A 111,272-nucleotide genomic window follows, 5' to 3' on the forward strand; every position below is an offset into this window, starting at 1 on the left:
CTCCATCCTTTAAGGACCATCTCTTTTTTTTTAACTACCGTGACTGGAAGCACAAAAATGTGCGGTGTTAAAGTTGTAAATGTTGCTTCTAATTATAATCAATAGGTGTTTCACAGTAAACTAAAAGCTACCTGCATGTATACGTACCATGGATATATCATGGATTTGTACTACCCGAGGGCGCACATGGTACAACTATTACTTATACCTTAATACTAAAATAATGTTTTGCGAGATAATTGTGCAATTTTACGATTTACTGGCTGTAGTTTATACTTGAAGCAGGGTTAAATAACTGCACAAAACATGCACACACACACACATAACAAACAACTAATTAATTAATGTCATGGTGTTCAATTCAGTACAAGAGTCCTATACACATAGCTCTATCTCTATACAGTCAGTCACTCTCAGCACTCACATATAGATCACTGTATGAGCCTGCATGTAAAAAAAGTACTAGTGACTCAAGCAGTACATAAATTATAATTATAGACATACACTGTATTTGAAATGTACATGCAACATTTAGTGGAATATGTTCGTCAAGAATGAACACATGTACTGTCATTGTTATACCTTTTTCATTCAAGTACTGACAGATCTTGGTAGCAATTTCTTCCTTCCTCAGATCCAATAAGATCCTAATCAGTGCTTTAAAGGTTGCTTCGCTGGGTTCGTGACCTCTCCAGATTGACAAACAGTTTATCACTGCCACTTGATTCTTTTTACTAACATGAGCGCAAGTCCTCACATCAGCTTGTTCGTTTCCATTCAGCTTCAGTGGGTGGAGGTAGAGCTCCACATCATCAAAGTGCATAGCTACTGGAGCAAGGTCATCTTGTTCAATCCCTAGATCCAACTGCTCGTCAGTGACTCCATGCTTGACCATCAACTCGTGGAGACTGGTGGTCCATGGATCCTATAACACACATGAATGCGTAACATGCTGATAAAATAAGTATACTATAGCCATAGCCAAGTTGGGGGTAAACTGGCGTAGTAGTATACATTATACAACAGTGGCGTAGGAAGATTTTTACAAGGGGGGCTCATAGTAGTCTGGCCACGCCCTCCCCAACTTTGTATTCTTGCAAAGACTAGCTGAAAGAGGCTGGAATTCGAGACTAGGCTCATATAGTCATAGATCAATCATTATCTCTGCGGTAGATCTATCACTTTGCACTTTAGACATTTGAAACCTATAGCCATCATTGAAATAATCACGCAATTTAAAAGTTAGCTGGCTGCAGCTAGCATGCTGTAGCTTAGTCTCATCATAGATAGAAGAGAAAGGGATTGGCAACGGAGTGCACTCCCGGTACGATCCGTGTTTCGCCTCGAGGCTTACTTTTAACGTGGGAGTCTAAACATGAATAATTCATGAGTTTACTATAATTATGTAAAAAAGTCTACAAGCAGTTCTACTGCTAAACATCAACTTCACCTCATTTGTGTGGCCATTTGGGACATAGCACACTACTTAGTAACACAACCTAAGGACAGACTGTCCTTAGCTATATATCATAGGTGTTATAATTATAGGAACACAAGCATGAAAAACATTCTGTGTATAGCTACTTCACAAAAATCAAGATTATATTTTATTCATTTCTAAATGATACCTAACATCAGGGGGCATGTGTTTAAGTGTTGGAGGGGTCTTTGAGAAGTAGGCATTAGACACAATAAGTTTCCCGGGTTTTCGCGAGAGTTTTAGGGCGAAACACGGATGGTTTCAGGCCTATCTGTACTTTTTGTGTACACTCAATGTAAACGCATCACGTGAACTGCCTCCGTTGCAAATCCCTTTCTCTTCAGAGGTGCGGCTGATTCATGAGACTAGCTGTAGCTATAAGCTAGCTCAACAGTTCAAGCTAAACATTGCTCTCCAACAAGGGGGGACTACAGTTCCTGGAGACACCCCACTTCCTACGCCACTGTACAAAGAAGTGAAGCACTCATTATAGGGTGGGGCTAAGTAATTATTTTATTTACCTACACATGCAGCTACGGACAAAGCACCTTTTTCTCATCACCACTGATACCATCGCAACTGATACTAAACACTGAGGGATCGATATCATCATGAGCCACACCAGCTAGGTCCTGTATATATGTATGTGCATGAATAGTGACTCAAGCAGTACATGAATTAGTCCGGGTATACAGAGGAAAGGTATATTTATAATAGCTAGAGGAAATTAATAAGCTAACACACTATACACAAGCTTACATATCGGTGTTTGTCAAGAACAGTCATTGTATTTTTCATTAAGTACTGACAGATCTTGGTAGCGATTTTTTCCTTCCTCAGATCCAATAAGATCCTAATCAGTGCTCTGAAGGTTGCTTCGCTGGGTTTGTGACCTCTCCAGATTGACAAACAGTTGATCACTGCCACTTGATTCCTTTTACTTAAATAAGTCTCTCGCCTCACGTCAGCTTGTTCATTGTCAGTCAACTTCAGTGGGTTGAGGTAAAGCTCTACATCATCAAAGTGCACTGCTACTGGAGCAAGGTCGTCTTGTTCAATCTCTCGATCCAACTGCTCATCAGTGACTCCATGCTTGACCATCAACTCATGGAGGCTGGTAGTCTCTGGATCCTATACACATGACATGTAGAGATATTAGTAAACTGGTCTTAATTGGGTAAATTCGATTCTAAAACAGTAGATGTACAAAGAAGAAAGTTTGAAGCACCCATTATGGTGGGGCCAAAGGGGTCGAACAATTGATAATTCACATTCACAGAATGTGTACACAGTTACAAACAACACACGTACCTTTTGCTCATCACTACTGCTACTAAACACAGAGAGATCAATATCATCATGAGCCACATCAGCTAGGTCCTGTGTGTCAATGAAAAGAAAACTGTTGAAAGCAAAATCAATTAGACATTTATTCATATATTAGTAAATTCTACTCACCAGAGGGTTTCTCCCAGTGAAGACGCTGTACTTGTTGAGAGTCTCCCTCAGACAGCTGTAAGTTCCCTCAGTCTCACTCCTCCATGTCTTGAGAGCCTGGACCACCTCCTGTCTGGGACTAACTGACTGAATGTTGACATTAGAATTGCTCATTATTCTTCTGTACATGCGACTGTTTCGAGCTACTTGATTAAGCTCTTCACTATCGGGTTCGACAACTTGATTGGCAAAATGGAAAATGAATTCTTTGGAGATTTTCTCATCTTTCTTGACATTCTTGTCACTGTGGATACACTGTATGGTGATTTGATCTAGGCCAGCGTACGGCTCAAACTGTAAGAGGTGCTCAAAGGTGAGGCCATCTTGTTGTGTCGATTTTATCATTCTTCCATTGGAGGAGACAGTTGCTGCAATATCTTTGATGTTTACCAGCGAGAGGTCAGAAGGATTTTTCAGAGGATGCTTAACAACTTCATCTGGATCAATCACTGATTCAATCACATTCACATTGCGGCCAAAACTTTCAACAGTCTCACGGATTGTGTTCACAATTCTAGAGCGAAGAATCAGACCTTCAAGTCGAACTGTGTCAGTGCGCATTTTGAGAACAAGAGATCGGCCATTTTCAGCAAGCTCGAGGTGTGCAGTGATCCCATCATCGTTGTACCAGCAGATCCCACTCTTCCACACTGAGCAGAATCTCTGCAGGGAAGGGACATTGAGCAATATTTTTTGAGCAGGGGCAAGTCGGAACATGAACACTATCCTCAGAATGAGGACTTGAAGGCAGCGAGGATCAAAAAACTCGGTGTCTTGGGATGTTTCAAATATCCAGCCAAAGTGATACTTGATACTCTGAGCGTCTTTCCAAACCTGATCTGGAGTTTCGATACGAATCAGCCCTGGAAAGAAGAGGTATCGAGTGTCAGACTCAGCATCACTGTCAGTGGAAGAAGCAATCTCTTCTGAAATGAAATCCAAGACTCGTTTGTCTAAGATTTCAAAACACAGCTCTAAATGGGACATGAAGGCAATCAGCATCTCTATGTCGAAGCCATTGAATGCTTTCTTAAATTTCGACAAAGGCACCACTCCAGTGCTTGAAGCTAGCTTGCAGTGTTGGCGGAAACTTTCAGGAGCAAACACAGTCCCAGTTACTGTGGAAAGAAGCGTTTCTTTGTCAATCACTAAAAATGACTTCTCCAGAGAGCTGTCATTGCGGAGAAACAAAAGGAGACCTCTTTTATGCAGCTGGTCACAGATCTCTACAAGATGAGGGATCGTGCTGGGTATGAAAGAAAGAATATCTTGGGTGCGTTGTGACAAATCCTCGTTAAGATCGCTCTTAATTCTTTCGTGGACTTTTCCCAACAACAAAGCGAGGTTGTCTTTGAAGTTTTCGACAAGGTAAATGTAAAAGGTGTGAGCATTCAAGCTGATGATTTCTGGAGAACGGAGAGTAGCAGAGCTTTTCTGGATCTGTCTTTTCGCTTTTTTCATATCATTCGAATCAGCGAAGCGGCAATCCATTGGAATAAACTCCGTAAACTCAAACTTTGGGAATTGCTTGATAATGGGGGCAAAGATGGCCTCTTTGGCACGTGGATCTTCTCCCATTTTCTTCACCTGGTCTGCATGGCTACCAACTACTATCACGTGTGCTTTTTCTTTCAGATTGGTGCACTGGTTTTGGACGAGGGTCAACCAATGATACATGGAATCAATAATCGCCTCGTCATTTTCTATAAGCTTAGCACAGAGGATAATGATGGGTGGTGAGGTTTGAACAGCATTCTCAAGAATGGCACAGTGGCTCGTGTAAAACTCTTTCTGACCAGCAAAATCAAAGTAAATGATTCTGCCAAACTCCCTGGTGTTTACTTCGTACGGTATAATCCCCACTGTCCTTGCATCGACGCCATTTACTGGTCTTGCCCTCTGTAGTATAGACCGAAACCCTCTTGAGGTGTGAATAGATTTCAACAGAGTGCTCTTCCCTACGCCACCGTCGCCAATTATGAGCGCAAACAAAGGAAGTTGTGGGGGTCGCTCGGAGGAGAGCCTTCCGATAAGGTTGCTGTGTTTCTTGTAGACATTGGCAGCCTTGGCTCCGTGTTTCAAGAGGAGCTTTATGATCTTAGAGTTATTTGCCAAATCGAGAGGTGTCTTGCCTTCTTTGTCGGTCACATTCGGATCACTGTGGCATTCTGCCAGTAGAAACTCCACTTTTGAATCACGCCAATACTTTATTGATAGTAAAAGGGAACCTAGAATAATATAGAAGTTAATCATTGTATACTCCATACATAATTATAATTATACACACCTAACCCAACTTAGTAAAGGAATTACCGTAATCCTGTTCCCAAATTAATAACTCTGTATCTATTATTGTATTGGCTGCAGCTAACTCAACATCTATTCATTCATGCAAACTTCCAACAAAATGCTAATAGTGATGACCATTTCATAAGAAAAAAATGTATAAAAAGACGCAAACAAGATAATTATATAGGTTGGTCAGTGGTTCGAAAATAGCAATGAGCTCCAACATACAGTTTCTCCAAAGCATATATGGAGTCAATTGTGCACACACTGGATATAATATGAGTACAATCAATTGATGTAAGGAAGATCAACAAATCATATAGATTGCAAGTCCCACAAAAATCGTTTCAATGTGATCGCTATAATTATAGGGTTGGCCGGGGAAAACACAAAAAAGTGTAGAAACAAGAAATTTGGCGAGAGTATAACTTCAATCCGTTACAACGTCATTTACATGTACATTTTACGCGAAATGTTTTTTCGCTGGTAGTTTTCTACCTATTTGGTAGTTTTCCCGGCCAATTCTAACAATTTTTCACATTGTGCTCTGTAATTATGCCTCGAGGTGTAGCCGCACGAGGAATACGGTAAAGATGACTGTGTGTGTGTGTGTGTGCATGTGTGTGTGTGTGTGTGTGTGTGTGTGTGTGTCTGTGTCTGTACTTGTTCCAGCTGTAACTGCTCAACGGTTGCAATGCGAAGAAAACTAACAGCGGCTTCTATAGCAGGGGCGGATCCAGAAGTAGTTCGCTGGGTTCGTACAAACTACCCTTCCAGCTAGATAATAATCACTTCACCACGGTGCAAATCAATGTGGCTGATGCAGCCAGTAGCCAGCCCCACCCTCTTGCTATGTAGAGAGAACCAGCCCCACCCTTTTATTATGCAAAGAGAACCAGCCCCACCCTTTTATTAAGCAGAGAGAACGAACTTTGTACGACTTTGTCTAGCTAGCTAACTGTACTGTCGAATTAGTATAGATTGTAACTAGGGTGACGCAAGCGCCATGGGGCAAGCGACGCATCGTGAATTGAAATGTGGGTAGGGCCATATGTGCATGCTCACTGCTGAGGAAAAATGATGACCTTCTTTTTAGTGAAATATGCATGGAACCCCAATCTCAAAATTTCAGAATCCCCCACTGGTGATACACTGCTATAATTATGTATAATTGTACAGAGCCTAAACACCATGCGAATACAGTGCAAACTTTTGTTGTGATTTACTTTTTGTATCACAGTGATGAGTGATGGCGAGATATTTGACCACTTCCCAGTGTCCACCTCTAAAGGCCAGAGAGAGTGGGGTGTCACCAGCCTTGTTGACTGGTTCTGTGGAATAAGACTATACTATCAACAACGCAACATGCAGCACTGATTATAAACACTTACTATTTGGATCAATATGCTTGTTAATAAGAGCCTTGATCATATCCAGGTTACCACGGGAACACTCAAGGGAGAGAGGAGTGTCTCCAGCCTCATTCACTGCAACTGAGGATACAAGCAAACTGTGGACTCTATAATTATATAGAAAGTTAACAGTTTCGCAGTATACACATATTGGGTCACATTGATGTTCTTGAGCAAGCTATTTCATGGTCTACTAGTTGTCCAGAAATGTAGAAAAGTAGTGGATTGATTTATGGAATTTGATGTCAAGGCATATACATGATGATGCTGGCCGAATGAGGTTCAGTACTACTAAATACTGGAACTAAACAGGAGTCAATTAGTAGCTACCTATATACTTGGGACTGTGAAAGCATTGACTATGATATTCTCATTGATGAAATCATTTCATGAAATGGATAACAACTTTTATCACAGAATAGATTGATCAGTCACAGTGCAAAAGTTCCAATGTCGCACCACTCTATCTAGTGTCTGCAAGAATTAATAACATGTCTGGCTGAGATTCAGAATAGCGGCTCAATCCAGCTCAACTCTATACTATTAGCACTATGATTATTATATGCATGTATATATAATAATTATTACCATGTTCCAGATAGTTTAATTTATATATACACTGTACCGTGCTATATAGGATCTGTCATTGACAACGGAACCCATAATAAAAGAGTATTATCACCAAAATTTAATTCAACCAACAGGTTAGCAAATTTAAACTAAATTGGGATTTACTTTTTGTATCACAGTGATGAGTGATAGCGAGATATTTGACCACTTCCCAGTGTCCACGTTTGTAGGCCAGAGAGAGTGGAGTGTCACCAGCCTTGTTGACTGTACCTGTGCATGTACGGTGTGTACTGAGTAATTGTTGACATGGCATAAGGTTTTCTATCACACAACAACAACTATTAATGTACTTCTAGGATCACAATGATGCTCGTTCACAAGGTACTTGACTGTGTTCAAGTGGCCCTTCGCACAGGCCAGAGAGAGTGGGGTATCACCAGCCTTGTTGACTGGGTCTGTGGAAGACCACCATCAAAAATGTAACAGCACTGATAAACACTTACTATTTGGATCAACATGCTTGTTGATGAGAGCCTTGACCATATCCAGGTTACCACGTGAACACTCAAGGGAGAGGGGAGTGTCTCCAGCCTCATTCACTGCAACTGTGGATACAAGCAAATTGTTGACACTATAGAAAGTTTACAGTTTCGCATTTGGTTTTCTACGGCATTGGATTGATTATGGAATTTGATGCCAAAGCATGCATGCATTAATAGTTGTTTAGCACTACTATAATTATACTCTGAATAATACTGGTACTAAACAGTGCATGCCTCTGTATATAGCTAGTAGCTACCTGCCTCGACTGTGAAAACATTCTATGGGTTACCCAAATACATTTTAAGTGGACAATCAACTGATGAAAGGGAAAGTCTATTGTCACCAAAACTCAATTCAGTGCCAACAGGTTAGCAAAAAACTTAAAATGGGATTTACTTTTTGTATCACAGTGATTAGTGATAGCGAGATACTTGACCACTTCCCGGTGTCTACGTTTGTAGGCCAGAGAGAATGGGGTGTCACCAGCCTTGTTGACTGTACCTGTACATGTATACGAGTGTACTGAGTGATATTTTGGCTTAGCCAAGATTCCATTTTACATTCTATCACACCTAATGATGAACGTACTTCTAGAATCACAATGATGCTCCTTCACAAGGTACTCGACTATGTCCAAGTGGCCATTGGCACAGGCCAGAGAGAGTGGGGTGTCACCAGCCTCGTTCACTGGCTCTGTGAGACCACCATCAACAACGTATAACAACCACTGACAAACCTTACTTTTTAGATCAACATGCTTATTGATGAGAGCCTTGACCATATTCAGGTTACCACGGGAACACTCAAGGGAGAGAGGAGTGTCTCCAGCCTCATTAACTGCAACTGTGGACAAGCAAATTGTGGACACTAGACTAAAGTTAACAGTTCACTGTACACGCACATTTTGGATCACACTGATGTTCTTGAGTGAGATATTTGATATTCTTCAAATGTCTTTTTTTGTATGCCAGAGAGAGTGGGGTATCACCAGCCTTGTTGACTGTATCTGTACATGTACGGCGTGTATACTGAGTGATTGTTTGTCATGGCATACAAGCTATCACAAAAAAGGATGAACCTACTTCTAGGATCACAATGATGCTCGTTTACAAGGTACTTGACAGTGTTCAAGTGGCCATTGGCACAGGCCAGAGAGAGTGGGGTGTCACCAGCCTTGTTGACCGGCTCTGTTGGAAGACCACCATCAACAATGTAACAGCTCTGATAATCACTTACTATTTGGATATACATGCTTGTTAATAAGAGCCTTGACCATCTCTAAGTTACCATGGGAACACTCAAGGGAGAGAGGAGTGTCTCCAGCCTCATTCACTGCAACTGTGGATAATTGTGGACACTTAAAAGTTAACAGTTTTGTAGTGCACACACATTTTGGGTCACACTGATGTTCTGAGCAAAATGTCATAGTCTAAGTCTACACTATGTTTATAGTTGGCAAAAATGTATAGGGTTGTCTCAGGCATCATGGATTGCATGGTGTTGGGTAATAATTATGTATGGAATTTGATGGCAAAGCATAGTTATAGCATTTATAGTTGAATGAAGTTTAGTACTAAAATACTGGGCTACCCTAATCTAGAGCTTGTGCTTGCTTACTGCTTCAAGTGTGAACATATTCTACTAATCACGGAATGTAATTGACCATTTTGGTGCGAAAGCTCCACCAAAATGCACTAAAACCAACAGGTTAGCAAACTTGAAGATTTACTTTTTGTATCACAGTGATGAGTGATGACGAGATATTTGGCCACTTCCCAGTGTCCTCTTTTGTAGGCCAGAGAGAGTGGGGTGTCACCAGCCTTGTTGACTGTACCTGTACATGTACGGGGTCGTGTACTGAGTGATGCGGCAATTGATGTGCCGTGCTTACTTCTAGGATCACAATGATACTCGTTCACAAGGTATTTAACCGTATCCAAGTGGCCATTGGCACAGGCAAGAGAGAGTGGGGTGTCACCAGCCTTGTTGACGGTACCTGTATAGATGTACAATTAAGACTTAGTGCACACTGAGTGATGCAGGAATTGATGTGCTATATGCTTACTTCTAGGATCACAATGATGCTCGTTTAGAAGGTACTTGACTGTGTTCAAGTGGCCATTGGCACAGGCCAGAGAGAGTGGGGTGTCACCAGCCTTGTTGACTGTACCTGTACATGTACGGGGTCGTGTATACTGAGTGATGCAGCAATTGATGTGCCATGCTTACTTCTAGGATCACAATGATACTCGTTTACAAGGTATATAACTGTGTCCAAATGGCCATTGGCACAGGCCAGAGAGAGTGGAGTATCACCAGCCTTGTTGACTGTACCTGTACATACATGTGTACATCGTGTAAGACAATCATGTTACATGATAATCAAGCAAAACTCTATCTATATGTGTATAATTAAAACAAACGAGAATTTGATACATTAGGTGTACCACAGCATTCAAAATGCTAATACAACTATACAGCACCAAAGTGCTAACTCTCGGTTGTTGACCTATAGCAACAAAAAGAGTGGCATATACAGTAGCAAGTAACAGGAGCAATAATATTAAAGTAGACTAGAGGCACGCTGAAACTATTGAGAACGGATCACAGTAAAGCCAGCAAAGAATCTGTTCTGGGGATAGGATAAGCAAAGAAGAAACAACCACAATCATATTTCTATAGTTTTCCACTTTCATAACTTTTTCCATTGTTCATGGTACGCTTGTATAGCTATATATAGCTATAGTGCAGCCAACGTGCAAGTTATATAGCTTTTATTCGATGACAACGAAGCCACTATTAAAATGAAAGCACCACGGGTACGTGCTGATGCCTTGGTGGAGATACCAAAGCTACATAACATATAAAGCTACCAGTATCATAATTATGATGAACATTAATATTAATTTTGCATGCAAACTCAAAGAGTTGGTAATGATCAACCATTATTATATCGATTGATGCCAAAAGTTCAAGTCTAAAATTAATGGCTGCATCAGCAGAGCCTTGCAGCTCTCTTCTTGACTCTTGCATAGCCTACCTTAGGCTGTCAGCTAAAGAAGCTAGCATAGCTAAGGAAATTTTGACTGGAGATTTTATTATTAGCAGTTATTTCCTGCTCATGCTCATGCTGAAGAGTCCCACCCACAAAACTGTAAAACAACGTAGCTAGATAGACAGCACAGTGCACAAAACTGTTCGATCTTTAAAGCAATAGTTTCAGTATTATTGAGCTTATTTAGTGACTTTATTGTCCCAGCTCAGGAGCAGCAACCTTGAAAATCCAGGTAAATAGCACTTTCCGGACGGGTCACAGGACAGAGCCTCTTAATCCGGGACGTACTGTCCCGGGAGTTTCAGGACAGTTGGCACCTCATGTATTATGACATGAAGCTATTGAATCTATAGCTATAATTATACATTGATGCAAAATGTGAGAAATGATCGACCATTATCGTAGCTAAATAGGATCGGAAAATTTTTAAAAGTCCATAAAATTAATGGCTGCTGCATGAAACAGCTAAGTGCAGCTCTTTTCTCATTCTTGCAACTACCAATAGCTCATCCAACTTAAAATTTAGTTTACCGTCCTGAATTCTCGTGAGGGCAAGCTCTTCATTACATAATGCATCATGTACAATAATTACAGCAATTTTGTTGCCCATGCAGTGAGTGGGCAGATCAAAGCAACCCAGTACTCTGTAATATGGAATGTTGCATCACTACCATAGCAACCATAATTATATGTGTAAATGCAGTGGATGAAATATGCTTTTTGCCAATAACTCAGGTCACTTTGAACTATAGTTGTGGGAAGCAAAACTAAGAATTTACTATGGAATTCAGCAAAACTAATGAATTCACTCAAAATACACATGTCTATTATTGCCAATCAGAATAGTTTGACGTCATTGGGCAACGAGTTAGTTATTGCAGGCACCCTCGTGCAACATGCCCGGCCCTCGACCATTATGTTGCTCCAGTGGCATGTTGCACTCGTGCTAGCTGGGCAATATAACAAAGTAGAGTTCTTCCTTCAAGTTATTTTTGCCTTAGTTATAGCTCTGCCACATACTTGATGATGTCATATTAATTACAAATAATGAAGTAAAGTACAAAGGTCAATAATGGAAAAGAATATGGTACCGTCTTTCTTCTAAATATAGGATCACTCCAATAGAAGAACCAGCTGAATTTTTTCGTTCTATTTACGAATTATTTTATTGTGGTGCTTAATTAATTAGTTAGCACGACCATTACCAACAACCTACAGTTATAAAATACAGCTAGCATGTACATGGCTTTAAGCCCATAGTCTGTATAAGTCAGGCTCAGTTAAGTATAGGATATACCACACCTACTCGGAGGATATGCACCCATACATCCTCCACTACCGTGGTTACTCTGAGGAGGAGCCGAGAGGTATGTAACCAGAGGATATTATGTGGGTGTATATCCTCCGAGTAGGTGTGGCATATCTGACTTATACCACGTGACCGCAGCACTATAAAAGGACCTCCCCCTAGCAACAATTCAGTCCTCCACGATGCAGACTGCACAAAAAACAGGACTATGCCGGATTTTTCAGCCGTCAAAGAGCTAGTTGAGCAACACGTCGACTCCTACAGATGCTCAAGAGCTTCCTTGGTCCAAGCGTTGACCATTCGACGTCCCTTACTGGAGGAGTTACAAGCTTTTCTTGGAAAAAATGTATCTAAACCAAGCCCATGGACACACGGAAGCTTAGCCATCTTGCTGAAGAGCAGCTTCGATCCGTGTTTCTGCAGTCGCTTTGAGCCTTGGTACCGTCAAGCATGGCTCTTTTCTCTTTGCTTACTTTCTTTGAACAAATGAAAAAACAATTTGAAAACTGTGCATGCCTGGGGCTGTATGCTAATATTCTATATATCTTATACAGCTGTTGACCAATGAGATCAAATAGTGCATGGTGATGTATAAGTGTGGTATAAATGCTACATATACTATTGCTGATACACATACAGTTGATAAAATGCTACTGCAGATAGAGATGACGATCATATAGATTTTGAATTTTTGAGCGGCTATATATATTTGAGGCAACCAGGTCACTGTAATACCAGAGGTCCCAAAGAATCTGACTTGACAAGCTTTCAGCAGACCCTCTTTAGCCACACAACAGTGATAAAAATTCGATAGGGTTTCATATATAAAAAAAGCAGGAGCTGCATGATCTAGGAGGGAAAGGATAAAATTAGTTCACCTTTTGAATTGAGGCCCACAGTTTCCACAAGGTGCTTGATACAGTCCAGCCAGCCATAGAATGCACTCACTGATAGAGCACTCTCACCTTCTCCTGCAGTTGGTACAATTATTGTTGGTATACAATCCTATATATAAATACTATAAAACCTGGTCTATACTCAGAACAGACATAATTATTATACTGTACAATTACAAGGGTTTGGTTTAAATTATAGTGTATAAAATTATAATAATCACTTATATACTACATAACAGATATAGTTTGCAACACAAGCTCGTAATAAATATGGTGTAGGTATAGTAACGGATTTCTTAAACAATATTCTATATACAAGCACGTGAACTATATATATATTATATATGTCATTTTCTGACCTTGCTGAGTGCATACACTCTCTGCCAACTTGTACTCTCCAATGCTCACTAGAGCTTCCACAATGTCCTTCCACTGCATGTCAATATTCTTGATTTTAGCTGCCTGGAGAGTTGCTGCTGTGGGATGTTGGCTCTTCCTTATGCTTTCCAGTTGATCATTGCCCAATCCCAAGCGAACACCAAGTTGAAGCCATTGGTCACATTCCAGCAAACTCAGCTGTTCCAGTGTTGGGTAAGTGGACAGAGGATCTATGCATAATAATTAAGATATATCTGTGGGATTTAGAAACTCCTGTTAGTATCCTGACTAATGGAGAGGGCATACTTAGTCTAATAGTCCCTGAGGCATTGTCATCATTTTCCACTCCTCATGCATATACTAATTGGTACATATTTATAATTATGAAGGTATCACTATAGACACCTATAGTGACCATTCATATCGTAATAATAAGTACGTTCCAAAGTTCCAACACCTTCAGAAAAGCTGATCTTAACTTAATACAAGAGCTTCAACAGTATTTTACATTACAGTAGACTCTCGTTAATCCGGTCACCCTTGGGACCATGCAGCTTGGCCGGAATAGCGAGGTGGCTGCATCTCAGGAAATAGTCGCGGCTTAAAAGACCTTACCTCGAATCTAACAGTGGCGTAGGAAGCACGGGTGCTCAGGGTGCTGGAGCACCCCCTTATCTCAAGCTACCTTACCTACTTGCTCCATGAAGTTCAGAACAGCTAGCTAGCTTGATACAGCAGCTAGCTAGCTAATATAATTATAGTAGTCGAGCTAGTACAGTGCAACAACCAAAGAGAGTAGATTTTTTTTTTTGGTACACATTTTTTACATTTTGTGGTATATCTTCTAAAGTAAAAGTGATATGATCTATTTGAGTGCAGGTACTGAAAGTTCAACTATTGGCGCTTCCATTGGACCACCACCTGTTACATCACATGACATCATCAGTATAAAATGGCTGTCTGAAGATGTGTACTTCCGAAAATATGTTAGGAATAGAAGTAGCTTATTTGTTTGAGTTAAGATCTGAAATTTGTTGTGCACGTACCTGAGTATATTGCTCATCTTTTGAGCTTCAACGGAAGTCTGGGCTACTAGTAAGTTCTGAGAAATACTGCATTTTGTTGTTTTTTGGTGGCAAATATGTTAGGAATACAACTTTAGATTTTATATTAGTTAAGGTCTGATTTTTGAGCAGCATGTACTACAATAGTGTACTTTTCATCTGTACTAACTTACAGGAGTTAGGCTAGCTTCTTCTTTGCTAGAGCGGCCCATCTTGTCAAAAACAGTGCTTTTTATGACTTTTGGGGCAATTTGGCTACGTAGTAAGCTCAATTACCACGCCCCTGTGACACAGAATGACCAACACCAACTGTGTATTTGCAGGTAGACATCACATGACCTTTGGATGTAGCAAATAACAACAAGATGATTTGTGATGTCACAAATCAATGAATATCATTGCATACGTCAGCAAAAGTAGCAAAACGGAGCAAAATCACCATTTTTGACAAGAAGGGCTGCTCTAGCAAAGATGAGACTTGTCTAGCTCCTGTAAGTTAGTACAGATGAATTCTATGCTATTGTAGTACATGCTCCTCAAAAATCAGACCTTAACTAGCATAAAATAGAAAGTTGTATTCCTAACATATTTGCCACCAAAAAACAACAAAATTCAGTATTTCTCAGAACTTACTAGCAGCCCAGACTTCCGTTGAAGCTCAAAAGATGAGCAATATAGTCAGGTACATACACAATAAATTTCAGATCTTAACTCAAACAAATAAGCTACTTCTATTCCTAACATATTTTCGGAGGTACACATCTTCAGACAGCCATTTTATAGTGATGATGTCATATGATGTAACAGGTGGTGGTCCAATGGAAGCGCCAATAATTGAACTTTCAGTACCTGCACTCAAATAGATCATATCACTTTTACTTCAGAAGATATGCCACAAAATGTGAAAAAAAATAATATAAAAAAAAATCTACTCTCTTTGGTTGTTGCACTGTAGGTAATAGTTACTGAGCTAGCTATACTAGCATAGTTACGTACACAGTACAAAGGTCAGCTAGAATTTATCCAAAATCATGTAGAATTAATTATTTTGGCAAATTTTGATACTGTACCAAATTTGCTTAGTCCGGGAATGTAGAGTGCCCAAATTTTTCGGGGGCAAGCCCCCGGACCCCCAGATATATCATTGGCCTCTGGCCACCTCAGCACCCCCTTACAAAAACATCTTCCTACTCCTCTGTCTAATGAGTACTTTTGCGGTTCTTGTCTCGAGGATAATGTAGGATAATGAATCATTCTGTTCTCTATTTAAGTGTAATTCAATTTTATTTGCTAAACCACACCCAAACGTCATATCCGGCCGTAATATACGTATAAAATTACATTGAAAACCTTGTTTGGGACAGACAGCACTGGCCGGTAAACAGAATAGCGAGGTGGCCGTACTTCAGGTCGAGTTTTGTGCAGAAAACATATAGCTAGCATTCCGTGCCAAACCAAATGGCCGGTATATTGAGGTGGCCGCATTTCAGAGAGCCGGAATAGCGAGAGTCTACTGTATACAGAAACCACTGCCGATTTAGCTGTATACTGACCCAGGGGCGTAACTAGCAATGAGGCAGAGGAGGCCCTTCATGCATCTTGTACTACAAATGTCATGTGACTCACCTCACTATAGCTTTTAATAGCTCTGGCTAGCTAACTTCTGGATAACTAGCCAACTATAGGTATATAGAATGAACAGAAAATGAGCTCTATCACTATCTTGTAGATGAAAAAAAGACGTTAGTGGGTGTAGTTTCCGGATAAAAATTTTGGCAAGCGCCCCGGTTGCTTCTCCTTCCCATAACATTTCTAGTTACGCCCTTGCTGACTATGCAACTCACTATAACAGCAGCTGATGGCCAACTCACCTCTAGGTCCAGGCTGGAACGCCTCCACATAGTCAGCCAAGGCTGGGTACCCATACTCTCTGGCCACAACAGCAGCAGTTCGTCCATGTATGATCTTGATATCTGCATGGGGTTGATTGCATGAACAGGAGCTAATGAACATAAACCGACAGTATATCACTAAAAATGACTTCTCCAGAAGTTCCCAGGCCTTGCTGTCATTGTTCATGCATAAATAGAAGGTAGTAAAAAAAGAATAGACGAAATGAGGCAGCAAAGAAAGAAATGGGCGTACTAAGAAAAAGTAAGGCGGCCTGGTTTGGGAAATCGCGTGATCCAAAAAGATTTTTATGAACGTGGGCGATATAATTATAGCCCATAATCGTGGTGTAAGGTATTCTCCTACGCATTCAAGTTACTGAGACAACCACACAGTCAGCTTTACCGTATCCCTCGTGCGGCTACGCCTCGAGGCATAACCACCAAGCTGTGCTGGTGGGGAACAGTTAGGGAAACAGCGTGGCCAGCTCTGGTGGCAGTAGCTGCCTGCTAGATGATAATGATGCATAACTAAACTATTAGTTTAGATCTAGCGTTTAGAAAGACGCAAGAAAAATTTACTATGGTATAATATTATATAGAATCTAGATCTATACTAGCCTTATAGTAGATCTAGCTAGCTTTTATAAACTGTTTGCAAACTTCCAGTTCCAAGTACAGCTAGCAGGGGGCAAAGTTTTAGTCGTACATCTCTACGTGGGCAGTCCAACATCTCTAGCTCTGCGTGCCCATGCTCATTTTCATCCTTCTACCACCCTACCCTTACGCGACTTCCCGATACAGGCTCTCTAACTCTACCTCTATTTCTTTCTTTATTCCTCCAATTAATACCGTATTTTATCTCATTGAATGATTAATACAGTATTTTGAATTAACGATTATGATAAAGAACAGAAAAAGGAGAGCCTCTATGCATATGTAGAGGCTACTCTCATTGGACACAATATTCAATTTCAAACCTTATAATAATTATAGTGGAAATAATTTATTATTATTTTTGGCAATTTGGTGAATCTATAATCTTTACAGTGAGGACGCCAAAGTCTATATAGAGATTGTGCATGCACATTTATGGCTTGCCTATAATATACATATATAGTATTGACACGTGCATGTGATCAAATGCATGCAGTAAGATCGGTAAATTGCTAATTAAATCGCTAAATACAATGCTTGCCAAATTTTCCCGCTCTACGGTATTTGTAACATGAGATGCCTTACTTTATGCATAAAACATGCTGAACAATGTTTGTAAGTTTGTTATACATAGTAACCGTGCACTATTGCGTATACCGACTACTCAAAGGTACCTATAATATATATAATTATGACTGTGAAGGCTTTGCTATATCTACAATGGCAGCCACGTACTGCATGCTATATATATATACACCTAGACAAGATGACAGACACCTACTAACACAGCTGGACTAACACCCAAGATCACCTGTGGGACAATGGTGCTGCAGTAACAGCTGAACAGTGTCCTCACTGTTGTAGAAGCATGCCCAGTGTAAGGGGGTCCAGCTATTGTTAGCTGTAGCAGCTACAATGGCTCCAAACTTGATGAGTAGTTCTGCACTTCGGAGATTGTTACGAGCACATACTCTGTGTAGTGGAGTGTCTCTACTACGCTTTCTAGTGTAGTAGTCACTGTTGTTGGGTGGAGCTCCTCTTTGTAGCAGCTCAAGCACTGCTTGGTCACTACCATTCTGACTAACCTTGTAGAGTTGTTCAGCAAGGCGGTCACTATGGGGAGATGATGTTTGCAGCCATTATTGTTTAATTAGTGTTTGGGTGTGCATGCAAATGGTAGATCAAAATCGAATTAAATCTTCTACTACACATTGACGTGTAATTATTAACTGCACTTAATTACGCTCTTATTATTTTATTGAGGAAAGCTATAGATAATTATAGCGAACAGTTTCTCTTACCTGTTAGTATCCATGCCGGTAATAGAGTAGTTACTCATCAACTCTACTCAACACTCAGACTGACAGTTCTGAAACTCATTCATGCAGACATGCAGCTATAGCAACAATACAATTAGTTTAAATTATCATTGATTACTGCACACCACCAAACATGGTCACATCAACACACATACAATGGGGAACCACTCAAACCAACCTATACAATGCAAACACTGCAACCCAACACTATCTCACATTTTACATTTAAATTATCATTGATTACTGCACACCACCAAACATGCATGGTCACATCAACACACACATACAATGGGGAACCACTCAAACCAACCTATACAATGCAAACACTGCAACCTAACACTATCTCACATTTTACACTCACATGCAAGGTGGGATATGTGTTACAACTTTGTACTGGGGAACTATATAATACTTAAACCAACCTCTAATCGTAATTTAAGTCCCTCTTCAACCAAGAACTAGTTCACTCATTGTCACATAACCCTGTTTTCTTGATAAGAGCGAGTGAATAATGTTTTATATGCAGATCAAAAACAATAAAGTATATGCGCAGAATAACACAATGATACAGAAACATACATACATGTACATGTTATTGTATGTGCATGCACGCATTCCAGTGGCGGATCCAGGAGTGTTGAGAGGGAGGTTCCAAAACAGTAATTTTACAAAAAAAGGTCATCACTTTTCCTAAGCAATGAGCATGCATGCACATCAATTGCATGAAATCAGCCTAGTATCTACAGATCCCGATCATTCAAGTTAAGTGCTAGCTATAGTAAGTTGATCTCCAGTGACGTGTGTTCTTGTGTGAAAAAGGGGGGTTCATGGAACCCATGCATGGAACCTGCCTAGATCTGCCACTGCATTATTTTGTTGTGATCCATAATTCAGCTCAAACAGTGTTTTTACAAGCCGGCAACTAGCTAGGGGGCCTGGGAATTATTTGGAAATTAAGTGCTCAGAGGCACTCAATTTGTAGTGGGTACACAGACCTCTGCTACTGCTATATACTGTTGCACTTCGGAAGATGGTGAAAGATGCAGCTGTTCAGTCACTACAACTAATACAGATCAAAACGAGCTGAGGGATGTATATTTCTTGGGTATCCTATATAGTGACTCAAGTATGTAGTACATAAATTAGTCTGGGTATAATTATAGACGTACACTGTACTTGAAATGTATACACTGCATGCAACAAGTACATTTAGTGGAATACGTTCGTCAAGAATGAACACATGTACTGTCATTGTTATACCTTTTTTCATTAAAGTACTGACAGATCTTAGTAGCAATTTCTTCCTTCCTTAGATCAAATAAGATCCTAATCAGCGCTCTAAAGGTTGCTTCGCTGGGTTCGTGACCTCTCCAGATTTGACAAACAGTTTATCACTGCCACTTGATTGCTTTTACTAACATGAGCGCAAGTCCTCGCATCAGCTTGTTTGTTTCCATTCAGCTTCAGTGGGTGGAAGTAGAGCTCCACATCATCAAAGTGCATAGCTACTAGAGAAAGGTCATCTTGTTCAATCCCTAGATCCAACTGCTCGTCAGTGACTCCATGCTTGACCATTAACTCGTGGAGACTGGTGGTCCATGGATCCTATAACACACATGCATGAATGAGTAACATGCTGAGAAAATAAGTATACTATATATAGCCATAGCCAAGTTTGTGGTAAACTGACGTAGTAGTATACATTATACAAAGAAGTAAAGCACTCATTATAGGGTGGGGCCAAAGGGTAATTATTTTATTTACCTACACAGCTACAGACAACGCACCTTTTTCTCATCACCACTGATACTATATCACCACTGATACTAAACACTGAGGGATCAATATCATCATAAAATTAATGTGATGAAGATCATCATATTTAGTCGTGCTTGTAACCTCTCTACTCTTTGTAACTGCACAATGAGGGGAATACGATAAGCAAACTAAATGAATTATATGTAGCTATTATGTACATGTATAGCTACCAATAAATGAGAAATTATGGCCCATTTCCAAATAAACATACAATGTACCATCTGAAAGAGCTCCTTTTAAGCTTTCAGAAAATCAGAAAATCGTTGACATTGGATCATCAGAACTCTATTTAGAGAGCCAATTCTAGTACTCGAGTCCAATCACACAATGAAAAATTGGATTGAAAGTACCAAAGGACAATCGGAATGCAATTAAAGTCCTCCAGAAGCATATTTTAATTAAGAACTTTGACCCTGACATTCATTATGCATTGAGAAAATGACCTCTCACCTTTAGATACTCGTAGCAACTCCCTCAGAACAGACATAATAGCAAAGGGTACTTTCCTGTAAAATTACGAGGGTATGGTATAGTGCATACAATGCCGCTCTAGTGAGCAGTTTCTCTTACCTGTTAGTATCCATTGTATAGAGTAGCTATTCACCAACTCTATATATACACTCAGCTGACAGCTCCGAAACTCATCCAAAAACAATACAATTATCATTGATTACTGCACACCACCAAACACGGTCACATCAGTGTACACACCACACATGAAAGGATGCCATGTATTTACAATGGGGAACCACAAAGCCAACTATGCACGCATTGCAAACACTGGAACCCAACACCATCTCACTAAGAGTTCACAATAAAGAAAGAGTATGAAACTTACTATAATTACGGGTACATTCCTTAATGCATGTTGGATGTCAGGGTCATGCTGTCATGATGCATTTAAACTCTGCTTCTGCTTTGGAGGACTTTAATTGCATTCCAATCATCTAGATCGAATTCTTCCTTTGATACCTCCACTCCATTATTGGGTTATAGGGTTAGTACAGGAATTTTTAGGGTACTATAATCGCTGTTAAATTTACAATTTCAACAATTGAAAAGGAGCTGTTTTATAAAAAATTTCAGCCATAGCAAAAACGAGCCCATTATCTTCGAGGATCCTCCTTCGTTTAATTCTCCTTCTCTGTAAGTTTCTCACCGTGCACGCACAAAAACGGTGCACGTGCAATGCATTCTTTACTATTTTTAGATATAAGACCCCGCCCATTTGTTTTCTGATAGATAGTAGTTGCATGCCCTCTTCTCTTCATACGCCCTTGGTATTATATAATTGTATATAGCTGACGTCAGTCAAAGGCCATTCTATGCTGACTGATCACATGTGTATCGTAGGGCATTTGTCAATCTTATTAAAAAACATGGTTTCAGCCCTGCAGGTGACCTGTTCTGGTGCTGTCGACAGTTTTTAATATTGTGTATCGCACCATAGAACCGCTGAACGATGCTGCAGATACTCTCTCTGCCCTATCAGCCAAAAATATAGCTTTGCGAGACTATTTTCATAGAAAAGTAAAGTTTGTATACGAGTGTAGTACACATAGTGATATGTACTCTATATAATTATATAACTGCATGGTGAGAACTCGAATAGAAATGGTGCATGTACTTATCCGTTATACGCCTATACCTGAACACTTTGAGTCAGAATTATCCTGTGTAATCAAAATCAAAATTAATGTGTCGATCAATTACACGCATGCACAATGTTAGATGGTGTTGATAAAGCCACAGTATTACATCACACATCTTCGTCAGCTCAAGCATCTGATCTGGTACATTTCCGTCTAACGTTAATTGACTTGCATGATGGCCATTGCAGGTATACAGTAACATGTAGGGCAATAATTTAATATGCCAAACCAATCTAAAGGTACTGTCTGTTCCCTGTGCAGATGAGGTTTCAAGCGTAAGGACGTCAACAACATAGAACCTTTTAAGAGTGCAGCCGATACTGAAAATGAACCATTCTCAACTATCCCAAAAAATGGTTTATAAGTACAATTGCATGTGCGCAGCATCTCAACAAACTTCTAGTGAGACTGATTGTGCCACATGCTTAGAGATACTCTATGGGATGCCAGAGCAGATTGGAACAGCCTGGCCATACAGTTGGACATACCGTCAGGAACGCGTAAGGTTAGGTGATTTTTAAGTGTGCCCACTCCTCATAATTCATTGTGCAGGAAATTAGAGCGGATAATCGGGACGGGGGCGTTCGTGAAATGTTTGTAGCAATGCTCGAGGAGTGGTGAATGGTCCCGTTGATCTAGATGACCTCGTGACTGCTCTTCGATCTGAGCCTGTAGGCAGGGGGGACATGGTGCGAAAAAAGATTACAAGCGGAGAGATAAAACAACCACAATGACATAGATTCTAGATGTCACTAACACATAGAGTTTTTTTATACTAGCTTGAAGCATGGTCATACAAATCTTATCAGAGTTCACAGTCGTAATTATAGCTACGTATATAATTATTTTATAGAAAGACAAGCAAAATTATATAATTATGAAGTGTAAAAGAGTAGAACTCTTGACAATAATCTCCAAAATAATAATCAGGCTATTGCATGTTCACAAAGTTCTGGATGAGGTTGAGTGCTCTCTCCGGCTGGTCAAACGGGAGAATGTGCCCACCCCCTCTCACGACCACCTGCATAAACTTGTTCACTGTCCTCACATACCCGGCAACATCATCTCCTATCTTCCACACCTGTGAAGGGAAGAAATGTGTGTGTGTGTGTGTGGGGGGGGGGGGGTGAGAACAAGAAATGTGTGTGTGGGGGGGGGTGATAACACGAAACAAATTCAACAAAACTATATTTGTCCTGTAAACAATCTATTAAAAATCTCCAAGAATAATCATCGATGGACTCACTTGTCTGTCAGCCTTGAGGTAGGCGTCTCTTCCCGACCACTGCAGTACCTGCAACATGCTCTCCGTAAGGGGAACCCCCACAATGATGTCCAGCTGTCCATTGTACAGGAGCACCTGAGGGGGCAAAAAAAAACAGTTGACAAGACAGACTGAATGAAAAAAGCAGTAAGCTGTACTGTTCAGCAGCAGCCATGGGACTTTGAAATAATTATAGGCATCGTTTTTAGCATGGTTGATCATTTCCCATTACTTAATTAGCAATGGCCAGCATGCAAATTAATGTGAAAAGTATAAACTGTACATGTGCGTATATAATAGCTACATGTAGCTTCCACCGAGGCATGCATCAGTACCCACGGTGCTTTCATTATAATTATTGTAGCACTATAATTTATACCAAAGAAATAATCGGATGTTCGCAACACAATATTATTTATGGCCTCTCAAATGGTGTTGCGAACGTCCAATTTCCAGTAGCTAGCTTTTTGATGCTATAGTGCTACAATTATTGCTTTACAATAAATAAAGTGTTACATGAACAGGCAATTGTGTAAGCAATAAAACCATATTTCCCACCTTGTAGTTGTCCATGAGTACTGACAACCAGTCCCTCACTGTGTCCATAATGTCCTGAGGGTCAAATGAATAACACAATCAACCATCGTGCTAATACACACCCATATCTCACACAACTATGCAACAGAAAACCACTGTAGTATTACTTGTGTACAAAACATAATAAAATTGGAAGAGAGGAAACCATCATTGTATCGACTACTTATAAGGCCATTATGTATCAGTACTTTATTGCACTCACGTTTCCAAGGGCCATTTCCACGTCTTCAGCGTGAGAGCCATAGCTGAGACTGCCGACGTGAATGGCTCGTCTGATGTCAGTGGTGTTGATGAAGGGAACGTAGTAGTTAAAATCAGGAGGAGACTGAACGAATAAGAAGTATTGCATGTGACAGTCTTATTTGCATGAAGAAAAGCTACAATTCTGAACATGTATTGTGGTCACCCTATAATTAAAACATGCATAGCCAGTTAACAAGCTTCAAAGTCTCCTTAGCGAATGTTTCCATAGCATGTATTTGAACCTGTGTTAGTAGGCCAAGTCTGTATAGTGTTATAGCTACTGTTGGTCTTCCCAACAAAGGGGTAACAGCTATCCTTACAGAAATATTAATAATATACACAGGGAGAAACGAATCACCCCAGGGCACGACTCACATTTCATACTTAATAGAATACTTAAGTACGTACCAACATACGTGTACCTACCGAGGTCCTGAGAATGTTGTAGTAGTTGGTGGATCCAGTAACATTGTAGAAGTATGTAGGATACGGTATCAGATCTCCGTTGAGCAGAGCATCAAAAATCTGCAACAGTCGGCACAAACATGTCATCACAGAGATCATTATACAAATGTAATTGGATATGCTTCTTTTGGCCACCGACTAAACCTTTCAGTAATAGCACAGACTACAACACAGCTGGCTATAATACAATATTCACTAACTGCCATAATAATTATAGTGTATATACCTTGAAGGCATCGTAAAACTGTTTGGCTTTGATGTGCTGCACAGCCGTATTGGTCTGTGAAAAAATGTAAGCGGCTTGGTTCTCATCAACCATTCCAAATTGGAACACAAGGTCAGCGTACGCATTCATCATCTGTGGGGGAGGAGGAAATGCATATTTTGAACTGAGAGAAGTGCACAAGAAATTCACTAACTGTTTTGGGAACTACCGAAGAAAATGGATTAAGAGCTGAACCAAAGATGGTTTGACATGCTGTATACCTATAACTGCATGGCTTTCAATGAAGTTTTGTCCATTTTGAAAACGAACACAATCCATTCAGGCTTTTAGTTGTAAGCAAAATACTCACAAATGGACAGACAAAACTGGATCTTAAACTTCCCACGCTACTTTAAGCTACTGTAAGAATACAGATGGTTACGATTGCTTTACATTTTCAGGGTCACAGAGTCCGTCTCCGATGGCAAGTCCCTTCAAGTTTATCTTGACAGCTGGGTTGTTCATGTTCTCAGTGTGGATCTTGTAACCAATGGCAGGCACGTACTTCCCTGCATACGACTGTATGTGTACAAGAAAGCAAATATTCGTAAAATGATAATTCAAAGCTAAAAATAGTCTAGCTTAGTTATTATGCACAGACTTAGAATCACTTCAATTACGATGGTGAAACACTGACCTCTCCAGTGAGATAAAAGTCATTTGCTTGGTACTCGGAGAAGACGGTGAAGAATTGAGTGAGGGCAGAGTACAGGTTGATCCCCACTTCTACTTCATTAGTAGAGAATCCCTTACTGTCGTTAGTGAAACTGAAACCAGTGCCAACCTGAGGAGAATAAAAAAGAAAAGGTAGCTCCCATGCGGGAAATCGAACCCCGGCCACGACGGTGAGAGCGTCGGATCCTAACCACTAGACCACATGGGACTGCACATTACTCACAGGGTTGTCGATGTAGAGCATGTGGTAGTCGGTGTTCCAAGTGACCTTCCTGAGAGACACCTTCCCGCTGGAGTCCACCACGAGGGGGCCGTTCTCGTTAAACAGACCAAAGAGGGAGGAGCCTCCGGGACCACCTTGAAGCCACAGCATCAACGGTGCATCTTTGTTACCATTCTGCGCCAACCAGAGGAGATACATAGTTTACAAACTCTCTCTACTAGAGCTACAGATGCAATGGGTATGCAAACCTAGAGTATAATTATACAAACTGAAGTGTTACAGTTTAGGATAATAACTCCAATATCTATACTTTAATGACCTGTGCAGGGAAGAACCAGAAGAACATGTTTCCATTGGAAGTCTCATTGACAGTGAGGAAGCCAGAGTAACTGGTCACACCAGCTAGCTTCTCCGTCACTTCACTCAACTTGTGAGCTACAGAGGGAAGAGTACAAAAGAAGTGCAGAATGAATCTTGTAACTTAATAAGACACTATTATAGACTTATACCACAGACACAATAATTATTCATTAGCAGCTATGATTAATTTTATTCATAGCTACGATACCATCATGTGATTGTGATTGAGCAACACTGAATGTATACTTACACAATGTCCGCATGTAAAATCAGCTGATGTCATCATCTATCTCTACAAGCCTTTTACATTTCCCGTTTTGTACGCACAATAATTATGGGGCCTCAGACAGATCTACTTAGTCTTACATGTATGCAATATCTTACATTTAGTTGCAAGTTGCATTTATATTGACTGACCCCACATGCAAAACCTCACCAGTGGCGACATCTCCCTTCTTTATGTAGGGAGTGAGGTAGAGAGGGTCTCCAGGATCTGCACCCAGTGAGGGACGATAGGCAGCCTTGTGCTGATGGAATATGGACCCCAGTGGAGAACTGAGCACCAGAGGAAGCAACAGAACAGAGAGAAGAACAAAGCTGAAGCTTGTACTTGCCATCTTGCAAACTTAATTAGCCGCGGCTTGTGGACGTGTCGTTGTCACACCCACTGTCTCTCTGCTGTGTGGGTGTGGCCATAAAGTTACTACAAAGGGTCGTCATAGGAAGAAGTTGCTTAGTAATGGCCTTACCCTCGAGGTAAAAACTGGCACAAGTACTTTGCACGTGTATTCCTAGCCTCGAGGAAAACTATTACGCACAATAATTATAACTTATTCAAGAACACTCAATACTGTACTGCCTATTGATATTTATAACGTTGTAATATCAAATGCTGCCGTCCTTCAGCATCATGATCAAGTATACATCGTTTCGTACATTGTCTAATACCTTGTGAACTGTTAGATCTGCTCCAGCTTGCAACTTATTCACTATACCATCTCATCTCTTATAAAGTCAGGAAGTATATAAGGTGACTAACTTAATGAGAATGACTAGTGCAGTGAATACTCGTTACTGACATCGATTCATTTTTTCATAGCTTTCATGTGTATACAGGCACTGATAAATTTTAGAACTTAGACATAATTTTTCCCTTCGATACGTATTTTCCCTGTCTTTTGCAAAATGGTATGGTTTTGGAAACTCTCTTTTTTCACAGTACTGCATTTATTTTGAAATCTGGTAGACGTGCATGAGTAATAAGTGTGTAATTGCAGTGTCTGATAGTGAAGAGATGGTATTAGCTAACTTTATTTCAAGCTTTTATCTATTATGTGTCTGTCTGGCCCACCACCTGACAGTATATAGACTAATGCAGATGAGGTTTACAAGGCTATCTAAGAAGTTTGTTTGGACTGTGGCATTTCTAGCGACAATTGTCATGATAATTATCATTTTGATGGTGCATGTGGCTAGAAAGAATATGTCTGGGACCATTGCTATAGTGGACCTTCTACTGACTGCTTTGTTCTCAAAATCAGATTCACTTGTAGATGTCAAAAGAGCTACTTTACGAAGATCTGTTGACATCAATGGACATCCTTGTTCGAGTACAAACAGAGCACAAAAACACACCTTGAAAGCTCTAAATATATTTACAGACCTGTGTGATGTGATGACTGGAAGACACAACGGCTATCACTACGACCATCCTGATATCGTACATTACGTTAAATTCACAGACAAAGATGTAGAAGAAATAACATTTCAAGAATTTGTATCGATACTTTCGATGCACAAGTTCTACAGACCCTCGAAGATAAAAATACACAGCAATGCAAAGAAATTTTCTGGAAAATACTGGAACTTAACGCAAAGTCTGGGCTTGTATATTGAAATTGGAAATGCAGACCGGTTGAGATTTATTGGACAAAAACAGAGGCCGTACTTCATCTCACATGAAGTAGACGCACTAAAAGTGGACATTATTGTCAAGAAAGGTGGAATTTTCACAGATTTTGATGTGATTATGGTAAATGGAACGAAATTTCGATCTAAACAGAAACTTGCAGAGTGTGTGATAGGATCTGATACTGACCCGTGTACAAGACTCTGTGCAGGATTTGTCTCTTGTGTTGCAAACTCTTCCTTTGCCAGAGATTGGAGGGAAGGCTATCGCAAAGACTATGCTCCCTACCTGTGGGTCTACAACGCTGGTACTGTGCCCTCGAATCTGCTCAGGAGTTGTCCAAGTTGCTACGACGTGTATGTGGACAGAACAATCAGTTTGATGAACGGAGCACAAAAGTGGCTGGAACCGAATGGAATAGACTGGAAAAGCAGAAGTGTGATCCACTATATGAATCGTATGTTCGGAGTCAACTCGAGGGACATCACACCCAAGGCTGTAGTGACTCGTTTTAATAATACTGCCTTAGGTGATTTATTTATGTATGTCTTAGGTGATACTTATCTTTCTCTTTCCTTATCGGAGTATCATGAGTAGATGTCTATACATGTATGTACGTACGTTTCACCTTTTATATATTCAATTGTCGTAACTTCTTTCATAGCAATAGAATGATATAGATAACTGCATACAAAAAATAATGACGACAAATTGAAGGATATAATTATATTCAAAAGCCATGATCAGGCATGTTCACAAAGTTCTGGATGAGGTTGAGTGCTCTCTCCGGCTGGTCAAACGGGAGAATGTGCCCACCCCCTCTTACAATCGCCTGCATGAACTTGTTCACTGTCCTCACATACCCGGCAACATCATCTCCTATCTTCCACACCTATGAAGGAGAGAAAGTACAGGAATGAAACAGATGTGGTATATAATAATTCTCTATAATTTATCTACCCAACAATTACTAAAAAGGAAGTAACTAGCTAGCGTTGGTGTGCAACATTTATCTCTCTCTTTCCTCCCAATAAATAAATGGTATAACTTTTATTTGTGGGATATTAAATTTTGTTTTGGCTTATATTTCAGGCCTCCCAGTAATCGGGTTAGCATTCCACAAACTACAGTTGCAAAACTGTTTTTCTACAGAGTGAGCTATTTTGGAGGATAGAGATACATACTGCTGTTATAGGCGATTAATAAGAATTTAAGGCGACCTCCAAACTGCCATATCCCATGCTATCATCCAGCAATGTATAACAATTAACCCAGCCCCCAACAAAGCCCGCCTCTGTATAATAGCAAACCCCCTACGTGTCCTTCATAAATGGTTCCTCTGTCACTGTACGCACAACTGACAGTAATAGACACCTAATACTAATACACACAATGAATATAGTTCCGTTGGACGGACGGTCGAACAAACCATTTTGTCTGCTTTCAGGTACTCTTCTTTTCCGGACCAATCCAGCACTTGCAACATTCTCTCCGTGAGGGTGGGGCCCACCACAATGTCCAGCTGCCCGTTGTACAGGAGGACCTGTGTGTGCGTGGGAGGGGAGAAGTGTGTGTGAGGGTGTGGAGTGGGTGGGGTACATATGTACGGCACCTTATAGTTGTCCATCAGTACAGACAACCACTTCTTAATGGAGTCCATGAAATCCTGGGGGGTATGACAATTATAATACATGTAGGTGATAATTGATAATGACTATATTCTGATGGCGTTCAACTTTACCGTATGTTTAGAGCAGTAGGTACATGATTGCTTTCGGACAGAACTGTTTATGATTGTTAGCTATATCAAAACAGGCTCATTTCAATCATCAAGATACCTTTTTCGAGAATGGAATATTTGGATCTGAAAGCAATCACAGTTTTAAACACATTCTTAGACAGGCCTTACAAAAGGCTGCACAACGCATCGTTTATTGTGAAAATGCACAGTTCAGGTGCATGAAAATGGTCATATAGGACGTTCTTCACTAGGAGGATGGGTATGAAGACAAGGAGTATATTGCAGCTCCCACAATACCGTACAGCTGTTCGGATGGGTCGAACCACACCGAACACCTGCAAAATATTCGTGGTTTTCGTGGTTGAACACTGGACCACCACGAATATTTTACCCACGAATGAAGCGATCTTACCTACCTTTACCTGCAGTGCAAGCAGCAACCACGAAAAAAATTATCCATGAAGTCACTAAATACTGCTCAACCACGAATGTTTTGCCCCCCCGAAAATTACTCGCTATATACGGTACAACACTTACAATTCCCAGTGCTTTGTTCACCTCTCCGGACTGAGAGCCATAGCTGAGACTGCCGACGTGAATGGCTCGTCTGATGTCAGTGGTGTTAATGAAGGGAACGTAGTAGTTAAAATCAGGAGGAGACTGGACGGATACAAGAAGATACGATATGGGGTGGGGCCCTTTTTATTTTGAACAATTACTCATTGCATGCTGTTACAAATTTTCAACATATCGATGTACAGTGTCTATTGTGATCACCCTATCAGCACCCTTTACAAGTTATAATGGTTCCAAAGTCTCCATAGCATGTGTTTGGTGTGTTAACAGACCACCTCTTTATTACAGCCACTGTTGGTATCCCCAAGGGTGACCACTACAGACTGTATAATGGCTTGCTACAAATTTTCCATTACCTTTTACAGACTTTGAATCTAAATAGCTATTGAGAGCGTGTTCAATATTTATACTTATGTCCTTCGTTCATGCACACTTACTTACCGTTATTTTCAAAAAGTTATAGTAGTTGGTAGAGCCAGATATGGTGTAGACATAGTCAAACAAAGCGTTCCAAACCTGAAACATAAAATGAACGATGCACCGGTACAGAAACACAAGCACGTCAGATAAGCTGCGTAGAGTGAGTTTCTAGTAGCTATAGTATACAACACATGCTAGAAAACATAGGTCTCACAAAGTACATATATTATACGTACGTACCAGGCGTGCAGGCACAAACTGCTGGTTCTGAATATTTGTGACGATCTGGTTAGTCAATTCTTGGATCCTGTTTCTCTGGTTTGTGTCAGCCATTCCAATCTGATAGAGTAGCGGTCCATAGCTGCCCACCATCTGCAAGGAAGGAGGGGGTGAGGATACTAACATCTCTATATCGTTAGCCGAGGGGATCGAAGCCAATATTATTTATGTGGATGAGATATTTGTATACATTCAGTGGCTCATACAAATTTTAATAAATAAAGAAGTTCACAGAATAAATATTTGTTTTATAAACAGGTTAGTAAAAGGCAATAGGTGTTATCAAAGGCAATATCATTATTTTTGCAGATGGGATCTTCAGAGGCTAGCTCATACAGCTTTTAATAAATGAAAGAAGTTTAATGAATATAATTGGTTCAGGAACGGTGATAGAAAGGCAATAATTATGAGAGAATACTGTATCCACAGAACTTACATTTTCAGGGTCACACCACCCGTCTCCGATGGCAAGTCCCTTCAGGTTTATCTTGACAGCTGGGTTGTTCATGTTCTCAGTGTGGATCTTGTAACCAATGGCAGGCACGTACTTGCCACCATACGACTGTACAATAACACCAAAAGACAGAATAATTATAGGATAGTTAATACTGTAGATAAAACACAAACTGAATTATAGTATTATGGTATGGTTTTTGATTGAATGAGCTCATCGTAAAATCTACTGTGATTTAATTGACAAAACGAGGTTGTTTTGTGTTTCGTACTCATTGTTTTGTAAGGGTCCAGTTTCTGAAAAAACTCGCAAGAACATTGACATAATGCATCACAGTGCTTACATAATTATGTATGCATGTAACTCTCAACAGACCAACTGACCTCTCCCGTTACGTAGAAGTCGTTTGTCTGGTACTCGGAGAAGACAGTGAAGAATTGAGTGAGGGCAGAGTACAAGTTGACTGCCACCTCCACTTCATTAGTAGAGAATCCTTTACTGTCGTTAGTGAAACTGAAACCAGTGCCGACCTGAGGAGAATAAAATAAAAATGGTGAGAAAAAGTATCTCCTATGCGGGGAATCGAACCCCGGCTACGACAGTGAGAGTGTCGGATCCTAACCACTAGACCACATGGAACTACTTATCATGGTTGCTTTCAGCTGTTACGAATGAGGTGGGTGCTGCCATAACACGAAACAAAAAACTATCTCCCATGCGGGGAATCGAACCCCGGCCACGACGGTGAGAGCGTCGGATCCTAACCACTAGACCACATGGGACTACTTATCATCCATGCTTCCAGCTGTTACGAATGGGGTGGGTGCTACCATAACACGAAACAAAAAACTATCTCCCATGCGGGGAATCGAACCCCGGCCACGACGGTGAGAGCGTCGGATCCTAACCACTAGACCACATGGGACTACTTATCATGATTGCTTTCAGCTGTTACGAATGAGGTGGGTGCTGCCAAACAAAAAACTATCTCCCATGCGGGGAATCGAACCCCGGCAACGACGGTGAGAGCGTCGGATCCTAACCACTAGACCACATGGGACTACTTATCATGATTGCTTTCAGCTGTTACGAATGAGGTGGGTGCTGCCATAACACGAAACAAAAAACTATCTCCCATGCGGGGAATCGAACCCCGGCCACGACGGTGAGAGCGTCGGATCCTAACCACTAGACCACATGGGACTACTTATCATGCTTGTTTCCAGCTGTTACGAATGAGGTGGGTGCTGCCATAACACGAAACAAAAAACTATCTCCCATGCGGGGAATCGAACCCCGGCCACGACGGTGAGAGCGTCGGATCCTAACCACTAGACCACATGGGACTGCACATTTACTCACAGGATTGTCGATGTACAGCATGTTGTAGTCAGTGTTCCAGTTGATTTTTCTGAGAGACACCTTCCCGCTGGAGTCCACCACGAGGGGGCCGTTCTCGTTAAACAGACCAAAGAGGGAGGAGCCTCCGGGACCACCTTGAAGCCACACTACTACAGGAGCAGATTTATCGTCATTCTGGGGAATCAAAAAAAGAGAAAACATTTGCTTCAATGCCACAACAATTAACAATTAAGTACATCTGCAATCAGCACAATACATTGAACCACACAGCACATTATAATTTACCTGTGCAGGGAAGAACCAGAAGAACATGTTTCCATTGTAAGTCTCATTGACAGTGAGGAAGCCAGAGTAACTGGTCACACCAGCTAGCTTCTCCGTCACTTCACTCAACTTGTGAGCTGCAGAGGAAGAGTACAAATTAAATAACAAGACACCATAGAGTTATATCACATAATGACACAATATTCACAGCAGCTATGAATAACTCTACGAGACCATCATGTGATTGTGATTGAGTACCCAATTTTACCAATACGCTCAACTACGTAGGTACCATAACAAACCTAGATGGATGAAGTATTAATTAAAGCTGTGTACATGCAATGATTCAATATTGATCGATAGGTACAACGAGAAATCATCAACAGGTCAATTCACACAGAGATTGTGTCTTCAGAACATTCTTTTCCAACTACACCATTTCCATTTGAACATATTTTCCCTAACGTTTGCCATTCCATTTTCTCAGATTATAAGCAATGAACTATTACAGTACTTACTATAGAGTCATGCAAAACCTCACCAGTGGTGACATCTCCCTTCTTTATGTAGGGAGTGAGGTAGAGAGGGTCTCCAGGATCTGCACCCAGTGAGGGACGATAGGTAGCCTTGTGCTGATGGAATATGGACCCCAGTGGAGAACTGAGCACCAGAGGAAGCAACAGAACAGAGAGAAGAATCAGCTTCTCCATTGCTGCAGCCATAGAAGATATAGAGGTGCGGCTAGAAGGCTCCGGATTTTTTCTCTTCGAATTCTGTTTGCCACATGGCTGTATAGATATATGAGAAGGTTTCTAGGAATTATGGCCACCAGTAGGAAGCTCAGAATGATTGGTGAGCAGCTATATAATGGTAAAGAGAGCACAATTATGAGCTAAACAATGTGTTTTTTCCCTGCAGATATTGGAGCTAATCTAACAGGTTTGTGAGAATAATAAGATGGCGAACACATACCATCCTTAATACGTTGTGTAGATCCAGTTTTCCAGGGGATGTATCGTGGCAAGCAAGCGCATCCAAGTTAGTGACAACTTCGATTGAGTAATACAGTTTCAGAATTCACAGTCATAATTTTTGTTAATCTCTCAATTATTTTCAGGTGACCTAGAGGATGTTCTTGCACGTGCAAGGGAGACGGGTGTGGAGAAGGTCTGGTGTGCTGTACCAGCCCATACTATACTATTTTATGATTATTCCTTTTGCTTCGTAGATCATAATCACTGGAGGTACCCTCAAAGACAGCGAGGGCGCTCTCACTATGGCCAAAACTACCGGTATTAAGTTGCCCTCTACTAGCTATTGCTAATGCACTTCTGAGATCTCTAACCTCTGATACATTGTGTACAGTATTACGTATGATTATCGGCTCAGATTTTTGTGTATTGAGCTTCACATACTACTCATTTCAGTACCGTAACAATTGTAGTAGCCAGTAGCCTGTTGTAGTACTAATACTATACATACAAACTCTTTTTGAAATTGTTAGCAACAAAGTTATGCATGGCCTCTCAAACATAGCTACGAAAACAGCTAATTTTCATGCTATAATAATTATTAATTTTTACCACACGTGCTGACTGTAATTCCACCCTCTCAGAGCAGCTGTACTGCACTGTTGGTTGCCATCCCACTCGCTGTGGAGAATTTGAAGGGACAGCTGGCACCAGTCCAGAGCAATACCTGGAGCAGCTGCTGACACTGGTGGAGGAGAACAAGAGTAAAGTGGCAGCCATTGGAGAGTGTGGTTTAGGTATGTCCTCCATAGCCTTCTATATAATACTTTGCTTTTTATCACTTTAGATTATGACAGGCTTCATTTTTGTGACAAGCCACTTCAGTTAAAGTAAGATTAGCGTTGTGATTGTTTATGTGCAACACAATACTCGAAAGCAGGTATTTTGAGAAGCAGTTTTATCTGTCTGAAAAAACTGGACTTCCGCTCTTTCTCCATTGTAGAAATGCATTTGGCGACTTCATTGGTAATAAAGGCGGCATTGTTCTTTTTGTATGATTAATTAAGGTAATTTACTCCTCTGCAGACATAATAGAAAGAAATAGAACACGTTTCAGTGGAGGAGTGGTGAGTGCATTAAAATACTAAGGATGATCTTTCTGTAGTAAAAAAAAAATGCGTTGACCAGGAGTAGAACCTCTTCTGTGTTCAATGTAAATTATTTTGTGTAATAAAAAAAAAGATGCACTGACCGGGAATCGAACCCGGGCCTCCCGCGTGGCAGGCGAGAATTCTACCACTGAACCATCAGTGCTGGCTGTCAACTTTACCAATTAATATGTGATTTATATCGATCCGTGATTGCATTTACTAAGGATTACGAGTGCCCATTAACTTTTTTCTTTTTATTATTGAGGTCCATTCATTCACTGGGACTCTACCGGAGGCTATGTGTGCAATAGAACATGGACTCTATATTGGGATCAATGGATGGTATGATATTCTGTGCCCAGAGGAGGTACGACACGAGTACCTCGATTTATATAGCCTCTGCAATTAACGTTGAGTGTGGGCGTCTAATTATCCGCCCCCACGCTCAACGTTATTGCAGAGGCTAATTGCTAAATCGAGATACTCGTGTCGACCGTACCTCTTCTAGATTTGTTCTGCGCCACAAACTGCCACTATATATATAAAACCTACTGTATCCACACAGTTCGCTGAAGACAGCTGAAAATCTTGAAGTTGTCAGGGCAATACCAGCAGACAAGCTAATGATTGAAACCGGTAAAGAATCAGTAAACAGTAAACAGTATTAAGCAATAATAGATTAGATTGTTGAATGTGCCAGCCATTTTCATTGTTCTAAACAGGTAACGCCAAATATATAGAACTATGTGAAGGTCATTCTTAGTGAACTGCCAAGAGCTTGTTCTGGCACTTACATATTCAGAGCTGCTGAAATTAAATTTGTTCGGCTATTTGTATTTTAATAGTCCCTCTTGCAACTACTTGTGTATCGTTACATCACTCCCACTCGTGTGTCTCAGCGTGCAGGTCGATGCAGCATATTCTGTATACCTGTATAGTACGTATAAGAATCTTTCTTAAATACAAGCAACACGTGCATTACATCATTACATTGATGGAATTGTGGTTCTCCTTACCTTGATAAATAAACCACCCACGCAGTTTGTACTCTTACATTTGTTATGACTCTTAGAATACCTGTAGGTGGGTGAGTTGCCTCTACCCTCCACTTATAAGTTAGTATGAGATTATGGTCTAGAGATGGTTTATAATGCTGAGGGTATTATAGTCATGTATAATTATATTGGGGGCATATAGTGATATAGCATAATAAATTATTGGCCAGCCGATAATTATATTTTTTAAACCAAAATAATATTATTAGTATAACGGTAGTAAATTTTTTGTTTGGCTCGAAACAGATTTTGTTTTAGTAAACTTGTCTTTGATGCTTTTCCTAGGATTCTTGATGCATTGGATATTAGAACCACACCTCGACCACAAGTATCCGTTACTGGAGGTATCAATAGGTTTTCTTGGACCTTTTTAAACCTTTAAAACATGCAATAGAGTCACTAGACAGATAATCCTTGCGTTGATTTTCCATAGCAACCTTAATAATTATTTGTTTTTGTCACAATTTCAGTTCCACAGTGACCTCAGCATACTGTGTTTGTCTATAACGTTAAAAATCAATTCTTCTCTTGTTTTGTTGGGGTCACATGGTCTAAGGTCACTCTACCCTCAATGCCTCAGGCTGAATAGCATGCAACTATCAGTGGATGTTCCAGTAGAGTACAGCTCTATTGAGTAGGTTCTTTGTTTGGTTAGATCTGTATCTGTCATTGTGACCACCAAACGATTTTTTAGAAATTTAAATCAATCAGCTAATAAAGTAGCCGTAGCAATAGCATCATGCCCACTGTGCGTGTGTGGTATTGCCAATAACACTTTGAATAGATGAATGGTGCCTGGTGCACTGCATGCATGACTACCAGCCGCTAAAAAAATGCTTGGAGGCGCGTAGAAATAATACTAAACGGTGGGGTGGAGTTGTAATGTAAGCATTGTAAAAACCTTGTGAACTAAAGTACGCCTTTGTGCATACAGTATTGGGTCCAACTAGTTTTTGGAGTCATAGATGCTTTGCCATTATTTTTTATAGAATTCTGTACAAGTAGCCTCATGGTAGCAATTCTAACCCCCACACACATTGTTAGACGCCCCCTGGTGTGAGATCAAACCTAGATTCTAACCCCCCCCCCCCACACACACACACACTGTTAGATGCCCCCTGGTGTGAGATGAGACCTACCCACGCAAGCAGTAAGCTAATAGAGACATCGTTCCCCTCCAAGAAGAAGGAGAGGTGGGAGAGAGGAGTGGCCGTCAAGAGCAGGAACGAACCGAGGAACATACTGTGAGTATAACAAACATAAGGGAAGGGCGTTACCATGGAAATATTGGTATTGATAGGTAGGTGCAAGCAACGGGGAAATTGCCCAAGTCGAGCTTAATTTTGTAATTGCTGCATTTACAGCATGCATGGATATAGCCTCGATCCACACAACAAGTTGTTAGTCTCACAGTGTCTTATAGAAATCCCTTATTTGAGTGAGTTGACATGCAGTCGATTATCTTCGATTATGTATTGGTCAGTAAACACTTATCCTTATTGTTGTCGCGAAGGTAGCTACAAGAATGTTTACAGTACAAGCTTCCTCAATTACCTCTTGTTGTGTCAACAGAATGGTCAAAGCAGACCATTCAGGGCCTTGCATGTATTGAGTAATACAATTTTGGACCCCACCTAGACTGTAGCATTCTTTCTAGTATGTGCACTTGATTACTTGCTAGTCTGTGTGTCTGGTATTGCTCAAAATTCAACATTGCTGTGCTATTCTGTTATTTGGCACAGTAAGGAAAGGGTATTATGCTCAAAGCTTCATTGTAATCAGCTTTGATGGTTTGTTATGGGTAAACTTGTTTGCCAGATTATTGACCTCATTATACTGAACTCACAGAATCCGACGGAAAAAAATAGGCGTCTTCCTGCCTTATTGTCCATGGCAGCAGTTTCTCGGGTATGATACATTGAGAATTTAATTTTAATTCTATGTATACAGTATGCCATGACTTCCCACCAGGAATGTAGAGAAAAAACTGCCCTAAACTTTCATACAGCAAGGTGTCATACAAGGGAGAGGAAAGGGGGATATCCCCCCTCTGGCTCCAATTCCCCACCCCCCTATAGTTGTATGACTGAGTGTCCATAGCTGGCAATTTTACATACTAACAGGGTAGACAGTTGACCTTTTTTAGCAACATTTTCTGGTTACTTTTCAAAAGCATGCCTTATTTCCCCCTTTTACTTTAAAATCCTGTATGACACCTGTTAACAGTGTAATTGCATTTACTTGTTAGTAGTTGCAGCTAGCAAAGTTAAGTTGCACTGTATGTATACGTGTACGTGCAGCTAATAACTAGTTTGAAATATCTCCCTTTAGTCACAGGTACACTGCAGTAGTCGTGTGTATAGTGATAGGTGTCATATCGTTTGAAGCTTTGTGTCATTTCCCTCTCTCTTTTATCACAAGCCAAAATATCCGTTGATCAGATTGACACTTTGTTGTTTTTGATTGCTCTCCTTCAAGTTGTCGTATTTAGTCTCCCTCCCTCTTTAAACAAAGCAAAGGAAATATCTCCCCTTGACCTTTGACCCTATGCTACAGTCTGTCTCCACATATACACATACCCAGTGAGATATTCGTGGAAGTGTTAAACAGGTTCGATTATTTATAGCATGCTAAAATCTCATTTACATACTATTATGACTGTAGGTGGGGTTATTTATTTTCAAAATCATCGCAGAGAAATGTAATTTGGTGTACATATCCATATGCTCGCTCACCTTGAAGCAACTCTTGAATATGATTATCTACTCCAGTTTTAGTCCTTAATTAGTTTTCAAAATAATTTATAGTGGAGAGATAATCACTGTATGGCGTTGTAAGTTGGCACTGTATAATTGTATTGAAAGCTCTTGTGTTCTTAAATTATTGTGTTTGCAAGTTTAGGTGTCCATTTGTACATCGACATGAAATATGGGCCAGAACTTGTGTATCCATGCAATTACTGTTCAAACCATATACATAAATTGCTTTTACTAGAAAATTACTCAAAAATTAATATTAATGTGCTGCTACGCTGGGTACCAAAATTAATGTACACTAAGTGATTTCGATGTGGCGTACGCGTCCAATCAAAATACTTGTATCCGATGTTGTATATACACAAACACAGTAATTACACGTGTTAAATCAATTATGCTAACTTTGGTGTGGTCATAATGTGCATGGTTTAATAGACTCGTTATTAACTTAGTGCATGATGCAGATACAACACATGTGCGCTTGCCCTCAGGCGTTGTTATCACTTGCAGATGTGTTTTGGAGGCGGTCGCAAAACTACAGAAAATGGACAAATTTGAGTTAGCAGATCAGATATATAGAAATACTTGCACGCTATTCAAGTGGGCAATATGACATGACATCATCTTCCTACATAAGTAATGTTTTTGAGAAAATTAATGTAAATGGTGCTTTGCTGGCAATTATTTTATATGCATGCATGCATTCATTTGTATCTTTTTCAGTCCGATTGTCGTATTTCAGTGCTTCGTGTAATTTTAAACATCCCTATTATGTAGAGATAAATACTGCATGCATGTGTATTAAAAAAATTGTTCGTTATTAATTTTAACCGCAATAATCTAAATCTAATCTCTTCAAGCCTCTGTATATGATCACCACAGTGGTTATGTTTGTATTGATGGAGGTGCATCTACAACTATCTGTTGTCAGTCCTATCATAACCGTGTACACAGTCCACAATAGCTCAGCTATGTTAATTAAATTACTGGGTATTGGCGGTTTGTAAACACCTTGTAGATGCTTATAAAAGCCTCATTCAATTGCTGTTGGCAGTCTTATTTGATATCTGATAATATCACTGCAAAGTGAATCAGCTGTCAAACTTTATTTGCAACTGGGACTGCATCAACTGCTCTGAATCGCTAGAATCAAGCTATAGGAGAAGATAATCAACTTTTCAGAGAATATTCAATCTTGAACCATGATGAAGGATTGTTCGAGAAACGGTTGCTTTGGTATCAAGTGTGTGCAGCTCTTAGTGGTGGCAGCTCTGATGAGTGCAGCTGCTGCTAACAGTGAAGGTAAGAGCTGAAGCACTGTCATTATTCCGCATCATACATGCAGACTGGCTGCATGCAAATCACTATCCCTATAAAAAAAAAATGTTACTCTTACTGCGTATAATGTATTCAGTTTTCATGTCGAACTCCTATAGCATGCAGCCGTGTGCAGTCTGGCTGCAATATGCATGCTAGAGTTTTGTGTGTCTGCATTAATTTTACACACTTACAGCTAATCAAATCATGTTTATTGTTTGTACCCTAATCCATAGCTCTTCAGTTATTAGTCATAACATAATTGTAGCCTTGCGTGCAATTCGGACAAAGAAATTTATCTATTTTTAGTGGTCCCTGCTATTAATACAATAGCTGCATGCATGGCTTATAGTTGTTCAAAATTCATTGCTCTGAAATTTTAATAATAACATAATGCTTCCATCCACTGCAGGACTGGAGCTTTGCTGTGGGAAGATCAGCAGTGACTCTGTTTGCAACGACACTTGTATCAGGGTGAGTGAGAACATGGTTACCAGGCCTTGTGCAGCTGTAAACAATGCATTTTTTGTGAACTCTTGTGCGTTAACTGTTAGAGCATCACAGCTGGGTCTCATTATAGCAACGAGAAAGAAGTGTTTAACAGCCCGAGTTGTGTGTGTGTGTTTACACCCAGCTAATGCCTAGCCTCGATTCCAGGCCGCAACCTTAATTGTGAAGGAGACTAGCTAATGCCATGTTTAGACTGTATAAGGTTAATGGTAAAATCAGCACCAACATGATTGTGAAACTAGCTGCTTTAGAGAGAACTGTACGTAGCTGCTTTATAGAGGGTGCATTGTTATGTACTTGTGTGCTTATAGATACTGCATGCATTATTATAAATTATATTCTGTGTATTGGTTTCTCTGTTGAGACTTACCTTAAGTAAGTTGAACATTCTTGTCCTTCAGCTACGTGTATGTACACAGCCGTGCCCATGTAGCAGCTAATAATCATACATATATAGCTCAGCTGAAAATCCATTCCCAAAGTTTATCTGTCAGTCCAACTCCCCATAATAATTATGATATCATACAAAGCTCTTAACTCTTTGAAGGGTCTGAATTCTCAGCACTAGTTGGCAGATGTACTGCATTCCATGTTTTCCAAAGCTCAATTTTCACATGCCACGAGCCAGTGCACGTAATTACATGTATACAGTTAATATTCCAATAACAATGCGAGCTAAGTACATATGAATTGTCCAAGGAAGATACGTACAGACAAAAAGGATGATTTATTAATATCTAACATATTCAAGGTTAGTATTCTTCCACACAGTGTTGATTTTTCGGGAGATGTGATGAGGAGGAGGCTCAGTTTTTGAAGTCATTCCGTCTATGACTATCACAGGGAACACTGCATTCATCATGTAGCATCTCTTAGCATGCAATAGATCACAACCAAGATGGCGGAGGCCACAGACACTGCTAAGAAAATGATCAGAACCTATAATGGCGAGCACTCCAGCCCCACCTCATACGTAGCATTGCATGACGGTTCCGAACAAAAGAAGAATTAGATCAGCACTAGAACTTGGCACAGCCTAGCATAAATAGGTAGCTTATATTTCTGATTTTGTCTTCCCTCTTAATTAAACCTATTCGGCTGGGAGAGACCGCAGACAGCACGGGCCTTTCAGCTTTTTTCTGCTTTTGGTAGCCAATTTGGCTGCCTGTAGTTCATATGCATGGAACATTTTAATTATAATTACCTTCGAACTTGGCACCTCATTATAGGAAGCTAAAGTGAATTTTAAATTCTAAGTAAACGACATTTTCGCGTAGTCACTTCCTCATGTCTTAGGCATGTCCATTCCAATTATGAAAATATTATAGGGTGCATGTGTTGTTGTTTTTTTGTAGAGAATTTTTTGCGGTGTACACTTTTTGATTGTCTGACTGCTCTTTGGTTTCTCTGATGTGGTTGGTTGTTGTGGTGACAGTGGTTCAATAGAGTTGGCCTGTAATGTACCTGATGGTAATGATTGGAATAGTTATGTAGATATCACATAAGCACACAGCCCTCCCCTGATACACACAAACACACACACACTGAAACACACACAACACATTGTGTACGTACTTAATAAGCAAATGTACATACACCCACACACAACACATGCACACACAAACACACACACACACACACACACACACACACACAGACGTTATCGGAGCTCTCTCCCGCCATGCCCACTCTCAACTCTCTACAGTTACAAGTCATGAGTAGTGCTTGTTCCCCCTCTTACGTAAGCTAGTCACCATAACCACCCACACAAACATAATGATATTTTTTCTCACGTAGACTTCGTTCTGGAATTGCATTAATGAGGCCAATCCTACAACCACACCCACGATATCGCCATGTATGTTGCACCACTAGACAGTTCCGTATTGGAGATATACACATACGTAGTTACAGAAGCAGATAATAATATTATATAAGATGGTTAATGTACGTACGTGTGACGTCTTTTATTACAGACTACGCGTGCTGTGCGGCATCTGAGACGAACGAATGCACCCAAGCTTGTCAGGAGGTACATAGCTAAGAATAAATCGTGATTTACTGGTTTCAGAATGCTTTTATACATGTATCACAGAATTTTTCCAGCAATCAAGATGTGAGTGTATCCACTGGGAATATCCTTAACGTGTGCGGCGGAGATGGTGGTTTAGGAGTAAGTTATTCTCACCAATAGCTACATGTACGTATATGTAGCAATTTATGTTATGTTACGTGAACATGCATACACTAAAAACAAGTGTTTATTCTCTTACAGCCTGTGCTCCTGTGCCTCCTCGACATTAGTAAGCAACAACAAATATACAAGTATAGTGTATCATGTCAAGTCTCATGGTGTCATATACGTATAATATTATATGTAAATCTGTACTGGTATATAGGAACCCAGAAACGTACTCATTGATGCATTAATGTTCATTCACATGCAATTACCTTACGCCCCCCCCTCCCCCAGCTGAAGCCCCGCCCACTCCAGACCCTAGCATCATACCCGATCAGCCACCATGTAAGCAGATACTTCAAACCTGAATTTGTATATAAGTTGCCTTTTCTCAGTCGTATGCTCGTGGTGATAACGGAATAGAATAGTGCACCAAGGCAATAATGTAATGCCATTCCCTATATACAGATGCTGACTGGGCTCGTGTACAGTGTTGCTACAAGGCTGTTGCCGATGAGTGTCGTGCCAGCTGTCTAGATGTACGTTGCCTTACCTTGCCCCCACAGGCAGCATTAAAGGCCCCCATAGGCTAGGCAACCATCAGTTGTATGTATCTAAATTGTACGTTGATTGTTTTGGAGATAAGATCAAAAGACTTCCATGGAGATTAAAACAAGAGTTAGAAGTGTACAGTATAAGAGGAGGTCTATACCTTTCCCATTCTGGTATCCCATCACCCGAGATTTGACTTTTATCTTTAACCATTGCAATGTGTAGCAGCATGCAAATATACGTATCTGCACACCCTCATACCTCTACCTCACACATCCCTCACTCGATCCTCACACACCCCTCACAGCTCTACTCTGGTCTTATCTCATCTTCCTCCTGGTACATCTTCCAACTGGACTGCATCCATAGACCCAGCGAGGTGAGGCAACAGTCCGGCCATAATGGCTAGGAACAGACTAATACATACATGCATGTGTTTAAGAGTTAAATTTGCCTTCAGTGTTAATGTTTATTCTGTCAGTGCATGTGATGAATTACAAAACTAAGCAGTTATTAATGGTGACCACATCATTACAACTCTGTTGTCTTCTCTCCCTACAGCATGTTCTCTTGACCTGCCTATCAGATGGTGAGTTTTTTTGTACACTAAATAATATAGTGACAATAATTAATATTATTTCTATACACATACCTAGATCTGTCTCAAGTGTTGGCTATAATTATTTCAATCCTGAAACTATGTAGTAATTTAATAGCCTATAATTATTAGTGAGTAGGTTAGTACAGACAGAGGAGGTACGACATGAGTACCTCGATTTAGCCAATATGTTTAAGCGTGCCCCCCCCCCCCCCCCACACACACACAGTGAGCTCTCCCTGCAAGTTGGGCTGCTCTGGGCTCCAGTTCTGCAGCAGTCTAAACAACAGGTGAGTAATCCAGCATACAATTGAATATATTAGCACTTTGGGGCAATTATGATCGAACCGTTGTCAGAGGATTTTTTATATGTAGAAATGTATTTTTCTCTGTAAATCGACCAGCAGGTGGCGTTGTTTCTTCCTACTAGCCCGTACCATAGTCTTTAGCAACCATATCTGTATCACATGCAAGTCACATGACCTCTTCTGTAGGCCCACCATGTCGTTCCGTCACTGCACAGCATCAGCCGACCGTATGGCCAAGACCAGCTACCAGTCGTGGGTGGCAAGCGGGGTAATCCCCCACCCACTCATTTCCCTGTTCGTTAGTAACCTGGACACCTGTCTCGCTGACATGTGGAAGGTATGGGATTGTTAGATGTTAGTCTATGATACGATCACTTACTCTAAAAAGTGACCTCCATATTATTTGCGTTTTAAAGAATGGTTTGATGAATTCTAGTCTCAGTATAATTATAGATTAGGTCCAGTCCTACATAGACTATAATGTAGCTATAACCTATTATGAGATCAGTTATGGTGGTGGTATAATTATTTCAGAGTTATTGAGACAAGCTTATGAGGGTTGTACGTACGTACATTACAGTGGTGATATCTGCGTGCGTGTGTTTACTGTACACGTGACTTAGTTATTGTGTATATGCACTATACACTCCCTTGTGCAACAATAGTCTTACAGCAGTTCTTTTGGGCCAATTTGTTGCCTGTCACAACAAGTCTCTTTTTGAATAGACAATAATGTACGTAGCTTTAAAATAATTCATGAGTTCATCGATACTGCATCATACATAACCATTCGACATTAATTTTGGAGAAGTGTCCCTTATTAGAGGTTCCTCTATTAAATTTTCTTCCTACTAGTCCGTATGTACATGTACCATCATAATTATAACGTGACGTGTATTGTTCACTGCAGGCGGTGGCTTGTATCACTCATGTGCAACCCTGTCACGCTTCAACTCACGCCACTCAGATATGCAGGTGACCTACGTGCAGTGTATGGTGGACTGTGTTGTATGCACACATGTGTTACTATTATGGTTGCAGAAGTACATACCACTGTATTCTGTACTAGCTTGGGTTGTCCGTCGGAAGCCTATTGAACAAATAATTGTATTTTTTGTGTTGAAACTATAATTATAGTCAACAAATTACTGCATGTTCTTTTTATGTAGAAAGTATAATTATCTCAACCCCCCAACAATAATAGCTTTTGATGTGGTTCAACATTAACAAAACTGCTAGCATGATAATTATTTTAGTATACATACATGTAATCTCTAAATTGCACACGTGCAGGGATGACTGCCTGAAGCTGCTCTCACGTTGCAGTGACTCTGATGTGACCCCTGAGGCCGTGTGTGACATCATAGCACCTGCTAGCACACAGGAGTACTGCATCTCACTCAAGCATCTCCTAGGTGAGCTCATTCCTCCATCAGTTCACTCTCCATCAATTTTTCCAATTCTAAAAAGACTTTATATGTAACTTTAACACTATTGACCTCCCTAAAGAGACCACCTCTCTCTATTGAAACCACTGTACAGAAAACACATTTTCATAGCTAACAATGGTATGAGATGAATCAGCCAATTACGTTGTGTGATTTTCTCGATCTACAGAGCCCTCTGAATTTAGTTCCAGAGATGTCCAAAGGGTCACGAACCCGTGCACCCCCAATCCCTGTGCCGAGGGTTATTTCTGCGCCATTAACCATCGTTGTCAGTCGGACACTCAATCTTGCACGCCCTACTCTTGTCAACCCGGCTGTGTGGTTGGGGACAAGCCTAGCTTTGTCGTTTCCGAGGGGGGTGGTGTCCGTGTTGCCCTGGTAACCAACTCAGAGCGTAGTTGCTACGGTTACTTCAATTGTAGCGAGAATAACGCCGAATCAGATGCAACCAAAGTGACGGCGCTTGGTGGTGCAGGAGTGACGACTAGTTACAGTCCGGTGCACCTGTATTGTGAGCAGGAAATGCACTGTGTCGTGGATGACACCACTTACAGTGAGTATAGTCTGGTTTATAAGCACCCATAATTATAGTTATTATAAGCATGTATCGATAATAATAATATTATTAATGATTACGTTGCTATGCACATTTTTTGTATGCTTTCAACTTCACTTCTTTTAATGTCGTTGAATCAAGTTAATGTGTTTTGGTCTTAATAACTTATTCTCTCTTCTTCTTCTGCAGAACACCAGAGCATATTCAGTGATGACTGTAACATGTGCACCTGCTACCATGGAAGGGTCACATGCACTAAGAGAAGCTGCACTGTACGCAATGGCCAGCTGCAATGTGAGTACACTGTAAATACTGTAACAATAAAATATAAATAATAGGTGCTAATAATAAATACTGTAAAAGTGGGACCCCTCTTAACGGCGAATATTATCGTGATATTACCATTTCACCTGGCTGCAGACTCGTCATGTGACTGTCCCATGACCCACCGTCCTGTGTGCACATTCGATGGTAGGACACTCCCTAACCCTTGCATGGCCAGGTGAGAGAGAGAGAGTTTAGGAGGAGTTGTATACAGCTGAAACAATTCAATATTATCGCTACTGTACAGTAGTTTGTATTTGTACGTCTTATTTTGCCTGAGGCATACGCAGATCCAATGAGACCATCTCTCGATCTAAGTCCATAATTATTAACTACGTGTACTAAATTTGAAATCTAATACACAAACTCATAGTAAACAATGTTTATAAAAGGTGGTTATTATTTTGGTTATTGGTTAGTACTAATCACCACCACTGACCATGCACATCCCTGACATTGTGTTGTGTGTGTGCAGGTGCCTGGGCTACAACGAGACACATTATAGAGTTGGTGACTGTGGCTCTATTTCCCCGTGTGGGGGTGCTGCCCAGAGTGTGTGTGGTGTGGGGAGTGGGGACAAGTGCCTGCCCAACAGACACGTGTGCATATCACCAGGTCTGGAGATGGCTGCCGACTGTACCCAGTACACATGTGGTGAGTGAGTGGGTGGGTGTGAGGGTGTGAGGGTGTGCTGCATGTGCTGCGTGAGTACGTACATTGTATATACATGTACATGTAGGACCATGCAAATACACACGGTGACATCTATACGACCTTTGTTCACACAATAATTATACAAACACACAAATAATATTAAGTTTTGTCCCTTCACCCAACGGCATAATAGCAACGTTCCCTTCGATCAGTATAATAATAAGTATAGCTATTATCTTCCTTATATTTTGTTGCCAGTGTAAAATCCCACAACAGCAATCTCTCAATTATGTTATCGTATGTTGCTCTTCTCCTACAGTGTCATCTGAAGGTTGCAACAGTTTGGAGCCGGTGTGTGACTCTGACAATATTCAACACACGAGTCTGTGCACCTTTGTCACAACACAGAGCGAGGTCAACTACTTCGGATACTGCCAGGTAGCCATAGATACTGTAGTCTTCTTATCTGGGATATAGTTTTTATCACTTTGTAATGTTTGCAGTTTCCCAAATAATTATGCCAAAGGGCTTGTTAATAAGCTACCTACAGTGTAAATACGTAGCCAGTTGTTGGGGCCCGACTTGCATAAGCTATACAATAATTATAAATATGCTAAAGCTAGGGCTGTAAATTGTTTTTAGGTGGTGTATGTACAATGTGATTAATCTCAACTTTGACCCCTGACCAGGACGAGTGTTCCTATGACAACACAGAGTCTGTGTGCGGTGTGAACGGGGAGACGTACGACAGTCATTGCCATGCCGAGAATGCATACGTTGCTGTTGACTACAGCGGACGTTGTGAGGATATTCCCGGCACCAACGTTCTTCAAACAAACATTCGTGGGAATTGTGCTGCTGTAGTTTGTCCTCAGTTGCCTCCTGATTGCGTGGGCGTATTGTCACATGACTCGTGCTGTCCACAGTGTGGTAGTCACTTGACCATATTGTCAGACAAGGAACTTTTGAGGAGAAATATTAACGCTTTAGGGAGAGAGTTTCTTTCGTCAGCTGACATGCTTCGGAAACTGAGATACCAGATCAGCTCGGTACGTATAATAATAAATTATTACGGTTGTGGGGTTGAGGATATGAAGTGACCGGGTACAACTCTTTGTAGTCAATATTTGGAGGGGGGGAGAGGCTAGCTGAAAAGGTTCAGTTTTATATTCTTTTGAGTGTAAAGCATTAAATTGTAGCCAAGCTATAAGAGCTATGACTTGTTTACATTATCTGGTGTCTGTTTTTATGGTTTTGCTGCCAATTTTCTTCCTCACAGCTCGAGTGTGAATTGTTTGGACATGTTTCCTATGACGACTCTGTGTCCGTGTGGGTGCTGCCTACCCAGAGCTTACCTGACAACCTAATGGTGTGTGTGTGTGTGGGTGTGGGTGTGTTGTCAGAACTGTGTTCCTTTGTATATTAGCTAGTGCATTAATTGTATATTACAGTACGTACGTAGTTCCAGAGAGATATGTATACTGTCATAGCTATAGGAACTCATTGTGACTGTCAGTATATACAGTATTGAGAGACCACCTCTCCATGTATAAAATACTGATAAGTTACTCGCGGCTATAAATCGTGGGGTGCAATATCTTCATTCTATCCTCTGTATGCAGGTAATGGCTTGCAACGCTGAAGCAGTGAAATTGGCCACCTTCATAAACAACCAGACCCCCATGCTCGCGTCAGACCCGATACTCTCTCATCTAATAGCAGCTGAGGTTGTCACAACCGACTTCCTCAGCAGCTCTGTTCAAACCACACTCCCTAGTAAAGTCTCCAGCACGCTCCCTGCTAATGGTGCTGTGACTCTGATTCCATCTGTCATTGTAACAACACTACTTCTTCTGCTTACATTTTGACACACAGTCACGTTGAACACAGAATTCAAACAGCTATAAATAACAAATTTTTGATTGCAGTTCATCAGCACTGGTTGCATCACAACACTTAGTAGCTGCAACACGTTTAACTTTACGTTTATGTATAATTATTATTTCTCAAGCAAATGTTATTGCGTACATGATTTTTTGCTGCTATCATTTCACATTTTCAAGTATGATGCACCATACTATAAAGTCATCATTATTCGTATTGGTACGTATACAGCTGGCTGTAATTTTTTCATCACTCTTCTTATAAAATTATGTGTAGCAATCAGAGATTTTAAGAGGTGAAAAATTAGTGTATTATTATGTCGACTCTTTTCCAAATTAGGATTATTCAATTTCAAGCCGCGGGTTACAATTATTATTGAGAATGTATAGTTAACGATCTTTACCTAAGTAAAAGAGGTGTTACGTGTGCAGCAAACATGGCTGTAAGATGTGAGATGAGTTTGGATGCTATTTTGGCCAGTCGTATTCTCAATAGAGACAGACTGGACAAGCCTTGCAGTCCAGAGTGTCTAAAAAAGATGGCTTTAAAGCTCACCCGTTGGAAAATCCTCTCTCCTAGCCTGGGGCTCACTTCTGAAGAAGAACACAAAATTCTAAAATCTCATCAAAAGAATTCTCAAAGAAGAGTTGGCATGCTGAATTTGTGGCAAGAGAAATTTGGAGATCAGGCGACTTACTTAAAACTAGCGACCGGGTTTGAGGGGGCCAAGATGACAGATATGATCATCAGTCTATTGGACTGGTTGAAGGAGGCCGAGAGTCCATCGACAGGGAGACGAGTGACTAGGGTCCCCAAACTAGGTACGTTGTATGAGAGGCTGATTACCCATGGTTCTGTTGTGATATATACCAATCTGCTCTCTCTGGCTGTAAGTGTTTAATAGAGAATTTGAAACAAATGTAATAAAAACTGTACTGTAAATAAGTTGGTACATTTTGAGGGCATTTAGAGCTACTTCTTTGCTTTGTTGTGTTGTAACTCTTTACTAAACTTCGGTCAATTCTTCAGATGTAGCAATAATTGTGCCCCCTCAGGTCCTCCCTCCCACACACACACACACACACACAACCTATGCGCTAATCTCTGCTCCCCCCCTCCCTCCCCCCACACACACACAATCAGACGACATGCCTAAACCACAGCAGCTGATACGTGTGGTCGGGAAAAGTGGAAAAGAGATTGTCATTCGAGACCAAATCATGTTTGATTGGGAGATTCTCTACATGCAGCTGAACCCTGACGAACCCTCGGAGGAAACTGATGCTAAAGTGAATGAAATTCGTACAAGCTCTCGACGACAAGACGATGAGGCTTGTCGCGAGGTGCTACTCATGTGGTTGTCAGGGGTAACCAGTAGAATGCCCATCACCTGGGCAACGCTGATTGGACTGTTGCGAGACATCAAACAAGAAGAATTGGCCGAAGAATTGACAGAAGAATTAGACTCTGAACTGAACAGCACATAGATACTGAATTACAGATTATTCATTGATGCATGCATGCACATGCACACACAAATTGCAATTAATTTGCAATTCATTAGCACTTGTATGACTACTATTTTTATTGCATGCACCATGCACACCACTCAGCTTTTTGAACAATTAATGTCATCAACACCAGCAGAACATACCGAAAGTGCATGCAGTCACAGCCATAACATGATATGTATAGTCATACAACATTAATTTTAGTATCGACACACACATGCACACACACACCACACACAATCAGTCATTCTCAAAACACAACACAAACGGAAAGACTAAACACTAAACGGGAATAAAAGGCTTCTTTGCTAGTTCATCTGGTCTTGGAAGAAAAGACAAGCATTGAAAACCAGGCTAGGGTTGGCATTAGCAATAGTTAAATACATACACAGAAGTTTAGCATGTGAGTCTGAATAATCTTTTGAAATATCCTTCAAAGATGGTCTCAAAAAGAATTCCAATGTTTCGGCGAGCAACCAAACTTTGCATTCTTTCAGCGAATTGATTTGTGCTGGGTTTGGTCCAAACAGAAGAACTAGGCAGCCCAGGGCACCCGGTAAAGCCGTCAGTCTAGCAGCCGCATCATAAGCTAACAGCATCTTTAGTAAGTGATTTAAAAGTGGAGAAAGACCATTTAAAATCGGAATTTGATTGTACGAATAGCAACTTCTTCCTAGCTCGCGTACAAACTTGTGACTCGGACCCAGAACAAGCTCATACACCATTTGAGCAACTGCGTACGAATCGCTGGTTTCAAACAGAGCCGGCATATCGTCAATCAGCAGAGAGCTTTCATAGTCAGTGAGTAGGGCCTCCGTCACTTCAGGTGCGACTACGTGGTGTGATCCACCACGACCTACATCAGTGCTCAGTTTTTGCTGGAGTTTTATGATTTCATCAGTCGAAATATTGTCCAAAGAAATGGCATTGCCAAAGTTAGAGATTACTACTGTATCGTGATCTTCACAATCGACAAAGATGTTGTCCGGATGAATAGAGTTATGTGCTATTTTGTGGTGGTTCAAGTGAGCAGTTGCTAATAAAAGCTGAGACAAAATTGAAAGAATTTTAGTCTCTGAAATGGCACAAGTTGAGGTGGGCTTTAGATCTTCGAAATATCGCCCTAGTGTTATACATGGCATTGAGAGTACAATAAAATCGGCCACTTTTCTGGTCACATAGAGTTTGTCTGCATTATCAAGACAGGCTTGTCGTGCGAATCTGTCGTACTGGTTTGAGACGTCAGCTTTGAAGTGATTCATCAGCTGAGCAATGCATGGGTGCGGTGAGTCAGATAGCTGGTGCAGAATGTCGATTTCGCTGATGTGGTCTGTGCTCATGTCAGTGTCCAGCAGTTGTTCTGGGTCAAGGCTGTGGTACAAGTTGCTCTCCAGGGGGTCTCGAAGATTAAACACACGAACGACCACCTGCATAGCATTAGACAGATATAATTATTATACAGGGGTACATAGTTAATGCATGCATGCACGAGAGTGCACAGGAAGTCAATATTTACATGTATAGTAAACATTGCATAAGGCAAACCAGTGGGTGGCTGTATAACACCAATATTGTATATGAGAAAAGCAGTTCAATGATGCACAACAGAAGCTTAATGCAGCATACTTCTAGTTTCCCCTTCAGCATACACCAGAGGACAGTGACCTTTCATTCAATGGATAAGGTTTCAGAGAAGTGGCAGTCAAAGAGAAACTGGTAAATAATGAGCTCAATAATTAAGTCTATAGCATTCAAACGTACAGAGGAAGAAAACTCTTAAAAATGAGTGCTATTGGAGACATCATTATGTGTACCGTAACAGTACACTTCACACAAGGCACATCTCACACAGCACTACTTACACACCCTCACACAGTACTAACTACACGCCCTCACACAGCACTAACTACACGCCCTCACACAGCACTACTTACACACCCTCACACAACACTACCTACACATCCCCACACAACACTATCTACACACACAGATTAAAGGTGGAAACTCTAAAATCTATACCTGATCGAGTGCATATATAGCTATTGGATACACACAATGACTCATCAACGTATGTACATAGTTTGTTTGCAAACAGCTAGTATAGCTATAATTATGTATTAATTTCCCTTAACAGGAAAGCTTTGGATGAAACCCTTCTCCGCACCATTCGGGCTGGGATATAATTACAGACAAACTTCTATCAACAGATTTTACAGAAGCCTTAACCGGTTACCTTTCAATATTGGGTTGGTTGGTAATAAAATGTGGTAGCTATACTAACAAATGATAGGCTAACGCTGTATACAGCATTCCCACACTTGTACAGTGCAGTATTTACTTTAAACAAATTTCCTCGTACTTCATCAAACCAGCTACTTTAGTATGGGGATTTATCTGCGCTCTTTCAAGTTATAATTTCATCAAAGCAAGAAATTCTTTCAAAGATTCCCGTGTAATTAACACTCTTAAATGGAAACGTAAACAAAGTTAAATAGCAATAACACCGAGGTGAGCCCCCCTACTAGCGATTGTATTTGTATACAAATATAATCGTTAACAAAACTTTAAAGTGAAACTCGTCAACAATGGACATAGAACGTGGTGATGGCCTATCAGTACACACAATCACTCAATGTCAACCAACCTAACTATCCGTACGTGCAGGGATAATTTAACAAAAGTGTGCTCACTAAATTCTAATTTTACTAATGGGAAAGTACCAAAACAGAATTATTGCTCACCTTGACAACTTGATTATTGCTTGTCTTTGATGTTCCATTTGTCTCGTGACTAGAGCGTAGGTTGAACAAGACGCTCATATAACCGTCAGTAGGTTCCCCCATTCTCACATCACGAGGATGATCCTCAATATTCAATCCGACCTCCCTCAGGGCCTCAGCCGGGTGGTCAACAGCTGCCGTTGTAACATACGGGACCTCCAAGTCACGGTTTGGGGGGTGGTTTGATTTCGTGTCTATGGGGGCGGCAAGTGCTAGTTGTACTAGAGAGTCAAGATGCTCGGGTGTGAGACTAACTGTTTCAGCAACTTCTGCAGATAATTTCTGGGTTAGAGTCGAAGAAAGTTCCTCTCCATTTTCACAGTGTACTCTCTCCAGTGCATTAGTTACACAGTGTACAAGTGAATTGATCCGTTCCCTCGATGGGGACGGAGTTAATATCTCGACTGGAGCAGCGGCTTTTGGAATTGTGAGAGTTTTTAATCTCTTTTCTGCAGCACATTTTATTTTGTCCTTGCAAGCAAGAGATTCCGGACAGCTAGTTGTTTGATTATACAATGATAATGATGGTGTTACAATACCACAAGAATCCTTCAAAGGTCGGTGAAATCCCATCTGCTTCAATTCAGGTCTTCTGTGGTCGGAGTATCCATGAGTGGTTTGACTGATTTTCACAGCAGCAGGTATCTCAACCCCTGGGAAAGTTTTAGAGGCATTCAGCGTACTATTGAATTGACCACTATTCTTTACATTGTGTGCGGTGGTGGTTGTAGGCACGCGGTGTTTAGTTGAAGAGACTACGTGGGTGGTATCTGTTGTAGTGAATTTTGATGGCATTGAGTAGTAGTAGCCACTCTGCGTATTCGTGGGATTTGGGTTTCGAGAATCGCTGCTCATCCAGTTCTTTTGCAGCCCGCCATCTCTGTCTACAGGGCTGGGAGAATTGGCCGAAGATGGACTTGCAATGGACAGCTGTGAAATGTATGTAGGGCGTAAGGAATCGCTGCATCCACTGTCGACCAGTGGTGAAATAGAAGGAGCTGTAGTACGAACATACGATGAGTACGAATCTCCGTTAGTGAGACAGGGAGATTTCGATGGCGATGACGTTGTTGTAATTGTGTTAGTTCTTGAAGGAGGTCGAAGTTCAACACTTTGTTCAAAATCGCTGAAAAGAACAGAGGTAGGTCTTGAGCTGGGACGCACGGTTGAAATGAGCCTCTGTACAGAACTTGTGGGAGAGCTGAGTGAGTGTCTTCTCTGCAGTGAGGAGTGGGAGGGACGTGTCACAAGGTTCGGGGTGAGGGTGGTTGGTGCACTGGTGGTGGTGACTGGACCTACAGTGTGTGTGTGTGTGTGTGTGTGGGTGGGTGTGTGTGTGTGTGTGTGTGTGTGTGTGTGTGTGGGTGTGGGTGGGTGGGTGTGTGTGTGTGTGGGTGTGTGTGCATGTGTGTGTGATCCAGTAAACAGTGTGGTATAAAAATTCTTCAGTGATAGACGTAGTATGAGTGGCCAATAATACATAGGTCAAATACAGAGTTAATTCTCATTCTGCACTTCAACCCCATTAGGCCCACACAATTATTATATCCCATCATAGCCAATTAAAGTTAACTCGTGAATACATGCGCATAACATAACTGAACAAATACTCCGCTAAACTGTAAAACTCCTCACTTAACCCCCCCCACAGCACACCCTCATAGCAAGACCGTCCCTTCAGCGTAAATAGCCGGACGAGCAGACATACGTACGTAGCTTACAATTATTGGGTTACTACCCCACTCTTGTGTTTACATGCATGTTCACAGAGGTTAACCAGTAACTTGAACCCAGTAAACAGTACACGTATAAAACTCCCACAACAATCAACAGATGCATGTATGTACAGTGGGACAACTGTATTCAAAATACCTTTCTATCATAGGACATTGCCTCCGTACAAAGTCCCAAAATTTACTTTTTCTATAAAACCTCCGAATAAAGGACAACTTTAGAATTACAATTAATGTGGCCCAAAAGTGTACGTTAACTACATAATTTATTTTCTATATTATGAGGTACTAGAAATTGTAATTTTTGTGATACATTCTATAATAGTCGAGGAAAATCCCTCGTGTTGTATAACCAATGAATATATTTATATAAATGAGCTATATCCGTTTGAAATTCATCTGGGGATGAACAATATACCCAAAAAATGCAACACTGAAAATGATTAAAGAAAAGAAACAATGTTACCAATGCTTCAACCAAGCGTGAAAATCTACAAGTTTTTCTAAATTAGGTAATGAAACTAAAAGAAATGCATGTTTACAAATCGTTACCAAACTACGACAGAAACGCAATAAATAAATGATCCATAATTGAGCGATTATTTATACTTTAAGTTATGCACTTTCTTCACTAAAGGCAATCTGTACAATTGTCCTGATTGAGGCTAAATAAGACCATCGAGACTACACTAGACCAAATTTCCTTATACATATCAAGTTGCATTGTCTAGCTTCTTATAAATGGCAATAAAAAGGACTTGTTTGTCTTGCTAGTGCTGGCCACTAAACACGCATGCATGGTTAGTCTCATACATTATTATTAAGACAGCTAGCTCAGTGTTTTTGGTCAAGTTGTCTAAACCACCACAGTAAAGGGAGAGCAATTAAAAAAGATGAACTAAGTTACTTAATACATTACAGAGCTTCCTAAAGGGTTCCTTGAAAATGGTATGAAAAATCAATAATCGTAATGCAAGTGCCATTTTTCTGATTCCACGAGGCCATACGTAACATGTCCTCTGAATAGTATTAACCATCAAAATACAATCTTGTACTAAAAAAACCCTCTACACACCTTCAGCAGATACTAAAACTGAAGCAGATGAAACATCGTATAGTATAATCTTTATAATTATCTATAGAAAGTACTCTATCTACTCCACAGAGCAGGAACAAGAACCTATAGTGTCCAAACAGTGGGCAGTAGTGTCCAAGAGCTACAGCAGACTGAAGTACTAGACACTGAAGCTTGATAGCCGCTCTGCAATGCCCCCAACACATGCTAGCACAAGCTTTAATCACACATCAAAGCAATCCATTACCTATTAGAACAACATACCAATCAAGATTGCATGTATAGCCTAGGATTTCCCCCCAGCTAGGTGCATGCACCTATAAGGTGTCCTTACAATAATTAAAGTGCGGCTTAATATTAAATCAGTCTGCATGACAGGAAGAGGGTAAAGGAATACTGGTTTGGGAATACTGGTTTGCATGGGTGCATGGGTGCATGCAGTCCATTATTATGCAACTAGCTTGCATGCAACACATGCAGGGAGACATTATTATGATTGATTGTGTGAAACTGCTTGCACCCAAAATCATGGCTGATCTAAGAAGGTGATTGCCTGAGAAGTTCACATGAAAAATTCTCCCTTATCCCAGACGCACACAATTGGCTCATTGTACTGCATGGCTGCATTCCAATAGCTATAGGTCGTTAAGAATTCAACGTGTGCAATTCCAAAGCTGCATGCACAGAGATGAGTACTTCCTACAGGCTATTCTAGACTGATATTATTATACCAAGGATGCATGTAATAAGGACAATAATTAGCGCTTCACACAATAATAATTCTCAGTATACTGATCATAATAAATTATGAGAACCGTTTGCATACGACAAGTATCCCCCCCTTGCAGGCACAATACCTTCGCTATAATATTATATGCAAACACATCCTGATAGTCTGTAATTGAAGTAATGCGCACTTTCCTGCATGCATGGGATACTAATCGCATTAAAACCAAAACATTCAGCCGACATCAGAGAAATACCCGTAAGGTAGCTCTCCCTCCAGACAGCTTGTCTTCATATCATGCAAGTCTGATCACTAGTGAAGAATTACAAAGGAAATGCAATTAAGAGATAGACTATGTGTATAAAATTCCCTAACTAAAGGCAGCCACTCAGCCCACTCTTCCCCTATACTTTACAATGAATAGTTGTGAGATGATCGGCTCTCCACCATGAAATCATTCACCCACGGCATGAAGCCCCCCCTCCCCCACAGTGAGAAGATTGTCCACTATCAGTCCACCGTAGGTAGGAAGTACTTTCATTATGAGACGTACGTGTACTGCATGCATGAGGTCACTTCTTATTGATGACTGACTGACTGAATGACACAATCTCTCCGACTATACTAAAAGTTTCAAGGACTATAACACAAACTTGAGGCTCGAGGTTACAGCAACTATTATGATCACTCTCTATTAACACAGGAAACGAATCACATGACAGGATGTCACAATTTACCAGTAAAGGTAAAACACGACACTAATATACCAAAAGTGCTCTACATATTAAGCAAGCAATGATTTTTGTTGACATTCGTAATGACAACAAGAACAATGACAAGGATTTAAAGTCGACTAGAAAGGATGCTAGAGCTAATACGGCAATCAAATTGAAGCTAATTTGTCATTCAGGGCCGGTTTGGTATCCGAACAGTATAAGCATTGCATGCACAGATGAATGTTTCAGTTTCAATAGAAGCAATGCAACTGAGCACTAGGATAGTGCACTGCTCTCTGATGCTAATAATGATAGCTCAGTTTCATTGCTTCTGTTGAAACCGACACATCCATATGTGCAAGACGGCAGCAGCAGGGCACACTATCCAACATCACTATAACTATTACGTTACTTCGTACTAGTCACCCCCCACCCCCCAAGCAGAGTTACACTTGTACACTGGCCTGGACCAATTAAGGAATGAAATACATACTGGGAAACATCAAGTGAAGAGGTAGTTTGTACAGGAAGATCTCTTAGACTAATCGATGAGGTAATCAAACAACACCACGCCCACACAACAGTGACTCACCAATAAGCGGTTAATTAACACACCCAAGCAAAACACAACAAGTTTAGGTCATTACCAACAGATGACTATCTTTAGCACAAAATTGACAAAAATGCTGTGAACCATAACATACACTTCCTAGTTATACGTAGCTATGTTCCTAAAATTGTTCCTAAAATTGTGGTCATACTTATTCTTCGGAAGGTATAGAATAACTCGATTATACAGACAACATACAACGATTTCCTGTAAACAATTTAGAAATTGTTCAAATATCTGACAACCACATAAAAACAAATCAGTACGTACGTTTATTTATTGCGACTGAGGCGAACAACTAGTTACAGTTATCATTCCAGTTTTAAACAAACAGACAGACAGTTCTTATGCATACTCAAGCTATGGATAGTCCCAGGATGTGATGTCATAGAGTTCAACAAATCGTTACTTGGCAACCCAAAATACACACAGTAAATATTTTGACAACAGAAGGAACTCCCTTTTATGGTAATCTATACATCAGTTATCGAAACACAGCAAGCAGTATAAACAGACAAGTATTAAGCTATAGTATGCAAGGTTACCCCCAGATTTGATTCGCTCCGGCCAAGATCCACAAAGAAGTAGTTATAAATAACAAAGAAGCGAATAAGTTCCCCTGTTAAGTTTAAATGTAATCACAATCAGGATGCCAAGAATCTCTTTGTCGGATATCAATCAGATGTATATATATACAACTCACGAAGGGACTTTGCTTTATACAGAAACATGTCTAAATAAGGAATTTTCTTGGCTATTATTGCATGCAATACAAATTAGTACTACAACTATACAATTCTCCTGGCAACTGGGGGGAAATTTTAGTTAATTGTTACGTGTAGTTAAGTTAGCAGGTAGGCGCAATACATTACATTGTACGGTGGAATGGCAACCGCATAATTATTCCTTAATAATTATTGTCAGTAAACACACCACGTAATAATTATAATACATCAGTATTGTAGCTAAGCAACAAGTTAACTATGCAAAAAACAATCCCATAAAAACCACAAGACCAATAGAGGGTCACCTTTATCATTGACTAGAAGACCCACAACACCTCATTTAGAGCTAGAAAGGTCATCACTAGTTCACCCTCCCATTGTGCACTTTCATGATCAGTGTGCCTCACGCTGTGTGTGGTACGTGATATCGAATATTCATCGCGAATAATGAATACATGAATACATGCATGCAAGGTCCAACAAACCAGAATCACGTCTCCAACTCCTGGTGGGGTAGGGCCTGCTCAATGGTGAGGTGAGACAGTGCAAGTACAAACAGTACAAAAGCGTAAACAATTAAGAAGACTCAGAAAACATTAAGTTAATAGGCTACCCTGGTGCTTAGCATTCTAATATTACTTAGTGCGTTAATAGTCCTTACTAACACTTTCACTGAAAGCTCTCTAAAACTAACTCTGTATAAACACTGCAAGATAGTGCTCTGTGTTTATTAAACATTACGTCATTGTAGAAATTACCCTACAATGCATGCGTACTAGAAACAGTCAACATAGCTGCTATGTACATGAACGTAAGGAATACAATAATAAACGAATGCACTTGAATCAGAAAAATATATAAATGTAGCCACTAAAATTCGTCCATTACACATTTTGCCTAATAAGTGAATGAGTAAATCAATACATTCTGTACAACGGTTATGTATACGATTGTTCCTTGCTAATGCAAAAATGGTCTGTCTATAGTAAGTCGGCCCTTGAAGTTGACTTAGAGAAATGTGGATAACCCCCTCAGGCAACTCAGTGTGAGTACACACACTACAGCTGCTCTCCATAATTGCTAATTTAAAGTCAAGGGGAGTTTTTGATTGATACACCTTGACCTAGTGGCCAGGGTTGTGTGGCTTGTATACAGTCAGCAACAGCAATAAGCACGTGTTGATCTTGCACTATATATAGCTGTGTTGCATGTCCAGACAACAATCAGCTCAGCTAACTCAAACACTAGTTCTCCTTATAATGATTATGGTACAAATTACAACTATCTCTCGCACACCGTATTTCCTTATGCCAATATGCTTACATACCACTCAAGTAACTTACAGCTCATTTTATGCCAACAGCAAATTATGTTCAAAAGGACTTTTAACTTTAGTAGTAGTAAAAAATTAGAAGGCGCTTAATAATTATTAACAGCTGCGAAATTCCCCTTAGGGAGAGAGTAACCATGAGATGAGTAAAAAAACTCATTAAAAAGTGGTTGATAAACCAGTATGGTGAAGTTAATGTAATAGTGCAGTGCACAGTACATTATTGAGTGTAGTCTATTGCGCAATAGATTAACATGTATGAGGGGGAATTTGCAAGCTTGTACATGTAGGTAGTAGCAGCGGTAGAGTTGGTCCAACAAACAGGCTACTAACAAGATTCAAAGGGATTTTTTAACCGTAAACTATGGCCAGCTAATCTAACTATAGGTGGGTCACGCCAGTCAGGCCATGGCCAGGTGGTTATCAGCTAAGTAGGGTGGGGATTTCTCAGCACTAACACAGAACAACAGAGCATGCAGATGGTCCACCTATTTCGAACTATTGCGGCAAAATCAATAAAATAAAAAAATCCCTCACAGGTCAAGATTAGAGCCCTCAAATTATCAGTGGCCCGCAAAATTAAACCCTAAGAAAACTACATAATCCTAGGACCCACAACAGAACAGGTGATTATGATACTATGGTAACAAATCCCTGAAGCCCGTTTGTCACTAAAAAAATTCACCCATATCCTTTTGACCAATGAAATCATGGTGTGATCACACTGTAACAGACACACCATACGTAACCCAACCCGTAGGGCTATTCCCTACAAACATGAGATATGGGTAATTTTCATAAACTAGGTTACTTTAGCTGAGAGGTTTGCATAACAGGATACTATGATACGACATGAAGAAAGCAACACTTACCAATAACACGACAGCTAGACTCATTACACCACTCTGTATTTACATGTACATGTTTTGGATGTGCATAATTGAGCATGAAAGAAGCTATAGTTAATTAAAAGGAGAAGAAAGGGACACTATTTTTTCACTTTCATACACTTGAAAGAGGTACGTATTGGTACATCAAAACAAACAGGTCTTCTAATAGACAATAATTAAGAAGAATTCTGGCTTCGCAAAGATAGGAAACACTTGACTCTTCCTCCTAAATACTCAGCCATGTTTAACTTTCAACATGAAGAATTAGATGCTAATTACAATCCAAACCATACTTGTGGCTGGCTGCAGAGCCGGCTGTTTGCAGAGCCCACCCACGCATTTTAGCATTTGAGCTCCAGCTAAACCGAACATACAATGCCACACAGTTGTACACCCACGTCCCACGACATCTGGTGGTGGCTATACTCACTGTACACTTCCCAGAGAGTGAAGGAACTGACAAGGAAATGTGCTTGTACAAACAAACTTACAACTGGACTGTGGAATAGAGAAGGGGCTAGTGGGTATTTCACTACTTTCTAGTAAATATTATTAATGGCAATTGCAATTGAGCAGAAAGTTAATTAGTGATGCTCAGGAGTCCTGTTACCTTAGATTGCATACGTCTCTCAACATTAACATAATTATACAGGGTAACAGTAACAAGTTTAAACTGCACTAGGATAGAATATGTTTACAAAATAATGGGCCACATATTCTTCCTTGATCCATAGCTAGCTATAGGCATGTTCCTATGTGACAATCACCAAAAACCACGAGTAATGATAATTACAAAGCCACATGTACAAGCTTATAACCCACATGCAGGGGGGGGTATAATAGCAGAAACACATGTACTGTGTGCGTACTGTGTGCTGGTATTCACTCACTGTTTGAGATGCCGTATGCTGCAAACAATTTAACGAGGTCGTCTTGATTGTTGTAGACAGCCGCCTCCAGAGGAGTGTGCCCAGCGGCATTCCTCAGGCTAGGATTCACATTCGCACCCAGCAATAAGTGCACACATCCAACGTTCCCTCTCACACAGGCTATGTGCAAAGGAGTGTCCTTGTCGATAGGAGTCGTTTTGTTCAGGTCACATCTCTTCTCGATAAAAATGGCTACAATGGCATCAAAACCTCTGCAGCAGGCCTCATGCAAAGGATAATACTCATAGACCAAGTTGCTAAAAGGCCTTGCTCCATGGTCCAGTAGATATTTGCAAAGAGTTGCTTTGTTGAATCTCACTGCCCAATTCAGGGGGGTAATCTTGTACATCATGCGGTCTTCAAACACATACTCTATCTCCAGATGTACACTGTAATGCTCACTAGAGAACAAGCTAATAGCGTCCTTGTCATTACCACACCGTATGACACTCAACAGACGCTCATAGCGAGGGTTGAAGGCTGCTACTCGGCTACTCAGACTATTGTGACCACTTGCCATCTCTTTAGTTTAGCAGGCCTCTTTAGAACCACTAAAGCGCTCTGTATATACCAACTGTAAAACATGCTGAATGTGAGAGTTTTATTGATATGCATAGGGAAACAACCCCAAGAAATGTACTTGTAAAGCCATGAGTGAACTGGGCAATCCCCATAATCACATGCATTGCCCATAAATGAATCTCATTACACAGCCACAATAAACCACATAACGGAAATAGTTACATAATGTGTTTTGTGTCAACAAAACCACACAGGAAATAAAAATGCATAAAAATTGGGTTTAAAAAATTATAACAGTCACTTCCTAGCACTACTAGTACTATCTTCCAAGTGCCCTTTGCTGCTTTGACTGACATGTCTCATTGCATCAGCAAGCTTCCTTCCAGCAGCTCCAATCTTGGCGACAATCTGCCTATGCTGCTTATCTGATTTTGGCCGGGGTGTGTCAGCTTGAGGGCCAGCCTGTGCAAGAGCACGGGCTGCATGGGCGTCAATACGGAGGGACCTAGAGAGTTCAGCATCAAGTTGTTCAGCAGTTGATTTCTTCCGGGCAGCAGTCTTGGATGAGTGGCCACGGATAGGCGTCAGTTGGGGGTGAGGAGTGATTTCATGATGCTGAGGGACGGCCATTGGCTGTTGCTGGTACACAATCATGGGTAAACAATTTTGAAGGGTGTATTTTGCTTTGGCTTGTAGGAGAGATGGAGAACGAGTTTTGAGGGAGGTCCAGGGGTGTTTGAGGATGTCTGCACAAGAAATTCGCTTTTCAGGGTTGGTATGAAGAACACAACGGAGTAGGTTTCTGCAGTCTGCAAAAATAACGATTAATAATGATTATAACATGACTATATAGCTCTCAGCAAACAGAGGTGAATTCAGACACTATATTGTAAATACACTGATACCATAATTTATAGTAAATACACTGAGGAGCAACTGATTTTGAACCACTATAATTATATACGAAGCTCTTACCTGTGCTGATGTTTCTGCTGAAGGTGGTGAGAACACGATCTCTGGTCTTTTTCACTTGAGCGTCATCACCAAATGGCAGACGTCCACACACCATTGCATACAGGATCACACCTAGGCTCCAGACATCAGCCTTCTTCCCGTCATAGCCTTTGCTTTGGGAAGTAAAAAGCTCTGGAGCAGCATAGCTGTAAGACCCACAGGGAGTGAAAACGGGACTCAAAGTGTGAACAGCAAAGCCAAAATCTGCAGATAAAAATGAAAGTTAATCAGGCACGTAAAACATGCATGCTCAGCAATAATTAAAATCAGCCGAACTTACCTCCAACCTTTATCTGCATATCTCTGCTGATCATGACATTCTCACACTTGAGGTCTCGATGCACAACACCAATGGAGTGACAGAAATCAATGGCACTGGCCATCTGTTTGAAAACTGAGCGAGCTTCTTCTTCTGGAATGCGGCCACGAGAGTTGATATAGTCCAGGAGATCGCCGTTTTCTGCAATCTCGAGCATGAAGTAGCACTTGTCTTCAGATTCAATGATCTGGTAGACCTGGAGGATGTTGGGATGATGCACCATCTGTAGGACCTCAATCTCTCTTGGAAGAAACTTAGTGAGGTAGTCCTTGGAGGCAGCCTTCTTGTGGAGATTCTTGATTGCAATCTGTGCAGAATAGAAAATTAATTGTAAACATAGCGAGTGGGTGCATATGAACGAGCTCCACCCATCTTTTGCAGAAAGAAAATGGAGTACAAGCCATACAGTTCAGCTACCATAGCTTCGCTTACCATTTTACGCTCGTAGGGAGACCATGCAGCCTTGACCTTGGCATAAGTTCCACTTCCCAGGGTCTTTCCTTGTGTGTAGCCAAGCGCCTCTGGACAGGGGACCTCTGAAGCAGAGCATTGTAGGTAGATAGATCTTGGGTTTTGCTGGTAGTAAAGCTGGTAGGCAGTGATGAAGTCGGCCATTGCTGTCGTCGAAGAGCCTACAGTACGTACTTAGAGTTGAGTTGAGAGGGAGCGTTGGTTTCTTGTCACTTTGACGACTGCATGCGGGATGACGCAAATAGCGTCCTTAGCGTCTCTCCATCTTATACTGTCATGTGTACCTATCAAGACCTGTCACCGGGTGCAAGCAACACGCATTGCGATTTGCGATAATTATAATTATCAGTTCAACTAAGCGCTACAACAAGACCTAGACTACTTACTCTATTTGCAAAACGAAGAAGACTGAACTGAGGCCATTCAATAGGAACAGTTTTGGTCAATAATTCCAGTTGGATGCAAACAACAACATGCCCAACGAAGGAACCACCATAAAACGTAGTGCAGTTACACCAAATGCCCAGTACGGCATCCACAAGTTTGGATACATTCTGGGAAAGACTCTCGGAAGTGGAGCCTATGCTAAAGTCAAAACTGCCACTTCATTGAAGAAGGGAGGAAATGAGGTAGCCGTGAAAATAATCGACAAGAGGAGTGCTCCCAAAGATGTAGTGTCCAAATTTCTACCAAGAGAGGTTGAAGTTTTGAAAATACTGGACCATGACACCATCATAAAGCTGATCGATGTGATTGACACTCCTGACACAATGTATTTGGTGATGGAGCTGGCTTCCTCAGGAGATCTTTTGGATTTCATCAACTCTAGACGATACTTGTCTGAGCGAGTGGCAAGAAATCTCTTCATTGACCTTGTAAATGGGATTGAAGTCTGTCACTCAATGAATATAGTTCATCGTGATCTTAAGTGTGAGAATCTTCTTCTCGATGGCCAACTCAAGTTGAAGATCTCAGATTTTGGATTCGCTCGTAAAACTGAAGGGAAGAACCTCGAGACTTATTGTGGATCTTATGCATATGCTGCCCCGGAAGTAATCCTTGGACAGCCCTATATGGGAGAAGCTGCTGACGTGTGGAGTATGGGAGTAGTGCTGTTTGCAATGCTGGCTGGAAAACTCCCATTCAAAGATTCTGATGTGAAAACACTCTTGGCTGAGATTTCATCTGTCTTGGTGTATCCCAGTCGACTCACTGGGGAAGTAAAAAGTCTCGTCTCCAAGATGTTGACCTTCACTCCTCACGAGAGGATCACAGTAGCTGAAATCCAGACCCATCCGTGGATGAAGATGCCTACTCTCCCACTGACATCAAGAGACGGGAAAAAGAAGACGACTAAAGACAAGAAGCAAGGATCATCGTCTAGCAAAGAACCTCCAAAAGTAGAAGTGGATCGACCCAATACTGCTGCAGCAAGCTCAGCCCAACCACCCTCGGAATCATCTGGATCTACAGCAGTCTGATGGACCTCCACTCCAGGAACAAATAGGAGTCTAATGAACAGTTTTAGGCTAGCTAGATAGCAATTTTTTATAAAAATTATTAAGCAATCATTAACATAATGTTGCATGTTTAGTACAGTATATACATATACTTCTAGAAGACTAAGATGAGGGGCGACCTAAGATTCAGTGCATGAATGTACAGCTAACCTCTGCACTAGCCTGTTGCCAAACTCAACTATAATATAGCCATGATGCAAAACTAGACTATAGCTATAATTAGATCTATCTACCTGATCTACCATGACCAGCTATCCATTGGCTCCAGCTAAGAAAGACACACATAGCTGAGGGCAGCTCAGTAAGTGTATAAAATTATGGACTTATTGGAATAGTTGCATCCTATAAATGTAATAACTGTTGTACACTAACAGGATTGTTTAATGTGTCCATTGCATGCCGACCGATTGTGCCACTACCCACTTAATTGATCTCACCCCACACAATGCTTGAGGGTATGTTTGACTGAGGAGATTGCTGAGTACGATGCAAAGTCTGCAAGGGGTAACAAGAGCTCACCAGTGCCCAACCAACCCAACCCCCAGAACAACATGAGTGAGGCTGTGTGGTCTCAGTAACCTCGATGCTACCTGCTCACTGTTGCATAAATACAGTTTCAAAAAACGCCTTTGTTATAGAGTTGTACACAAACTGTTCATTTCACGGTGACCTATATAGTTATAGCCTGTACGAATGAGTTGTTTGAGGGAAGACCGGAGGGGGGTATCTTCTCCTGACAACAGGAAAAGATGTGAGGATGTACATGCATTGTGCAACAGTTAAGGGATCTTTATAATTATCATGATTTTGTTTGCGAAATTGTATCTGGAAATTGCATCTCTGTTCGCAGGCTCTTCTGGATAAGACTGGAGCTGCTTGGAATAAGAGGTTCAAGCAATTTGGCAGTGGAAGTCGCTTCTCCGAGGCCCGTAGCCACATGCATGTAATTGTGTAATTTTAACACCCAACAATGCGAGGTGGTGTGTGTGTGGGTAAATATCATCAGTTCAACAAAAACAAAATGACATTGACCTAAAATTTATACATCAGGGGAATTTGATCAAGATTAGGGAGTAATATTTTCCATGCATGTCTCTTGCACACAGTTCTGGTGACAGGTCAGGGGGCAGTCCCCTTATCATGGAGCAGGAAGTCTATATGCAAAGCCTGGCATGGAGGGTGGTGCTTACATTGTTAGTTGATTCTATAGAGGGTATTAAACTTTGCATTCTATTATGTCCATTAAACCTTAGTACCATAATGATCATGTACTTAATTTCCCCCCCCTCCCCCTCACAGGTCCCCTCCGACCCAAGGGTATAGTGCTGGTTTGAGTTAAACGACACCTATACGTATCTCACATCATGGCCAACAGATGGAGCAGATGTACCAGGGAAAGAAAAGCGCTTACATGGCTCTTCTACAGGAAGAAGGCCATGCAGACACCATGCACCTCAAGGTTGGGACTGCTGTGGTTTAAAATAATTGTATTTCCCCAGGTATACTTGTATAAGTGCATACAGTGTTTCTGTTGTTGACTACTTACATTAATTTTGATTGTGGGGAAGAGGTGCTTTTCCCTGTGTACATAAGTATGAGGTTTGAGCACCCCCTGCATGGCCCAGACAACCATGAGACTAATCTAGCTATCAGGAATGGTCTAGCTATAATTATCAGTACTGGTCTAGTTATCATTATTATAACTGCATGAGCAGTTGTCTCGGATTCTCTATACATGTCACTAGTCTATCCATGACCACACCCTATTGACCATGCGCAATCAGCATTGGCAGATGTGCACTGATATAGTGTCTAAAACTAGTTTACCAGTAAATTTTGAGCACCCACCTGCTCACCCTGAAATTAACCTGCATAGTTGCTAAGAAGAAACTTTGAGTGCCATGCATGGCTGCCATTATACTTTGATAGATGTACCTGCATGTTCATTATGTCAGTCTAATGCCAGAGGGGCGTGTGCATGGTTAGTGCATTATGCTGCATATTGCATTTAGCAACAATGTAGCTACAGGTATATAATAGTGACAGGCTCTGGGAAAACAGCCAATAGGAGCAGATATTGGTATTAAGCAATAGCCAGATTATAGACTACATGCAGTGTATAATCTCATAAAATTTTTTCTTGGCTCATATAGTTATCTACAGTCTTTCTACTACCTCTCCGCAAAATCTGATGCTCTGAATCCACCACCAAAGCGCTTTGTCTAAGCAGCCACTTACTTTTCCCAATTTAGCAATCTTTGAGTGATGGGCGTTTCTCAATACTGCTGTTTTACAACTTCGAGTTTCTAACGCGCATAACTCAGGCATAGAATGAGGTATGTGCACACTAAGCATATCTGATTTATCAATGCGTATAGGTAATTCTTTGCTCTATCATCTGGTATATAGGTCGCAAAAATTATAGCTTGCGCCAACTGGTCTGTTTTCCCGATGATGATAGAATGCATGTTGTATAATTATAACCATATAATATAATAAACAATAATTGCATGAGCGTGAGTTTTTATAAGATGTACCATTATGATAACTTTGTTTCCATTAGTTGCATAACACAAATTCATCATTATTTTTTCGCTATGCACAGTTTGTCAATGGACACTCATTGTTTGATGATTTTTGAGCTTGTATTAACAATAGATGGAATAATTATACTCATGCACTCTTAATTATTATAGCAACGTGATTCATGACCATTTAAGGAAAGTATAGTTAATGTTCCACTAGAATTATGAAGCAGAATTAATTTAGTATCTGTGCAGAAATTAACAATTTTACTCAGGAGTGGAATAAGTGCAATTACCAAGTCACAGTATAGACCTGTATAATTATATTGTTTAGCAACTTGTGCATTTGTCTCTGTTATGAGACAAACTAACTCTACGAACGGAGGCAGTCCTCTGGTATCAAGGAATGGCTGCAAGTGCAAGTACAGAGTGAAGTGGTTCTATTCCAAGGGAGCCTTTCTCGTTCTGGTCTGGATTATGCTGTCGACTATGGCCTGTGTATCAGTGTCCCATGTGTTCCAACATCCCAATGTATTTTTTCCAAAGTGGCTATCTGCTATCCCAGTTGTGTTTGGTTTGTTTGGAGCTGTTTTCTCAGGATGGCTAGCCGATGCTAAGCTAGGGAACTACAGAGTGATGAAATACAGTTTTGTACTGTTGTTCTTCCTATGTTTGTTTTCTAGTGCCTTCACCCTAGTTCCTGGCCTTGCACATTACGTGTATGTGAGTGTCCTGTATTGCATAGGTGGGAGTCTCTTCGTAGTAGCTGTGGTAGCATACTCTGTTACCTCACTACAACTAGGCCTGGATCAGATGCCTGATGCTTCATCTTCCAATATCACTAGTTTTATTGCCTGGTTTGTATTCAGTATATATGCTGGTGTTTGGATCCCGTATGTTGCCGATTTACCCATTAGATTCGCTTGCAGTCAATTACCATACTGGGTTTTTCAACTGTATAGTTTACTGCCGCCTTTATGTATGAGTGTTGTTCTTATTCTTGACTTCCTTCTAGCTAAAAAATGGTTGATACTTGAGCCAAGCTCACCTCAGTCCCTCAAAACCATCTACCGTGTTCTCAAGTTTGCAGCTAAGCACAAAGCTCCCCTCAATCGCAGTGCTCTCACATACTGGGAGGAAGATGTACCTTCAAGAATGGACCTGGGAAAGTCGAGATACGGTGGACCATTCACTACAGAGCAAGTTGAAAATGTGAAGACTATCTTACGTTTATTGCCGCTCTGCTTAATGCTCTGGCTTCTTGGGTGCTCACTTGAAATATTCAATTCATCAATTTATGCTAGTGTTTATCCACAAGATTGGAATTGTTATGTTTCAAAGCTTCTGCCCTTATTCACCTCTCACTATTTGTGGTGTGGAATGATTTGGACTGTCTTTTATGAGTTTGTGATCTACCCAGTGATACGTAACAAGCTTCCCAGCATCCTTAGAAGAATTGGTATAATTTCTTTCTTCATCACAACTGTCAATATTGTGTTTCTAATTCTGGAAATACTACAAAACAATTACAGTGATTTAGTTGCAATCCAGTATGTTACAATCGTTTTAAATTCAGTTTCTAGAGGTGTGCTCACAACTCTGTTTTTTTGCGCCATGATAGAGTTTGTTTGTGCTCAAGCTCCATACAATATGAGAGGATTGTTTGGAGGGTGTATGGTGTTGGTGTTGTTCTCAGCTCTTACTATTGGCCATTTATCTCCATTGAACAACACATTAACACTATATGGGGTTAGGGTAGGCATCAGTCTGCTTGGATTCATCCTGTACTGCCTCCTGGCTCGCTGTTACAAGAGGAGAGTTAGAGACGAGGACTACAATGCACACAGAGTGGTGGAGGAGGTCTACGATCGATACTTGTCAGCTCAACACTGACTAAATTTAGTTCAGTTATACATGTTTTTATATCAGTCTGTCGTTTTGTTGATCATGCATGTTCAGAACAATTGTAGCTATGTTGGTTTTATATGTAAATTGTGATCATGTATTAATTCGTGTTTGCACACAATCATTCAATGGACAGTCCACCAGTCCTTTGAGCTTTGAGCTTGTATTAACAATCGATGTGTCATACTGCACTGTTAATGAAATAGATGTTGGGTCAAAATTGGGTATAATTATAATTATGTTGATTATTATAAATTATGGGTGTGGTTTGTTACGTTACATGCAGTGGGGTAGTTGTGTGGCTTCGTATTCTGAGTCTGCTCACCTGGATACCATATAGCGCTGCGTTTACAGAATTTAATGTTAACACATTAGTTAGCTTTGTTTGAGTAAAAGCGACCAAAAGCTAAGAAGTTTACTTAATTGGCTACTATAATTATGAAGCGGTAGCTAGAATAATGTGTAGCTTTGATTCGAGGTACTTTACTATACATACGCTATATTACAGCCACATGGATACTTATTTTGTTATCATGGGAGGAGACTCCAGGCTTATTTGCTGGCTCTATATTAATTGGATAAGATCCTTACCAACTCTATGGCCAAGACAACGATGGCCTTGGAGCATTCTGGTCTCCTCTAGAGTGTGTGGCCCACAAGTTTCGCATGTGTGATGTCTGGATTACTATTCAAACCGTCTTTGAGTCCAAAGTCCCTATAACCCTCCTAAAGATGATACTGTGAGCCTCACTCCAGTTCCACTTCATGTTACCTTGGTGTCTTAATGTAACAATCCAGGCCTCTTCAATTACTGGCACTTCTGTGATCAGGTCCGGGGCCACTTTTTGATTGGGAAATTCAAGAAAATGCTTGAAAATTTTCTTGTACACTGTGCAAAACCAAAAAATGCGTGTACTGAATTACTTGATTAAACGCCCGGGCGTTTATTTCCTAGCAGCATCTGTAGAGGGGGCGTTTAAACGAGATGGGCGCTTATGAAACGGGCGTTTATTGTTTTGTCTACTTCAAACTCTTGCTCATCATGCATGCAGCAGTTATTATGCTCTTTTTGGCTGCTGCCACAGCTCTCAGCTTCAATCTTAAGTCGTAAGAGTGGTGTTTCTCCGTCTGTGCCCTCTCTGCCATCATAAATAGGATCTATGTTGCCATTGTTTCAGCTGGTTCCACGTGCTGATTCAGCTCCACCCACAGTTCCACACCCCATACATGGGCGATTATAATTTATTTAATTAAGAGGGGCGTTTATTGACAGAGACAGCTTTTACCATGGGCGTTTAAACGAGATGGGCGTTTAATCAAGCCAATACGGGCTGTACCTTGGTTCTTCACACATTAAACTATATAGCGTAGGAAACTTTTCTTATAATTTCACACATCGCAACAAAAGTGTAGTTAAGCTCCTACACTTAAGCTCCTACACTTAAGCTCCTACACTTAATGTCAATTACTAATTAATATTGTATTTTCTAAAAATTGCACTTGGACTTTTATGGCTATATTACACCTACACTGAAACTGTCAAAATGAATACAACTTGTTTTTCTGTTTTCTTATCTTCTTTGGAATGTGTTTTTGTCACAGCATTGTCGTCTGTATAGTTTCGTTTCATTGCTCTCTGTTAGTTGCTTTCTATTCATAATTAATTATAATTACATGATTATAGTCATTATGATACTATTCATTTTCGTAGTACTTCTCGTTGTGAGGCATAAAAACTCCGAGGGATATATGCATGCATGATGTAACTATTATTAACGGTACATTCATTGTTTTAACAACGGGAACTTTTACATTATGTACATACTGCATTATTTGCACATGCACATATTCATCATCTTTGCTATGCAAACAGTTTGGATTGTTTGATGCTTTTTTAAGCTTGTATACATGGAATTTACGAAAACTGAAACCCACTCTCATTTTTAATAAGAGCACGACTCATGACCATTTAAGTAAATAGTTGCTATAATGTTGCTGATTACATATGAACCAGTATTTTAGTACCTGTGCAAGAATTAATAATTTCACTCAGGAATGCAATCCATACTGTAGGCAATAATATTGCTATATAGCTATAGTATACCTAGTTGCAGTATATATATTGTTAGCAATCATCCCTACGTGTGTGTATATGTGTGTCTGTGACTGTTATGAGACAAACTATATACTCTACGAATGAAGGTAGCCCCCTGGTATCAAGGAATGGCTGCAAGTGCAAGTACAGAATGAGGTGGTTCTATTCCAAGGGAGCCTTTCTTATTCTGGTCTGGATTATGCTGTTGACTATAGCCTGTGTATCAGTCTCTCGTGTATTTTATGAGTTCCATCAACTTTATGATGTCAATTTTGTAACTTCGAAATGGCTACTTGCTATCCCAATTGTGTTTGGTTTGTTTGGAGCTGTTTTCTCAGGATGGCTAGCCGACGCTAAGCTGGGGAACTACAGAGTGATGAAATACAGTTGTGTGCTGTTATTCTTCCTTTATTTGCTTTGTAGTACCTTCACTCTAGTTCCTGACATTACTCACGTGTATGTTGTGAGTGTCTTGTATTGCATAGGCGGGAGTCTCTTTATAGTAGCTGTGGTAGCATGCTCTGTTACCTCACTACAACTAGGCCTGGATCAGATGCCTGATTCTTCATCTTCTAATATCACTAGTTTTATTGCCTGGTTTGTATTCAGTATCTATGCTGGTGTTTGGATCCCTGATGCTTTCGATTTGCCCATTACTATGTGTAGTAGTCGATTACCATACTGGGTTACCCAACTTTACAGTTTGCTGCCACCTTTGTGTATGAGTGTTGTTCTTATTCTTGACTTTCTCCTAGCTAAAAAATGGCTGATAGTTGAGCCAAAGTCACCTCAGTCCCTCAAAAACATTTACCATGTTCTTAAGTTTGCAGCTAAGCACAAAGCTCCCCTCAATCGCAGTGCTCTCACATACTGGGAGGAAGACGTACCTTCAAGAATGGATCTGGGAAAGTCGAGATACGGTGGACCTTTCACTACAGAGCAAGTTGAAGATGTGAAGACCATCCTACGTTTGTTACCCCTCTGCCTAGCGCTGTGGCTTCTTGGGTGCTCACATGCAATATTCCATCCACCATCTTATGCTGTTGTTTATCTTCCTGATTGGAATTGCTATGTTTCAAAGCTTCTGTCCTTGTTCACATATCACCAATACTGGTGTGGAATGGTTTGGACTGTCTTTTATGAGTTTGTGCTATACCCAGTGATACTTAACAAACTTCCCAGCATCCTTAGAAGAATTGGGATAATTTCTCTCTTCATCACAATTCTCAATATTGTGTTTCTAATTCTGGAAATACTACAAAACAATGACAGTGATTTAGTTGCAATCAAGTATGTTACAATCGTTTTAAATTCAACTTTTACTGGTGTGCTAACAATGTTGCTTGCTAGTACCATGCTGGAGTTAGTTTGTGCTCAAGCCCCATACAACATGAGAGGATTGTTTGGAGGGTGTATGGTGTTGGTGTTATTATCAGTTCTTATTATTGGCCAGTTTTCGCCATTGAACAACACGTTAACAACATATGGGGTTAGAGTAGGCATCAGTCTGCTTGGATTCATCTTGTACTGCCTCCTGGCTCGCTGGTACAAGAGGAGAGTTAGAGACGAGGACTACAATGCACACAGAGTGGTGGAGGAGGTCTATGATCGATACTTGTCAGTGAACACTGACTAAATTTAGTTCCGATACGTTTTGTCGTTTTGTTGATCATGCATGTTCAGAACAAATTGGTTTTATACGTGCGCATGTTAACTAATAATTATAACCAACGGCGTATAAAAGAAGAGAGGGCATGCAACAGCAAAAGAGCCGAGAATTTCTATTTTTAGCACTTCATGCAAATTCACACATTCCTCTGCCCACGTTTGAATCCTACTAGCTACGTGTACTAGATAGTGAGTTGCATGCCCTCTCTTCATCTATACGCCCTTGATATATATAATTTTGATGTATTATTTTTATTGCACACATAATTAGTTTGTCAGTGGACACCAGTCCTTGCATGAGCTTGTATAAATATTGTTATAATTAAGTTGGCATGTAGAAACTGAAACTACATGTAGTACTGTTACTGAATAGCAACAACCATTTGGAAATTATACCATGGGTGTGGTTTGTTACATTACTAGTAATGGGGTAGGTGTATAGTGGACCCTCTTAAATAGAGGCACTTCTTTTAATTCCAGCGCCCAGCGCAATCAAAGCACATAACTTTAACCCCTGAAATTCGATAAACAGGTTCATAGGAAGCCCTAAAAGTATCTAAACAGTTGACTGTACACATAATTATACTTTGTAAGAGTGCATTGTACCATCTATAATTATGAGGTATATATTTTGGCTAATCAGGTTAAGATATGTATAGCTTAGTGAAGAATTTTCCTGGTAATGTGTGATCAGAGTATCATGCAGATGATCGTCAAATTACTTGCCAAATACACCTACTATATACAAAGTAACTGACTGTTTTAGTACATTTACATGTATATGCATTACTCAATACATAATTATACTTTCACGGTATATGGATGTGGTATCGGAAGGTATGGTTTGACAAGGGGATGTTTTGTACCAGATGTACCATTCGCTATTGCAGTATAATTATAATTATGATAACAGTTTTGTCAATGAACACTTTTTTGAGCTTGGCATGTACGAAACTCAATCACGTCTATACATAGGCATGACTGTTTCCACTATAATTGTAGAAATACTGAAACTAAACTCTTAGCAGTTCATAACCATTAATTTTGGGAGAAAGTTAAACTTTCACCATTGACAGATCATACCAACCATGCATGCGCATACACACAGCTAGATTGTGCAGGTGTGTCTATGTGGGCACTGCATGTATGTATAATTATGTATAAGAATAGTTTCACTCAGAATTCAACTCCAATAGAATTTAGATATTGCTGCATTTACCAAGTTACAGCGTTTAGCCACTGTCCCTACGTACATGTGTGTGTCTGTTATGAGACAAACTAACTCTACGAATGGAGGCAGTCCTCTGGTATCAAGGAATAGCTGCAAGTGCAAGTACAGAGTGAGGTGGTTCTATTCCAAGGGAGCCTTTCTCGTTCTGGTCTGGGTTATACTGTTGAATATAGCCTGTGTATCAGTGTTTCATGTGTTCCATCAACGATCTGATGTCAGTTTTGTAATTTCAAAATGGCTACTTGCTATCCCATTTGTGTCTGGCCTGTTCGGAGCTGTATTCTCAGGATGGTTAGCCGACGCTAAGTTGGGGAACTACAGAGTGATGAAATACTGTTTTGTACTGTTATTCTTCCTTTGTTTGCTTTCTAGTGCCTTCACCTTAGTTCCTGACATTACTCATTACGTGTATGTTGTGAGTGTCTTGTATTGCATTGGTGTGAGTCTCCTTATAGTAGCTGGAGTAGCATGCTTCGTTACCTCACTACAACTAGGCCTGGATCAGATGCCTGATGCTTCATCTTCCAATATCACTAGTTTTATTGCCTGGTTTGTATTCAGTATCTATGCTGGTGTTTGGATCCCTACTGTTTCTGATTTGCCCATTATATCAGATGTTTTGCGTATCAGTCGTTCATCATACTGGGTTGTCCAACTGTACAGTTTGCTGCCACTTTTGTGTATGAGTGTTGTTCTTATTCTTGACTTTCTCCTAGCTAAAAAATGGCTGATAATTGAACCAAAGTCACCTCAGTCCTTCAAAACCATGTACCATGTTCTCAAGTTTGCTGCCAAGCACAAAGCTCCCCTCAATCGCAGTGCTCTCACATACTGGGAGGAAGACGTACCTTCAAGAATGGACCTGGGAAAGTCGAGATACGGTGGACCATTCACTACAGAAGAAGTTGAAGATGTGAAGACCATCCTACGTTTGTTGTCCCTCTGCTTAACTCTATGGCTTCTCGGGTGCTCGCTTGCATTCTTCCATCCACTAAACTATGCTAGTGTTTATCCTCCTGATTGGAAGTTTTATATTTCAAGGCTTCTGGCTTTATTCACATATCACCATTTGTGGTGTGGTATGGTTTGGACTGTCTTTTATGAGTTTGTGCTATACCCAGTGATATGTAACAAACTTCCCAGCATTCTTAGAAGAATTGGGATAATTTCTCTCTTCATTACAACTCTCAGTGTTGTGTTTCTAATTCTGGAACTACTACAAAACAATTACGGTGATAAATTAGTTGCTATTACATATGTTACAATCGTTTTGAATTCAATTTCTACTGGTGTGCTAACAATGTTGCTTGCTAGTACCATGCTGGAGTTAGTTTGTGCTCAAGCCCCATACAACATGAGAGGATTGTTTGGAGGGTGTATGGTGTTGGTGTTATTATCAGTTCTTATTATTGGCCAGTTTTCATTGAACAACACATTAACAACGTATGGGGTTAGAGTAGGCATCAGTCTGCTTGGATTCATCCTGTACTGCCTCCTGGCCCGCTGGTACAAGAGGAGAGTTAGAGACGAGGACTACAATGTACACGGAGTGGTGGAGGAAGTCTATGATCGATACTTGTCAGCTCAGCATTGATTACTGTTAGTGACATGTGTCGATCATAATAATTATTATGTTCAGGTTAGTTTATAGGTTGTGTTTACTGTAACTAAGCTGTATAATTATTATTGTTTGTAAACATGCAGTGTTTGTACACATAATTAGTTAATCAGGCAATTTGTCAATGGACACCTTCGTGGTTGTATTATGGATTGATGCCATGTAAGAATACTAAAAGTACGCGACATGATTTTTAATAATTTTTTAAATTTCCATTTTATATTGACTGATTACTCAACCTTTACTGGTGTGTCTCCATGGGCACTGCAGGAGATATTCACTAAAGAGATTGTAATCCAATATAAACTGATTGCATGCATGCACAGTATAAGTGTTTTAGCAACCGTGCATGCATGTGTCTGTTATGAGACAAAGACTCCTAGTATAATTAGTTATGATCGTCATAATGACTACTAGTTATCCCAATTGTGTTTGGTTTGTTGGGAGCTGTTTTCTTGTGTTTGCGTTCTAGTGCCTTCACCCTATAGTTCCTGGCATTCCACAGTACGTGTATGTTGTGAGTGTCTTGTATTGCATAGGTGGGAGTCTCTTTCTAGTAGCTGTAGTTGTTAACTACCTCACTACAGCTAGGCCTGGATCATGCCTGATTGAGATGTGCTAGTTTTATTGCCTGGTTTGTATTCAGTATCTATGCTGGTATTTGGATCCCATATAATTATTGCCGATATACTCATTAGATATTGTGTAGCAGTCAATTATCATACTGGGTTGTCCAACTGTACAGTTTACTGCCACCATTGTGTATGAGTGTTGTTCTTATATCCTTCTCTTTCTATCTAAAAATGGCTTGAAATTGAGCCAAAGTCATCTCAGTCCCTCAAAACCATCTCTGTGTTCTCAAGTTTGCACAGAGCTCCCCTCAATCGCAGTGCTCTCACATAAGTATATACTGGGAGGAAGACGTTTGTCTTGAATTAACTTTAGTTACGTCTTGATAAGACAAACTTGTTTAATTTCGAGTGTCCATTGAAAATCAGGTTTTTTCAATAGCGAAAAATGATGACTATAATTATGTGTATGTGCAAAGAATGTGCAAATAAAAGTATTGGTACATAAAGCTCCATAACAAATCCTCTTATACAACGTGAATGTACCGTCTATAGCAAATGGAAATATGAAATTGATGATATTTGAGCTGTACCATGTATTAACATTAGATGGAATGAAAATTGAAACCCACTCTCACTCTAATAGCAACGATCATTTATGGAAAGTGTTGATGTTCCACTGTTGCTGATTATATGAACCACTCATGCATGCATTAATTTTTATAGATACATGTGTAAGTGTATGTGTCTACGCCCACTAATAATTAACCCGAGGCGCGTAGTCGGCCTCGGTTACAGTAGTCTATCAGTCTGTCTGTGTGTCCGTGTGTCCGTGTGTCTGTCGCTCAGTTTGGCTTACCTGGTGATTTAGGCATCACAATGTGTACATATAGAACTTGCAGCTAAGGCTTAAAATTTGGCAGATTTTGCAAAGAAGTCTTTGTTTCGCAGAAAAGGCGAGCTAAACCTAAGAAGCTTTTTGCGTACTACTAAACGCGGCTATTATAACAGAGTCTCTGGGATCCTACTCCAGGAGCCGTGAGACTCCAGGCTTTTTTGCTGTGATCCTAGTCCACAGTGTATATAAAACCCTGTTCTCAAATGTTTCAGCATGCCTCCAGTCTGGTTTAGCTTCTGAGTTGCTGTGCTAGACAGTTTAATAAGTCATACATGATAATTATTCATCACTGCATGTACTGCATTATATAACTCTTCTGGTTTCTTTATATAATCATGTCACGTCTCCAGCCGAGCTATCTCACTTGTGTTTGGTCTGTACGGAGCTGTTTTCTCAGGATGGCTAGCCGACGCTAAGCTGGGGAACTATACAGAGTGATGAAATACAGTTTTGTACTGTTGTTCTTCCTTTGTTTGCTTTCTAGTGCCTTTACCCTAGTTCCTGCATGCATGACATTACTCATTACGTGTATGTTGTGAGTGTCTTGGTGTGCATTGGTGGGAGTCTCTTTATAGTAGCTGCAGTAGCATGCTTTGTTACCTCACTACAACTAGGCCTGGATCAGATGCCTGATGCTTCATCCAGTATCTATGCTGGTGTTTGGATTCCTGATGTTGCCGATTTACCCCTTAGAACTGCTGGCAGTCAATTACCATTCTGGGTTTTCCAAGTGTATAGTTTACTGCTGCCTTATGTCTGAGTGTTGTTCTTATTCTTGACTTCTTTCTAGCTAAAAAATGACTGATAATTGAACCAAAGTCCCCTCAGTCCCTCAAAACCATCTACCGTTTTCTCAAGTTTGCAGCCAAGCACAAAGCTCCCCTCAATCGTAGTGCTTTCACATACTGGGAGGAAGACGTACCTTCAAGAATGGACCTGGGAAAGTTGAGATATGGTGGACCATTCACTACAGAGCAAGTTGAGATGTGAAGACCATCCTACGTTTGTTACCCCTCTGTTTAACTCTATGGTTTCTTGGATGCTCACTTGCACTCTTCCATCCAGTAACTTATTCTAGTGTTTACCCCCTGATTGGAAGCTTTCTGTTTCAAAGCTTTTGCATGGCTTTATTCATGTATCACCATTTGTGGTGTGGTATGGTTTGACTGTCTTTTATGAGTTTGCGTTATACCCAGTGATACGTAACAAACTTCCCAGCATTCTTAGAAGAATTGGGATAATTTCTCTCTTCATCACAGCTCTCAGTATTGTGTTTCTAATTCTGGAACTACTACAAAACAATTACGGGGATAAATTAGTTGCAATCAAGTATGTTATAATCGTTTTAAATTCAATTTCTACTGGTGTGCTCACAATGTTGCTTGCTAGTAACATGATAGAGTTAGTTTGTGCTCAAGCTCCATACAACATGAGAGGATTGTTTGGAGGGTGTATGGTGTTGGTGTTATTATCAGTTCTTATTATGCCTCGAGGCGTAGCCGCACGAGGGATACAGTAAAGCTGACTGTGTGTGTGTCTGTCTGTGTGTACGTGTGTGTATTCCAGCTATAACTGCTCAACGGTTACAATGCGACGAAAACTAACAGCTTCTATAGGCTTCTAGCCACGTTCTCTTGGATTTCGATTCGTAGATTAGCAAACTAAAGCTTCTTTCTCGAGTTATGGCTAGTTTGACTCACATTGAAGGCTGTTGCAGTCTCTTCAGAATCTTTCATAGCATCATCTGTTCGCACAAACTTTCTATTCAACTTATGAGTTAGCCTTGCACTTAAGCGCTAGCTTTTTGTTGGCTACAAGAGTTAGAAAGAGCTGCTAAAGAAGCTAGCTATTTTAGTAGCCATCTTGCAGACACACCCCTATTCCTGGATGTAGATCTAATGCGCATGCGCGCTCAATACGTGTAAGAGAATCCATTTTGCAGAATCAGAATCAATTTTCTTCTTTGTTGAGGTCCAGGTAAGCCACAAACCAACCTTTTCTACATTATTTTCAATTTGTATTATTGTTACTGTGTTTAATGTTCATTCAATTGCTAACACCTATTTTGTCAATTTGAAATCATAATTATTGCAAATTATTGCAAATTATTAACCTTTCTATAACACTCTAATACTATTGAGCGAAAGCAAAAACATGGCGAGAGGCATTAGCACAGCGCCAGCTTGAACACTAGTTATTGTCCAGTTTTCTACATCGAACAACTAGATGTTTTGTGTATCAGTTATAATATATTATGTGTGTGTGTCTGTGTGTCTGTGTGTGTAGACTGCATGCTACAGCTGCTCAAGGATCAATGAAGTGTAAGTAAGAGTTTCTATAGGTTTCTAGTCATGTTTTCTTGTTTGGTGAAGTGGCAGGTATCATCCAGTATTTAAGCAGAGACACTAGCTTCCTGGCATCTACTTGTGATTGCTCAAGGTATAACCAACCATGAGTTGACTGATAAAGCAATAATAACAATAAAAATCAAGCAATGTAGCAGCAACAAATTATATATGACCATTCACAATAGGTGTATCCCAATGTCTGAAAAACCGCGATGTGATGTGACTGATCAATTTAGTTGGTGGTGCAGGCAATGCAAAACCAGAAAATCAATCAGACACGGAAGTTTTTTCTCCAAATCAAAACTAACTCTACAGAAGTGGCTGATGATAATTCACTTATGGGCTTGGGAGTTCCCTGTAACTAGTACCGACCAGCTGGCGGAAGTAGAGAAAAAAAATTGCGATCGATGTACATCATTGCTTGAGTTAGTTCGAGAAAAAGAGGGTTGACTTTGTGCAGAAGAGAATATTCAAGAGCAATTAACTGTGACTGTCATATCCAGGTAAGAACATCACAAGTCAAGTACAAGAGCTACAGTCTGAGGCATCACTCGAGGCAAATGCTCTTACAGAAGCCATGCTACACAGTGTCAAAGAAGACAACTACATTTTAGTGCGGTATAGCTACCAGCGTTGTATTTTCAGTTTCCAAGCATATGAAGCAGATCTGATCAATGAGCTAAGTCAGGGGCGTAACTATAAAATTTACGGGAAGGAGGCAACCGCCCCCGAAAATTGTTTGCCCGGAAACCACACCCACTAATTATCACATAGAAGCGCATGCACATGGCAAAAACTATGGGGGGTGATCAGTGCCAAAACCTCCAGTTCTTTTTATTTAGTACTAAAATTATTTGCATGGTAAAGTTCTACATACAAATGACATGCTCTCTCTTATTTGCATGGTGAAGTTCTACATGCAAATGACACGCTCCCTCTTTTTGCATAGTGAAGTTCTACATACAAATGACGCACTCTCTCTTTTTGCATGGTGAAGTTCTACATAATTATACAAAGATATAAATATACTCTCTTATTTGTATGGTGAAGTTCTACATATGAATGAAAGTTCTACATATACAAATGAGAAGTTCTACATACAAATAACGCTGCATGGCAAATGATAAGCTTTGTTAGTTTTACAATGACACTTTTATATAGCATTGACTTGAAACCACTCCCTTTTTCATCTAAGGAAGGGCTCGGATGAAAAAGGGGAGGTTGGAATACAATTAGAACAAACCACTAACTACATAATGTGTGTGTGATTATATACTTCAGCTTTGACCCCAGTCTCCCAGACCGTCAGAAATGTATTTTTATACTCGAGGCTATAATTTATAGCAACAGAAATAGTACATGCGTGAACGGTGGCATGCGAGTTGTTAGGACGTTACCATTGTGGGAGCGTGACATTCTTCACGCATGCCCCTAGGACAACTCTCAACATGGTACATTTATAGCGGCATAAAAATGAAGGAGGACACAATTAACATTATAGTATGGACGGACATTTTAATTATCGTTATAACTACGTGTTGGACACGCCCGCTCATGTGGCAATCTTTTTGGTCACATAAGTAGGCATGTCCAATAACGGAGTTAAAAAAGATTACTTTCTTCCCTGAGCCTTTTCTTATAAAGGTGAAAAGGGGAGTAGTTTCCAGTCTAGTCTAGCAAATTCACTATATGCAAATGCGAGAGTATCAATTTGTATGTAGAACTTCACCGTGCAAATGTGAGTATCATTTGTATGTAGAACTTCACCATGCAAATAAGAGAGTATAATTCATTATGTAGAACTTTTTATTTAGTACTAAATGAATTTAGTACTAAATAAAAAGAGCTGGAGGTTTTGGCACTGATCACCCCCCATACTACGCCCCTGAGCTTCTTACTTGTTTTCGACTTATATTCAGCCTGTTTCCATGCATGAATTAAAAGTTAGAGTGGTCATAAAACAGTATTAATTAGTGTGTGGTTGACTGGGCTGACTGCATAAAACCTGCACAGTGATTGACATCAGACATGTATACTATGAATTGTGTACATTACTTTATACATGGTTTTATTTGTTTCAGTGATGCAATTGTTCAATGTTCCTCAGTGTTGATGTCAATCACCACTGAAGATATTCGCTATTTCTTGTGAACATACACTGAGGATACCCATTGTGCTCACTCTCTTCCAGTATCTGGATAAGTCACAAAAAGGTATCATGGTGTATTAGAGTCCAAATTCTGTCCCGTATTTACAGTATAGACTCTGCATGACTGTCTGAGGTATATGGCCACCTCGATATACCGATCATTTGGTTTGGCACAGATTGCTGGCTATAATTATGTTTACAACACAAAACTCGCCCTGAAATGCGGCCTGCACTCGCTATTTCGTATACTGGCCAGTACTGGCTTCCCCAAACTAGGTATTTTAATTCAGCCGGATATGACGTTTTGGTTTAGAAGATAAAATTGGATTACACTTAAATAGAGAGCATACTGATACCGCAAAATTTGTCGATGTAGGGCCGTTTTTTTAGCCGCGGTTATTTTCTGAAATACAGCCACCTTGCTATTCCGGTGAAGCTGCATTGTCCCAAGGGCGGCCGGATTAACGAGAGTCTACTGTTCGCTGTGCCCCGTGTAAACAGGACCGTAGATAGCTTAGGTTTGCAGGGGTAGGAAAACAACAGCTGAACATTTTTACTAAGGTGAACTGTTTTTCATATCCTCTGAGTATGCATGGCAACTTGTAACTTGCTGTGGCACCAACTTAGCTATTCATGGAGCAACTAAAACAAGGTAGATTGTACTAAGAAGATATACTCCTGCTTCCCAGAGGCATATTATAGTATAGGGCTCTGAATTTTACAATAGATAAACGAATAGAACTCACCATAAATAATTATTATTCTATTTGTTTATCTATGATTTTACTTAAAAAAAGTCATCACTTTTTCTCCGCAGTAAGCATTAGCCTCGATACCAGGCCGAGTTTTCGCTTTTATAACGGTTAGGCGAACAACTGGGCTGGTACTAGTTGTCTGCGCATGTGTCAAATTTTCATTGTATATTTGTGTTCGGCAAAAATATTTAATAAATCAATAATCGAAATTTGTACACAGAAAATGCACAGAGTGAGTACACAAAAGATGCGCATAGGGAGCTGCTTCACAAAGGCCTGGGGAGTTGCCAGTTGTGCTGCAGCACAATTACAGTGACCCAGGGCAACTTCAGGATGATTGAATGCCTTCAAATTACGTTTCAAAAAGATTTAGCAGGCTGCTGGACTTCTCTGATTCTAGGCCCCAACTCGTAACTCAGTTAAATTTTGCTTGAGATTCTCTTGATGTCTCTGAGCTACCCAGCAACACTCGAATGAGCAGGTCATACTCCAGTCCTGTGAGTATAGGACAATATTAAAAGAAACCAAAGACGGTTAAACCCTTACCTCAAACTGTCCAGTCTCGTCCGTTAGTATAGCCAAGAGGAGCACTGGTGGGATAGCTGGATATTAGCCATTGCTCCTGTACAGAGAAGTAGACATTTTAAATACGTGTAGATCTATACATATTAAATTTCTCGTATTAAACAGGTTAGTGTCATTGTCGACGAGCTGATGATGGCAGCACCAAGTTCTCTAGTTCACACTCTTCACTTGATCCACCATATTAATGATGAAACTATAGTCTACCTACATACCGGTAGATCTTGCCAAACATGAACAAGACTTGATAGCATAGCCATAGGGCCCACACAAAAATATCTGACCTTAACAAGCTTGACAAAGCTTTATACCTCTTCCCTTGTTGTTCAGTCTTCAGAATAAGCTTCAGAGAAGAGAGAAGCTTCAGCTAAGAGCGAGGCTAAGAGCCATTCCAATCGATTCCAATAATGATAAAACGGGAACTGACTTCTAGTACACGATAGTACACGAATATAAATGTCACGAAAGTGAACGAGAATATCCATTCGTCAGAATCTGACGAACGACTGACGCATGCGCAGACAACTAGTACCAGGCCCAGTTGTTCGCCTAACCGTTATAAAAGCGAAAACTCGGCCTGGGATCGAGGCTAAGTAAGCATGCGCATCAGATAGCCCTGCCCACATTTGCATTGGGCATGTGCAGATCAATGTTTCACAGTAATTCTTGCAGATCCAGAATGCCTGGGGGGGCAGTTGCCCCCCCTGCCCCCCCCCGCTGTCTACGGCCCTGGTAAATTAACTACAAACACCTGTTGTGGGGGGAAAAATCCATAGTTTCTTGATATAGGTACATCTCACTGCAACATGCAGCTTGAGTACATGTAGTCTATTGTATTACTTATGCTGCCTGGGGCTTCTGTTGAATCTGTCCAAAAAAGAGGCTAACCTGTCAAAGAATTAACATTCTCGATTCACAAAAGCGGCTGAAGTACGTATATAGTGTTGCTTTCTTCACGTTGCATGATTAATAGTTTTGGGGTTTGGAGTCAAGCACATAATTATATGTAAATTTATTTCAAGCCCTTCGGCATGTTGATGGCTATAGGAGGGTAGAAAACACAGTGTGTATATATTATCACAATTCTCGCTTCTATACATTAATTGTAGGTGATATCAAGCTTCTACATCACCGCTGTGAGACTCCACACTACTTGTATAGGCAAATATTTATTCTTATGAGCTTCTGTGTTGTTTGTTGAAGTGTATCATATGCACCTTACATATTGTTGTTTGGCCAACAAGCATTGAGTTGTGTGTCAAATTACCCACTTACAGTGAGCAATTATCGGTAGGCTCTATAATAAGTACTATCTGCATGGTGAAACAGCACAACTTTCGATCAGTTTAATATGCTTAGCTATTAAACTAATGATGTTCCAAGTCTCCAGCCAATAGCATATTGAGAACTGATTAATTTTTATAACGCTTAGTGTGGAGGTAGGTCAAAACCACAAAATGTTAGTAACCATCAAACAATGCCAACTGTGTGCTGATACGATACGAGATGACTGTGTAGCTATCATTTTAGACTCATTAGAAAGCACATAATTATACTATAGAATATGAATAGCATAATTATGATATTGGCATAAATAGTATGTGCAAAGATAATTGCAAAGATAATAATTATAGTAGGTAGAAGTCATTGCAAGTTTACAAGCTCAAAACCACAAGCCAGATTGAGTGACAGGAAGCATTTCCTGTTTTTAATTAAAAAACTGCCTTGGCCGTTCGACTGTTTGCTGTGTTTACATTGATTTTGTATGGCTAAGGACTTGCACGTGACTTCCTGTGTCTCGCCGGCCCACACATTTATGAATATAATTAGTGTGTGCCGTATATGACACCTATACTTGTCCAACCTTAGCAGACCCAAAGGAATCCGGAATGCTGGAAATACCTGCTATGCAAGCAGTGTGTTTCAGTGTTTAGTTAACCATGGGCATTTTATGAATAGGATGAGGCATATTGCAGAGAATCATACTGAAGAAGAGTGCACGCTGTGTAATTCAGGTAACACAATAAATAAGGACATTATTAAGTCTTGTGTATATAGTCCGTATAATTAATTATAACTATGAATGTCCTGCCGTAGCAACGAATCCATACATACAGGCAAGACGTGCACAGTATAGAGCTTCTGAGATACCTTGACGATGTGTACCTATACGAAAGGGAAGCAAAAAAGACATTCATTGAAATGGACAACGAAAAAAAAAAAGAAAAACAGGAACTGGGTTAGCTAAGCCAACCATTGAGCAAATTTTTTCTCTCACCACTCAACTTCTAAAACAAGAGCCATTATTTTGTGCAGCTTGTTTTAAAAAAGAAGACAAAACTAACACAAACGATATCAATTGGGTACAATGCTCTCGTTGTGATGCATGGCTGCATCAATTATGTGCACATCCATCACTGAGTCATACATCTACTATCGACATGGACTGTTTTGTGTGCCAGTTTTGTGAAACTCAAAGTGAATAATCTTATTGTGTAAAACTTGTTTACATGACTGTATATATTACTACTATTTACATAATAGTGACAGACACACACTGATACATTATTGCAATGGTACCTCACAATTTAAGAGAAGTCCACAGGGGCGGATCCAGGAAAAATGAAAGGGGGGGCTAGTAGAAACCAGGGGGTGGGTATGGGAGGGGGAGCATCCCCCTCCCGCCTCGCCGGAGGTGAAATTTTTTGCTTTTTACAATTTGCTCACACTTTTACTTTTGAACTGTCATATTAATAAGTGAATACTGAATATGAAAAAGTTAATACAAAAACTCGTTCTAATCAACAAAAGGATGTATACTGTAGATGTTACATCTACATTCATGCACTCTTGGTACATAAAAGAATCACAATGCCTACCCAGACTGCACTGAGAGTGAGAGGAGATAAGGCTGCTTCCTTGCAACTAGCTGAAAAAGTCTGAGATCTGCTCCATGTTGCAGCTCAACAGCATGCACAATATAGCCTCCTTCACAAAGCCTAGGAAAAGAGGCCTGGGATATGATCGAGGCTACAAAACATTGCACAAGGAGCTGACTCAGCAACATCAATAGTTGACCTATGCACTTTATTAGTTCTAGCTAGCTAGCTAGCCTACATCCTTTATACTCTTAGTAGCTAGATTTGGCTGTTGTCTAGCATCTCTTAAGTCAGTGAGTCTACATGCAGATGCATAAGTAACAAGGTTGGTGGCAAAATTGTTGTAACCTCAGACTAGCAATACATAGGTAGTTTTTTCAAAAGGGGGGGCTTCAGCCCCTCAAAATCACCCCCTGGATCCGCCCCTGAACTGTCCAGCACAATAGTAGATCTGAGAGATCCCATTAGCCTCTGGACTAGCCTCGATTCAAGGCCGATTAAAATACGGCCTGGTACCTATTGCAGGGGTGATAGTGCACATGCGCTTCAAATTACCCAGAATATGGGTAATCGTACTACGAACGTAAAACCTTAATTAGTCCGTTTACTAAAAATATGTTCCGTAATACTTTATCTCTATGACTGAGTTCTTTAAAGCTGTGGCTATTGCATTGGTCTAGAAGGTTTGAATACTAGTTTTAAGACAGAAGAGGCTCTCATCTACGTCTAGGATGGTCCTATAGCTGGGTTGTCTTCGCAAGTAGCAGTTTGAGGCACCATACACTTCCCATAGCCTGTACAGATCCAAGGTAAGACATCCTGACCATACAACCGTCATAGAGGTAGATGAGAGCCTCTTCTGGCTTCAGACTAGTGTGAAAGCCTTCTGGAACAACACAATAGAGAGCTAAGCTGATGTACAAAGATAATAGAAAATAGATGAGAGAAAGAAAAAGGGGATTCCCCAGATTCTGGAGAATAAACTAACGCATGCGCACTATCACCCTGCAATAGGTACCAGGCAGTATTTTAATCGGCCTGGAATCAAGGCTACCTCTGGACTAGTGTTGAGTGGTGCTGACTCAGCGTTGAGCCATCGATAGTGCAGTGCTGACTCAGCGTTGCGAAAGGGTTAAATTGCCTGGCTAACCGTTCTCTTATTAATGGCTACTATCTATGCTAGTACCGTAGCTGTTTTAACAGATATTTTCTGAGTATTGTAGCTACAAAAAGCTAGCGCTTTAGTACAAGGCTAACTCATATGTTGAATAGAAAGTTTGTGCGGACAGATGATGCTATGAAAGATTCTGAAGAGACTGCAACAGCCTTCAATGTGAGTCAAACTAGCCATAACTCGAGAAAGAAGCTTTAGTTTGCTAATCCACTAATCAAAATCCAAGAGAACGTGGCTAGAAGCCTATAGAAGCTGTTAGTTTTCGTCGCATTGCAACCGTTGAGCAGTTACTGCTGGAATACACACACACACACACACACACACAATCGTATCCCTGGTGCGGCTACGCCTCGAGGCATAATAAAATTTATGCAATAATTATTGTGGTTTAGATATCTCCCACGCATTCATGCACACACTACATTCCAAGCATTCCTTTGGGACGAGTTGTTGATAGTCACTAGTTGGACTCCGCCCAACTAGATATAGCCACCTGGCCAGTCTCTTTCCCTAAAGAAAGGGGCGTGGTTTCCAGTCTATACAATGTGTATCTTCAAGAATCGAATTGAATCGAACTGAAAGTTAGCAGCAGGATTCTTACATTGACAGTTGCAGTAAGACAATCGTTAGTCTCTTCTTTGGCCCGTTAAAGTAAGCGGCCTCACAAAGCCACTTAGGTGAATATATACATTATCGGATGAGTATACAAGTACGTATAATTAAACTGTATTCGAGGAACTTTGTTGCCAAGTCCTTTCTTTCGATCTCCATAACCAGACACCTCCAATTGCAACTTCTATAACGTCTGTATTTATAATGCTGAAGAATCGACTTACGTTCGGTACATCCTTGGTTTGTGTTTTTGTTAGCATTGTCATAGTGCTAAAATATGTATGCTCTACACCCATGGTTACGACATATTTATGGGAACACAGCGAAGGAGAAACAAGTTTAAATATCACAACCATGACTGAGCAGGCCAATGCACCGACTCGCTTTCTCTATCTAACGCAAACAGAGAACTGTATTCCAAAGTATCTAAGGTCTCCTGAAGTGATCGGTGACTCTGAAGCATGTCAGTGTGATGTCCTCATCCTCAGTTACAGAAAGGAGTGTGCTGACACATCATTGCCTCATGTTCAATACATATTCAACTCTACCCGTTCTACGACCTGGACTATTGGAAGAAACTTACTTTACGAAGCAGCCAAGAAAAGAAAAGAAAAGTACATCCACTACATTTTCATGGACGATGATGTTCAACTAGAAAAGGTGGATAAGAAGAGTGAACAGAATACATGGAGGATGTATGAAGAGTCTCTTAAGACATTCCAACCTGCTGTGGTTATCGTCCTCTCTGAGCATAATGAGAACATTTTTCCCAAAGACGTTCTTCCTGAGCGATTGAATTGTGAAGTCACAGGATACATCCAAGTATACAGAATGGATGCTATCTTTAATGCCTTTCACTATCAAGTGATAGACCACATACTACCATACACACCAAAGTATGATTCAGTAAGCTGGTGGTACTCACAAATGTATGCTACCATCAGGTGTAATATCCAGTTTAACGGACAGGTAGTTATCGACCCTCGTATTAGAACACGCAACCCGCAACATCGAGGTTATCCACGAAAACATCATAACGAACATTCCCTCAATAATATTGTCTCTGACATTCGACAAGAAGTACCAGAAATATATCAAAAAGCAGTTGAGCCCATTTTTCAGCAATGGTTAACAAACCGTGAATCAAAGTGGCTGTTGGGGCTACGTACTTGCAAAGGAGATCTGTTTGCACATCCATATAAACCATACGAGAATCTGATTTAAACAAATCCTTTATAAGCTAATGCCTACATATGTAATTGTATACTTATATAGGGTGTATTATATTTTCTTCATTACACGTAAACAAAATTAACAAGAGTATAATTATATCGATCAATAAGCACTAAGCATGCTTGTGTTGTTATTATTATGTGTATGTGTGTGCACTTGAATAATGTGTACATAGTTAATTATGCCTCGAGGCGTAGCCGCACGAGGGATACGGTAAAGCTGACTGTCTGGTAGACCCATAGATATTGTGTATCTATGGTGTGTCTGTTCATAGCCTCGATTCCAGGCCGAGTTTTCACTTTTATAACGGTTAGGCGAACAACTAGGCCTGGTACTAGTTGTCTACACATGTGTCAAATTTTCATTGTATTTGTGGTCGGCAAAAATATTTAATAAATCAATAATCGAAATTTGTACACAGAAAATGCACAGAGTGAGTACACACAAAATATGCACATAGGGAGCTGCTTCACAAGGGCCTGGGGAGTTGCCAGTTGTGCTGCAGCACGATTACAGTGACCCAGGGCAACTTCAAGATGTCTTCAAATTACGTTTCAATGATTTAGCAGGCTGCTGGACTTCTCTGATTCTAGGCCCCAACTCGTAACTCAGTTAAACTTTGCTTGAGAAAACGTAGATTCTCTTGATGCCTCTGAGCTACCCAGCAACGCTCGAACGAGCAGGTCATACTCCAGTCCTGTAAGTATAGGACAATATTAAAGAAACCAAACACGGTTAAACCCTTACCTTAAACTGTCCAGTCTCGTCCATTAGTATAGCCAAGAGGAGCACTGTTGGGATAGCTGGATATTAGCCATTGCTCCTGTACAGAGAAGTAGACATTCTAAATACGTGTAGATCTATATTAAATTTTTCGTATTTTAAACAGGTCATAGTGTCATTGTCGACGAGCTGATGATGGCAGCACCAAGTTCTCTAGCTCACACTCTTCACTTGATCCACCATATTAATGATGAAACTATAGTCTACCTAGATCTTGCCAAACATGATGATAGCATGCACAGGGCCCACATAAAAATGTCTGACCTTAACAAGCTTGACAAAGCTTTATACCTCTTCCCTTGTTGTTCAGTCTTCAGAATAATGTTTTCTAAGCTTCAGAGAAGAGAGAAGCTTCAGCTAAGAGCCATTCCAATAATGATAAAACGGGAACTGACTTCTAGTACACAATAGTACACGAATATAAATGTCACAAAAGTGAACGAGAATATCCATTAGTCAGAATCTGACTAACGATTGACGCATGCGCAGACAACTAGTACCAGGCCTAGTTGTTTGCCTAACCGTTATAAAAGCGAAAACTCGGCCTGGGATCGAGGCTATAATTATAGTCTGTTCATAGATACACGAAAGAAAGGGATAGGCAACGCCCCACGTGATGCTAGGTAAATGCAGTGTGTGAGGTCACACCCTCTGGTTGGAGGCGAGTTGCGCTCAAGAAAGTACACAATGACAATGATCCCTATGTCTGCTTATTTTTCTTGTAGAGGGCCTAAAAGAGAAATTCAAAGCAATCAGGCATCATGCACACATACACCCAGCACTACTGATAGCTACAGCTGCTATGCTCGTGCCGAGCTTTCTTTTGTTCAGCTTGATTTGTGTGAAAAAACACCGATTTGTCAGTTTATGTACCTATAATTATCTCCAATATGAAATAATTTTATAACATGTACGTTTCACAGAATTAAAGTGTGTTTATAACTGCATGGAACAAAGCATATTTTCCAGCTCTCAATGCAGTGAAGTAGTAGCAGCACCATGAAACGTTTGTTCGAAGTCCAGAAAGTTTGCGTACCTCTCCTGCTCTTACTGTACATGGTAATCTAGTTTGAAGTGCTCTAAGACACAGTTTAGGTATTAGAAAGTGGAACACAAGTATCTTTATCTGTATTGTGTGATCGAAGAGATGGCATTTGAAGGACTTGGGAACAGACCTGTTATGGTTTGTAGAGTGTACTGACACCCCCTTTGGAGCTCACTTTCTCATCACTTTGCATATAGTAGCTCTAAAAGATTAATAGCCTATGTCTAAGTGTATCTGGTGTCTCCTCAAGAGCACAGTTTGCTATAATACTACAAACTATTAATATCTTTACTGACATTTTGAGTGCACACACCCTTTTTTGCTCATTACATGCCCCTTTTTAGCGCCTCATCCAACGGAAGTGCTGGGTGTTGCCCATCCCTTTCTTTTGTGTATCTATGGTCTGTTTTCCAGCTGTAAATGCTCAACGGTTGCAATAAGACGAAAACTAACAGCTTCTATAGGCTTCTAGCCACCTTCTCTTGGATTTTGATTCGTGGATTAGCAAACTAAAGCTCCTTTCTCTAGTTATGGCTAGTTTGACTCACATTGAAGGCTGTTGCAGTCTCTTCAGAATCTTTCGTAGCATCACCTGTCCGCACAAAGTTTCTATGCAACTTATAAGTTAGCCTTGCACTAAAGCGCTAAGTTTTTGTTAGCTACAAAAGTCAGAAAAGAGCTGCAAAGCTAGCTAGCTAGCTACACTGTACTGCACTGTTACTTCATAATCTGAGCTCAGCATGAGTTCGAGTCGAGTGAGGCTAAACACAGGAATACTCCGAAGTACTTTGACCTTTAAAGTAATATCCTCGTTTTTAGGCCGCCGTTGAAATGGGAATGATTCAGTTCAGACCCTGCTGACATGACTATACTAGTGAGTAAGTGATGGGTGAGTGAGTATAGGTTCAGATTGACTGTGTTCCTCATCAGGCAGCAGCACTAGTATCATATCTGTGTGTCAACTCCGAATCCAATCCAGAGGGATGCAATGATCATTGGTTTGCAGTTATGACTACACGTACCTAGACGTATCAGTATAATTATAAACTATTTGTGTGCTATCGCAATTGCTGATGCTGCATGCACTTATAATGTGTCATTTGAATCATGTTCATATAAACTGGTGGCACTGCATGCATGGCTATAATGATTTTATTATTTCATGTGAAACAGCTTTGCACAAAAGAAATTGAGCAGGCTTAAAAAATTGGGTGAATAAGTAAATAGCTGACAGACTTACTCCAATATTGGAGCAGCTGATATAGAGTGATTAGAGGCAAACAAAGCAAAACTCAGGAGCCTATAGATGACATTTAGAGCATGGGCAAACCAAAGGAAAGGAACATAACTTAAGTTTTCTAGAAGATCTGACGCTAAAAAGTCCATATACATGTACTGGTAAGGATCATGAGCACTAGCTCTATTGTATAGATACCAAAGTTCGTCATGGCACTCAATTAATGAACATCCATTTCAAAATCAATCAGCCACCATTCTAATTCACACCAGAACTTGTAGCCACCATTCCATTCTTCATTTCACCAGCACTTGTAGACTCTAGCCACTATTTCATACCAGCCACCATTAACTTGTAAGACTCCGCAGGAGGAGGAGGGGGAGTAGGAGTATGAAGCTAGAAGACAGAGCCAGCCAAGCCGCGTGTACACAGTTTTAAATTGTATGCGCATGCACAGAATTTATTTATTCTAGAGGTCAAAGTACTTTGGAGTATTGTCAGTCACTTTGCATAACTGGCCTAGCCTCGATCCCAGGCCTTACTTTTTCTTGCATGCTGTTGTCACTGTTCATCCATAAAGACATCGTGAGGCAGCAAAGAAAGAAATGGGCGTACAGTTAAGAAAAAGTAAGGCCTGGTTCGGGAAATCGCGTGATCCACAAGGATTTTTATGAACGTGGGCGATATGTAGCCCACAATCTTGACATAAGATATTCACCCACGCTTTTATAGACCGGCTAGAAATCTAACTTGCCAGGGAACCAGCGTGGCTAGGCTAGCTAGCCTGGAGCTCTGGAGGCAGCCTAGCTAGCTAGCTAGCTAGATAAAATAATCCTAGACAACATGCAGCCTATAGTTCAGCTACAAGGCAACAAGCACTTCTGTTATCAAGTCAGAAAGTAAGTTTTGTTCATTAACTAAGGCTATAGATATATGGCCTGGCATATAATTTTTGTACTTGCATGACTGTGCTAGATATATAATATACTAGATCTAGTCGATGTTTAAGGTGGGTGAGGCTGTTGAACTCATTCACTAGGAATTGCTTCATGTATCTAACTGCTCTTTTCTTCAGCTCGTCTCCATCTTGTTCACTTGGCAAGAAATCGACTGTCGTGAGTGAGTCAAGAGAACGTTGCGGTGTAATATCACTCCATTCAAATGACCAATCTGGAACACGTTTTATTTGAACAGCTATGCGTGCTGTAATGTTGAGCATACTCGAGTGGCAATCTGTTGGAGGTATAGTTTGGATATTGAGAACTTAAGTACGTTACCTTCACGTTCGTGTCTGACTTTTTGGTGCATATTAACGTTGTCAAAAACCCATAGCCAGTGCCCTTCTCGTACTAGCTCAGTGTATCTGGCTTGATCAGTCAGTTGTTTTAGGTACTTCCATGTGGTTACATATGACACACATATCCCAGCATGATTCATAATTAGAATATTTCTCATTAATTTTGTATAGGTACCTACCTGACTGTTTGTTGACCGAGCCACTAGCATGAAGCTGATCAAAAGTTGAAGTCCAAGAACCCGGCTTTCTTGTTCGGCTTTTCAGCAGGGCACACATGGCCATCACCACCATTGTGTCTGATGTTGGATCCACTTCTTCATCATCTTCATTATCCCGCCTGCCAGTGTTACCGAGAATCCTCAGCAATCGCAGGAGATAGCAGCTCAAATTCTTCAAGGAGTTTAGCCATGGTAAAGTCATTGAAGTGGTCAACAGTATCAGGCCCATGATAAGCAACGTTTTTCGAAGTTGTCAAGGAATTTATTTGCCCGACAAGCTGTTCCTCTAGCCCATGAACTCGTTCTTCCAATGCTTTCACCTGTTGTCTTAGCTGACTATTCTCGTGTTGTAATGGCGAAGGATTTGGTAGATCTACTAGCTGGTTGTTCCCGAGGTTCAATACCAAAAATGTGTGACTTGCGAGATTTTCCAGCTGGTCTTGATATTGAAAGAGGAAAAACAGACTTAATAACGTCTGACACCATTTTCGAGTTGAATTTTGTCTTTACAAAAGCTGAAGAGATGTCGTTATACAAATCCTCGAACTTTACACGTTTTGCTTGAGGTCCTTCGGATGGTGCGTCTGTGTAGCGTTTCCTAAGCCATTCTTCTTTAGATGAATCCATTTCATTGATTGTGTAATAAAATAGTTCATGTGTATCTCTATCCCTTTTTGTACTAACTATTTTTGGGTATAATTACTGACATCATCATTACACAATGTTCATGTATTATTATTAGTAACACAATTTTGCTTATTATAATGATGACTGACAACACATCTAGCTAGCGAGGTAGTATATTATGGAATAAAAAAATTGAGCTAGATAAAACTGTTAGGGTAGCAGCTACCTAACTAGTACATGCACAGTTAACTGCTGCATTGTCTTTGTCTAATCCATATTGATATTGTCCAGCATGTAACCTGCAAAGTACATAGAGTTAGATACGTGGGCAGTCCAACATCTCTAACTCTACATGCCCACGCTCATTTTCACCCTTCTACCACCCTTCTACCCTCACGCGACTTCCCGATACAGGCTCTCCTTTTTCCTAACTTTACGTCCATTTCTTTCTTTATTCCTCCAATTAATACCGTATTTTATCTCATTAAAGGTTATACAGTATTTTAACTTATTGAACGAATGTGACAAATAAAGAAAAAGGAGAGCCTGTGTAGAGGCTATAACTGGCCATGCCCTCCCAACTGCATGGCAGCCCATTCTGAACTCTGACCTCTATGTTTTACCATTGTATTTGCGCATGCGTACTAAACTCCACATGGATTATTGTCACTTCTGACTCAAGTTCACTCCTAGATCCTGATCCTGACAACAGAATATTGATTTCAAGTTCACTTCTGACCCAAGTTCTCTTCTGACAGCAGAATCAGGTTTCTCCCACATTTGGATTATTTCACTTTCACTTCTGACAGCAGAATACTGATTTCCTCAACTCTCATTTCTCAACTCTCATTTCTCAAATCCTGGTAAGCACTAACTTACAAATATCATATAACAGTGCATGCAAAACTTTACTAACTTACAACTAACTTACAACAAATATCATATAACAGTCTTTACACAACTTTTCTTACAGGCTATGCCTTTGACGAAGGTTTGCTCCCACTGTTTGGCTGTAGGTCATGTAAGACGGTCCATTTGCACTGACTGTGGAAACCCATTCTTAGTGAAGCGATCAAAGGTGAGTAAAAAATTAGTTGTGAGAAGCTGAGACTTGTGAGCAGAGCGTATTGCGTAAAGCTAAGGATAGGGAACGTAAATATCTAGCTAGAGCTAGTGAAACTAAGGGTCAGGCTGTTGTGCGTAAATATTACAATACGTCTCGAGCTAGGGCTAATGACACGGAGCCTCAGACTGATGTACGTAGAACTAAGGACGCTGCACACACGTCTCAAGCTAGAGCTAAGGAGACAGAGCCTCAGACTCTTGTACGTAGAACTAAGAACACTGCATTAACGTCTCAAGCTAGAGCTAATGAGACAGAGCCTCAGACTGCTGTACGTAGAACTAAGGACGCTGCATTAACGTCTCAAGCTAGAGATAATGAGACAGAGCCTCAGACTCTTGTACGTAGAACTAAGAACACTGCATTAACGTCTCAAGTTAGAGCTAACGAGACCGAGCTTCAAAGTATTGTACGTAGAGCTAAGGACGCTGCATTAACGTCTCAAGCTAGAGATAATGAGACAGAGTCTCAGACTATTGTACGTAGAACTAAGAACACTGCATTAACGTCTCAAGTTAGAGCTAACGAGACCGAGCTTCAAAGTATTGTACGTAGAACTAAGGACGCTGCATTAACGTCTCAAGCAAGAGATAATGAGACAGAGCCTCAGACTATTTTACGTAGAACTAAGAACACTGCACACACGTCTATAGATGCATGTAAATAAGTCTTTTCTTCTCAGTGACTTTATATAGATAAGCTAACTTTAATATAAAATTCATTATAGAAACTAATATAACACTAATACTTTTTGAGCGAAAGCATAACATGGCGAGAGGCATTAGCAAGCGCACGCTTGCAACACTCGTTGTTTTGTAGTAGTTCCAGAATTAGAAACACAACATTGAGAGTTGTAATGAAGAGAGAAATTATCCCAATTCTTCTAAGAATGCTGGGAAGTTTGTTACGTATCACTGGGTATAGCACAAACTCATAAAAGACAGTCCAAACCATACCACACCACAAATGGTGATATGTGAATAAAGCCAGAAGCCTTGAAATATAAAACTTCCAATCAGGAGGATAAACACTAGCATAGTTTAGTGGATGGAAGAATGCAAGCGAGCACCCGAGAAGCCATAGAGTTAAGCAGAGGGACAACAAACGTAGGATGGTCTTCACATCTTCAACTTCTTCTGTAGTGAATGGTCCACCGTATTTCGACTTTCCCAGGTCCATTCTTGAAGGTACGCCTTCCTCCCAGTTTGTGAGAGCACTGCGATTTAGGGGAGCTTTGTGCTTGGCAGCAAACTTGAGAACATGGTACATGGTTTTGAGGGACTGAGGTGACTTTGGTTCAATTATCAGCCATTTTTTAGCTAGGAGAAAGTCAAGAATAAGAACAACACTCATATACACAAAGGTGGTAGCAAACTGTACAGTTGGACAACCCAGTATGATGAACGACTGATACACAAAACATCTGATATAATGGGCAAATCGACAACAAAAGGGATCCAAATACCAGCATAGATACAGAATGCAAACCAGGCAATAAAACTAGTGATATTGGAAGATGAAGCATCAGGCATCTGATCTAGGCCTAGTTGTAGTGAGGTAACAAAGCATGCTACTCCAGCTACTATAAAGAGACTCACACCAATGCAATACAAGACACTCACAGCATACATGTAATATTCAATGCCTAGAACTAGGGTGAAGGCACTAGAAAGCAAACAAAGGAAGAATAACAGCACAAAACTGTATTTCATCACTCTGTAGTTCCCCAGCTTAGCGTCGACTAGCCATCCTGAGAAAATAGCTCCCAACAAACCAAACACAACTGGGATAGCAAGTAGCCATTTTGAAATTACAAAATTTACATAAGATCATTGATGGATAACCTGAAACACTGAAGTACCGGCTATTGCTAACAGCATAACCCAGACCAGAACGAGAAAGGATCCCTTGGAATAGAACCACCTCACTCTGTACTTGAACTTGCAGCCATTCCTTGATACCAGAGGACTGCCTCCATTCGTAGAGTTAGTTTGTCTCATAACAGTCACACACATGTACGTAGGGACAGTGGCTAAACGCTGTAACTTGGTAAATGTAGCCTCGATTCAAGGCCGATTAAAATACAGCCTGGTACCTATTGCAGGGGTGATAGTGCGCATGCGCTTCAAATTACCCAGAATATGGGTAATCGTACTACGAACGTAAAACCTTAGTAAATTACACAGGAATAGCCCGTTTACTAAAAATATGTTCCGTAATACTTTATCTCTATGACTGAGTTCTGTAAAGCTGTGGCTTATACCGTCTATTGCGTTGGTCTAGAAGGCTTGAACACTAGTTGTAAGACAGAAGAGGCTCTCATCTACGTCTAGGATGGTCCTATAGCTGGGTTGTCTTCGCAAGTAGCAGTTTGAGGCACCATATACACTTCCCATAGCCTGTACAGATCCAAGGTAAGACATCCTGACCATACAACCGTCATAGAGGTAGATGAGAGCCTCTTCTGGCTTCAGACTAGTGTGAAAGCCTTCTGGAACAACACAATAGAGAGCTAAGCTGATGTACATGTACAAAGATAGAAAATAGATGAGAGAAAGAAAAAGGGGATTCCCCAGATTCTGGAGAATAAACTAACGCATGCGCACTATCACCCCTGCAATAGGTACCAGGCCGTATTTTAATCGGCCTGGAATCGAGGCTATGGTAAATGCAGCAATATCTAAATTCTATTGGAGTTCAATTCTGAGTGAAACTATTCTTATACATAATTATACATACATGCAGTGCCCACATAGACACACCTGCACAATCTTGCTGTGTGTATGCGCATGCATGCATGGTTGGTATGATCTGTCAATATAGTGAAAGTTTAACTTTCTCCCAAAATTAATGGTTATGAACTGCTAAGAGTTTAGTTTCAGTATTTCTACAATTATAGTGGAAACAGTCATGCCTATATGTATAGACGTGAGTGAGTTTCGTCAGGAGCCCATAAGAGAAGGAGCGGCTAACTTCAACGTACACTCGGGGATCACATCTCGTAATTGCCGGTGAAACCGCACTTCCTTGTTTGGAAGCGACTAAGTGCTTGCAAACCGCAGCCCTGTATTGCGTATAACACGTGTAGGGATTCAACCACTTAAGTGACTTTGCATTATATGGAAATGGGGTCATAACCACTTACGAAACGTGATCCCCGTAGTCAGCCGCTCCTTCTCTTATGGGCTCCTGGTTTCGTACATGCCAAGTTCAAAAAAGTGTTCATTGACAAAACTGTTATCAAAATTATAATTATACTGCAATAGCGAGTGGTACATCTGGTACAAAACATCCCCTTGTCAAACCATACCTTCCGATACCACATCCATATACCGTGAATATGTATTGACTAATGCATATACATGTAAATGTACTAAAACAGTCAGTTACTTTGTATATAGTAGGTGTATTTGGCAAGTAATTTGACAATCATGCTGCATGATACTCTGATCACACATTACCAGGAAAATTCTTCACTAAGCTATACATATCTTAACCTGATTAGCCAAATATACCTTGCATGCACAGTATAGAGTATTGTGTCTTAGCAACTGAGTGTCTGTTATGATACAAACTAACTCTATGAATGGAGGCAGCTCTCTGTATGGTATCATGCAAGGAATGGCTGCAAGTGCAAGTACAGAGTGAGGTGGTTCTATTCCAAGGGAGCCTTTCTTGTTCTGGTTTGAGTTATGCTGTTGAGTATATCTTATATATCAGTGTTTCATGTGCTCCATCAACGATTGGTGTCCATTTTGTATTTCAAATGGCTACTTGCTATCCCACTTGTGTTTGGTTTATTGTTGCATGGGAGCTGTTTTCTCAGGATGCATGGCTAGCCGACGCTATTAATCTGGGGAACTATACAGAGTGATGAAATACAGTTTTGTACGGTTGTTCCTCCTTCGTTTGCTTTCTAGTGCCTTCACCCTAGTTCCTGACATTGCCCATTACGTGTATATTGTGAGTGTCTTGTATTGCATATAGGCGGGAGTCTCTTTCTAATAGCTGTGGTAGCGTGCTTTGTTACCTCACTACAACTTGGCCTATAGACCTCATGCTTCATCTTTTATGTATGAGGCCTATATGTATGAGTGTTGTACTTATTCTTGACTTCCTTCTAGCTAAAAAATGGCTAATACTTGAGCCAAGCTTACCTCAGTCCCTCAAAACCATCTACCGTGTTCTCAAGTTCGTTGCGAATATGAAACGTTGTTTTGAATTGTTACATGTCAAGGCTTCTGGTCTTTTTCACATACAATTTTTTGTGGTGTGGTATGGTTTGGACTGTCTTGTATGAATTTGTGATCTATTCTGTGGCATGTATCCTTCTTCCCAGCATCCTTAGGAAAATTGTAATTGTTTCTTTCTTCATAACGGCTCTCAGTATTGTGTTTGTAATTCTGGAACTATAGTACAGTACTGTCATAGTGATTTAGTGGCAGTCGATTTTGTCATTGACATTATACATTCAGGTTTCTCAGGGTTTGCTCGCAATGTTGCTTGCTACTAACATCCTAGAGTTAGTTTGTGCTCAAGCTCCATAACAACATGAGAGGATTGTTTGGAGGTTGGATGACATTTGTGACGATCTCTTCTTTTATTATCAGCGATTTTGCTCCGTCAAACAGCACATTAACAATATTTCTATATGGGGTTAGAGTAGGCACCAGCTCAGTCTGCTTGGATTCATCCTGTACTGCCTCCTGGCTCACTGGTACAAGAAGAGAGTTAAATACGAAGACTATACAATGCACACAGAGTGGTGGAGGAAGTCTATAATCGATACTTGTCAGCTCGGCATTGACTATAATTAGGTCCGTGCATCTTATATGTGACTATGTACGTAATATAGTGTGTGGTGTAGTATATATTTTTTGTGTATGAGATTACAAGTAGCTATACCTAAAGTCTATGTGTTGAGTAACGATGTTGTCATACCGGTAGTTAATGAAAAAGCGCTTCTATATCTTAACAGTCAAAGCCCTCTGCATTATAGTGGTAATTTTAACGGGGAAAAAAGCAAATCTCTAGCCTTTAGTAATATACATAATTATTATTATTATGTCTTTTCCTCGGTATTGATTTTATGGCTGCGACGTAACATAATGTGAGGACTACTTATTGATTTACACAATTGATTTACCAGTGAAAGCACTATCCTTTAGAGCTACATAATAATAATGAATGTGTTATAGGTGTTTGCATGGTCCTCAAAGTTACCTCCCTCCACAGATGGAGAATATGACGGTACCGTTGCTGAGTGAGGAAAGTGGTGAATGGCAGACCAGCCAAGATATTCAAACTACACAACCACACTTTGAGGTACAGTATATAGTATATACCGTGTTTATTGATGCCTGTAATTGTGCGTAGTGTTTGGAATCTATTAGGGGAATACCGTGTATTTATTAGACACTAGTTTAATGTATTTACTAGCGATATAGTGTTCGTATTATTATTACACCTTGCTATTATGCTATTATGTAATAATATGTATTAGGATTGGCAGAGCGTATGATAATGTACAACCAAGGGCGTATAAAAGAAGAGAGGGCATGCAACTCCACTATCAGTACACGTAGCTAGCAGAGTTCAAACGTGGGCGAAGGAATGTGTGCATTTGCATGAAGTGCTAAAATTTTTTAATTTTTAGCATTTCATGCACAGTCATGCACATTCATCCGCCCACGTTTGAACTCTGCTCATGATCATGATCATATGGGAGTTGCATGCCCTCTCTTCTTTTATACGCCCTTGGTACAACTATGTCAAAATAAAATAATGTCAAATCATAGAATTATATTTTGTGTACAGTACAACCTCAATTATCCGGACATCTTGGTTCCAGAGGCAGGCCGGATAACTGAATAGATAACCACGCCTTGATCCACCCACTTTATTGATAAATAGCAGTGCCACATGGATAAGCAGGCCTGTCTCCATAGTAACAGCTGCAACGCGCATGTACATTTATGGGACACGCCCATTATCTGAAGAAACGAGATATGGTGGACCATTGCAAGTCAGTTGAAGATGTGAAGACTTTCTTACGTTTGATATCCCTCTTTTTAACGCTATGGCTTCTTGGGTGCTCACTTGCACTCTTCCATCCACATAGTTATGTTACCGTCTATCCCCCGGATGTGAATTTTTATGTTTCGAAGCTTCTGGCCTTATTCACCTACAACTCAAAGTGGTGTGGTATGATTTGGACTGTCTTTTATGAGTGATACATAACAAGCTTCCTAGTAGTATTAGAAGAATTGGGATAATTTCTTTCTTCATCACGATTTTCAGCATCGCTTTTCTTATTCTAGAAGTAGTACATTATCACGGGGAGTTAGCAGTGTACGAGTATGTTACAATTGTCTTAAATTCAATTTCTAAAGGTTTGCTCACAATGTTGCTTTTTAGCACAATGATGGAGTTAGTTTGTGCTCAAGCTCCATACCACATGAGAGGATTGTTTGGAGGGTGTATGTTGTTAGTGTTGATGTCGTCTTTTATTGTCAAAGATTATTTTCCATCGAACATCACATTGACACTATATGGGATTAAAGCCGTCGTCAGTCTGCTTGGATTCATCCTGTACTGCCTCCTGGCTCGTTGGTACAAGAGGAGAGTTAGAGACGAGGAATACAATGTACAAACTGTTGTAGAGGAGGTCTATGATCGATATTTGACAGCTCAGCATTGACGTAATAATTATTTAGTATCAGTCTATATACGTATATAATTGTTTGTATGTTTTGTCGTTCATAAAAATTGCAATACGTTAGTTAATTATTGCCTCATAATGATTATTTCTAATCGTGGTCTTGTTTCTTAGACTCAGTGTTTCAGTATAGTTCGTTTATTATGATGCTTTTCAAATATACCCGCTATGTATACGGTGAATATCTGGTTGCAATAGCGAATAATTATGTGATAATAGAAATGGTATACATGCATATAAAGCTCCGTAAACAAACCATTATACCACATCCATACAGTGAATGTAGAGTACAAACATGGAAATGGAAAAATGAAGTTTGATGATTTTTGAGCATGTATTAACAATTAATAGATGGAATGTACGAAAACTGAAACCTACTCACTTCTTAATAGCAACGACCAGTTATAGGGAAAGTGTTGACGTTTCATTAAATAATGTTGCTGATTTTTCAATATGAACCACTCACGCAGCATTTAGATACCTGTACGCCCACTGCAATAATTAATAGTTTCACTCAGGAATGCAATACAATAGAAACTGTTGCCAATAGACATTGCTCTCTGCTATGTACTGTTTAGAAACTGTATGATGAGTTCAGTCTAGTGTGTGTCTGTTATGAGACAAACTAACTCTACAAATGGAGGCAGCCCTCCGGTATCAAGGAATGGCTGCAAGTGCAAGTACAGAGTGAGGTGGTTTTATTCCAAGGAAGCCTTTCTCGTTCTGGTCTGGATTATGTTGTTGACTATATCTTATATATCAGTATTTCATGCGTTCGATCAACGATCTGGTGTCAATTTTGTAATTCCAAAATGGTTGATTGCTATCCCACTTGTGTTTGGTTTGTTGGGAGCTGTTTTCTCAGGATAGCTAGCCGACGCTAAGCTGGGAACTAAGGAGTGATGAAATACAGTTTTGTGCTGTTGTTCCTCCTATATATTTGCTTTCTAGTGCCTTCACCCTAGTTTCTGGAATTACTCATTACGTATATGTTGGAGTGTCTTGTATTGCATAGGCGGGAGTCTCTTTGTAGTAGCTGTGGTAGCATGCGTTGTTACCTCACTACAACTAGGCCTGGATCAAATACCTGATGCTTCATCTTCCAATATCACTAGTTTTATTGCCTGGTTTGCATTCTGTATCTATGCTGATGTTTGGATCCCGTATGTTTTAGATTTGCCAATTAAGTACAGTGAGTTCTGTATCAGTCATTCGTCATATACTGGGTTATCCAACTGTACAGTTTACTGCCACCATTGTGTATGAGTATTGTTCTTATTCTTGACTTCCTCTTAGCTAAGAAATGGCTGATAATTGAGCCAAAGTCACCTCAGTCCCTCAAAAACATCTACCAGGTTCTCAACTTTGCAGCCAAGCACAAAGCTGCCCTCAATTGCAGTGCTTTCACAAACTGGGAGCAAGACGTACCTTCAAGAATGGACCTGGGAAAGTCGAAATACGGTGGGGACTATTCACTACAGAGCACTACCTGTACTGCTTCCTGGCTCGCTGGTACAAGAGGAGACGAGGACTATAATGCACACAGAGTGGTGGAGGAGGTCTATGATCGATATACTTGTACACTTATCCTTATGTCTATTTTAGCTCCATTATAGTTTTTTCTCTATACCTTTCATTTTGTTGATCATGCGCATGTTAACTAGATGTAATCATGCACCATTTTTTAATATTATTGTACACAGTGATACCAAACATAATATAATTGTCAATCTTTCTTTCTAATTATTGTATACATGCAATTTGTCAATGGACACCAGTCCTTTGACTTGTATTCACAATTGATGGCATGTATATGATAGCAGCATGATTCAACCTTTTGGGAGAAATTTGTTTAAGTTTTCTACTATATAATTATGTTGCCTGATTTTACCAACCACTCTGCCGTTATGTTAGATTGTATGTCTCTTTTTACAAGAGTAGTTTCACTCAGGAATGTAATACAATAGAAACTGTTGCCAATAGATATTGCTCTCTGCTAGGTATACTCAGTATATAGAAGAGCTTAGTAACCATCTCTATATAGTGTGCGTGTGTCTGTTATGAGACAAACTAACTCTATGAACGGAGGCAACCCTCTGGTATCAAGGAATAGCTGCAAGTGCAAGTACAGAGTGAGGTGGTTCTATTCTAAGGGAGCCTTTCTCGTTCTGGTCTGGATTATGCTGTCGACTATGGCCTGTGTATCAGTGTCCCATGTGTTCCAACATCCCAATGTATTTTTTCCAAAGTGGCTATCTGCTATCCCAGTTGTGTTTGGTTTGTTTGGAGCTGTTTTCTCAGGATGGCTAGCTGACGCTAAGCTGGGGAACTACAGAGTGATGAAATACAGTTTTGTACTGTTATTTTTCATTTTTTTGTTTTCTAGTTTCTTCACCCTAGTTCCTAACATTGCACATTACGTGTATGTTGTGAGTGTCTTGTATTGCATAGGTGGGAGTCTCTTTGTAGTAGCTGTTGTAGCATGCTTTGTTACTTCACTACAACTAGGCCTGGATCAGATGCCTGATGCTTCGTCCTCTAATATCACTAGTTTTATTGCTTGGTTTGTATTCAGTATCTATGCTGGTGATTGGATTCCTTATGTTGTCCATTTGCCCATTAGATCAGACTGTAGCAGTAATTTATCATACTGGGTTGTCCAACTTTACAGTTTGCTGCCACCTTTGTGTATGAGTGTTGTTCTTATTCTTGACTTTCTCCTAGCTAAAAAATGGCTGATAATTGAACCAAAGTCACCTCAGTCCCTCAAAACCATCTACAAAGTTCTCAAGTTTGCTGCTAAGCACAAAGCTCCCCTCAATCGCAGTGCTCTCACATACTGGGAGGAAGACGTACCTTCAAGAATGGACCTAGGAAAGTCGAGATACGGTGGACCATTCACTACAGAGCAAGTTGAAAATGTGAAAAGTATCCTACGTTTGTTACCCCTCTGCCTAGCGCTATGGCTTCTTGGGTGCTCACTTGCAATATTCAATTCACCATCTTATGTTAATGTTTATCCACAAGATTGGAATTGTTATGTTTCGAAGCTTCTGCCCTTGTTCACCTCTCACTTTTGTTGGTGTGGAATGGTTTGGACTGTCTTTTATGAGTTTGTGCTATACCCAGTGATACGTAACAGGCTTCCCAGCATCCTTAGAAGAATTGGGGTAATTTCTTTCCTTATGATAACTCTCAGTATTGTGTTTCTAATTCTGAAAATACTACAAAGCAATTACGGTGATTTAGTAATGGCTATCACGCATGTTGTTTCAATCGTCATATATTCGGTTTCTAGAGGTGTTCTCACAATGTTGCTTGCTAGTACCATGATGGAGTTAGTTTGTGCTCAAGCTCCGTACAACATGAGAGGATTGTTTGGAGGATGTATGGTGTTGGTATTCATGTCATCTTTTAATATTAGCAAGGTTTTCCCACCCAGCAGCACATTAACCATATATGGGGTTAGAATAAGTATCAGTCTGCTTGGATTCATCCTGTACTGCCTCCTGGCTCGCTGGTACAAGAGGAGAGTTAGAGATGAGGAATACAATGCACACAGAGTGGTGGAGGAGGTCTATGATCGATATTTGTCAGTTCAGCACTGAGTTATGTACATACAGTATATGGTTACGTTTTTACATCATCTTTTTGTCAAACAGAAAGTTTTTGTTAACTATAATTATATATAACTATACTGTTGTTGATTCATTTATTTGCACACATAATGAGTGTGCGTGCAGCAGGGGTACAGTGATTGGTGTGTGTCGGTTTGTATGTATTTTATTTTTTATATCAACAAAATTAATTTGTGCAGAGGTAAAAAAAAATGTAAGAATAATATACAGACAGAGAGAGAACAGTTAATACATGAAAGAGTACGTTAGAGAGATTACAATTTAGATTTAAAAGTTTGTAGCGAAATCTCATCCACATTAAAATTTTAGGCTGAGGTAGTATAATAAAAAAGAAAACTGAAAACTGGTTTATCTTACCCAAGAGGAACATCAAGAAGCAAGAGAAGTTCAAGAAGAGAAGACATGCAGGACTGGAATGAACATTCTGGACAGATAATTGTTGGATGTTCTGGTGTCTGTGCGGGTATTGGTGGTATATACTTGCTCGAGAATGGTGGAGAATCAAAGAGCACATCCCCTGAAATTATCTTAAAGAGTAGACTCGCAGTGCATATTTTTGAACATCTTTATTTCTTTCTCTAAGTATGGGCTCCATACCGGAGATGCATATTCAAAGTGGGGGCAATGTATACGTGCATGTGTGTGTGGACACAGAATGAGCTGTTTGAATGAGCTGTTTGAGCGAACTAGACACTTTTGTGGACTATTTATAAAATTACTGCTAATGAGACATGTTGAAAAGGCTGAAACTTATAGGCAATCTTCGAAGGTGACAAAAAAGTTAGATTAACAAAAAAACGCTGTTTTATAATAGATTCACGATCATGTATATTCTTCCCCATAATGATAATGTTTTAATAAGGTCACCATGGTAAAAGTTATTGTATCTGTTTTGCCGCTGTGCGCATGCAATGAAGCTTAACGCAGGGGGTGTATTATTATTGGCAATTACATTCCAAGAAAAGCACCATATTAACACTATATGGGGTTAGAGTAGGCATCAGTCTGCTTGTATTCATCCTGTACTGCCTCCTGGCTCGCTGTTACAAGAGGAGAGTTAGAGACGAGGACTACAATGCACACAGAGTGGTGGAAGAGGTCTATGATTGATATTTGACAGCTCAGCACTGAGTTATGTACAGTATTAGATACATCATAATTCAATTGTTTCTTTTTGTCAATCACATGCTTTCCAGAACAATTGTTTGTTAACGTATTTGAATGAAGTTGATTCATTTATCTGCACATATAATTATTAGTTAATCACTCTTCATCAGTATGGTATAATATTATAAGCAGTTTATATATAGGCAAAGGCCCCTGATCACAATCTATACTATTAAATTATCGGGCCAATAAACATCAGTAATGTTATAATTTCAATGGACACCTTAATTTGATTATCTACATAATTATATTATATTATTTACCCTGTATATTTTTCTGTAAGGCCAGACCGGTTTCTATAAATGTTCATAAATTCTGCCGTTTGCTGACCTCCATCCTAACTTGATGTGTCCATCATGCATTTATACATTACAGCTTATATTCAGTAGACGTGTCTTGCTTACTAGTATAATAAGGTATACCAACTTCTCCACTGTAGGGCTCTGATCCTTGTGTGCTGAGTGTAGACCGGAGGAAGAGCATTGGTGAGCTTAAGGAAGCCATTGCTGAGATAAGTACACCAGAACTATAGTGTGTGTTCTTTGCATGGCTACATGATTGAATAATCAATAATTTATAGAGGATACAATTAATAAAATTACCATAGGACCAGAGGTTTCTCTGTACTCCTACATGTACTTCAGATTTAGTAAAACCAGTAGGTTTTACATAGGATTGGCAGTGGGTTTGCCCGTGTTTAGCAATATTTCAATTATTTTGACTCATGTTCAAACTGTTATATCTCTGCAGGGAAAGGTCACATCAAGGAACAGGCTAGACAGATAGTTTCGTTAGCCTTTTCTCTCTTTGTATCTCTCATTTCATAATCCATGAACATTTTAATGAATGAATATTGTCATTTTAAAAATTGTACTATTTCGAAGTTTCACCGTAGATGGGCGTGCCTGTCCCCAGCCATAAAAGGGGGGGACGGGTTTCAGCCCTATCTAGCATTCGTTCTGCTGCAGAAAATCATGCAGCACCAATCAGATTGCAGACTGCTTACGTAATACATTTCAGCACCAATCAGATTGTATAGTTGTTATGTAATGCATTCCTTGGCTTCCCAGCTCCTCCCCTCTCTGCAGCAAGCTGAGCTCTGTGGTTAGAGGATATTAACTATATTATTCATAGTTAGTACGGGAACACAGCAGGACTGAATGCTATAAATAGGGCTGAAACCCGTCCCCCCATTTTATGGCTGAGGACGGGCACGCTAGTAAATAAGTTTCTTGCCCAGCATATTTTGCTCCAAGTACAGCCATCTCCAGGACATTCTGCACAGGGTTTCCAAACGACTACAACCTGGATTACAAAGCGCTTCTTCAGATTTGCGATTGCTTCCACGAGGCAAATGACCTCTCAGTCTCTATTTCTCTTACCTAGACAATTCCGCCATCTTTAATGACTCGCAATTGCGTTGTGGCCAAATAATAGATAGGCGTGGCTAAGAAACCGGTGTGCCTAGAACTGTGCTTTTCCAGAACCTGAGCTGTTGCTTTTCTTCACACTGTTTAGCTCTAGCTCCCTTTCTCTGACAGGCATGCTATATGCACTGGCTAGATATCATGCTCTTAAAATGGCTGTCATTTAATACTGATTCACAAATTCAACATATCAAGCAATAATATTACTCATTATTAGTCCGAGAAGATATCTGATTAGTCCTGTCTTCTCTTCTTGAACTTCTGTACTGCCTCTTGACGTTCCACTTATGCATGTCATGATACTTAAATTTATACTTCTGTACTGAAAAAGAAAGGGAATCCGACTAGAAAAACATTTGCAATGTGAAAAATTGCTAGGATTGGCCAGGGGAACCACAAAAAAGCGTGGAAACAAGAAATCAGACGAGAGCATATAACTCCAATCCGTTACAACGTCATGAACATGTACAATACATAGTATATAGACTGTGTTCCAGATCCATCTACCAGCTTCCATCCACCACATCATTCCATGCAGGTCACCAGTATACGGTCGGTGCATGTTACTAAACATGGATGGACTGTGTGTACCTGTGATCAACACTGCATGTATTAGGAACATCAATTCATCACAAATCATCATGATTATATGCCCGCACATTCCAAAATGGATGTATAATAAATATATAGGGATTGGTCATCACCCCACCATTAAAATTGCATGGTATATTGGCCGGGAAAACATGTGAAACTACCAGTACATGTAATTGACGTTGTAACGGATTGGAGTTATGCTCTCGTCTGATTTCTTGTTTCCACGCTTTTTTGTGGTTCCCCTGGCCAATCCTAGCAATTTTCACATTGCAAATGTTTTTCTAGTCGGATATACATAGTATCGTATAGCGTGTATACTTGGCAAATCAGGTGAAGATGGTCCAGTTAATTGGTTATACCGCGCAGGGTGTCATACATAGTTTTGAAGCAGAGGAGGGAAATAAGGCATGCGCAGGGGCGGATCCAGAAATATTGAAAGAGAGGGTCTAAAAGTCATCAAAAGGTTAACTGTTTATAGAGACCCTGTTAGTATGCAACATTGCCCACCCAGGGATGTGCCTGAAAAAATGTGTTGATTAAGTGATGTTAGGTGCATTCTGGTGGATTTTGAGGTTGCCTATAAGCGTTTTCATATAACCAACTAGTACCTGAATGCTAAAATAATGTTGGGGGGTAAAATTGGAGCCCGCTTTACATGAATGTACATGTAACATCTGCTTAGACCGGTACGTCGTGGATATGACACAACATATCTACTGCAACCTGTAAGACTAGTCTGATATAATTATACATGTACCACAGAAACAATATGATTGTATAATACACTGTACATTCACTGTTAGTTTCCTTGTTATAATTATTACACAGTTGCGCATGATTTGGTGAGAAGGCGTCGTTATTAAAACATAATTATTAATGTTATAGCATAATTATGACCTGTAAATATACAGGCAACTCACCCTCGTGCTTGAACAAGCCTGTAATTATTTTGTAAAACACTCAGTCTCATGATACCATCTATTATATTTGTTTCGACAAACAGTTTGTCTTGACACTTTTAGTTCGATACTTTTCGAGCTTGTATTAACAATAGATGCACGGCATGTACAAAAAACTGAAACCCACTCTCAGTCGAT

At 40.3% G+C, this 111,272-nt stretch overlaps 12 protein-coding genes, 3 long non-coding RNA genes and 8 other non-coding genes across 26 annotated transcripts; 7 read left to right on the forward strand and 16 right to left on the reverse strand.

Annotated features, from left to right (window-relative positions):
• Positions 1-265: 265 nt before the first annotated feature.
• LOC135347389 (uncharacterized) lies at positions 266-9,584 on the reverse strand. The gene is made up of 18 exons (XM_064545358.1): positions 9,521-9,584; positions 9,028-9,129; positions 8,874-8,978; positions 8,693-8,797; positions 8,533-8,634; positions 8,380-8,484; positions 8,188-8,292; positions 7,752-7,853; positions 7,599-7,703; positions 7,414-7,518; positions 6,658-6,759; positions 6,493-6,597; positions 2,939-5,205; positions 2,792-2,860; positions 2,240-2,611; positions 2,029-2,112; positions 583-925; positions 266-444 (listed from the first exon to the last, which is right to left on the reverse strand). Exons 2-18 carry the CDS (start codon positions 9,065-9,067, stop codon positions 404-406), a joined length of 4,257 nt encoding a protein of 1,418 aa, XP_064401428.1. The 5' UTR covers positions 9,068-9,129; positions 9,521-9,584; the 3' UTR covers positions 266-403.
• A 3,420-nt stretch (positions 9,585-13,004) lies between these two features.
• Positions 13,005-18,354, reverse strand: LOC135348140 (ankyrin-3-like). The gene is made up of 5 exons (XM_064546316.1): positions 18,341-18,354; positions 17,851-18,152; positions 16,365-16,466; positions 13,411-13,659; positions 13,005-13,126 (listed from the first exon to the last, which is right to left on the reverse strand). Exons 1-5 carry the CDS (start codon positions 18,352-18,354, stop codon positions 13,005-13,007), a joined length of 789 nt encoding a protein of 262 aa, XP_064402386.1.
• Positions 18,355-18,985: 631 nt separating this feature from the next.
• LOC135347415 (uncharacterized) lies at positions 18,986-21,263 on the reverse strand. The gene is made up of 4 exons (XR_010398371.1): positions 20,747-21,263; positions 20,627-20,682; positions 20,146-20,274; positions 18,986-19,963 (listed from the first exon to the last, which is right to left on the reverse strand). It is a non-coding gene; the product is annotated as an uncharacterized LOC135347415 (long non-coding RNA).
• Positions 21,264-22,513: 1,250 nt separating this feature from the next.
• On the reverse strand, positions 22,514-26,575 carry LOC135347417 (probable serine carboxypeptidase CPVL). The gene is made up of 11 exons (XM_064545409.1): positions 26,357-26,575; positions 25,880-25,995; positions 25,561-25,734; positions 25,300-25,446; positions 25,056-25,181; positions 24,624-24,755; positions 24,359-24,457; positions 23,892-24,014; positions 23,651-23,704; positions 23,075-23,188; positions 22,514-22,909 (listed from the first exon to the last, which is right to left on the reverse strand). The coding sequence occupies exons 1-11, from the start codon at positions 26,535-26,537 to the stop codon at positions 22,760-22,762; spliced, it is 1,416 nt and encodes a 471-aa protein (XP_064401479.1). The 5' UTR covers positions 26,538-26,575; the 3' UTR covers positions 22,514-22,759.
• Positions 25,474-25,545, reverse strand: Trnae-cuc (transfer RNA glutamic acid (anticodon CUC)). The gene has a single exon. It is a non-coding gene; the product is annotated as a tRNA-Glu (tRNA).
• A 143-nt stretch (positions 26,576-26,718) lies between the features above and the next one.
• LOC135347419 (uncharacterized) lies at positions 26,719-28,485 on the forward strand. Its single transcript, XM_064545411.1, has 2 exons — positions 26,719-26,950; positions 27,282-28,485. Exon 2 carries the CDS (start codon positions 27,293-27,295, stop codon positions 28,424-28,426), a length of 1,134 nt encoding a protein of 377 aa, XP_064401481.1. The 5' UTR covers positions 26,719-26,950; positions 27,282-27,292; the 3' UTR covers positions 28,427-28,485.
• On the reverse strand, positions 28,459-33,647 carry LOC135347418 (probable serine carboxypeptidase CPVL). The gene is made up of 11 exons (XM_064545410.1): positions 33,467-33,647; positions 32,947-33,062; positions 32,662-32,835; positions 31,683-31,829; positions 31,282-31,407; positions 30,807-30,938; positions 30,588-30,662; positions 30,108-30,230; positions 29,442-29,495; positions 29,259-29,372; positions 28,459-28,721 (listed from the first exon to the last, which is right to left on the reverse strand). Exons 1-11 carry the CDS (start codon positions 33,645-33,647, stop codon positions 28,560-28,562), a joined length of 1,404 nt encoding a protein of 467 aa, XP_064401480.1. The 3' UTR covers positions 28,459-28,559.
• On the reverse strand, positions 31,867-31,938 carry Trnae-cuc (transfer RNA glutamic acid (anticodon CUC)). Its single transcript has one exon. It is a non-coding gene; the product is annotated as a tRNA-Glu (tRNA).
• On the reverse strand, positions 32,010-32,081 carry Trnae-cuc (transfer RNA glutamic acid (anticodon CUC)). Its single transcript has one exon. It is a non-coding gene; the product is annotated as a tRNA-Glu (tRNA).
• On the reverse strand, positions 32,153-32,224 carry Trnae-cuc (transfer RNA glutamic acid (anticodon CUC)). The gene has a single exon. It is a non-coding gene; the product is annotated as a tRNA-Glu (tRNA).
• On the reverse strand, positions 32,288-32,359 carry Trnae-cuc (transfer RNA glutamic acid (anticodon CUC)). Its single transcript has one exon. It is a non-coding gene; the product is annotated as a tRNA-Glu (tRNA).
• On the reverse strand, positions 32,431-32,502 carry Trnae-cuc (transfer RNA glutamic acid (anticodon CUC)). The gene has a single exon. It is a non-coding gene; the product is annotated as a tRNA-Glu (tRNA).
• On the reverse strand, positions 32,574-32,645 carry Trnae-cuc (transfer RNA glutamic acid (anticodon CUC)). The gene has a single exon. It is a non-coding gene; the product is annotated as a tRNA-Glu (tRNA).
• A 9-nt stretch (positions 33,648-33,656) lies between the features above and the next one.
• Positions 33,657-39,602, forward strand: LOC135347420 (deoxyribonuclease TATDN1-like). Of its 4 annotated transcripts, none has more exons than XM_064545415.1 (13): positions 33,658-33,777; positions 33,844-33,864; positions 33,919-33,963; positions 34,043-34,092; positions 34,154-34,217; positions 34,541-34,693; positions 34,744-34,786; positions 34,837-34,922; positions 34,983-35,023; positions 35,313-35,389; positions 35,613-35,683; positions 37,214-37,346; positions 39,350-39,602. In XM_064545415.1, the coding sequence occupies exons 1-13, from the start codon at positions 33,726-33,728 to the stop codon at positions 39,414-39,416; spliced, it is 903 nt and encodes a 300-aa protein (XP_064401485.1). In that variant the 5' UTR covers positions 33,658-33,725; the 3' UTR covers positions 39,417-39,602. The 4 variants fall into 4 exon arrangements, with proteins under 4 accessions (XP_064401486.1, XP_064401485.1, XP_064401484.1 ...); XM_064545414.1 differs by lacking the exon at positions 39,350-39,602 and adding an exon at positions 37,951-39,343; XM_064545413.1 differs by having other exon boundaries at positions 33,659-33,777; positions 39,369-39,602.
• Trnag-gcc (transfer RNA glycine (anticodon GCC)) lies at positions 35,140-35,210 on the reverse strand. Its single transcript has one exon. It is a non-coding gene; the product is annotated as a tRNA-Gly (tRNA).
• A 163-nt stretch (positions 39,603-39,765) lies between the features above and the next one.
• LOC135347416 (reversion-inducing cysteine-rich protein with Kazal motifs-like) lies at positions 39,766-49,457 on the forward strand. The gene is made up of 23 exons (XM_064545408.1): positions 39,766-40,160; positions 40,588-40,649; positions 42,343-42,426; positions 42,483-42,543; positions 42,662-42,717; positions 42,781-42,858; positions 42,961-42,988; positions 43,159-43,209; positions 43,333-43,403; positions 43,724-43,795; positions 43,978-44,005; positions 44,244-44,304; positions 44,509-44,659; positions 45,233-45,297; positions 45,616-45,737; positions 45,940-46,323; positions 46,516-46,620; positions 46,747-46,828; positions 47,126-47,304; positions 47,624-47,742; positions 47,994-48,353; positions 48,584-48,673; positions 48,927-49,457. The coding sequence occupies exons 1-23, from the start codon at positions 40,061-40,063 to the stop codon at positions 49,170-49,172; spliced, it is 2,655 nt and encodes an 884-aa protein (XP_064401478.1). The 5' UTR covers positions 39,766-40,060; the 3' UTR covers positions 49,173-49,457.
• A 130-nt stretch (positions 49,458-49,587) lies between these two features.
• On the forward strand, positions 49,588-50,787 carry LOC135347422 (uncharacterized). Its single transcript, XM_064545418.1, has 2 exons — positions 49,588-50,009; positions 50,332-50,787. Exons 1-2 carry the CDS (start codon positions 49,625-49,627, stop codon positions 50,673-50,675), a joined length of 729 nt encoding a protein of 242 aa, XP_064401488.1. The 5' UTR covers positions 49,588-49,624; the 3' UTR covers positions 50,676-50,787.
• An 87-nt stretch (positions 50,788-50,874) lies between these two features.
• Positions 50,875-62,836, reverse strand: LOC135347421 (uncharacterized). The gene is made up of 3 exons (XM_064545417.1): positions 62,176-62,836; positions 53,441-54,774; positions 50,875-52,126 (listed from the first exon to the last, which is right to left on the reverse strand). Exons 1-3 carry the CDS (start codon positions 62,732-62,734, stop codon positions 51,008-51,010), a joined length of 3,012 nt encoding a protein of 1,003 aa, XP_064401487.1. The 5' UTR covers positions 62,735-62,836; the 3' UTR covers positions 50,875-51,007.
• A 197-nt stretch (positions 62,837-63,033) lies between these two features.
• On the reverse strand, positions 63,034-64,737 carry LOC135348141 (testis-specific serine/threonine-protein kinase 3-like). The gene is made up of 4 exons (XM_064546317.1): positions 64,502-64,737; positions 64,031-64,376; positions 63,712-63,954; positions 63,034-63,545 (listed from the first exon to the last, which is right to left on the reverse strand). Exons 1-4 carry the CDS (start codon positions 64,682-64,684, stop codon positions 63,034-63,036), a joined length of 1,284 nt encoding a protein of 427 aa, XP_064402387.1. The 5' UTR covers positions 64,685-64,737.
• A 140-nt stretch (positions 64,738-64,877) lies between these two features.
• On the forward strand, positions 64,878-66,135 carry LOC135347737 (testis-specific serine/threonine-protein kinase 3-like). The gene has a single exon (XM_064545768.1). The coding sequence runs from the start codon at positions 65,014-65,016 to the stop codon at positions 66,019-66,021; it is 1,008 nt and encodes a 335-aa protein (XP_064401838.1). The 5' UTR covers positions 64,878-65,013; the 3' UTR covers positions 66,022-66,135.
• Positions 66,136-75,243: 9,108 nt separating this feature from the next.
• Positions 75,244-80,108, forward strand: LOC135347192 (solute carrier family 15 member 4-like). Its single transcript, XM_064545047.1, has one exon. The coding sequence runs from the start codon at positions 75,507-75,509 to the stop codon at positions 77,076-77,078; it is 1,572 nt and encodes a 523-aa protein (XP_064401117.1). The 5' UTR covers positions 75,244-75,506; the 3' UTR covers positions 77,079-80,108.
• A 10,530-nt stretch (positions 80,109-90,638) lies between these two features.
• Positions 90,639-91,516, reverse strand: LOC135348232 (uncharacterized). Its single transcript, XR_010398689.1, has 3 exons — positions 91,349-91,516; positions 91,049-91,124; positions 90,639-90,998 (listed from the first exon to the last, which is right to left on the reverse strand). It is a non-coding gene; the product is annotated as an uncharacterized LOC135348232 (long non-coding RNA).
• A 2,606-nt stretch (positions 91,517-94,122) lies between these two features.
• On the forward strand, positions 94,123-95,649 carry LOC135347199 (uncharacterized). Its single transcript, XR_010398314.1, has 3 exons — positions 94,123-94,265; positions 94,442-94,608; positions 94,835-95,649. It is a non-coding gene; the product is annotated as an uncharacterized LOC135347199 (long non-coding RNA).
• The last annotated feature ends 15,623 nt before the right edge of the window (positions 95,650-111,272 follow it).

The sequence above is a fragment of the Halichondria panicea genome, chromosome 14, assembly GCF_963675165.1.
Source record: "Halichondria panicea chromosome 14, odHalPani1.1, whole genome shotgun sequence".
NCBI classification, from domain to species: domain Eukaryota; kingdom Metazoa; phylum Porifera; class Demospongiae; order Suberitida; family Halichondriidae; genus Halichondria; species Halichondria panicea.

What these genes read in the sequence shown, in the direction of transcription:
- LOC135347419 (XM_064545411.1), top strand. Translation starts at nt 27,293, where the DNA reads ATGCAGATGAGGTTTACAAGGCTATCTAAGAAGTTTGTTTGGACTGTG.
- LOC135347417 (XM_064545409.1), bottom strand. Translation starts at nt 26,537, where the DNA reads ATGGCAAGTACAAGCTTCAGCTTTGTTCTTCTCTCTGTTCTGTTGCTT. An exon ending in GAAGGGAGATGTCGCCACTG is followed by an intron (nt 25,996 to 26,356) that starts GTGAGGTTTTGC and finishes TTCCCTCTGTAG; the next exon opens with CTCACAAGTTGAGTGAAGTG. An exon ending in ACAACATTCTCAGGACCTCG is followed by an intron (nt 24,015 to 24,358) that starts GTAGGTACACGT and finishes TTATTCGTTCAG; the next exon opens with TCTCCTCCTGATTTTAACTA.
- LOC135347421 (XM_064545417.1), bottom strand. Translation starts at nt 62,734, where the DNA reads ATGGCAAGTGGTCACAATAGTCTGAGTAGCCGAGTAGCAGCCTTCAAC. An exon ending in AGCATACGGCATCTCAAACA is followed by an intron (nt 54,775 to 62,175) that starts GTGAGTGAATAC and finishes CACACACTGTAG; the next exon opens with GTCCAGTCACCACCACCAGT. An exon ending in GCAATAATCAAGTTGTCAAG is followed by an intron (nt 52,127 to 53,440) that starts GTGAGCAATAAT and finishes AATGCTATGCAG; the next exon opens with GTGGTCGTTCGTGTGTTTAA.
- LOC135348141 (XM_064546317.1), bottom strand. Translation starts at nt 64,684, where the DNA reads ATGGCCGACTTCATCACTGCCTACCAGCTTTACTACCAGCAAAACCCA. An exon ending in CTCCCTACGAGCGTAAAATG is followed by an intron (nt 64,377 to 64,501) that starts GTAAGCGAAGCT and finishes TATTCTGCACAG; the next exon opens with ATTGCAATCAAGAATCTCCA. An exon ending in CAGCAGAAACATCAGCACAG is followed by an intron (nt 63,546 to 63,711) that starts GTAAGAGCTTCG and finishes TTATTTTTGCAG; the next exon opens with ACTGCAGAAACCTACTCCGT.
- LOC135347420 (XM_064545413.1), top strand. Translation starts at nt 33,726, where the DNA reads ATGAGAAGGTTTCTAGGAATTATGGCCACCAGTAGGAAGCTCAGAATG. An exon ending in TAGGAAGCTCAGAATGATTG is followed by an intron (nt 33,778 to 33,843) that starts GTGAGCAGCTAT and finishes TTTTCCCTGCAG; the next exon opens with ATATTGGAGCTAATCTAACA. An exon ending in GACAAGCCACTTCAGTTAAA is followed by an intron (nt 34,787 to 34,836) that starts GTAAGATTAGCG and finishes ACTCGAAAGCAG; the next exon opens with GTATTTTGAGAAGCAGTTTT.
- LOC135348140 (XM_064546316.1), bottom strand. An exon ending in GCAGCACCATTGTCCCACAG is followed by an intron (nt 16,467 to 17,850) that starts GTGATCTTGGGT and finishes AACCCCATGCAG; the next exon opens with ATATCAAGATCATACATGGA. An exon ending in GTTCCAGCCTGGACCTAGAG is followed by an intron (nt 13,660 to 16,364) that starts GTGAGTTGGCCA and finishes TATTATGCATAG; the next exon opens with ATCCTCTGTCCACTTACCCA.
- LOC135347737 (XM_064545768.1), top strand. Translation starts at nt 65,014, where the DNA reads ATGCCCAACGAAGGAACCACCATAAAACGTAGTGCAGTTACACCAAAT.
- LOC135347422 (XM_064545418.1), top strand. Translation starts at nt 49,625, where the DNA reads ATGGCTGTAAGATGTGAGATGAGTTTGGATGCTATTTTGGCCAGTCGT. An exon ending in GACTAGGGTCCCCAAACTAG is followed by an intron (nt 50,010 to 50,331) that starts GTACGTTGTATG and finishes ACACACAATCAG; the next exon opens with ACGACATGCCTAAACCACAG.
- LOC135347192 (XM_064545047.1), top strand. Translation starts at nt 75,507, where the DNA reads ATGTGTGTGTCTGTTATGAGACAAACTAACTCTACGAATGGAGGCAGT.
- LOC135347418 (XM_064545410.1), bottom strand. Translation starts at nt 33,647, where the DNA reads ATGGCTGCAGCAATGGAGAAGCTGATTCTTCTCTCTGTTCTGTTGCTT. An exon ending in GGTGGTGTGACCCTGAAAAT is followed by an intron (nt 30,939 to 31,281) that starts GTAAGTTCTGTG and finishes CCTTCCTTGCAG; the next exon opens with ATGGTGGGCAGCTATGGACC. An exon ending in ACCTGAAAGCAGACAAAATG is followed by an intron (nt 28,722 to 29,258) that starts GTTTGTTCGACC and finishes TCTCCTTCATAG; the next exon opens with GTGTGGAAGATAGGAGATGA.
- LOC135347416 (XM_064545408.1), top strand. Translation starts at nt 40,061, where the DNA reads ATGATGAAGGATTGTTCGAGAAACGGTTGCTTTGGTATCAAGTGTGTG. An exon ending in CACGCCACTCAGATATGCAG is followed by an intron (nt 45,298 to 45,615) that starts GTGACCTACGTG and finishes GCACACGTGCAG; the next exon opens with GGATGACTGCCTGAAGCTGC. An exon ending in CGTGGATGACACCACTTACA is followed by an intron (nt 46,324 to 46,515) that starts GTGAGTATAGTC and finishes CTTCTTCTGCAG; the next exon opens with AACACCAGAGCATATTCAGT.
- LOC135347389 (XM_064545358.1), bottom strand. Translation starts at nt 9,067, where the DNA reads ATGGTCAAGGCTCTTATTAACAAGCATGTATATCCAAATA. An exon ending in TAAGCATGTTGATCTAAAAA is followed by an intron (nt 8,485 to 8,532) that starts GTAAGGTTTGTC and finishes GTGGTCTCACAG; the next exon opens with AGCCAGTGAACGAGGCTGGT. An exon ending in GCATCATTGTGATTCTAGAA is followed by an intron (nt 8,293 to 8,379) that starts GTACGTTCATCA and finishes ATACATGTACAG; the next exon opens with GTACAGTCAACAAGGCTGGT.